The sequence below is a fragment of the Anser anser genome (genome assembly GCF_964211835.1).
Source record: "Anser anser genome assembly, chromosome: 8".
In the NCBI taxonomy this organism is placed as follows: domain Eukaryota; kingdom Metazoa; phylum Chordata; class Aves; order Anseriformes; family Anatidae; genus Anser; species Anser anser.
Genome location: NC_139728.1, coordinates 6,084,581 through 6,222,789, shown reverse-complemented (window position 1 = coordinate 6,222,789; position 138,209 = coordinate 6,084,581). Strand labels below are relative to the sequence as shown.

The following is a 138,209-nucleotide window of genomic DNA, read 5'->3' as shown; positions in this document are numbered from 1 at the left end:
TAGGTAAAACAGGCAACTTAAAAAACAGATGCATACTGTTTTATTATACAGGGCGGAAATACTTGTGAATATTCCTAACATACAAGACATTCTTAAAATTGGGCCAAAGTGATGCCTTCGCGAAAGTGCTTTCAGTAAACTTAAGCAGATCCATTTAAGATTGGTTATACAACTTAGAGAAGCAAAAGCACTATATTTTTGTTTTTCTCCAAAGTTAATAGAGCTAATGTGCCACCATTTTCACATCAGGACATCACATGCTTAGTTTGCCTTTACTAGCCAGAAACAAAGAAAATGGGCAGCTACATAACCTGAATGATATTACTGAATTCAGGTTGTGTGCCTAGAATAGCTTGTTATATGTAACTTTAGTCCCTTGGAAGTTAACAGTCTTGAAAGCCTTTCTTGGTGTTGAGGAACTCCTTTGGATAAAAGGCCAAGCTGTTCATTAACTTATATGAGGCATAGCTTCTCTGAAAAAGTTTCACTTGCTTTACTTCAGTTTTCTGGCGGCTTCTATGCTTCATCAAATTTTTTTACACATGGATGCAATTGTAATTCCTAAACATTCATGGAACTACTGTGGAGAGAAGAAATACAGTAAGTTTGGGGATTGCTTTTCATGTGGAGTATCCATTAATTGTAAAATTCTAATAACACCATTAGAGTTGATTAGCTGGTTGATGAGTTATCTTCTAAAGGATCATTAATGTAAACATCTGGGGAAACAAGCAGTGCATCTCCTGAATGCATCTGCAGGAAGTGGAAAGCAGCATTGAATGTCTGTCCTGCCTGAATCCAGAGACTTTTACTGCCCGTTACCGTTTTCCTGTAGTTGGTCCCAGCTTCTTAAATGGGGTTCTGGCCATATCTGGCATTGTAATTATTTAATATGCCACCTATGTTCCTGGTGCTATGGTAAGAATTCCGATGTCTAAAACTTGAAAGACCTCTTCCTATGAGCTTTAACTCCTAGTGGATTAGATTGAAAACAATTTAATGCAGGTGTAGGCCTTAAAATGTGGATGGAAAAGCTCAAGGGAAATAAGGGATCCACTATGTTTCCATAGGGGAAATTGCTTAACTGGAATGAAATTAAGCATTGTATCACAAGATATCTTTGTGAATATGCATTTAAAGTACTCTTTAACTTGTATATGTATATTCTGGTAATGTGGGTACAGATGTAGTCTGCTATACGGCTTTCTTTATTAAGCAAATGTGTTTTTTTCGGGGGGGGAGATCTAATGTTATGTTCATAAAGACGGCTTTGCTGTAAAGCTGACTCTGGGAATTTAGGACATGTTTGTTTATTAATGGTATACTTTGTACTATGTATATAAAGAAAGGCCATCAAAAAGTGTATTTCTGATTTGTAGCTTGAAGTACAGATCTTTAATAAAGTTTGTTTCTGTGCCAAATATTTGCTCATAAAGATATATGGGTTTGTGGGCAGTTTAGATATTCTGAGACTAAACTAGTGAAAGGAGGCAGGCTTGACTGCTTTGTTTATTAATACACAAAAGCAATGTCTGAAAATTTTACAATAGAAGAGTAGTTCTAGACAGACAGCAAGGCACCACTGTGGGAGCTGATTGCTCATTATATTTATAGATAAGCATAGAAGCAATGTGTGAAAGATTGCTTTAAGGGGTGAAGTTTTCTAGTATATGTTATGAAATGCCAATCACCGCTTCAGAGTAGTTGAGAATATGGATTTAGAAAAAGTATTCTGTCTTTAGTGGCTGCTTAAAGATACCAAGTGAGAATTCCTTTTTTTTTTTTTTAGAAGACTTTTCTTTTTTGGTAACAGCTCTTGTGTGAGTGAGGGCTTTCTTAATTAGCATCTAACTCTGCATGCCTGATGAGCGATGAGGAACTTGTGAGCTCTTGAATAAAAGTTTATAGGAATGTTGCATAATTTAATATATGGGGCTGATCATCACCACCAGTACTTTAACTTAACCTAATTTATTGTTTGGTATAATTTGTATCACTTTGGAGCCTGTTGCTCAATTCAGTGAAGAGCTGGCTTCCCAGTTGACCAGTTCAACCCACCATGTATTTAGGTAATACTTGAAAGCTTGGTGATCAGTATTATATCTGTTTTAACAGTATCATTTTCATGGGGAATTCTCTGACCTATCAAAGAGCAGTAATTTATTTTTAAGGGGAAGCCTTTTGTAGCATTAACTATGATTTTGAGACTTCAGTCTTTAATTTTCATACTTTATTGAACTTAATGCTATGATCAATTCAACTTCAAAATTAAACTTTCTCTGAATCTTATAAAACATTAAATCACTGTAGTTGATGGTTTTAAAAACAAAACAAACAAAACCCACACTTTACTGTATTTTCTCTTTTCAACTTGGCTGAAAATGCACACCATAAGTAATTTTCATAGGGGAACTCTATTCAGGAATGTTGTTCTATAGTGTTAATATATAGGCTTAAAAGTATTGCACAATTACACTATTTACAAAATTATCATTCTGAATTTGATGCAACTCTTTTTCCAATAGGTGTGTTTTAGATGTGTTTGAAGTTTATAACAATATAATCTATGTTATGAGGTTGTGTGGCTGGTATTTATAAAGAGCTCAGGGATTTTCTCCAGAATCTAAACTGTCAGCTTTATCACCTCTTGCTGTTTGTAAGTTGACTGGAAAGCTAGCAAACCCAAATATGTTCAAGTGCTAGTGGTATTGCTGATGGCCTGAAATGGAGGTCTTCCAGCAATGAGTCTACACAACCCTTTCCTGTTTTGTATAGGGGCTTTGACAGATACAGCAAAAGTATCTACTATGCAAGTCAGCAACATCCTTGCTCAGCCACTGGGGGCAAGCTCTCTCAGAGGAGGTAGTGAGCTCCACTGAAACCAGTACAGGCATGCTCACTTATACCTGGGGCCACTGTTCAGTCCCAGCAATGAATAAAAACAGTGTTCTAGGATAAAAATCTTACTCTGTGCAAGTTTGGAGAACTTTACAGCTACTGTAGTGAGCTAATCCACAACAAGCATGCATGGTAAAATCCTGCATTGCAGCCTGGGTTCCAAAAATATCTGATTTTTTTGTCCATTTTTGCATACCTTATTTTTAGAACGTTGACTGCTGTTTAGAGTTGACTGCTTTTGCTTTGTTTTCTATTGAAGCATTGCTGTGGTTTAACCCGGCCGGCAGCAAAGCACCACACAGCTGTTCACGCACCCTCCCCCCTCCCTCTCTGGGATGGGGGAAAGAAATGGGAAAGTGGGGTGTGTGAGTTGAGATAAAGACAGTTTATTAAGGAAAATAACAATGATAATAGTACTACTAATAATAATGTGTAAGAAAACAAGTGATGCACAATGCAATTGCTCACCACTCGCTGACCGATGCCCAGCCTATCCCCGAGCAGCCGGCCCCCCACCCCGGCCAGCCACCCCTATATATTGTTTAGCATGACCCCAGATGGTATGGAATACCCCTTTGGCCAGTTTGGGTCAGCTGTCCTGGGTCCGTCCCCTCCCAGCTCCTGCTGCACCCCCAGCCTGCTCGCTGGCAGGACAGAGCGAGAAGCTGAAAAGTCCTTGGCCTGGTGTAAGCACTGCTCTGCAACAATTAAAACATCAGCATGTTATCAGCACTACTCTCATCCTGATCCAAAACATAGCACCCTACCAGCTGCTAGGAGGAAAATCAACTCTGTCCCAACTGAAACCAGGACAAGCATGAAGTGTTTCGATTTGCCAAAGAAGCCATACTTAGAATCCCATGTTCATTGAATCTTCAATCTAAAAAAAGCAAGCCACTCAGTGAACTGTGAGGCATGGCAACAAAGATGTAAGTTCCTCTCCAGGTTTCTGATACCAGTTTGTGCTCTCCTCTCTTGTTATCTACATGGATTTATCTATTCTATATTCCTATGCACCATCATTTGGGGTTTTTCATATCAAATCCATTCAGATGGAATATTGAATTGGATATTACACATCAGAAGAAAAGAGAAAAGGATTTTCCAGAAGCAGTGATTCAAGTACTACTGCTCTCCTTTCAGTTTCTGTTTTTAGAGTACGGGTGGCAGCTCTGGAATCAGACTGAATAGGGTATTTTTGTCTTTATAATGGAAGAAAGCAGCTCATCCTGCCATGCTTTCAGTACCTGAGTCATTACCTGGGTGGAATGAAGCAAATAGTGTATCTTCTGAGCTAAAATAACAGATTACATTTATATGCAAATTATGCTTGTTTGTATGTAATCACTGCTTTATTACTTCGATTTTTCAAAGGTGACTGAGTTAGTCGTGTTCAGTTTTCACTCCTAACAGAAAATTCCTGCCCAAAAAGTAATTGAACAACCTAATGGCAAGTTTTCTGTCTCGTGCAGACCACCATGGCAGTTGAAATTACCCTGTGAAATATTTTTTCATTTGCCATCCTTCATTATCATACCACTTGATTTTGTTTATCTAAAATGCTTTAAATGTAAAGTACAACCATGGCTGTCTGTAAATAGCCTTGTGAGGCCTGTTTCCGTGATGCTTGCTGTGAATGATGTAGGCTTAGTTCACTCTCATAAGAACCATAGTTTTTCTGACTTGTACAAGCTAGCAAATACAGAAGCTAAATTAATTTTGGCCAAGCTGCCTCAGAGTATGCCTTCAATTTATAATATTTTGAATGAAATTTAAGTGAATCACCTTGTGCTGTGCCACCTCCCCTCACCCTTCAAAATCCACATTTAGCAGGTGTTTATGCAGTTTGTGCAGGCTACTCAGACTTTGAATAAAATCTTGTACAGGGAGAAAAGTCTTGCCTGGAAATTTTTAGAAGGGAAAGGGGAGCAGTGGTGGGAGGGGGCTATTGAGTGCTATCACTGACAGTTTATCACTGTCTTCATTTTGGTTGTCTTTTTCTTTACTGCACATTTATATTGGACTCTGGTCTAGTACTATTTTTATGTGTACATAAAAAATAAGTATATTTTAGTAACGCCTCTGTATAGAGGGAAAGTAGAAACATTTCAGGAAATTTTCTGCATTGACACAATCTCTTTTTTGTGCATGCTTTTGTATTTGTAAATAATGTTTATAAAGTCATCTGCTTCCCTTTCCTCAGTTGTAACCCCTGAATCCAAGGAAGCAACTTTTACTACACAATGGTTAATTTATGTAAGTGAGATCAGTTCTGCCTTTTAATGTAGACGATGATTCTTGGAGGTACTGCATGTCTGTCTCGATTAAAATAGACTATTTGGGTCCTAGAGCTTTCATGGTGGCAGCAATGGCCCTTTCCTGACAACAGTGAAGGCTACTGAAGAGTAAGGAGTTTAAAGCGAATAAGAAAGTAACACAGTTTTCTCTGAGCTCATTGTGCAGCAGATTAAAGTGATGGTTTGTCCACTACAAAGTTTTCTCTTTGTTGGTGCATGGATTCTATCCGCAGTTGATCAGTTTGGTGAATGGCCCCCAGTGACATCTGATAAAAACCTAACATTTTAAAAAGTTCCTTGCCGTATAATTAAATACTGCTTAGCAAAAGGCTTTGCAATCTTCCAGTTATATATGTGCATCAAAGCACAGATGTTAAATAAAGCTGGACTTTTTCAGTTCAATGATTGAATTAAAGCATTTGAAAGGAACAGAGGGAAAATGGTTTCAGGACAAACCAAACCAGATGGGTGAAGGTGGGGGGTTAGCTTTCCCATCAGTGTCTTTTGGGTGAACGCAAATTTCTGGTCTGAAATCAGTGTTTTAACTTAGAAATTACTTTATAATGGTTTGACCTATATTAAAATATAGCTTTTTCTTTTTAGATTAAAAATGTTCAATATTTTTTGCCTGAAAATGATAAAAACAAATGACTGAGCTTCCATTATTTCCCACGTCTGTTTTGGTTCAAGTTGATCATGCAATTTGACTGGAAATCACTAAAGGCTTTTTCTTCTGAGTAAACATTTGATGGTGAATTCATTATTTTATTTGGGGGTGGACAGGGAAGTTTTGTTGCTACACTGAATGCTTTGGCTTGCCTATTATATGTTTGAATTCTGTTATGTTCATCAAGGCTGTGATCTAAGAGAACAGGGATTTCTAAGTTTGAGTTGCACTGAATGTCAGGTCTGCCCATATCAAATTATACAAAAAATGAACCTGTCATAAATCTTTATTTTAATTTCCCTGATGTTTCATTGGTGGGAATTGAGTTTTGTCTCCACATTCTTTTAAAAAATTTATTGAGATACCAAATTACTGTCTCTTCCCTACATTGTGTACAGCAATACTAGATTTGGAAACATTCATTTTTTATCTCAAATAGAATTTTTGATGAGAAAAGAGATGTTAAATCTTTCAGATCAGCAGAAATACCCACTGCAATTCTAATTCTGGAGTCTCTGTTGGTTAGATGATAAAGGCAATATTCACACACGCTAGTTGATGGAGCTATTTTGATCCCAGTCATAGAAGTCATCACTGACTTATGCTAAGTATTATTCACTTTACCTAGAGGTTGATGTGTATGGACATTTGGGAAGGTTAGTGCTGTGGTTACTGTACTGAATTTTGTAAGGCACTCTGCAAATAGGGATGTAAAAGAGCTGCACAGATTGTTTCAAATAGTGGTGAATATTGTGGTTTTGGCTGAACACATTTTTGCCTTTCTAGATGAAAGCAGAACATAAGTTTGCTGGAAGCCAGAAGTTTTTTTTATGAACTCGAACAGTCTGGGGAGAAAAAAAAAAGTTGGCTCAAAGAAAAGAAAAATGAGATGAAAAAAATTAACTTGTGGAAAACAATTTTTGCCTCTTGCAAGAATATCATAAATGCCTTCATTGTTCATCTGTTCCCACGTTCTCACTAAGTTTTCAGGTAGAAGACAACAACACTCTGACTTCTGATGTCATAGGACAGGTAACTGAAATAGTACTTCAAGAGGCTAAAGTTTATCTAGGTACTGCTGCAGCTTGTCTAAAGCCAGTGGGGTTTCACAGGATATGCTTTCTGCATGAGACCAGTCCTCTTCTGAATATAGAAATGTGACTGAGTTGCTATAAGTCTGATCTGTGAACATCAATAATTACTGCAGTCACAGTCCAAAAAGATAGTTATTAAAACAAGAACAATGAGGAAATACCGATTAGCCAAATCAGGAAACAAAAATTTGGGTTATTTGTGTTGATGTGGCAGTGTAGAAAACTGCACTGTGAGACTGAATCAACAGCTGTGCATGGGCATAGCTGTCCGAGCATGTTGGCAGGAATGGGATGTTGATCTTCAAAAAATCCACCCAGAAACAAAACATTTCAATAAATAAAAAGAGCAATGAAATGTGTAAGGATTTTATCCTGGAGCTGGCTACAAAAGGACTAGTATTTATTTGCCAGGATTCTCAATGCATTTCTGAGACAGTTTTCCTTCAAAACAACTGAACCCTTCAGTTTGCAAAAGACCCACAAAGAGGAAAAAAAGTGGTTATACAAGCAAGCTTTAATTATGTTTTTGACCCTTCTAACTCTCATCTCCCATTGCAATATTAGAAACAGAAAAGCTTATTTTGACAGTGAGGCAGCAAAGATTCTTCTTTGTTACATTAGCACATGATATCTCGTTCAGGGAGCAGAGAGGGTAGGGCAGACCTGTTTAGCTGTGAGTAAGGGTATAAGGCCAATGACAGATTTCAGCTGCTGATTAAGTATAAACTTACCTTCATAGTGGTTTAAAAAAGAGTGGAAAAGGTGGATATCTGGTTTTGGAAAATAATCCATGCGCAGGCAGGCCCAGCTGGATGTCAGTATTGTCCTTTTTAGCTAACAAAGGGGTTAATGATTGCTGAAGGGCTGTTATCAAATGTGGAAGTGAACAAGAAGAGGAGTGCAACAGCTGCATGCCATTTATTGCATCTCTGTTCACAGTCCTTTCTCTGATACATTTATTGACTTGTTTTCTCCATTCCTGCAAAATGTTTCACCTCTGCTGCATTATATTTTGCTCTATACTGGGATACCATTGACACTTCTGTGTTCTCTCCTCTGGATTTTTTAATATTTCATTTTACAGAGCCTTCCTACACATTTCCTCACTGGAATTTGTGTACCAAGTGCTCTTCTTTCTGAGCTGTCAATGTTCCTTCAGCCTGATCACATCCCCTCCTTCTGCCATTGCTACCCGATCTAATCCCCAGGCACCCTACTGTGTCACGTCAGTGTCCACAGTGCCCAAGGTACTTGATCATGTCTGTGCTGTCTCCATGCAAGGCTACCTAAGACCCAGCAATGTCTTCCTCCAAATTTGCACCATATTAAATGTCACTTATTCCATTTACTGTTGGCCTGTGCTGAGAAAGTGGGTCATATATTTTTGTCTACATGTTTTTCTTCAGTTCTGGTATATTTTAGCTCAACTAATTTGTCTCCTTTCCTGCCAAGTATCCTGTGCTTACAATGTCAATCATCTGTAAAACACCCAGGGTTCTCTCCCAAATGTTTTCCAGAAAAAATGCATGAAAGCTGTTCTTCTAAGGAAAGATGTAAAAGTTGCAAAGTTGAAGAGGACAGATGATGGCTAGAAAGTAAAATAATCTTACCTATCTTTAGGAACTGGGGATGTAGTAAGAGGAGTCATGGAATTATAGGTCTGCTGGCTGAAGTTAAATTTCTTGAATTAATATTGGAGTAAAGGGTCCAACTTTTTAAGCTCTTGAAATATGAGAAGTAAGAGTCAACATGGATTTCTAAGGAGCAAACTGTCAAATTAATTTTCTTTACGGTGACATAACAGGACTTGTGGAAAGCAGAGAAGCAGTAACTTATCTCCATATTAGTAAGGTTCAGGGTAGTTGCCAATTATTCATTGTCCAAATTAAAAGCTATTGAATGGCAGTATGCAAGGTTCTGTCCTGTGTCTGGTGTTCTTTAACAACTTCAGTAAGAACCTGCTGTTGGACTCCTGGGCTCAAGCATCTTCACTAGCTTTACACATAACAATTATGTTGGGAAAGGGGTAAGAGAGACCTGCAAGTCTGTTGGAGAAATTGAGGAAAGGGTCTGAAAATATTTCTATTGTAGCCAGCACTAATAAAGCATCATCTAAATTACTTCATAAAGTCTAGGATTTGGCACTTCCAGAAATGTGGCTCCGTTGGATGGAGATCCTAAAAAGGTTATTGAAAATGATCAGAACTCTGCTGAAGAATCTGAGTGTTTTGGCATAACCCAAGAAAATTGAGGAGAATGTCTTAAGATATAATTGTCCCCCAGATAGGAAGGGGAAAACTTGTGCTTTATGCCTGAGTGGATGGAAAGATATAATGGGCTTAGTCATAGCATGAGCAGTTTAGTTTAGGCATTGGGATATACTGCCATAGATGCCAGCACTGTAGGCCTTTAGGAAGAACATGGACAAGTGTCTGTCAGGCATGATATGTATAGCTGCTTCTGCCTTAGGGTTGGTAGATGGACTTCATGCAATCTCTGAAATTCCCTTGTGGTTTCAAAATTCTATATGCTGTTAAAAATGTGGGGTGAAATAGAGCTATTTTAGCTGAAAACAGTTCTATAAGTGATATATGTGCAGAATAAAGGGAAAATTGTTACTGGCTTTTTTGCTGATACTGTATTGGACCACACCTCAGGAACAACATTAAACCCTTGTGGGTTAGGAGTATATTCTGACGTGTTGCAGATGATATGTAGCTTAGAGAGATTAGGTGAACCCCCATGATTTTTATGGGCAGCTGAATCCCTGTTGTAGGCATGAACGTATATTGATCTTCTATTGTAGCTGCTGTGTAGATCTGAAAAGAGAATTCAACTGTACAGTCACAACCTGTCTCCCTCCCACTTAAAGAATATATGCTTCTATACTATAACATACCTGGATTAATCCAAACCTGAAGTCTGAACAAGTCTGAAGTTCAGAGTGGAAGCACAAACTGTTACCTCTTCCTCTCTTGTACTTCAGGGGCCAATGCTAAAGCTTTTTGAATTCTTGAATGCATATGTAAAGTTATGTTATCTTGGGCCACTCCCATGCAATTAAGCTTCATGGATTTGGTAATGCTGATTTTTGAATTTTATAACTTTCATTTTTATCTTACTGTCAAGTGAATACAACTCAAAATTATTTTCTTCATCTGGGTCCATGAAGATCTACTAAATTTAATTATCCCAAATTTTTATTATCTTAATGGTACTTCTTGTCCAAACTTATCATTCTTTAGGATTTTGTGTGTTGAGGTGATTTAACGGTTAGAGATAGCATAAGAAGAATTGATACTAGTGCTTGTCCCAATAGGAGTACATTTCACATCTGTTATTTATGATGTGAGGTGCCACTGGGGACAGATCCAGTAACTATGTACATAGTAATACTTTTAATTAGACTAACTGAATAAATATTGCACACAGGCTTGAGGGATCTCATAAAAGTTTTACCCCTGTTGAAGAGGAAATTGGTGCAACTGGAGAACGATAACTCCAATAGGAACTGTACACTGGGAAGATCAATATCTCCTAACTTCTTGTGCATTGATTCTTGTGGCACTTATGGATAAACTTACGATTCCTCTCTGACCTTTCAGAAAAACCTTCCTGTGAACTTAGCTTAGGTATAAAACTTACTTGTCAGTCAAATGACAAATGTCAGATGACCTTCTGCTATCACTGTGCATATACCAAGGCTTTTTTGTTTGCTTTTTAAATCTCATTTCTTTTGTAAGCACTACAGAGACTAGATTATTGGAGCAGAAAATATCTTTACCTGAGACTATTCTGCCTCTCTTCTGGACTGCACTGCCTGCAGTATAGAGCTGAAGCTTGGGGGTATGAAGGCTTTGAAGTTAAAGCATAACAGCCTCTTTGTTTTCTCTGTTTTCCTTGCCATAAAGAGTGCATAACTGGAGTGACAGAGTTCAGTGAATAGATGCTTTACATGACTGCCTATTGCAACACCTGCTGGCAGCTGAGTGTGACACTGCTGCAAACCTCTACTCATGGCGCAGGAACGGACACAGAAACCCCTTGTTTAACCTCATGCTTTATAATAGTCAGAAATATACATGTGGTGGGTTGCATTTTCCTCATTCTTGAAGCCAGTTTTTCCATGTATTTCAGCCAAAGCAATACCTGCAGATGTTAAGACTGATTTTTCCAGCTCAGTGCTTTAGAAGGATGTATGGCAACACTACAATCATTTCTTTTTTTTTAGCTTGTGGGGCTGGTTTCAGTGTCCTTACAGTGGTCTGTAGGCAGTTAGGTGGACAGTATTTTAATAATATACAGCATTTGGTTGTGCCTTGTAGCTTGTGTCTAGCTCAAGGTGGGGTGGGGGGGGGTGGGGAATGCCAACAGCTCAGGCTCCGGAAGGAAAGATAAAATAGAATTTTAACGTTGGACCTCTTTGCGTGGTTGTTACAAATTAAGGACTTGCTCTCGACTGTTGATTTCAGACAAGGTGGTAGAGAAATTAAACTAACAAAAACCTTGAGCATTGAAGGTGGGCAGAAGAAAGAACACCTAAAATGGTGGAATCCCAGTAATCACTTGTATGCCATCCCAGACTAAGGCTTTATTAAGCTCTATTAAGTTCTTCCTGTTATCATTTGCATGTCTTAATCCATCAGCATCACTCCTTAAACAGGTTAAAAAGTCTGTGTTCCTTGAACAGTTTTAAGAATTATTGCTCATATAAAAAGCATATTACCCATCAGATTTTTCTTAATGTTAATTTTCAGATGGTAGGCTTGAAGAGGAGGATAAAAAGCAGACCTACTATGTTTTATGTAGTAGATGCATTTGAGCCATATTCTGAAATGAAATGCATTTTTTAAAATATTTAAATTTTAACCCTTATTTTAACACTTAGTATACTAGATTATCCACAATAATTTTAATATACTTTATATCCATGTCTTCTTTTTGCTTTTGAAAGCTTTATCTGAAGCAGCATTAGTGGCTATTTACATGACATGTAGGCCAAACCCTTAATGAAAATAAAAGCTGAGCACCATTACAGTATTTTGTTCTCTATTATTAATTGTGAGAGCTTTCTCGGTAAGAACTTATTTTAATATCATGAGAAAAATAAATCTATATATATAAATAAAGCTTGTGTATAGGAAAAGTGAAGAAAAGTAGGTCAGTCCCTTAGTCTGTTTTTTTTGCTACGTCTTAAAGATTTTCCTCTGCAGTGATTTGCTTGCACTTATTTTTAATATCATAATCCTTAAATTTATAATCCTCAATGATAGTTAATGATTGTTAACACGTGTAATTTTGCTCATCCAGTGTCAGCAGCACCAATGATACACTTGGTCATGTGTTTGTAAATGGCTGTCTGTTTCAGAATCTGGTTATTTAAAGTGAATCTAATTTAATTATCAAACAGCAAATACACTGTCTGCAGAAGTCACTGACCTAGAATATTGCCTCTAAGCTTTTGAGCGTGGCTGTTAGTGCAGTGATGTAAAATGACATGAAAGCTGAAGACATAATTGCTCATTGTGAATCTTTTTTCAGTAGCTAACATTATTCTGAAGATGAAAAGTGACAGTTATGTATTTTTGGCAATGTTTCCCTGTAGGAAAGGAACATGCAACCTACTTATTTTTGCTACTGTTAGGGCTGACTCAAAATTATATTCATAGAAAGTTTATTTACTGACATTATGGACTGAGTTTTCAGTGATCTCTACTCAAATACTAATTTAGGGCTCTTGTTGTCTAGGTATGTAGTCATGCAAAATGAGTTGTTAGAGGTTTATCCACAAAATATCACAAGAGTTATTCCTAGGAGCAGACACTGTGTTTTGGGAGTATCCAAAATAAAAGAAGTGAAGCATCCAAAATTCAGATGCTGCTTTTGACTATGTGGCCGCACAAAACTCAAAAATGCCATCTGGTGACAGCTTTACCTTCTCACTGCCTGATGGAATCAGTGTAGCGCGTGTGTTCCGGTTGCTTGTAAATTTACACTTGTAGCTGATGGAAATGATACATATGTGAAAACTTGGAAAGCAGCTAGTGAGCAACCTTACTTTAAAAAGAGATGACAAAATGCAGCAGCCAACAATCTTAAAGTGAACGTGGAGCCTGTCTGTGCTTTTAAGCACACATTGCAGCGTTCTGTGCCTGTAAGCATAGAGGCTCTGAGTTCACTTTTACACTGGCTGTTGCAGCTTCTGACAATGATAAAGCTATATGAGCTGCCAGTGGCCTAGCAACCTCCCGGTCTCCTTTACGTGCAATGCAGAGATACCAACTTCATTGCTCAATGTGTTCAGAGGGCCTGTTGGGAGGATAGTGGCACCAGTGCCCATACTTATTTAATTTTAATGACTACAAAAATCCTTAAAATATGGCCTATTGTTTGCAGACACTTTAATGAATTAGCTTTGTTTCAGTTCAGCAAAGGCTAACGTATCGTCATGGCAAATGATTTTATCATAGGTATCCTGGGCTAATGTGATAGCACGTTCATAGAAAATAAGGTAGGAAGATTCTCTTTAAGGAAAATGTAGCTCAAGATGCTTTGTCTAAGTAGAGCACTTGTGCTAGGCATTAATACTTGTCAAAAACAGCAAAGGTATGCATCTAGGTTCTAGCCAAAAATACGTGTGCAGGTATGCGTGCTGCAGACTTGGATTATTCCTGACTAGTTAGCAATAGATGCAGTAGCACCCCCAAACTCTCAGTATGAGATTTAAAACAGAAGTCAGGTTCCCATACAGTTAAGCCTCTCTAAAGAGGAAGGAAACCTACTGATTTTCTTCTTCTAAAGCATGATGTGTCTTAAGCGACTGTCTGCATCCACAAGGACATTGAAGGGAGAATGGGTGGTGGAGGGTCTCAGTAGAGAGAGCAAGAAGGTTTAGTGTTTTCAGCATTAATTTTTTAAATTGACTTTTAACAGTCAGTTTGTGGTATTCGCTTGAACAGACCTGTGGTTTGGTTATCTGACACTCGATGCACATTATCTGATTCCAGAAGACGCTTCCAGTGAGCAGTTAGAAGTCTTTGTACATATACCTGCAGTGTCTGAAATTTTGCCTGAAATCTCTTGTAAAGGCTGATACACATCTGAAGTCAGCGCATAGTTCTAGGCTAGACAAGGGTGTCAGCAAGCATGCTGAAAAGAAGCTCCTTCATATTGTGAGAGAAGGTATTTTAAAGACTCAGGTGGTGGTGTTTTGATTTGGCTTCCCCCGTCTGTGCAGTGAGAGGCTTTTTACCGTTTTACTAGCTCTGGTTTTTACTGTTTTACCATCACTGTGCAAGAAATACTGGAAACTGAAGTAAAGAGCACAATGTGAAAGGAGAGAAGAAACAAGCTGCCATTGCTTCAAGTGTGTACACTGGTGGTGTGGGAGCCATCGTCAGACACAAATATGCTGTGAGCTCCTTCCACCCACATACCTCAAGCTTCACGAAGCGAAGGAGACTGTCATGTGGTGGCAAAGGCCAGATTATCATAATGTGGGTGTGAAGTTTCTGCCCCAAAATGCTCTCCTGCTTTGAAGCTCTGTATCTGTACCTGCAAGGCAGTTATCTGCACAAACAGAGGAGTTAGGTGTCCGAGTGCTGTGTGTCCAGGGCCACCCACAGACTTTTTTTCTGTGGGCAGAAATGCTCTCTGTAGGTGGGAACATGTGTTTTTAAAGTACGTGTGCTTTTGTTTCTCTCTTCCTCCTCCCCCAAGAGTGACATCTACCTCTGACTGCATTTTTTAGTGTAGGATGTACAGGACCCATTCTACTTTTATATTTCTCTTGCATGTTGGTTTGCCAACCCTCAGCTTGTATAAATTGGCATAGTTCCATAGAAATCCATGTGTGCTGACTAAAACCAGCAGAGAATCTAAGTTCTTTAGTTAGCTGACCATGATTCATGCAAATTTCTGGAATGATGTCCCCCAATTGTTTTGGGGGCTGTACACAGATCTTAGGCCATGGCAGCTTCTGTCTTTAAAGTATTGTCTCTTTCTTGTTGTCTTCTACAATTGTATCCTGAATATATATGAAACTTTTTTTTTTGGTATTCCTTTAGCGGTTTGTGGCTTCCCTAGTCTGCAGGGCAGTGGCTGCAGTAACTATGTCAGTATGTTAACCAGGGGCATATTGATACAGGACGGTGAACAGCATGACATTTAAATGTAAATCTATCATCGTGAACTCTGGGCTTGTTATTGCACACTATTTGGAGGCAAACAGTAATTAGCACAGGATGTACTTTATGATAATTAGCAATGTTTTACACCTCAGATGGTGATGTTGACTTTAGAGGGCAACCACCTGGACTAAGCTCTCACTAGCTAAAAATTAATATTTTTGTGGTTGTTTTGTTTGTTTCAAAGTGTCTATGATAAAATATTTTAACTGTTTGATTACTGAAGAGTAGTTGCATACAATCAAATAGCTTAATAGCACGATTATTGGGATAGCTTGCCATTAATGACAAATTATACCATAGTTCAGGTAAATAGCTTATGTATAATGTAGTTTATCCTGAATGCAAGGTGAAATTTCCCCATCTTAATGGCCAAGGGAATGTTATTTTCCGACTCTCTTGCCTCTTTGCCTGACCTATTCTGAACAGTGGTACCCTAGAATTGTGGTATCTGGTCCATTTTGGATTTGTTTTTCATCTAGACCTAGTGTAGTATTTCTAATAGGGAATAACAAAAAAACACGCACAGTTGACTTGCGCCTTCAGGTTTCATGATAACCTTTTTACAAACTTGATAGTTTAGATTTAAAAAAAAACAACACAACCACCATCAAAAACTTTAGGGCTAACTTGCATGCAGCTGTAACTCATGAAACAAAATCAGGAAAGGCCAGAATATGTATTGTCCCTGCATATTCTGGCTGCAAAGTTAGGGGACTTAGTTCTGGTTTACTGACACATATAGACAAAGTTTTTGTTGTAACTTATAGCTTTTGTGGATGCTCCTACATTTGGAGCATTCCCTACATTATTGGGTATCAGTTCAGATCCAAGTCTAGAAGGAGAAGACTATTTGTAGTTCCAGTGACAATATGAAGGCAGTGATATAATCAGTGAATGTAGAAATTGCACAATTCTTTCAGTCTTTTTTTATAATAAAGGTGTATTTAGAAGTTGTGTAATTTTAATACTGGCCTCGATTCCTCCTCAGATCAGTATTTCTTAAATTAAAAAATAAACCTTAGATACATTTATGCCAGGCTCACTTGCATGTTCATTTTGTGATTATTGTTCCTTTCAAAGTGAAGGATCTAACATGGCAATGAAAATACTGAGCTTGTAAATAGGCTTTCAATGCAGACTACAGAAGTACATTTATGGGAAAACGATCTCACTCCTCATTTGTCTTGGAGGGGCAGTTAACCAGAATGCTGCAATATGAAAACAGAAGAGGATACAACAATGCAAAATAGTTATACTACTTTACGTTTAATAGATTTCTTATTGAGTAGTTAACTTTTGTAATTGAATTTTAGATATTCCCTTTACTTAAACTGAGACAGTATCTGCAACATCTCCCAGTTGTGACAAATAGCAAATGTTTCAACAATTCTTATGTATATGTGTCTTGGAAACATAGCTCATTTATAAGCAAGAGGGAATGTCTTTAAGCTCATGGAAAAAAATGTTGGTTTTGTAGTCGTTCTTTCCATTGCCCCTTTTGAAGTCTGTATGAGACTTTTAATTATTTAAAAAAGGTGAGTGGACTAGATGATCCTTGTGGGTCTCTTCCAACTCAGGATATTCTGTGATTTTTTTCAAAGTTTATTCCATGTGTGCTGCCATGGTTTCTACTTTTTCGAAAGCTAGAGTTTGTAGAAATTTTAAGTTCAAAAAATGGCAAGTGTTGCATTTCAGGGGGATGAAATAATCTACTTCAAATAAGGAAAACTTGTGGACAGTAATATCTATGGAATAATGTTAGATAAATTTAAATGTGTTAACTGCATAGTGCCATTACAAATGCTATTTTTGGCTGGAAAAGATCAGTAGTTCCTTGTAAAATAAGGAGACATCAGACTATTTCAGTTGGCCTTGGCTGGGCTGTTTGGAATGCAGTCTGCATATCTGGGACTTGCACTTAAGTAGGATGCACAGGACGACTTGAAACAAAAATGAGCAAAAAAAAAAAAGGAAAAGAAAACTTGAGACAAAATTATACAATGCTAAGTAGAAGCAAGGGCAAGACATAAATATTAATCTGGACAGATGGAGTGGATGACAACTCTAGCAGGAAACAAAAATAAATATCAAATGAAAAGAAAAAGGGGATGGTCAGGAAGAAGGAAAATATGGTGTTCACATTAGGGAAAAGTCAGTTACAATATTACATTTTTTCTTCCCTAAAACAGGACATGAGTGGAATGCAAGATGATCTAGATACTACTTCCAGCCCAGCTATAGACTTCTTATATTTATCTCCTTAGCTTACTGTATGTCATTTGGCTATTCGTAAGGAAGAAATGGTAGTGTGGTGATGTTTGGCTGTGCCGAAGCCTAACATTTCCATCCTGCTATGGTCCTGAGTCACAGCTGATTTCTATTGCAGGGATTCAGTAGTTTTAAAGGTAAGACTACCTGTCTTTGTGTACTCACTGAACAGAAGTTACAGACTTGATGCAAAAATTGTTGGGATAGATGTTTTCACTCATCCTATGCCAGAAGTCAGGAAAAATGCATGGACATTTGGAGGTAACTAAAACCTCAGTGACTGCAAACCTAATAGCAGCCCTTTGGTACTACCTCTTCTGTCTTCGAGCACAGCATTGTGGCACTAGGAAACAGTGACTGATCTCTTATGTACAGAAACTATGTTCCTTTACCTCCTCTTCCACCGCTGCCATGAAGCTAGTGCTCCTATTATGTCAAGGTCCATTGCATTCGCTGTAACCTTTGATATGCTTGACCTGAAAATATTGCTGTGAGTGAATTATTTACAATGACACCAAGGAGCAATTTTCTAGAAGGTCTCTGTGGCCCGTGGGCAGTGCAATGGGTACATATGTCTTATATTTGCAAAAAAATCTGAAAATGACCATGAAACCTCTCCACAGTATTTCACAGCTGCTGTTACTGCCGAGATCACTCTTGCTTTACGGTGTAAGGAAAGCCTACGCAAGCCAGTGTCTGTTGTTGGGTGTGGAGTAATGACATTGCTTTGCCAATAAGCTTTCTGTAAATTACTGTTCTGCGGACATTACCTTTTAGTTAACAAGCTGTATGAAGTATATATCTGTTCGCTAAGAAGACTTTTTAGTCTTGATAAGAAAATGTGACAAATAACTGAAAAAAGTTATACTTTAAAGAGTGGAAAAAAAGACTGTTGCTGTTGAGTCTGTTCTTCAGAAACTGGTAAAAGCTTGCTATCCAGTTGAAAATATTTGTTATATCCTTGTAACGTGTGTGGGCCAAGTATCTGTGCCTGGGTTGATGCTGACTGAGGTTTCTGCAACCTGTTACAGTATGTCATGAATTGTTGCTGTTTAATATTTAGCATAGGCAACGAAATCACTGTAGAAATTTTTTAACAAGCATTTGTTTATTTTGAGGAAGAGTATTGTCAAAGCAATCAAAACCAAACAAAAAACGATTTTATTTCCCCCCTCCCTGCATTGGAATCTGTCCCTACACCAGATGTAATTGTTCAAGCATTATCAATTGCAGTGTGAATGGCTTCTGCATGCATTTTTTTCTCTACTTGAAGGTGATTATGTGCCAGGACACTTTTTTTCCAGTGCTGTCAAATTCCACAATCTTCTATTATTGAATTATCTTTGTGTTTATAAATGCATAACACAATTATAAGTAGCATTGATAAATGTATTGCAGAAACAAGTCTTGGTTTTTATTTCAATAACAAATTTTGATGCATGCTGTTGCAAAACATACTGGCTACAACTTACCTGGAAAGTTTCTCCTTCTAGGTAGAACATATGAGTCCTGCTTTTAGTATGATCCTTACGTGCAGTATGTAAGCCAATAGTAATTTGGGTTCCCATTGCTCTGTAGAAATGAGAAAATCTAAAGATAAAGGCTTATCTATAAACAGTGTTGCTGAGAAGCCATGCATCCATAGCTACCCTTCCTTTTAGTACTCAATTCTGCTGTCTGTGACCTCAATAGAACTCTGCAGGTTCTTCTCTAACAAATATTGTAACACAAAAACAGTATTCCCAACCATCAAATAAATAATATCCACACAGTTCTGGTGTTTAATGTAATTCATTATTGTGGCTCTCTTGGAGGAACTGATTTTTTTTTTTAATGTAAGTATCAGTCTTGCATGTGATCAAGGACTGATCTCTTCCATGATTGAAATATATTTTTATAATTTAACTAGACCGGTTTCCAAGTTCAAGAAGCAAGTACAATTGTATCTGCCTGTGATAGCCCTGATGCTTTTATCCTGTTTAGCAGTTGCTATATGATAAAACAGGCAAGTACAGTGAGCAAGAGAATTGTGTAACTGAGGTGCTGAAGATACTTTGTAAATAATCAAGCTAAAGTATTGTTATGAGACTGCCCCCGTTAGAAGGGGAAATGATGAATGACATGTGATTACCTAACTTTGGAAGCAATCCCTACTGCAGAATATCAAAATTGTGCTGTCTGAAGGCTGAACTTACCTTGGATGACTTCTGAAATGTAGATGGGTCTCGATGTGTGTCTGGATAAATAAGGGTTTTAAGGAAATAAGGACAAAGCAGTGAGCTTTAACTTTGTTTATTTTCTTATTACTGTTAGCAATACTAAGTGTGACATTGGTACCCGAAGTAAACAGTAATTTTACAGTTTAACTGTTTATTGTTCAATTATAATTACTGGATATACATCTATTTCTGTAATCCCTCTGACCACTAGAAAAGGCAAATCTAATACTTGCTAACACCATTTATTTAGGTGCATAAGATTAGTTTTGTGCAAAACTAATTTTTTGATACATCTATATATTTTAATTCCAGCTTTCATTTCTATTTTTGTCTTGACAAGTATAAAAGGCATTTTTGTGAACTGTTCCACAATGCCTAGTTTAGATGAGATTTAAATACCCTTTCCTCCTATGCTGAGTCTTGAGGAGTACATGTACACAAAGTTCCTTATTATTTGCTTCTACATACATATTAAACAAGAATTTTTATGGTTTCAACCATGCCAAATCTTGCAAGGACAATATTCCAGAAAAAAGGCAGCAGTGTTTTTTCAGTCAACAGAGTTAAACACACTTCAAAAACAAGGAAGTGAAAATTGAGTATCCTCAACTATTTCTCGACCAGAAAAAAAAATGTAGCCTATAAGAAGTGTCTACTTCTTACTACTCCTTTCAGAGCTCATGTTCCTCTCAATGGCAACTGTAAAATGTGGGGCCACAGTTGCATTCATTGTTCAGTGAGCTTGTCCACATAGTTAAACCCACCGACAGCAATGAATGTTGATTGTGACCTTTTTTTGTAAAGCTGGGCAGGGTGGGGGAGAAACCTCATGTGCTGGTTAGGTTTCTATCTTCGGTGTGAAGGCCTGAAAGCATGAAGTAAGGAGGAGGATGGTTAGCTGGAGGGTACAATCAACGGTCGATGGTTTTCACTTTAATTCCAAACTCACCGACAGCGTTGAATGTTCACTGAAGCAACCACTACAACAGAACTCCATTGACTTGACAGCGTCCTTAAATGTCTGAAAGGAGGGGGGAAAATCAAAATTGACACAATCATTTTAATCATACAGATGATGCAATTTCAGTCATTGTTCTCTTACCCACACCAGCAGCCTTTTCTGCCCATCCTGTTTCAATCTTCGTGCAAGAAGCTGGCAGTTCTCCAAACATCTTTCTAGGAAAAGAAAAGACAATTTCACTTATTCAAGCTTTAACTATATACATTGGACATTGAGGCAGAAGTGGATTAGTGTTGTCTGTTATATTACAGAACTGAACTTTATAACAAACCAAAACACAAGATCCCATGTATTAACAGATCTGGCCAAGAAAGAGCGTTATGAATCGGTGTTGCCAATTATAATTTGCCCAATAGAGTAAAATCTATTCTGCTGATATTCTCCTCTTGATATTACATCAGGGTTTTATGTTCTAAATTTCTTTCCGTATGTTTTCTAGGTGTCAACATGCTGTACATATCCAGAACATGATCATCATATACAGTAAATTACATAGTAAAGTTCATAATTTCCACAGTAGCACAGTACATTTTCTCTAATATCAGAGCTTTCCAACTAAGTTCTCATCTTACGTGGTGTGCATGTGAGTAGTGTGTATATAAATATATAGGATTTAAAGTAATGAGGGCACAACAAGGTAACACAGGTATTTTACCTTATTTGTATTTATAAGCAGTTCTCCTGAAGAAGGCTGTTCTCTTGCAGCTTTGTTGGTCTGAATTCCTTTTGTTAGGGCCTCTTTTAGATTGTTGCATTGGAAACTGTGACTGATTCATTGGCTTCTATGCATTGTTAAATCTTTTACCAGAGGACAAGGTAGTCCTGTACTCTCTCATTGATTTCTGCATTTAAAAAAAGCACTTTGTTAATGTGTTTTGTTAAATTTGTTTATAGTTGCATAAAGGTAACCAGCACCAAAAGAATGCAGTCATAAGTGTGCTGCCTGCGGATGTTTTGTAAACACATGATGAGACAAGGACTTTGTCCAAGCTGTTTCTTTCAACTAATTGCTCTGCATGTACAGATATGTATTACTTTTTATCATTTAACTCACCTGTATTTCTATCAAATGTATCTAAACTACAGTCATTAGTACAGTCTGCTGGAAAACTACAAAAGAATGGAATTATGATCCTCCATAAAGGAGAAACTTATATATTTTGCTTAGGAATGCCTCTGTGATTATGAATATCTCTGAATTCCAACCAACTGTGGCAGTGAGCCCCTAATTTGCTGATACAGCAGCAAACATCCCATGCTGCTGTGGTACTTTAGCTCTAAAGTTTGATTTTTTTTTCCATTTATTTGTACTGGCTTTATCACAGTTTAACTGCACGGATGTTAGGAAAAGAATTCTTTGCACCAGCACAAGCTATGAGACAATAAATCTCTTCAACTCCATAGTCTTCTATGCATCTGCATCTGTTCAACATTGTTCTAGCAAAATAAATAGACAAAATAAACAGACTCTAAGGTTTAGGGTCACTCAAGTTTGACATCCTCCCTGTTATAAGCTTTCCTTCTGTATGCCATTTCTTTTAGTACTTATTCCTATGCTCTTATTCCCTGCTTCCCTCTGTCACTTCATATTTCAGTATGAGGTCTTGCCTGGCTGATACCTGACAGTAGGATGGGGTGTAGGGGAAGGAGAGTAGCCATGTAGAGCTTATGACTGGGTGGATTGCATCTTAAAAGTAATTACTTTCACAGGTTGTTATTATTCCCTCCCAACCCCGTAATGGGAAAACCTCAGTATTTCCTTGGTTACCTAGCCTATGTAGAAGAGGGCTGAAATTTGTAAGTACAAAAACACACACACAAAAAAATTACTCCTGAGCTCCAGCCATCGTTCCTTATGTGTGCAGGTTATGCAGGGTAAAAATGCTTTCATCTTCTCTCATCTGGTTTTAATTTTTTTTTTTAAATCCCTTACTGGGCTTAGCTAGCTATTACAAATGCCAGCTTTATTTTAAGTTTTATTTCAGATCTGCAGGCTTATGTGAACATTCAGATTGGATGTGTGTTTTTTTATTAAGGTTAGTAGGTCATAAATAAACCAAAGCACTTTCCTTGCTATGAGCAATAGGGTCATGGTGTACATGAAATATCGCTTTAAAAAAAATTGGAACCTAACGTGAATTGACAGAGGTACATGAGGAAGTAGTTCGTTGTGTCGTTGTAAAGGCCATAGGGATTTGGACTGCCAGAGCTGCCTGTTTTAGGAATAGATTAGATATCCTGTCTGATGACCTGTACTTAATTTAAGTGACTGCCTTTGCCAGCCCTTCCAGAGGGCAACTGTGTGAAGTAGAGCATCTCATCTTCAGTCCTTTTGCTCCTCTTGATGGCCTGACCTAAATTGAAGATATGGGTGTTGTGCTGCACAATTACTTCACTAGCTACATGAGCTGCATCTTCAGTTCTAATCAGTTAGCTTTTCTATTTTGACCTTAGTATCTTGAATCAAAAGACGAATTTTCAACATCATTATACTGGTTAATAATGGCAGCTAGGTTTTGTTCTACACTATACTTGTGTTTAACAGCTGCTTTTTGTAAAACACTAAATTCCCCCTCTCTGCTTAGAAATGGTGGATGGAGCTGTGAAGTACTATTCTGCCATGCTTTTTGCCCCACCTCTTCCTTTTTCTTCCTTCTCCTTCCCTTATGTTAGTACTCACTGAAATACAGCTTCAAACAGCTGCATTAATATTGTTAAGTCTTATTGCTTGTCCAGCAGTGCCGTCCTTTAGGAACAAATTCTTAGGTGAACAAACAGATCTCGGGTTTGCTTTTTTTTTTTACAATTTTAGATAAGTTCCCTAGTGTTGCATTCAAACATTCTGTATCAACATAATTATGTGGTAGGTACTCTGCCTAGTTTATAACATCTCTCTTGTTGGCATTATTACTGGAAATTGGAATTAAGACTTTTTGAAGGAAAATACTCATTGGTATCTAAAGACAGCAAAACAATAGTGTTAATACTTCTATTCCAGAGTTATCATCTCATGCATACAGTTGTTGGCTACTTCCACTTCCCAGTTGCCTTCTCCCACAGTCTGTCAACAGGCTTCCAGTTATACACTTGGACAGGAAGAAATGCAATGTGTGGATGTATTTTCAGTTGTTGCAAAAGTGAATTCCAGTGGTAGTTTCTAAAAATGGCACACACATGGGATCAGACACAGTGTAAACCGACACATTGATATCAGTGGCATCTGCCTTTACACCAGCTGGCAAATGAGCTGATGCTCATTTGAAAAAAATGAAGTAGAATGATCAGTCATCAGTTTTCTACATTTTTTTTTGTGATCATCTTTATTAAACTCTTCTCAAATGCTAAATCTTAATGTTGTATCAACATTTTACCTGTGGTAAATTAACAACGATACTAAATCTTGCTATGCATTGACAGTGTGCTTCCACCAAGAAGAATTAAATCCATCTGACTTGTTATTAGAGATTCCAAGTTATTCTTGGATGTCTTTGAGTTATATGCTGAAAGTGAAGACTGTTCAGCCATAAAGAGGAAGGTCTTTACCTGACAAAATGAAAAGCGTTTGCTTCTTCTGTGTTCTTGAAGATTGCAAGAAGAGAATCCAGTAAGCTTCACTGTAATCTAAGACTCTTACTGTGTTCTATAAACGCTAGCTGCAGTTGTTTCTATGCTGCGTTGAATTAGCATCAGCTCTTAGGCGGTAATTCTAAAGCCCATGCTTTTCAAGAAATCCAACTAGACAATCACAATGTTTTTGCATTGTTGTCAATCTACAGAAATGTGGTAACATCTTCATAAACCTCTGCTGAAAAAAGATGTTTTAGAGAGTATTTCACCATTTACTGGAGTATAACCATTTCTGGAGAAAAGTAGCAGCTGTATAATGTCTTGAAGCACAAGTGCATGCCAGCCGGAGACAGGAGAGAAAATTGTGGCTGCTCTGTTTAAATTCTACATTCTGCAGGGCTGCTCTTCCATACATAATGGTATGGAGAAATCTAAAGTTATGCAGAATTATGCTGGTTCTCCCCCATGGAAGAAGGGGGGGAGGAGGCGGGAGGGAATGCGTCTTGGCATACCAGAAGGCATTTTTAGAGGTGAAATAATAATCTCATGGCTGTTCTTAAACCAAATTAAAAGTTGTGTGATATGCATACCTGTCACAATGTCCTCTTGGAGTTCTGCTGGTCCAGAAAGCGGTATATCTCCAAGCCTGCTAGTTCATATATTTGTAGCCTTTGACTAAGTTTTCTAGTAAGTCTGTTATCCAAAAACTGACTGTGCTTTTGAAATAAAACCCATCAAATAACATTACGTGTTTACAGCAGTCTGAAGTGGGATGCTGATTAGCATAGCTACTTTAGGAACAGAGCAAATGTGAGGAGCAGCAGTGATATTAGTCAATTAAATATTTGATTGCATTTCCAGAAATAATTTAGTTTGTTTTGCCCATCAGAATTTTACCTGATTAGTATTTTTGTTAAATTTTGGTATTAACAACATTTCCAAAGCAAAATTTTACGTAAAAGAAAATATATATACCCAAGGCAATATGGGCTTTTTGCTTACTGCATTAAACTTACTATACCTCAATCAAAATAAATTTTTCTTATTTATCAAATCATAGCTACGCTCATATGTTCTAAGCACTTATATCTGAGCAATTAAGTCTGACTCTGCAATTTAAATGAGCGTTACTTCATATTGTTAGCCCTGGTGGGAAAAATATTTACACTTTCAAACATACAGGATTGCCACACTAGACCTATAAGCTTTGCTTTTTATTTAAAGCCAAGAAATTGTTGAACATATTCTCATACTGCCTGTCGTTTCCCAGTCTTTTTGGACAACAATTCTCAATTCTCTACTCTTTATTACTGGAACACGTTACTATTTATGGAAGATATGCACATATTTCATTTAAGTGTCCATAAATCATATGCAAACATCTGTTTTTAAAATCACTATATGGACTATGGTAACTGTTTTTTACATTAATATCCATGAAGCAGTGCTCACCTACTGATATTAGCTTAAACTTAAATATTTTAGCAAATAGTAATGTAACTTTTCAGGCAATGTAAGTCAAACAGTAGAAATTGCAAACAGTCTGGCATAGAGTTCTGTGTGGCCTGTACCCAAAAATGTCTAACAGAAGTTGTAGGATAGATGGCGTAAATATTAAGAGCAACATGATCAACTTGGCTAAAACACAAGAGGTTCTGTTAGTAATTCTCTGTGCTACTTACTGCCTTTGAAGGGGATTTCTTACCCTCCCCCTGCTTGTGAAAGCCCTAAACAGGCACCCTTTTCTTATTTGATGAATCTGGATTGTATGTAGAGGTCTACATTTTTGTCTTAGTACTATGATATATTTCCCATGTGATCCTGCAGGCAAGATTTGAACGCCAATAACTGTTAAGCTGTGCTCTGAAAACATATGGTATGTGTGGAAACCAAGACTGCATACAAGTTAAAATGTAAGATGTGGGAAAGACAATATTGTATGATAGGATGGGTGCTAGATGAAAAGTCAGAAGTTTTTGTATTCCAATTTTCTTTTTCTTCAGTCTCAATGGTATTTTTTTTTTTACACCGAGTCTTTTTCAGTTATAAATAGATTTTTTTTTTTTCAGGATTTGTCCTCTATAGCTTTTATTTCAAGCATGAATTTGGTTGTTGTAGGTAGCATGACTGGATTGACTGGCTGGTTTTCGCTATCTGCTTCTTTGTCTCTGTATTTAATCTGCAGGAAGTGAGACAATAGTTTTAGGCTGGATTTATAAATGTCAGTATGGCAACTGAATTAGCATAGGATGAATGTCTATAAAAATGGAAATAAACATTCAATATTACTAAAAGTTGAGTCCCACTGTAGTCACATATTAAACAATAGATTACAATAGATTACAGTCTTTTAACTGCAGAAAATGGATGATTATATTTAACTTACCTTGGTCCTTGCCTACTAAACCTCCTGATTTTAAAGAAACAACAAAACAACAAAACCTCCGCTTCAGAGCAGATGAATGTAGATACCAATCTTGGGTTTTAAGGACTATTTCAGTACAGTTTGTGTTTTTTTTAGGTTCTTCGTAGTGATTATGAAATACGTATATTCAGAAAAATGTGATTGGGACTCTTAAAACATTTTGTTTTATTTGTGCTTTTATTTTTTTTTAAATTGTTATTGAAAAAGGTGCTGCTTGAGTGCAGTTAGCTTAGGGATTCTGCATGTGCTTGTATTTCATTCAGCCAGAACAGAATGCAGTTGCAACTGGCTTTAATATCCCATCCCCCCTCTTCTCTGAGTCACCATAGGAATGGACTGTGAGAATTACCAAATTCAAATAATTATGGTCCTGCCGCACAAAGTTTCTTTTGATCAAGAGCAAGTCATTTGAACCCTAATGTTTAGTGGGTAATACTTACAGCCTCATAAAAGTGTAGTGATGGCTGATATCTTATAGTGCTTTGAACATGTGAAGTGCTATATAAACAATATAGGGCTATTGCACACAACTGAAGCCATTAGCATTTGAGGAACCCTGCCCCAGGCCTTTAGAGGGGGAATCACGTCCTCCCTGGAAGAGAGGCACCTTTTTGGGTTCTGCACCTCCACTTTCGGTTTAAGCTTCAGGAACTTCCTAGGTAGCTATGAAAACAACAACAAAAACAAAAACCCCAACAACATGTATATATAAAAATATGCTTTTTTCAAATACAGTGTTTATTACACAGTACTGGAAATGAACTAAAGGTGGACAGCATTCAGTTAGAATTATGATCCTGAAAACATAAGGATAGTAAATCACTGCCTGATCACAGTATCTCCTTTGCTGTAAATGTTTTGGTATTCTCGTGTTTTTTTCTTCGTGAAAGTTCTGTATGCAAACCTATTTGTTGCTGACAAACTCAGTACTTTCCACATTTAGTTTAAAATGGATGAGAGATGATGAGAGATTGTGCTTCAAATTCATTCCTAAAAATATCATCATACTTTACAGAAGTTAGACCACAAATTCAAAAGTGCGTTGCACATGTCATGGGTGCCTGTGCATAAATGCTGGTGACATCGATTTGAGATAGGAAAACAGTAGAGGGGCACTTGCCAGACAGCCAGTGTAACATCTGTCTGTTAACTGGATGTACTGCTCAGATTGGAACAGCATTTTCATAGGATTGGTGGACCTGCCCGATTTGCTTCATTTTGACTCTCCATCACACGTTCTGGACGCTGTGATAAACAAAGGCTGCTGCGTAGGACTCTCAAGATATGCCTATCTTGCAGTCACTACAGTGTGCATTCTGGGGCAGTAGAAGGGGTCATGGCTATCTTCAGGGAGAAGAGGAAATTCCTTGAAATCTTTTTATGCAAGTCATTGCTCCAGTTTAAAGAAGCAAAACTGTTTTTGGCCCACAGTTGATAAAAACATACTTTTTGCCTTTCGATGGTGTAACTTACTTTCAACAGTGGAGACCATTCTAAAAAATTGCATTATGTGCTTGCTTGTGTTTTTTTAGCATTGAGCTAAGCTTTTAGGCATGTTAAATGATGTAAACAAGTTTGGGATTTTTGTTACTGTTATCTAGGAACAACCATTCAGAACAAATATGCTATTGACTGAACCCTACAAAGCTCTGAACACAGCATAACCTCAGACTTTGAAGGACAGGGCACGCAGTTTAAATGTTTAGCATAGCAAAATCCATTGCAGTACAATTACTTGTACTAGATCCAATGATTTACTGCACAGGCAAAGCATAATCCCACGTGTTCATGGAGCAAACTCCTAGCTCATTTACTGTTCTTTTTCTTAAGACCAATGAAAACAAACCACTTTTCTGCCCCGGCAAAGGTATTTTTAAGTAACGTATATTTGTCTAAAGAAATCCCCCAATGAAAAGGTACAGGATAACAGGAACTGTTAATAAAACCGTTTTTGTTGTTGTTGTTGAAAAATAGCGCACCCTTAATGTCTTTAATGTGTCGGTATCTGTGTAGCTGTCCCACCGTCCTCCTCCTTGTCCCTTTTGAGTTCAGCTGCCTTTTGAACAGCAATTTGTGCTCCAGTGACCACTTTAAACTTTCCATTGACAAAATTAAACTGGACTCCTAATTTATTTTTCCTAAAGAAAGTGTGAGTTGAAAGTGGTCATTGGCCCAAAACCCATTAAAACTAAAAAGATGATTTTATTAGGAAGAAGAGGGAGTGATGTTTAGCCTCCTTTTCTGTCCTTCAATCCCTTTCTCCTGCTAATTTCTTATATTCTCTTTGCTTTCTCCCATTTCTCAGGAAACTGCAGTTCCTACACCCCTAAAATTTCCCTTTTGCAGCCCCACAGAGTGAGGTTTCCCTTTTTGCAGTCATCTGCTGCAGGAAGGCAGGGCAGGACAGGAGGAAAAAAAAACAACATGGAACAAAAAAGCAAGTGTTTGGGACCTCAACTGAAACTAGTTTATGAATCCAAATTCTGTCCCTTAAAGCTGTGGGAGATGGACTAGGAGATTGGCAATAAAGTAAATGAGCAAATGGGATGAGGGAAAGCACGTATAGCCAAAGGAAGCGAGGATTATTAAAACATTCCCTTTGCTTCACATATGCTTAATTGTGTTTTTAAAATACAGGTAAACATATAATACAGACAGTTGAATGTGATGGAAGAAAGGGAAATGTCTCTTCCTTTTGGCAATTTAAGGGGATCAGATTTGTACTTCAGTAACACTTAAAAGGCCCAAACATAACCAAAATGTTTTTCTGCACAACTGGGTCTTGCTCTTCTGCAGTACCCAGCCTGTAATGGATGGATGGCACGTCCAAAAAGATTCCAGTGCAGTCAGCACCTTTGCTGAAAGTGTGTCTGGTGTAGAGATCAGCTGATACTATCTCAGTAATCACTCAATCAAAAAATCATAATCTAAACAACCCTAGGTGACACTGGCTGTTCTGAGCGTTTTTTAATCAATGGATTTATAAAACCTTTCTTCTTTAGGTACCTAACAAGTTTCGTGCTAATGGTACTTGAAGATTTTGTGTTTCACAGGTTTGTGTTGCCAAAAGGTGTTTTATTTGTATTTTTCTTTAGAAAAAATGGGATGAAATTCCATGCAGTGGGAGGACTATATTACTTAAGTCCTGTGTAAACTCTATACTCTGAACACCTAATGCAGAGACATTATGCTGGCTTTTAACAGATAGGGTGAATTTCATTCTTAGTGAATGACCCAGGTGCTAAAAAGCTATGGCTGAAAGTGCTAGGTTAAAAGCACAAGTCAGCTAGCTACATAAATATTACATGGCTACATCTTTAATGGGTTCCTGTCGTAGACTTGCTTTGTTTAAAGATTTCCATAACCCTGCTGATTTATTGCATCTTTTCTAGAAGTATGCTGTTAGCAGGAAACTCAGTTGAAGCACTTTCAATCATGTTTGAGGATCATTATACTTTCACTTGAATAACTAATTAGTTGCAAGAAATTAACCACTGCTGTTTAGCACAAAAACACTTCCAAGAAGGACTTTCATTTTTGTTGTGGAAAATGACCTCAGGCACTTGAGGAGGGGGCAGAAAGGAGAAATAATGATCCAGCTGTCTTTTAATATAACTTTTGTTTTCAATTCAACCTGATAACAAGCAGGCAGCATAGCTGTCTGAATAGGGCACTGCATTTGCACTTGCAATAAATGTTTTAATCTTTCCTGTCCCGTGAATCTCATGGCTGACCTCATCCCGTTGCTTGAAACTGGTTTAAGGTTCCAAATGCTGTCCTTTAAGGCAGTGGGAGGCAGGATACAAGACTGACAAAGAAATAAATGGGATGGAAGGAAGAAATACGACCAAAGAGAGGATATAACCAGTCTGTTCATGTCTCTGGAACTTATTTTTCTTGTGAAATGTGGATCATGCTTTAACTGGCATATAAGGGTCTATGTATCTTGCATAACAGATCAGTGTTATTGTTATGTGCTGTTCACAGCATCACTGATAGAAGGCATGGTGAAGGGTGGAAGGAGAACAAAGACCAGTTGTAATGCGTGGTGTTTTGCCACAATCCTAGGGCACAAACTGCAAGGAAATTGAGGACATAGTTTCTGAGATCTAGATTCCTCCCAAATGTGTGGAAACAGTTCAGGGAAATAACTGAGTGATAAATCCTGGTAATTTTTTTTTTTCTGTGGAGCTTAAGTTTCTTCCAAACTATTTGAGTTACCTGTATATAAAACCAAGTATTTTTAAACTGTAAAATTGAAAGTGAAATTATGATGCGTATACAAATCAGTTTTCTTCTTTCACTCATCTCCTCCATCTATTGAAGAGGTCTGTGAAGTCCTCAGGTATTTGGGGAAAGCGCAAGTATCAGCAATTTAAGGGCAAAGGGTGGGGAAGTTTATTGGTATTTCTTGTTCTCCCCTTCTCTCTACCTGCACTTGCAAGATTAGAAAGTTGAGTCTTCAATAAGTGTATCTGAGACGTGGTGATACAGAAATGCTGGGAATTAGTGTAAAAAGGGAGTGAGTGGGCTACTGTAGTCATGACAAATTCCTGCTGAATATCAAACAACAAAAAAAAGGGAGGGGGAGCACTACCACTTTCCTATGATAGCTTTATCCCTTTTCGCCTCTCCTGTTCTTTGTCTTCCTTCCAATGCTTTCTCTCAAGCACCTATTTTGGGCAGTGTACCTGAAGGTTAGGTATCAGAATCTCATTCAGCTGTTTATGATTATGTTGGATTACTTGTATAGTGTAGGTGCCTTCTGAAAATATTTGCATAAGCCCAGTACTAGCTGGGTGTGCTTTTTCTTTCTTTCTGGCCGAGTTTGCAATTTATTTTATTGGCATGTGGTAATACAGTAGAGACAGGAAGGTCATGGCTGACTTGTGTGTGTGGGGGTTGCACACGGGCACGTCAGGAACCCTAATTTCACATGGAAGAAAACAGCAGAGATGCCTTCTAGAAAGAGGGCATGAACGATGCCATCACATCTTCAATCAAACTCATGATAGCATTTTTTGAGGAGTTATGGAGCAAACAATTTCAGATTAGGCACACTGCCACTAAAACAGATAGGCACAAACTTGCAGCCAAAAGCTTATATGTGTGCACGTGTGTGTTTGCACACATGCAAGCTGCTCTGCTTCAGGATATTTGCACATGAGAGCTCACTAGGAAAAGGGAAGGGAGAAGTGCTTAGTGAAGTTTATTTTCTAGTTTCTAGATGTTATCTTTAAACTGCATGCAAGGAGTTTAGAAAGTATCAAGGGGCTCTTAAAGATCCATTTCCTTGACACTCAGTGATATTTCTGCTAAAACTTCCAGTCCTTTCTGCTGTGCTTCACTACAAAGTGCAATCTGAATGCAGGAATGGCATAGAAATTTGTTGAATTCAATGTGATGTATCTTTCAAATGAACACTATGGTACAGTAGTCTAAGGTTCCTTAGTTCTCATACCTGTTGCTTGTCCATACTCTGTAGATACTTGTACCTTACAGTAATTCCAATTGAATAACATATAATTGAATATAACATCAGTAGGCATTATTGTGTTAATAGATGCCTCAACTTTCCCTTCTCCTTCATGAACGTGCTCTGATTTACTTCCATTACCTAATTTTGTTTCACTTGCTCTTCCATTTTGGTCTGTAACTGTTCAATGAGCTTAATGTGCTCCAATTAACAGGTTCTGTCTTTAAGAGTTGTTTTAAACTTCAGTTTGGCCTGCAGTTCAGATAGGGCTCTTGAAACTCTTTTCCCCTTGGATACTCTTGCCACACACCAAATACTGACTTTCTGATGTTCAGACATCAGCTGTCCCTGTGCTGTGAAAATATATGGTCTTTCATACTCTTGTATAATCAAAAGAGGTGGAGACTGAGTAGTCTAAAAAGAACCACATATCTAGGAAAAAGAATGTAAGACTCTTCTTTAAAGGAAAACCTTTGAAATACAGTTAAAACAAACAGCCATGTCTACCTAGCATTCAAACTTAAGTTATTGGAAGAAACCAAAAACTACAAAAGCTGATCATGGGTGAATCAACAGCAGGATAGTCTTAAGCATTTTTACTGCGAAAAGAAAATGAGTCTGGACTGGGTAAGCTGTGCCAAGATATTGAGGGAGATGCAGAGAATTACCACTTGAAGTGGACTAGAGGGAAAAGCATACATCTATGTTCCGTTCTTTCCACTAGGAATCTCAGTTGTATTGGTTTTCTATAAACTTAACTAGCTTTCTGTAGTTTTGCATGAACATAGTTGAAAAGACAAGGTATCTGAGGAAGTGGGCTGGATTAGTCACATGCTGGAGAAACCTTACCTTGATTGGGCCTGTGCTGTGTAACCCAAATGGGGATGGATCAGTTCTACAAGCGTGTGCCAGGCACTCAGTTACTTCAGACAAATGGAAAGAGAGTTTCATTACGTGAATTGCAAAAAGGCTCTGAACTGCAGAAAGTGTGCTTGCTTACTTGATGTGGTCCAGTATAATTTCTTGCCCTTTCCCAGCTCTCTCCCCTCTCTAAGGACATAAACCAACCTTGTTGGTCTTCCCTTCATATTTCTCAAAGTGAAAGTCTGTAAACTTGTTTTTATGTGTGTACGTAAATAAGTTTCTGCAAAATTTTAGTGTGCAAGAATAACCAAAGCATGTACATCCCGACAATTGGTTCCTTTCTGATATTCAGCAACAAAATGTGGCTGCTTTTCTCAAATGATCAGCAGATTTCAACACCCTGTTGGTACTGGTTGGCTGGGACTTCTGTAGTTCAAGTCCTAAGTGTAGTGAAAGAGTAGAAATTCACCATCTTTATGATGAGACAGACTTGCTAGAGTTTTACAGTTCTGAGTGGAAGTGGGGATAGTTATACTGGTCAAAAAATAAATAAATTTACTTTCCAGATTATTCCATGTCTCACAAAAATTAAGAACTAGCAGTCTTTCTTGCATTAAGGTTTCTTTGTGCCTAAAGTGTTAGTTATATATTTTAGATGTTTGTCGGAGATGTGTAGTCAGAAGTTGAATTATGAACTTTGTCTGCATTCCCTTGTCTTTGGCACTTTGCCCAGGTTTTTTCCCCCCACCATTTAAAGGAAAAAAAAAAAAGGTAATTTTGGGGCTTAGGATCTACTCATTCTTTTTTTTTGTGCGCTTATTTTGAGCCTTTGTATAACATAAGTATCAACAATTCAATCAACATCTTTGAAAAGACACTGCCAGATTCCCAGATTCCTCCTGCAGAGAAGCTAAACGATGCCAGGAATCAGTCACTCTGTGCTAAATATTGCTGCTGGCTCCTCTCCCTGTCTCTCAGACTCTGTAGAAGTATAATCCACTGCTCTTCAGTGAAAGGATGGCAGGATTTGAAGAAAAAAAAAAAAGCTATCTGAAGTTGCTGTTACGTAACAAACACCTTGCCATCCTGCATGGTTAAGGAGTTGAACTTGTCTCAAATGGTATCGAGGTCTTTTTTCGCTTTCTTTTGGTATCCTATATTGCATGCCATGCCTTTATGCTTAGCTACTGTTGTATTTGACATTCTGTGCTTCATTTGCCAGGATTTATGTTTAGTGAATTTGGAAATTCTATTTTAAACAAGAAGTGTTTTGCTGCCAGCCAAATCTAAATATCCTCACCAAACCGCTTTGCACGTGTGCACAACACCAACCACACGATACCTGCAAAGCGCTTCAACTGCACCCCGTTTCCTCCGCAGAGATGATATCTGTACAATTAGCATACTGAACACTAAAATGGTGTAATACTAAAACTAAAAGCAGTAAAAGCAAAGATAATGTGCCAACAAATCTTCTCCACAATCATGAATGTCTCTTCATGGCATTTCCAATTTTTATAGAATTCAGGGACCCTCCCAAAAGTATTGAGACATTTGATGGCATACAAAATAATAGAATGTTTTCTAATCACACTTATTATAAGCAGATAATTGTTAGTAGTCACTTAAAACAACCATTCCAGTAAAAAAAAAAAAATTACGAAAGTAGCATAATGTAACCCTGATCAAGCTGTGTTATTTTGCTTAAATGTGTTCTACAGCTAGCCTAGGTGCTTAACTAGTACCCAGTATATAAATTAAAACCCTATCCAGTGCTTGTTTCACCACGGATGTGCCCAAAGCTCTGGGTCATCACAGTATCTGTCAGATGAATTCCCTGGTGCCTAGGCCAGGCTCGCCTTGGCCTCACTTCAGCACAGCTTGTGCAGCTGGCTGCAGGCACGTGCAGCTTCCTGCCCCTGTGCTTTCGGCTCCTGCAAGTAGTTGATCATTTGAGCAAATGCTAAAGACAAGGGAGATGGTTGTCTCAGTTACCATGCTGTAGCTGAGCATGTTCTCTGTTGCTGACTGAATACTTAATTGCTCTTTGCAAAGTATAAAAGTTTATGCAGGAGGCATTTGAGAGGAACCCTTGCATCAGTCAGCATACCCTGTAGTGGGTATGGGGTAGACTCGTTTTCAAAATCTCATTGGTAAAGTTGGAATTTGAATCCTGGTCCTCCATGAGTTGGGCATGCCCTCCATTCCTTGAGAGGGAGGCAGCAAAAAGTGCCTACTCTTTTTCCAGTTAAGAGGAGAGTGAATTCCTGGTACTATCGCCATAATGGCAGGAGGCAGCAACATTAAATCCAAAGATTCAAGGCTCCAGGTTTAGACCTGTGACTCTCCTGCTCCTGTGCCTAACTCTTCTTGTGCTCAACTAAGTGACTAATACATTCTTTGGATGTTCTGCTTTCCTCTTAGGCCAAATTTAGTATTTATCCTTATGCTGAAGTGACAGCTCCTGGGTGACACGTGACCTGGCACAGCCAAGAAAACCGTACACAGGATGTGTTTGCTCCAGCTGAATGGTTCTCCAGGAAGATGTCTAGCAGGTAAATCAGAGCCACAGTCTGTCTCCATTATCAAACAAATTTGCTTTAGCTACTAATTCTACATATCTGATATATGAATCGTACATATTTTATGCGTGTGACCTTGTTGGCTGAAAATGTTAGCATCTGAATTTGAGGGTCTGAGAAGGGTTTTTAGTATCTAGATAAGCTTTTAGCCAAACTACACTGAAAGCTAACCTCAGAAGATAAAAGAAAAGATATATGGAACTATAGAGTTCATTTATGTACATTACTCTGCTAGCAAGTAGTTGGATGGCCTAGATGAAAAGAGAAAGCACATTATCTTACAGATTCTTCTCTGGAGTTAAACTGATGGGAAATAGCTCTGGGATAATTTTTTTGTTAGTGGGAGCAACATATAGCCTTCAAAAAACCATTCTCCTGTGTGTTTATCCCCCCCCCCGAAGAAAAGTCTTTAACCTTTGGTTTTACTAATGCTATAAACCACCTTCTATGTATGGGGCTCTTAAGCCTTGCAGATCTGCAGAGTTGAACCTTAAAAAGTGTTTTGCAGTTTTCTACTATTCTGAGTGCCATGTAATTGGCATAAGTCTACCTTAAAAAGGGGTTTTCCTTTTGAGAAAAGGATGCTTTTGAATAGGCTGCTGAAGGAGTTAACTGTGTTTTGACCTTCCTTATCCATGTTCACCTCCTTGAGTATGTTGTCAGATTTATTTATTACTGAAACTTCATGCTGATATTTCTTGGACTTATTGGCTCGTTCGGAAGATCCAAGTAATTGAAAACAATCTAGCTACTCCTCTCTAGATGTCTTTGGGGATACTTGGAAAATATAGTTATAAGAAAGTGCTATAGTACGAAGCTTGCTGACTTTCTTTTGATTTCTCGTTTATTAATTTGATACAATGAAGGTGAACAAATGTTCCTTATGTAAAATGAGAGTACAGAAATATGGAAAACATGTCTATTCTTGTGAGAGGTGTGGTGTGCAATGGCTTATGATGACGTGCAGTTGAAGAGCTGTTACGAGCAAGATGGATGGATGGATGCTGCCTAGTACAGGTTGGGTAAAACAACTGTTTCTGACTATGCTTTTCTTCCCACCCCTGCAGCATTGTCCTTTTTTTCCTCACATGAGGGAGGAAGACATTGGGGGAATACTGTTTGGCAACAAAAGCATGCCTCCAGCTGTACTCTAATGATAAAGCTCAGAAATATGTGCAAAAATGCACTGCAAGAAGGGAGAAGGGGGAAATTGCCTCAGGAGCTATCCTCCTGTTATGAACTGTGTCAAAGTAGATTGCATTAAAAGGTGTTACGTGTCTGTGGCTCGTGACAAGCTGGTGATTATAAACTGAAAATAATTCAGTCCACTGTTTATATAAGTTCTTGGCAAAATCATGGATACTTACTTGCAATATAATTCTATTTAGGTTGCTTGGCTTTTTCATCAGACAGTGTTTGCATCCATTTCTGAATTTCTTAGATGGCTGGAAAAAGAAAATCAAAGTTTGACCTAGATCTGGCAATAGAGGCATTTTTTCAGGACCAGAATGCAGACAGATGTTTCTATGGGTTTGGGAAGACTCCTTTTCTTATTTTTGTTGGAAGTAGTGTTTATGTATTTCTTTGATAAAAGATGTAAGGAATTAATCGTGGAACTTGATAATGTTTTGACTGCCAGGGACATGATTAAAAATGTGTATCAAAATTTGCAGCTTAAAAATGTCTCTGGACAAGCTCAGCAAAGCAGTTCTCAGATTATGCTAATTTATGTTCACTCTGGAGAGTATCTATGGCAAATTATTTTATTATAAAATTCATAAATTAATATGGAAACTCTCTCTACTGTGGCAGCTTAATTTTTCTTCTAATTTGTTTAATTTTCATAACACTAAATCTACAACAGTATTTTAAAATCACAGGTGTTTTAGCTCTGCTGTAAGTTTCTCTACAGACCTATGCATTTGAGTCATTACAAGAAGTGTAAAGCCCAGAACTGACACCTTGTTTGTATTTAATTGTTCCATTCAGTCCCATCACATCTATGAATATAGCTGCTTGCTACTTGACTATGAAAGGAAACAATTAAAATAAGTATGGCTGGATTTTTGGATATACAGATTAGGTATTACAGACAATTCTGCTACCCTGGCGTGTGAGTTTGAAAATGGGAAAAGGTGAGGCATTTAGTTAGAGAGAAAACAAGCAAATCTGTTTGAAGTACTTAAATGAACATAAGGAGATATTTTATCAGGATTATCAGGAAATTCAAAATTTGGTCACTCTGAAAATGACTAAAAGTAAGCTGGTCTGAATAAAGCAAGGTATCTTTGAAACACTATCAATAGACTTCTTGTGATGGTAAAGTGTGAAAAATGATTTTTACTGTGTCATATATTTTGTCTATTTGCTGGACTTCCCAGAGCAGGAACTTTCTATGTAGCTGTGAAGCATAACAGGGTCTATTTTTGCATTGCTTTCATAAAGGTTTTTCCTTCAATGCTCAATAACTAATATCTGCTTGAAAAATATACTGACTTAGGCATTTAATTTTGTCTTTCTCTATGAATGCAGAAGAATACATGTACTGGAAAAGTATAATATCTATTTTGTTTTGATACATCCTAAATTGAACAAAAATTATTTTTTCTGAATTCAAAAAGGAAGCTATGAAAATACCAATGTAAAAAGATATTAAATGGAATGTATTTAAGTGTTTATTTTCTGTCAGTTGTTGAAATACAGTCTAACTTTAAACTTCTTGCTGGCTTGTAAGATGGGGTACAGAGGGTACAGATCATTCTCATTTGTTGTTTTTTGTGTGCGTTTAAATGCGTTCCTCTCCCTATTTTTCTGTCACAGTAATCAGAGAATTTCTGTTAATGATGTCAGTATCAGTAAATTCAAAAATGGACCAGATTTCAGAGGGGGGATACAGGGGAAGCAATTCTAGTGTTCCACCCATAAGCTCTTCTTTTTTACACCTAAAATGCAAATTACTCAGATAGCAGTCAAGCATGAATTAAATCTGTTATGCAATATCATGTCTTTTGAAGCAGGTGTCTGATGAGAATGCCTAGTATTTTTATCATTCCTTGAGGGCAAACAATCTCTATTGAACCAACTAAGGGAGTCAAACTCTATGCAAAGGATCTCCAGTTCTTAAATAATCAAACCTAGTACCTTTTAATAGATACTTTGAGGGTTTGTCGTACTCACTCATAGACAATGAATTGTTCCACAGATAGCTTTGGGCTATAAACGGTATGTCTTTTGGAGTAGGTTTTCAAAAGGACCTAATTTTACTTCACTTCCCACTTAACTACATTGAGAGTGAATTTTTGTATTGGTTTTAGAATTGAACTTAGGAAAGGCTATTTACTTCTGTGCGAGGAGAATTTTCAAATCGTCAGAACCAAACTGCAGGTACTTAGTGCAGTGAGACGGGATTTATTCTAACTTTGGAATTAACTCAGACACTTCTGGTGAATTATGATATTTGAAGGAAACTAAGGGTTAGGAATGTGGCTGGGTTAAAATGATGCAAAAACTAAACAAATCTTCACAGCATCACCCGTGTCTAGATCAGTGATCATTACTCAATCACTTAACACTCTAGACTAAATTGAGTTCATTTACCAACAGCTACCACTGAGTACTATCTGGTCTACCACAGCCTTTTTTTTGTTGTTGTTGTAAAAAGGCAACTAGAAGTAATGAAGAAAACTTGAATGCTACAGCTAAACTATAGATTTTCTTCAACTTTAGTGGCTTATGACATAAGCTTATGTATAGAGTTGTTTATACAGATTTGTCAAGTTTTGCCTCAGTGTTACAGTCATGTCAGCAAAGGCTGGTATCTCCATTCTTGGCAATATTTAAGAACTTGTTAAACAGGGTAGTATCAGATTTTGCTCTGGTTTAAGCAGGGCATTGGGCTAGGTGAGGACCTGGGGTCCCTTCCAACCTCAGTTACTTCAGGAGCCTCTCTAAGGTCAGTCACGCTGAGTATGCATCAATGAGGCTTGAAGGAACTGCGTTGGAACCACTTCTGGTGGTAAAAAGTATTTCAGACAGCTCAAGACTTTAAAAAGTAGACCTACTTCTACATGTTTTTGTCAGCTGTTGGAGAAGAACTTTTGTTTAAAAAATAAAATAAAAACAGTGTCTGCATAACTTTCTCCAATGCCTGCAATGTATTTCCGTTGTTATTTAACTGTGAGAAGGGCTGGGGGGAGTTTTGTTTTGCTTTTATACTCTGTCCAATGTCAAATCATTGCAGCTTTGGATGAAGTTTAAAATGGAGTGCAGGGAAAGAGTAAAAGACGTTACATTTCAGGGGAAAAATAAAAATAAAACAAGCTAGGTCAGTCATAAAATACTGTTTTCTTTGCAATAGAAAGGCTACAGTTTTCCTTTAGGAAAAGTAGGGCAAACAATTTCAACGCTTCAGAAAAAAATGTGTGCTGACTTGGCCCTTCCCCCCAGTGGAAACAATTGTAAAGGCTCAGCTGAACTGCTGAATAGATTCAGTTGCTCTAGATAATCTTGGCGAGTTTGTTACATGCTCACAAAAGTGTATGGATTCCTGATATTTAGCTCCTCAGGGTTGAGGCTATGCATTTAATAAGCAATAATCATCATTAATTTTTATAAGGCATTAGAAATAAGCCAATGCTGAAAAAAAGTTTGACTGCAGTTTAATAATATAAATTGTTTATTTCTTAGTGTGAATACTTTAAAGCATTGCTTTGAGCTTTGAGTGCTGGGGCTGGTGAACAACATACTTCAAATTGCAGAAAATAGGAAACATTATGAAATCTTGAAAATTCTCGCTTAAATAAATAATCCCTTTCATCTTAAGTGGAGCTGTCTGTCTGAGGGCTGCCAGCAGGGGACCAGCTTATAGGAGCAGACCCCCAAAAAAAGCAGTTTAGTGACACTGAAACAGCTTTCTTCTTAGCTTTTGAGATGAAAAAGCTTTAAACACAGGCCAAAAATCTGGATTCAGTACCTAGCTCCATTAGTGACTTCATATGAGTGGTTTTAACTTCTTGGGGTTGTTTAGAAAAAGGAATGTCTCAGATTTTGTCGCAAAATCATTTTGAAATTGAATATATTCTTGTCTGAGATGCTGTCAGAGGGCTGTTGCAAATCAGTATTTGTTGTGAATAAAGATACATATGTACAGGTCAGTACGTGCCTTTGGAAAATAGTGTTTCAGTACATCTGGAATGTATTATTGAAACTGGACACTAAAAGTACTTGATCAGGTATTTCTTTTTAGTGTAATATTTAGTTTAGAAGTTAGCATAATGTGCTTTAATTAATCTGCCTCCCTAACAATATCCTCTATTTTCAGTTTAAATTCTCTATAAATGTTTTTATCTAGTCCTTGTACCTCTAAAAATTTCATGGTTGTAAACAAGAGTCTTGGCTATGTAATGAATGATGAAGTATTGCAGTTGTCTGAGCACAAAATTTCAGTGGAGTCTAAAGATAGAATCGTCTCTTGTATCTATTCTTTGGCAGAGAAAGAGAGTGATTGACGAGAAGTACAGTATATGAAAGAACAGTTAAAACACAGACACACTGACATTGTAATACAGTGTCTCATCGGATGATGTGGTGTTTTGACTACATGGCTGCAGCGGGTCTATAATTTAAATGCCATTAATGGCAGAAGAAGCAATAGCATGGAGACAGGAATACTGTAAAATCTCTGGGTCTGTACTTACAATGCAGATAAAATAACCCTTTGAACTTGTGGTGCAAAACGTTGTCCAAAGTTACCATTCTTCCATGAGGAAAGCAGTTTTTGTTTTTGTGGGGTTTTATTTCTTCCCCTTCTCCTAGCACAGCCAGCCATTTCTGTTTAGATCGCTTGGCTTGTATTGCTACAAAGATCCCAGGCAAAGGGAGGCTGCTTGTATTTTGCCTAACCCATGTCCAGTTCACACATTCAGTACAGAATTCGCTATTGTGAATAGTCATGACTATGTTTTCTTTGTGCTCGTTGGCTTTTGAATGTGCTTCTTTATACTTTCACTAAAGTGGCACACAGAACTAATTTCACCAGAAGCTATTGGTGTTTAGCTGTAACAGAGTTACACAGAGTCCTGTGACTGCATCCCAGTTATAATATCCCATTTGTTTCCACTCTGCTGTTGTAGTGTTGCCTGCCTTTTAGTCTTGTTGTCTTTCACTTTGCTCTCCTTTTTTCCTTTTTTCTTTCAATTTTAAATTATAACTGACTTTGTTTTGCTTATTGGACTTAACTGTGGGTAAAGCACATGTTTCTGTACCCTCACGGAAGCCAGACATTTAATGCACCTTAGAGTAATGTATGCTGTAATTGTTTGCCAAATTGGACTGAGTCTTTCCAGAAACAATTCCAGATCTTTGAGGACCTTGCAAAATGTGTACAATATGTTAATTGTGAAGCATTTTTAAAGTATGTATTTCAAAAGAGAAGAAATGCTGTGTAAGTGAAACTTGTTTAAAGTACTCCCCCACTTCTAGCAGGAGACGTTATTGCTTTACGCTCTTGTTAGAATGCAAACAAAAGAATGAAGCCTTTGTAAATCGCATGTAGGCATTTTTTTTCCTTTAGACTTGTTCATTGTATACAAGTCTGGTACTAAACAAGGTACATGCTAGCTGTTTCCAATTTAGACTAAGTGCATGGATTCTTTTAAAATATTCACACTGGGCTAACAAATTTCAAATCCAGTTTATGTTCTCTGAATAAATCAAAACTAAATAATATTTGGTATTTGCTAAAGAGATGGGGAAGTGGTTTCAGAAAAGCTTTCCTTTTTTGTTTTAAAAACAAGCCTCAAATTCCAAGGGTGATAAACATGTGTGCTTATGTATGACTTTCTCTTCTCACTTAAAAGCAAATCACACCTAAAATTCAGTGTATGTTTACTAGAAAAATAATGAAATTGATCTATTTTATATTACTGAAGAAAAATAAGGCTATGGCATTAATTTAGCCTGAACTTTAGCAGAATTTACTTACTGAAAATTTTCTTTGCCTAGTGTCTGTAATTCATGGTTACCTCTTTGAAGTAGAGTCTTTCAAATCTGCGCTCATCCAAATGGCTTTCTCCTGATTCTGTGCATTTATGTAACCGCTCAGGTTCTTTCAAAATCTAGTACTAGAATATGCTGAACGAAATCCTATGACTGCTTTGATTTTGGAAGGAATCTTGATTAGAACAGTCAATAAAATGCACGAAGGTACATTGGCCAAGTGAAAGCAGCTGTCTGTGTTTCTCCCCTTCTGAATATTAGTAAAAAGGTTTTTGCTTAAACCACTCTGCATGGCTACTACAATCAGTACTTTTTAGTTTTGGCAGGGGGTGGAGGGAGCTCTTCAAAGAAATGTTTAGTGGCTTTAAATAAAGTTGCTTTGTCAGTAAGTCCAGGAATTTTAACTGGAAATTACACCTGTAAGTAATAAATCTGGGAAGGTTAAGTTTTCTATAAACTTCTAACAGCAAATGTAATGGGTATAACCTTGGAGTATGTTGGGGGGACTGCACATTTTCTATCTTCTCTCTTGTAGAAATCATGGTTTTCTTTGTTCAGAATTGTCATGAGAAAAGAAGAAAAAATAATTCTTGGGCTACAGGTATTAAGGAAAAACCTGGCTTTCCTTTATTTCCTCTTCCTCTATTTGTTGCTAGTTTCTTCTTTCACTGCCATGCCAATACTTATGCCTCATTTTTGGCTAGAGTTTCACTTTTTGCTTCATAGCTCAAAAGAAATCAAATGCAAACAGAAATGAGATCTACTGTTAGCTCTTACTGTAGGTTTCCTTCTCCTTGCTATCACAATGGAATCATTACTTACAAAATCTTTTTTGATTAGCGTGATCGCACTTTCTCACTATGGCTAGTCATAGTAATTAAAACAGCCTAGGATGTACCCACTGCTGAAAAATTGTGCAACTCAAGTAATAAGAGGGCTCACTTTGTGTGCTAAACTTCCCAAATTCTGTGTTTTGCAAACAGACTTGTGTGTCTGTGCACATAGTTCACAGTTTATCATGTGCAACTTATGCAGATGTGCAATCTACAAGTGTGAATTTTGGGTAAACTTTTGCTTATTTAATTTTTTTTCCATGTGAGATAAAATGAACAGAAGTACCTCTACAGTAGACATCAAATTTACATATGTCAAATGCTGAAAAATAGTGTTGAAGGTGACTGACTACTTTGAAAATGCATAGATTTTTGCTCTTTTTTTTTTTGAATAATAATGGTTTCTTAGCACCCATGTTGCCAACAGCTTTGTTGGTAGGCTAGTGTTTCCTTCCCCAAATTATTGAAACCCATAGAAAATTAAGATTTACCTACAGTTTAATTACCTATGCTGAAATCTCCTTCAAGCTAGTGGAAGTGTTTATAAGAAGAGTAAGTCTGGAAGAGCTTAGGAGTATCTTAACAGCTGCTCCCAAACCGAAATGCTAATACCTGTGAAGGGTCACAGACTTTTCTTTCAAAGTCTGGTGTTTTCAGATCATGGATGTAGTCTTCAGATATTTAAGTTACAACTTGTTCTAATAGAAAACTTAGGGAAAATGATGAAGAAAAAATTACAGCATCTTTGTATCATCTTCCCCCCTATTCTTGGCCTTCATGTTCTTCATACTGCTCAGAGGGATTATGTATAAATATTAGAAAACTATTGTAACAGCATAATCAGTGGAAAAAATTATCAGTTTCTGAGAAGTGGAGAGAAAAATTCTAACTAACTAAAAGGCTCATTGATTAACTAGTAATTACGTTTGAGAGCATTTGGTGATGCTAGGAAGGTGTGCATGCATTCCACGCAGAACAGACTGATAATATTTAAGTACTATCCGGTACATATAGTCCTGCAGGAATCAGCAAAGATAAATGAATAATAATGAAATATTTAGTGAGTCACAATCCCCTCATTTAACTGAAAAAAAACAAAGTGTGGGTAAAGTGTGCATGTGTGCTGCAGAAAGCTAGAGAGGGTGTGATAGGTACTTATCTTATACTATTCTTATAGTAAGAACTTAATCTTGCCTGGCTTCATTTACCTAATATAGACCGAGGTTGTAAGTGGTCACTTTCCTGTCATATAACAGGGTTTGGTTGAAGGTAAATGAGTAATTTTTCTTATGTCTATTGCCAAAAAGCCTTTGCAAGGAATAATGTGAAAGCAAAAGACAACTTGAAAGAAGTAATGGCTAGCATTTTTCCAAACCGTTTTTTACTTTCCTAAAAGTAAGATCAAAACATCTGTTAGTGAAAAAACTCTACTGGTGTGTTTGGTTTAAAAACAAACAAAAAAACACACACAAAATATCTTTAGGTTTAGCACTATTTGAGAAATAATTTCTTAACTTCTGAAATGAAACCATTCTCCATGCTCAACTGTGTTTTAAATACAGAATGAACATGCACAATGTCTCCATGTCATGCAAGCATATCATATACTCAGATAACTTTTCTAAAAATAATGCTTTGAACACAAGTAATCCTTCAAGAAACCAAAATGGCTGTTCCTTTTCTAAAAGTCCTGCGTATATTCTGTAACAATTAAAACCCTGAGGAGAGCACAGTTCACTTCCAGATATAGCAGTGCACTCCCAGCTGCCATCATGAAAGCAGGATCCCAGATGTTCCTGTTTTGCTGTATGGAGTGGTGCTGTAACTGTTGGACAGCAAGGATATAATTTGACATTCTGATAAGTTATATCTGTTGAAATACTTTCAGTATGGCTGTAGCGATGTGGATTAAGCATGTGAAATAAACCATTACATTGGGAAGCAGTCTTTTACATGTATTCATATTACTCAAGTGGGTGCAAGCAGTAGTTAGGTTTGAGGATATAATAACGGCGTCTTGAATCCCATGTAAGGGAAGAATTGTCTAGTACCTAATGAGACAAAGTAGAAAAGACAATGATCAAAACCTTCTATTCATCATGCTACTTGCTTTAGTTGTGATTACATTGTGTATATAAAGGAGAATTAAAACCCACTTACGGAAGTGTATCTAGATGTTCAGCTCCAGTGTTTCTCCCACTCTGTTCTTACAGGACTCTGAAAGCTTAAAGTTTGAAAGAATGCGAGAACAACGCTAATAGTGATTTTTTTCCTAGTTTTTAGCATGATTTCAGAACCTGGGCCGGGAGCTGGTCCTGGGTTCCTTTCACACCTAATTATTCCATTAAATATTATGGATACTCTTCTTGTGGATTTTGTTTTAAACTATTCCTTCAAATCATTTACGTGACTTGAAATGCCTTGGTAGGCAGCTCATCAATGGCAGGAAGTTTCATAGGTGCTGTCACTTGTGTAGATGTTTCTAATGGTAGCTTCCTATGTTATCTGTGGGTACAGAACAACGTGGGAAAGTGGAGGTGGTGGTGGGGAACAATTAACCTTATTTTTCTCTCAATAAATAAGAAAATTTTGAGAGGTGTTAAAGGGGAGGGAAAACTTATTTTCTTTTGGAAACTGTGTGAATAATTTATCTTTGCACAGGCTCTCCCTGTTTTTTTTTTTTTTCCTTGGATGTTCTGTGCTATGGCCTGTGATGATACATAGCTCTCAATTTACTGGGAAATTTGCACCTCTTAATCCCAAGGATATTAATCATGAGCACCATGAGTTTAAGAAGGATCAGAAAACCCAAACCAAATAAATCACAACATCAGACCATTGTCTATTAAAGACCTTTGTCTATTAAATCATGAAACGATAGCATTAGTGGTGCTCTGAAGAAAGCTGAAAATTATTTTGAGGTGAGGAAGCTTTATTTTACTTTTAATTTTTTGAAAAACTCAACACTTTCTATTTACTATCTAGTGAACCGTGTACTGTTGAGTGAGATTCCTCTGTCTTAGTCAATTGTGAATCATACTTATAAAAAGCGTGAGTTATGGCTTTTGTACCCGTGTCAAGAAAAAGGGGGAATCTCCTGTGGAAGTGTTCCTAGAAACAGCCAAAAAGGCTCGCTGAAGGTTTGTATCCGTAGCCCACCTATCAGGATAACAGCAATGTAGTCAAAGCTGTATGAAACACAGCATGGACTCATCATCTGAGAACTGAATCTATAGTTTTAATTGCAGTTCATGCTCTGTTGGGACCTGAAGGGATTAGTTTAGTTTAAAGGCTGGATTCACATGCTGAGGTCACCAGCCCTAGATCTTTACTTTGTCTTTAAAGGTGCATGATAAGAATTGCACTCTTCTGCATTGACTTTTACGTACATATAGCAAGCAAAGTTTCAGAATGGCTGGGCTAATGATGTTTCTATCTGCCTCTCCCTCAAACAGAAATGTCTAATGTAAACAAAAAACTATTTTTTAAACTCGCTAGCTTAAAGACAGGAGGATGAAACATCTATGTATTTATGCTTCCTAAACTCAGCCTTTTAAATACAGGGTACTATCAATTCCTTTCTACTTCATGTCAGCTGCACATAATCTTCCATTGTAGAGGAATCATCATGCTTTACAAGAAATGTGGTTTAGGGGCTCAGTCACCTGGGAATCAAGGAGCCTCTTTTCTGTTCCTAAATTGTATGGCCATTTCTCTTTTGTCTTCATAATCTTCTTAGCCTGTAAACTGCATTTTTAAACAAAATCTAGTAAAACAGGGCCTTGATTTCAGGTGTAGTGTATTATTGCAACAGAAATTTGTAATTGGTATTGTGATTAATCACTGCCAACAGCATACATCTCAGCCTTCAGGATGAGAGAAATGGAGATGGAGATTCTCAGATTTCTAGAACCATACTTCGTTGGAGAGGTTAGCGTGGGCTTAAGAACATGGAGAAAAGGATCTTTTATGCCTTTTGGGTACATCGAGTTGGATATTCACTTTGCTTTGTGATCTAGTTTTATTAGTAAATGTTCAAGCAAGCCTGGAAGCATTTCCTAAATAAGTCTGCAACTGTATAGCTTTTAAACTCAATTAGCCGCCTTCTAGTTTCTGCATACTGCATCAATTATAAGAGAGTTTAGTTGGCTGTGTGAGAAAGGGAAGGTGGGGGTCCTCGTAAGGGTCCCCCTACCCAGCCCACTTTATGCCGGTAATGTGGTGGGACCGCTGCGTTCTGCGTGGCCCTTTGGCAGCAGCAGGTACTGCGGCTCCAGAACCTCAGCATGTAAATCGCATTTAAAGAGGGAATGCTGGAAAAAGTCATTCACCGGCAAAGAACAAAGTGAGTTAGCTTTCACTACCTGATGTGAGACTCTTTCAGAGTAGAAAAAACACTGAACTTTGCAGTGCTTTGTGTAGGATTGATGTGATGGGTTCACTCAGTGTAGTTCGTGCACACAGTGATCTTCTGAGGCTTGTGGTCTTTTGTAAAATGCAGACCTGTGATGGGATTATTTTTTCAAGTATTACTAATACAAAAGTGTCCTAAGAAAACTGTTATGCACAGACATGTGAGCAGACTGGAGTGTATTTCACAAAGCAGAATAGATAGTTACAATTAAAAGTAAAACAACAAAAATGAAGACAAAATACCTAATACCTGCCTCCAGGAAAAACCCTTTTGTTAGGGTTCAGGCAGAAGAAAATACTCGGCATGTTTTGAAAAGTACTTCTATAACATGCTTTTGTTGGATTGCAATCTTCTCTCTCTCCTGTTTGATCTAAAAGTCCAACTGTGTTAATTTAACAAATTAATGTAATGCATTAAGCTTGTAATATGATTAAAGGTATTACTAGAACTTTGTAGAGCGTGTTTTTTCTCATTATTTTAGTTTTTCCCTCTCATTTGCAGATGTAAACAAAACTGCAACTACATCTGGTTGAAAATTTAATCTTTTTTTCCCCTGTGGGGAAAACCAAAGATGTCTTAAAGAAACATTTTTCAGTGCACGTTTTTCTGGGAAGCCCTTTTGCGTGAGGAAAAGAAAAAAGACCCCTTGCTGCTCCAGAATGGTTGATAACCTGATGTTTTTGGTGTGCCTCTGGAATGTTAAAGCTCTGTTATTTTTGGAGAAAGGCCTGGAAAGCTGGGTTTCCAATACTGTGTGAAACTCCTAACTATCAGAGTACTATCTATCTGCAAAAAAATCATGTTGCCTAGGTTTTCTCCTCCTCTTTCCTTTGCCATGATCTACTTCCCCCAAAGCAAATAAAACAATTTAGACATACCTTTCCTTATGCTAACACAGAACAAAAACTTACCAAAACCTCTTTTCATCTTTTTCTGAAATAGAGGTCTTCCTTTCTAATCAGCACTAACAGTAATGCATAGATCCGTTGTTTATCTTGACTAGTGAATAAGACTATAATAAAGATGTAGAGTTCTTAGTAATGAAGCGTCAGGACTGTACGTGTATGGAGAGAGAGACACTAGCTGTGACTGAAAAGCTGTTTGGAGCAATGGGAAATTCTTGCATTTAGTCGACTGAGCCTTGCATGGAGGTGTCTTGCTCTCTGTGCGGTCATGTACGTACTTGATATTTTGCTCTATTTGTGCATAGCGTAAATTAGAATTAATGCAGTCAATGTGAGGGCTGCTTAAAATACAAAACCAAACAACAAACATGCAAATGTGAGGACCAAATCCTGTTAATGAAACCAAAGGAGACCTTCATGGAAGAAAAAGAAATCCATCTGATTCATCTGAATCCCTCTCTTCAGTTCATACAAAAACTTTTAAAACCTTAATTTTATTGTTGGCTTTTATAGCATTTCTTCTGATGTATAAATTCTAACTGCAGTCAGTAAAGTCTTTCAAAAGATTTTGCATGCATGCTAAGATACTATTATTTTTAATGTACTTTAACACAGGTATGTCATATTTCTTGAAAGCTTATATCACTGGGGAAAATAAGGCGATGGTTAGATCATGCTTACATAGGATGCATGTCATTTTTAGTACTTAATGTCTTTCTGCGTAGTATTTATTACTAAGATCTGTCTTTGAGCGCACTTCTAAATCATTACACTACAAAAAGAAACAGATACTGCTGTCCATCTCCAGATGGGTTTCCACCTTATTTAAAGATCGGTGCTCTTCTCCTTTATTCTTTCAAAAAGATCATTTTTTAATTACATTCTGCCTACTTTCCAGACATGCTGCTCTTCATTTTCAATTTGAAGGAACAAGAGAAGGTAGCACTGGAGTCTATTTGGTCTTACTTGAAACATTTCAGTCTTTATTTAAAAACTCACAGTACTGAAGCTTTCTCTTAAAAGGCTGCTGTGACATTCAGATGTTTGTTGGCTGGACTTAAAAGTGTGCTTAGGATACTGTTTAGAAAAATTTAGTGCCCCGTAAGTGCAATACACAATAAAAGGAAGTAATGTTCATGACCTATTGTGTGTGGATTGCTGCAAACTGCTTTTCCCTTAAAGCTTTCAGCTTGCTGACCTGGAGAAAAGGTTGTTTTCACATTCTATTCCAGTTACCTATGTGAAATTCTTCGTTTTAGGTCTTTCTTGGTTTAGGTCTTGGTTTTTCTTTGACCCACTTTTACAGTTTTTAGTACTGCCTGTTTAACACGTGCAGTGAACAGCTGCACTACTGAGTTTCTGCAGATGTTCTGAGCCAGTATGAGTTTTAACTGCTTCTGTGGTGTTTGGTCATGAGAGCCTTGATACAGGAAAAAGAAATCATACTTAGTCATGGATGTCTTCAAATGTCCTGACCTAGACCTAAGAAAAAAAAACAGCATGGTATTTTCTGGCACTCTGTTGTGAGCTGTCTGAGATGGTTTTCTTTTGTGGCTCCTAAACAGATCAGATAAAATTTGGAGCCATCCAGTAATTGCACTTTCCAAGTTCCTTTTCATATCTACAGCAATCCTGTTAATGTTACCTCTTTTAAAAGCTCTGTTAGTAAATATCACCAGATTAAAGGCTACATACTCTAGATTTCTGCTCTGTAAAAGTCCATTAAATAAATAAACACAGTATTGCTGGCTGACTAACTTCTGAGGTTAATTTCCCACTGGAGGTTTTAGTGGGCTGTTAATGACTATAGGTACAACTTTTTTGACTTCCTGATTTTGGGGGCAGTTTTGTTCATCAGATCACCTCTGCTTTCCTGATTCCTTTGTGTATGAACTTGCCTTAAATGAGAGCCATCTCTATTTTCACTGAGTTCAAAATACCTGTTTGCCTGAGAATACTTTTAAGTGTGTTCCACTGTTGAAAATAGTGGTTGTGACACTGCTGTCTTGTATCTATACTTTGATACAGGAATTTTGCATATTTAAAATTCATAACTGAGTTTATTTTCAAGACAATCACCAAAATACAAACCTTAGAGCTGTTTCTCTGTTTATTTGACTCATAAATTGCACAGTAGGGCTGCATCATAATTTGGGGAGGGGGCTACACTGTAGTGGTAGTCTTTCACAAGGGTGCAGCAGGCACTTGTTTGCAGCATGTGATACCTTTTCAGCTGGATTTGACATTTTCTTCGCTCTGGAGATGTAAAGTGTTTTGTGCGGTGTCCTAGACCTCTACCTCCCCTCTCCCATCTTTACCATCAAATCACTATATCATAGGTATATATGTAAAAGCTTTTTTTTTTTTTTTGGTATTTGTTGAATAACACTGCCAAGTTTGTCAAGCAGAAATGTAATCAACACTCTACACTACATTCTTTAGTGACTGATAGTGACTGAGATTGAAAAGGAAATAAACAACACTATCATCAGTACAACTGGTCAAGAGGTGCAATAAAGTGTTGTCCAGCAGGCAAAATAGTAACAGTAAAACCAGGACTCCTCGGTCCTATTCTCTGTTCTGGTGCACAGCGTTATCCTTTTTTATCCTTTTGCCCCTTCTTTATGCCCCACCACAAAATCTTGTTTGCAGGCCCCTCCCTTCAATGTGGGAGAATTAAAAATGTAAAGATTTAATCTCCACTCCTTAAAAGTAAATTTTTAGCCCTCTTCTGTGATAAGATAGAATGGAAAGCATAAACTAATGGTAAATGTCAACTAACCACTAGGCTTGAAAAAATTGCAGCTGGCTTCTGTTTATGAAGCACAGAAACTGCGTGGGAGGAGATGCGAAGAACCTCCTCCAATACCCACTCTCACAGTAGGAGGAAAAAAACCAACAAAAACAAAACTGTACTGAATATGGGGTTTAACCTTCAGAATTATTTTGCTGTTCTCTTATATTCTTACACTTGTATGAAAACGCTAAAAGGCAATCGCTTTATTTCGTGTAAAGGCATCAGAAAAAGGCCCTGTGACACCTTAAAGGTTAACTTTGATTCATTTCTGATAAGAAGTGAGGCACCGAATTTGCTTGTATCAATTTTGAGTGTGAGTTAAGATATGAAGCTCCTAAATATTTTAAAATGTATTTAACGAACAATTTTTACGGAGAGCTTCAGCATGTCTCAAATATGATGCAATGTTTCTATGTAGCAACACTATTAATGTTGTCTTAGAGTAGTGTTGAAACGGCAGTGCTTAAATGTATCACACAAATCTGAAATGAAGCACTTGTTTTGAGTCTGAACAGACATTTGGGAAGTAGATCACGTGATATTCATTCATGATGTATAATCTGAGATCAAAAATAGTCCACAGGTTTATGCTAATATAAATGGAGAGAAATTCTAGTTTCACAACACCATTTGACATTAAAGCTAAGCTAATGCTTCTTCTAACAGGAAGTTCATAGTCCAAACCTGGTATGAGGAAAGGCTAATTTTTTTTGTTAAGTAATATTTGCAGAAATACATTGAACATCCATCACTTTTAGACATGGAAAACAGTATACAGCTTCAATTTGTTCATGGCACAACTAGTTCTAACTGTTTTTGAAAAGAAGGAAGGTAAATAGACTAGAAAAGGGATCAAGAAAGAAGGTGGCATTTTTTCTGATTTTTAATCTGAGACATTGCTATATCTAGATGCTGATTTTACTGGGCAGATGAAACTGTCCTGTAAAAATGATAACTATTGTTCAGTATGGGAAGATTGTTTTTACATGTTTGACTAACAACTTGCATATGCAAAAAAAATAAATGTGTAGAACTGCATCTCTGTTATTTCACCTGCTCTTCTTTTAGAAGTGTCCTTTCTTGTTTGCTGACAACTCCCACTATGGAATACTTGTCCAAAGACCCAGGAATTATTACTAACTCCCCAAGACGGGGGTGGGAAATAAGAACTGGTGAGCAAAAGCTGGAGGGATACCAGCTGGAGGATATTTGTGACAGATGAGAATAACAGGAAGGGAGGGAGAAAAAGAAATGGTCAGCATTTTTGGCTTTTTAAAAGTGGGGTGCAGATGACTTGCTGTTATGTTTTTGCAACGTCTTGTTTCCAGACTGTTGGCTTAGTCAGCCACATCTTTAATTTGCCCAGTCTATAACAGCTGCTTCTGCTCCTACCACAGAAATAGAAATTATAGTTTCCAAGCCTTCATTTCATCCCTCTTACCTATAATACTCGAGTTCCAGTCTGTCTGACCACTTTACTAGGCATTTTTTTTTAATTAGCAGATCTTTTGGGGGGCCCTTAAGTTTGTTTTGCATATACAGAAACACTAAACAGCCTTGGAAACTCTTGATGAGATGAAAAGCATCCTGCTGGGAATATAAAATAGCACGTAATACCTAGAATAATGATTTCTGTAACTGAGGTTTTCATGTGCCTTATTAGAAAACATCATTTATGTGGAGTCTTGTTGAATCTTTTCTTTTTCTTTTCATAAGAACATTTTAAACCCCATCTCTTTAATTTAGACTCTACATGTTTTGTTGATTACCTTTTGTTAAAGGTTTACAGGTATGTTTGAAGTAAACAAAATGCCCAAGATTAAACATAGTGTTCAAATACATTTGAGCATTCTTAGCTCAAATGTTCTTACTGGATTTGCCCAGGTGAAACAGGTGGAGTTTCATAACAACATCTTCCTTGTACCTGAGACCACTGTGCTGCCTCGTCACTTGGCTGAGGTGACACATCGTTATTAAGTGCTAATAAATATCCTCAGTTTGGAGAGGTACACATGTAGAGGGTAACGGCTCTCACTGCTGCAAGTATCTTAATATAATGAAGAAACAGCTTGTTTTAATCACTTCCTAATTGTACAGCATGACCAACTAATCTCTGGGAAGTACCTTGGAGACCCAGTAATATGCTTCATAGACTTCTGGGGAACTGACAGAGAAGACGGTCGAATTGCCCTCAGCTCACTTCGTTTGCTCTTCTGCAGTTCTGTGATGATTTCTCTAGAAGGCAAAGAAATAAAAGTTTTAGTATTATAGCTCAGAATATATTCACTAGATCAGCTGATAATTGGTCTTGATGTTAGCTAAGGAAAAATAACTAGCGTTACAGAGGTCTGACAATATCTTTATACTACTTCTTTTTTTATCCTAATTCTTCCTTTGGATTTTCAGTATGTTGTGCTTCAAGCTAGCTCTGAGTGAAAATAGATTATTCAGAATATTAAACAAAAATTAATACTGTGAAATAAGCCTCATATTCAATAATTTAAATATCACAAATAAGTAGGTCTGTGGTATTTTGCTTCATGGTGTTCTGGTTTGTTTTTGTGAGATTATTCAGAAAGACAAAAAATGACAGAAAATGAGCTGATTCTTCAGTGCTGCAGATAAATATTGCTAAGATCCTTCTCTGAAAACTTGAGCCCGTGTGCTCAAACGTATGGTCTTTTGCTCTTGTGGAGCTTACATTTCATTTTCTGTCTTAAATCCTACTTAAATTATCAGAAATACAGGTCTAAGTATTAGTCTAATCTTTTTTTTTGGTACTATGTACCAATCCTGATGAAATTTAAAAAAACAAAACAAAACAAAAAAAAACCAAAAAACAACACCTTGCAGTTTTTCAACAGTTCTGAAAACTGTTATGTCTTTGGCCTGCAGTATTCAGAGGCACCAGAGGAGCCATGGAATAACTCTCCCTTGTCCTTAAAGTGTGGGATGATGGGATCCCATCAGGCGATGGGATTCCCAAAGCCTTCTAATTCTTGGCATTCAAGATTGAAAACGCCAAGACTCAAGTAACAAGTTCCTTGTTAAAGCCACTTGCTTATTAAATTGAACTCAGCTGAACAAGTCTGGTATCAAGTAAATATGGTATAGATTTGAAAATACTTTTTTTTAGGTTTAATATACTTTTCAGTGGTCTAATGATTGCTTTTTGAAGAGCTTGTGGTCTGCAAAATACTATAATTATACAGCATATGCTTTAAAAGACTGGTTTGTAGTATTGACCTTCATGGAGTTTCATGGGAGACATTTTGAGAATGCCAGATCCATCTTGAGTGCAGCTACGCTAACTCCATTACAATTAATGGAGAAACATGCAAGGCTGAAATCTCCAAACAGCTTTCAAAAATCTCACACTTTTTATGTGTCTACTTTACAGTACATGGAAAAAAATACCACCCATCAGGGAACTAAAACACAGTGCTTTAATTACATAATGCCCATTAATGTTAAATTTTATGCTGAAGGTCTATATTATACAAAAGCCAACTAAAATACAAGTCTTCTTTTCAAACCCTCTACCATGTATTGCCTGGACATCTGGTCATTAAAATGAACTTGGCTGCAAAGATAGGCGTTAGACAAAGACGCAACATTTCATGTTGACTTCCAACAGCCTTTATAGTTTGAAATAATTTTATTATTTTGATTTTCTCAAATAATCTTTAAAAGCATTCAAAGAGAAGTAATGCTAGTTGAGTGAGAGAAGAGACTCATATCATGTGAAATCAAGTGATAGTATTTTCAACCGCTGCAGTCTTTCTATAATCTGATACGATTTTAGATTTTCTCTCAAAAGATTTTTTTGTAATGTCAGACTGAAGAATGCCTTTACCAGCTGTATTAGAGGAGAATGTTTGTAAATCTCCATTCATAAATCTTGTTTCTTATTTCATTCTTTGCTCTGAATCTTTCACCTGGTCAATAACTGCAGCCCCTAATTGTTAGTTTGATTGTTTGTTTGTTTGTTTTTTAATAAATATAGCTCTCCTTTTAGCATTCTTTCCAGAGTTTGCCCTCAGACATAAGTCTTCTCTTGTATTAATTCTGGAAATCAGGCAATCGAACCACTCTTGATCTATACGTTAAACTGCTGTAGTTCTACTTTCTCTGGGTGGAGTACAGGAGGGGGTTGGGATACTTTTTATGACAATTTGGAAGTAAATACATCTTTAAAAAAATTGCATCAGTAAGAGGATGTGATTAGTAGATACAGGTAGATACAGGTGAGTCAACATCAGGATCCCATCATGCTTGATACTGTTCAAACACAAAGCAGGGCAACTGCCCCTACCCAAGCACTTAGAGTTGCAGGAGCTGGTGTTTCGAGGCACAAAGAAAGGATCTGGCAGCACTGGTTTGGTCTGCCAGCTCCCTGACTGATGCTGGGCTGGCTTTTGTTGGCATTGCTGGAGGTCTAAGAGTGGATTTAGTAGGACGTTAGGGGCTAGCACAGCTGTTTCTAAGCCTTTTCTCTCAAGATGAAGAAGATACCTGTCTGAGGAAACAACAGTTGCAGTGGATACTGCTAGCCATGAGAGGGGATGTCTTGTAGGGGAAAATGGGTAACGTGGATGGAAAGTGGAAAGGTGCTGGTGGTTTTATCTGGTGGAGAATGGAGACCAAATAGAAGGAGGGTAGAAATGCTGCTCTTGCTGTGGCACTGCGAATGGCTGTGTGTGGGGAGGATGGCATTTTATCTGAGCAGGGAGGATTTTGTGGCAGCAGAAACGTGAGATGGAGGGCTGAGTGATCTGAGTGATGGTTGGATGGTAAATTATACAGAGAACAAAAAGCATGTGGATGCTATCTGGCTAGGCAGACGTCAAAAATGCTTGGACTTACGAAGTAGGAGGATAGTGGGATCAGCTAAAGGGATGTGAAGAATTTTAATGAAAAATAGATATAAAGTTATAACAAAACATGTAATGTTCAAAGTTCTTTCTTGCATTCCCTGTCCTTCCCCTCAGGTGAAATAAGGGGAATATGGCTGGTTTTTTTTACTATAATCTTTGTGTTTTCTTATTGTTCCTGATTTATCACAAATCATGTATGATGATTAGAGTTGATACCTCAAGTGGTTTTATGAGTTAGCCAAAGGATTACCAGCCCTTTCTTTCTTAAGCCTATCATCAGAGCAGTCTTCAGGAGCAGACAGAAGGGAAGAGCAAGGGCCATGGAACAGCACCATGGGTTGAGCGAGAAGAGCACCACAACCTTGCGGCCTGGGTCTTGGGCAGGCAGAGGAAATAGCACAGCATGCGGCTGGGCTACAGGAAGGGGATGTGAGGCTGAGCAGAGGGTGGAAATCTGGGCTGGCCGCCCGCAGGGCTCTCCTGCGGGTGCCCCGGATGCAGGAGCGGGGCCTGCTCTCGTCCCAAGATCAGTGCAGCTGCAGAGCACATCTGGGAGAGGGCTCTTGGCACTTGTATTCTGGCCTCAATTGCAAACCTGTCAATTCCGGGCATCAATCACACTTCTAGTCTTTTCGCTATGTAATATTTTCTATGTACTTTTTTTTTTTAAGACTGCATTAGTGTTTCTGATGAAAGAGCGGAAGACCTTGATGAAATTCAGGTGGCTCTGCTGCTATTTATGTGGGAGCAGCCTCACAGAAGGGCTGTTTTAAGCAGTGACTTGATAAGAATGCTCCATGTTGATGAGCAGTAATGATCAGATCTGTGAGCATTCACATAACCTTACCAGTGATGGAGCCTCCATTTTACACATCTACTTTCCAAATTCCCAGTCTGGTGGGAGCTCACATTATCTTTAATAGCAACTGGTTTTTGCCACTGCATCTTAATGGGTTGGAATCATGCTTAAAATGATTGATAGTTTTTAAGCTTACATGCCGTTGTTGTAAACATTCCTTTTCATTTTTAAATAAATGAGAAACTCAAATAGTCCCCAATTTTCTCACACTCAGTTGTGCTCTTTCCCAACTTCCTGATTGGTTTCAAGGAGAAGTCATGTTCTTCCTTTTTCATTTGCTCAGCTTGTCTGTGTTCCCCTCGCCGCTGATCTCCCTGCTCGCAGGCAGACCCATTCCAGCTCAGTGATGAGTGCCAGTCACGACAGCAGAACAAGCCAAAAGTAGTAAACTTACGATGAAAAGCTTGCAAACTTGGAAGTGCTTAGGTGCCAGGGTTGTAAACTCATTGCAACTTTATTAATGACACCCTGGGGGAAGAATCTTTTAATAGTAAACATATCCAAATGGTTTTGAGCTAAAAAAGATGGTTTTACTTTGTTTTGGTTGCTTGAGTACTACACCATTATCAAGAGATGATTTAGAGCAACAGCAGTGAAGTCTTAGCTTGGATCTTGTTGAACTTAAGGCTCTCCTCCACTGAAAATGTTTTTCCAGCCTTATGGAAGCTCCCACTCCCACCTCTGCCCCCCCCCCCCCCCCCCCGGCATTTTTTGGTTTAAAAAGAGCTATGTGTTAAACAGCATTCGTTGAGTTTAGTGAATAATGAAACACACACTCTTGCTCTGCTTTTGAAATGATATGTGTGTCAGTGTGCTGTGAGTATTATTCTTCTCTCTGGTAGCTTCTACGTGAAAACTCTTTTCCCCGAGAAAATGGAATCTTTGTGTCTTTGTCTCCTTGCTAGCTTTCAGGCATGTTTTGGCAGGAGCTCCGACTGTCGAGGCACTGGAGAGGAGGGGCCTTGTAGTCATTTGTCAGCTTTTCTTGCATCTGTAATTTTTTGTCAACTCAGCAGTACTGGAGGGGCTAAAAAAGGGGGGAGAGCTCATAGTTGTTGAAAGTCAAACTCTTGAAATAATTGCCAGACTGTAACAGTTCAGGGAAGGTGTATGTGTGGGGAGAAACTACCAGTGTTTCAGCTAAAAAAAAAAAAAGCTACAGTGTTCAGGTTTTAGAAAATCTCCATTTCATGCAATTGCATGTCATATATCTCTACAGGCAATTTTACTGTGTTTGTAGACTTGTTTACTGTGTTGATAAACTGGCTTTTTTAATGGTGAAGAAAATATTTCACTGGTGTTCAAGACCTGGTTCTTTCCAACTAACAGATTAATTTAAACATTTTGTCTTTAACTTTGGTCCTAATCCTCTGCTGCTATCTTCCTTCACAGGCCATGCACTTTCATCTCCTTGTGTAATGTAATTAAACATAAATTAGTTAATTTTTTTATTAGAAGATGGATCCCTTCATATTAAAGAAAGCATTTTTCCTCCTTAGCTTTTTATGGAATATTAATGTTGATCTCTCCTCCTCGTTTCAGTAGGCTATTTAAGCTCAGGGCTCATACTGTGAGCTGTTAATTAATCAGTGTGACAGATGAAGAAAGTATCCAACTATGAAAGAAAACCTTACTTCAGTGACTAACAATAAGGATGTGAGCCCGAGTGATTTAAAGGATTTTTTTTGTGTGGATGTGTGATAAGGAGTCTTAAGCTGTTAGAGGTAACGATGTTTTTTTCGCTCAGTTTGTGTCTCTGCACAAACATTAAAGGGCTCATCAATATTTTGTCTTGAAAAGTCTAGACAGCAGTTAAAAGAGCCTCTCCTGCAGTTTGAAGAGATCCCGTTTCCCATAATTAATAACAGGAAGCAAGTAAATAAGGCTTTACTGACAAATGGAACAGTAACACGGACCCAGAAACATTAGCTCCTAGCTGAGAAATGTGGCTGAGGTCTGTTGGTATTAGTGCACAGGAAAAGATTACTGTGGAAGCACATTAGGGCTTTGCTCAAGCTTAATTCAGTTATGTGATAGCAGACTAAAAGTGCAAAAGTAATGATAATGCATTTTAATTATTGAGAGTGATTCCTGACCTTTGTTTACATCAGTGTTACAGCCCAAGAACGCTCTTCTCTCTGTCATTATTTGAAACTCTTTGAACTCTGAAGGAGATTTTTCATGTTTATTTAAAAGCTACCAGAAGGCATTTCAGACACTTCCGGGAACAAACTGTATATATGTATTTCAGGAAGATAAGAAATGAAAGGAAACGTTTTTAATTTTTTTTTCCTTTTTGAAGATTGCCTTTTCTACTCAAAGATACCTTTTCAGAAAGTAGTTGGCACCCCCCCCCTTCCAGTTCCTCTTGTTAAAATTGGTTAAACAACAAAAGGGGAATTACATCCTCATCTCTTGTGTAAAAGAGATTTACCAGTGTAAAACCAGAGCAGCGCTAGTTATCTCACTGAGCTGTTAAGGTCATTTCAGCAGCTCCACATTGCAATGACAAAAATTCAGTCTTGCCCTGCCTGCCATGCTTATGACTGATTTTGGTTTTTGGGTTACTTGGGGGGGGGGGGGGGGAGGTTGTTTTCCTAGGGGAGAGGCATTGACTGAATACAATATCCAGAGGCACTGGAAAGCACATCTAACACCATGTTCGTGCTGGACTTTAAGTCTGAGCTTGTTGAATTAAAGGTTCATCATTCAGTATGTCTACAATGCGATACAATTGTATAATACAGTCTGTATGGCATCTTGGCTGACCTTGAAAAGAGAAGAAAAGTGAATTTGTTTCACTGATTTTTAGGCATGCTAGACAGTGAATCCCTACTTTAGCTATTTACTTTACAGTAACCTACTAGAATTATTCTTCCCCTTGTAGAAAACCCAACATTCTAAAAATGGCAAAATAGACCAAAATAAGCCTGTTTGTAGAGCTAATGTTTTTTCCTTTTCTGTACATTTTAGAAGATTAACAGCCGTTGCTGTATGGGAGCGTGGTGATGCATACTAAATAGTCAGTCCATAAGGCATTTTGGAAGGAATTCAGTAAATTCAAAGGAGATATCCCAACGTTGTATCCCATAATTTTTTCGTTTCCATTGATAGTAGTTAAAATGTATGAAAGCAACAGACTATATCCAAAAAGAAGTTGCATTATTTACGTTGTTGCTTCCATTGCTTAAATCTTGTTAGGTTAAAACATTTACTGCAGATATGGTGCTTAGTGACTGTTTAAATGAGGTACTTGAGCACATGTGCATAACTTCAAGCATAGGCTTTTTCCATTTGACTTGGTGGAATTATATAACTCCACAGTTTGTAACTGGACTTCAGTTACATTTAGAATGCATTTCCCTGTCCTGTTAAGTACTGAGTTCTGTCACCTTGAATCACACATGCCAGTATCCAGCTAGGCTTGTGGCTTGTCAAAGAGAACTTTAGGAATGTGGTGCTACTTGACACAACTGCCCAAGCTCTTAGCGCAAATAATATCTCAAATGACTATTGTAATAGGAAAAAAAATCAGAAGACAACTGTTGAAGTTGCATTTTCAGGGTATAACCATATACTACCATATACTTCAGGTACAATTTGAAAATACTGTGTTAAGATTTTTTTTTTCCTAGCTTAGAACTGCAATAACTAGTTCAGTTCCTGAGGAAAGTTCATGGTGGACAAGAGGCTTTTTCTTTCTCACCAAAAAAACAAACAACAACAACAAACCATGCTCTGTTGCACAGAAAAGCTTTGAAGAAAATTGTATGAATTTATTTCATTTACTTTGGACCTTCAAAAATCAGATGTTTACATGCTGACCTAGGTTTAGAAACTTTTCTAATTACCGAGACAATACACAAACATTTTTAATAAATAATTTGCATATCTTCAATTGCACATTCCAAAGGGCATTTTAAAATTGAGCCCAATCTTTGTATTCGGCTTTTGATGTGACATTTGCATGCTTAAAGAGAACTTTAATGTTTAGGGTGCTTCTTTTAGAATGAAAGGTGGTCAACCAGTAGACTGAATTCTTTGAATTGTATGATAGTACAGTTCAGTAACACATCAGTGGTTCTTAGTTCACCAGTACCTGCAGATTGGTCAAATGTGTATTTCACAGAAATTAACAAGTGTAGTAAAGTGTAGGATAGTGTAAAATAAGATTCCTGGTATAGACCCAATTTCACCTAAAAGATATGGAAAGTACAGTACTAACAGGAACAGATATTGGTATCAGAATTTTGTTATCTTAAACCTATAGATATGTAGCTTCCAAGTGAAACTCTCTTGAGAACTAGCAGTTTCCAGGCTATTCTCTCAATTTCCTGTTTATTTTATATAGTACTGGAAATTCTTTTTGATGCTATGGGGCACTTTTTCTAAAAGGATGAGGGCTGTTTTTAATAAGATATTGTCCAAAGCCCACTCTGTCAAAGTAGCAAGGTTCAAAGTAACTGTAGGTACCCTGATTATATCACAGCTTTTAACACAATTTCTTTTGTCCTTGAGGATTTTTAAGTAATTTGAGCATATTCTTCTATGTGTGTGACCAGTGTTATAAAATATACTCAGGAGTAAAGAGAAGTTCTTCTGATTCAGTGGTATGCTCTTAATAAAAAAAATAATAATAAAATAAAAAAGTAAAACCCCACAAACTAGAATAGAAATAAAGGAAAATACATTTGCAGTCAAATTTGAATATTAAAGTTTCTAAGTACGTTCCAGACTATTTAAATACTTCAAGGATTTATATTTATAACACTTCCTATTAGAATAGGATTTTTTTTTTTAATTCACAGAATTTGGGAAGCTCCACTTGTTTTAATCAGTAACAATTCTGGCACATAATTTAAAAATATTTCCATTCACCCTTCTTTTAAATGAAATAATTGTTGTATAGGTGAGAATCCTGTGGAAGTACTGTGAAATATGTGAAAGTAGATTGACTTACAGAATTGACTTGAAATTTTACATTTATCATGACTACTATTGGCCAGCTCTTGGAAAGTTCACACAGCTGTGTTCTAGAGTTCTACAGGCCTCTGAAGTCTTTCCCTCTGTCTGGAAGGTGTTGAGGAGGAGGACAATACCCCAGGAATCCTTACCGTGTTCTCTACCATGACAGAAGTAGAAGTAGTGTGGACTGGGGGGGGGGCAGGAACAACAACAACAAAAAACAAAACAAAACAAAAACAACACTGTACTTCTCATCCAGACATGCTCCAGATGCTGATTTTGGAAGGACAGACTTTTGCTTTACATAGAGAAAGTTGAAAACAAATGTAAAATTTCTTGTGATCCCCATTTCAACCATCAGAGACTTAAACTGATCTGTACCACTGTCAATCAGAGGAAGATATACTTAAGTATATGAAGTATCAAGGAGCTTTTTTTTTTTCTCTTCCTTTCGGTTACTTCTTGATGTATTAGTTTAAGCAGTTTAAGCTCAGACACATCAAGTCAATGTGTATGAAGTTCTTTCTCCTTTAAGCACAACTCTTTCTGGACAAGGCAAGAGATGAGCATATACGATGATGAAACTAGACTCCTGTTTGTTTGCTAAAATCTTCTCTAAAAAGTTTTTATAACTACCTTGAGCTGTTCCCTTCCAGAAACAGTATTTCTCACTGGTAAACTAAATATGATTTGACTAGCTAAATAAGTGGATTTGTTTTTATTTTTATTTTTGGATAAGAAAACACTTTCCAATCTCATAAACAGCAGGTTCTATTCTCTTCTGTAAGTAGCCAGCACTTTTTTATTTTTTGGCAAGTTCACATCCTTCACTAGCTTGTATACTTGATGCAGGTGTAGTAGAAGCCTTCATTTATGCTACAGGAAGGGAGTTTTATTAAATAAGAAAACCACAGACTTTACACTTTTCTTTTTGCCAAGCTCTGCACAATACATTTTCCTTGAGTAGAATTAGCATAGGAAGTGGGACTGATACGGCCAAACCTGTTTCATGAGTACATAAATCATACTATTCAACAAAAAGCTTTTTAGTAAATCATTTTCTTCACAGTATGTCAAATAATATTTTGGTGCATGCAATGAGTCTTGCTTCTCAGTAGTATGGTGTATAGTACCTTCGCTTTACTAATTAAATTAGCATATATAGACATCAACATGTTAATACTACTTGCTTTCAAGTTAGGACTTGAAATACTTTTCAGTGATTCTTGTCCATCTTGTTTTGCTTCCAGAATGTAGATCTGCTTTTCACCTGCAATAAGGTCATAGCTGAGGGGAGGCTTCGGGAGGGGGAAGGAATCTACAGGGGTGGCATATATTGCTTTACACTGAGTCTTAGCTGAAAGAATTTGGCCTCTGGCCCTGTTCCTCCTTCACAAGCTGCTCTGATAACGGTGGCACAACAGCATACGCCCTGGCAAATGTTCCTGGTGCTGCAGATAATACAGCCTGATGTAGTGATGTGTTGGTTCATTGAAGAGGTTTTAAGAGTTCATTTGAATTTTATTAACTAGAAAAAAAAATCCAGCAAAAACATCCTCATGAAACTTACTGACCTCTAGCATTGCAAAAGAGCATGATGACTCTTCACATTTGCAAACTTCTGGACAAAATTTCTCTGGAATCGCAAGTAGCTCTCAGTGAACTGAAACCTGCTCTATGTTCCTGTCATTAGTTTTTGATTTGTTTGACTCTTTAAAGCATTTTTCTTAAATATATATGATTATCTTTTAATGATTCTCTCTTTAAAATTAATACACTGTGCATTAAAATGCATGGAGATCCTTCAATAAAAATCCATGCCATAAAAGGAAATCCATATGTATTAACAACCTAAATTACCAGAATGATTTGAAGTATGTAGGGAGTAGCGGGTATATTCAAGTTTGGTTTTGTTCTTCCACCTCTAGAGATATCTAATGTTTATGAGACTCACGACAAACCATATTTGAGCCTGGAACAAATTTTAGTCCATCTTTACCTTTTATTCTCAAGCACAGTGCCATATCCTTGACTTGCACACTATAGAGGAAAATATATTTGTTAAATATTCATGTAGTTCTCTTTTAAACATGGAATCCTTTAATTTTTTGGTTTTTGCTTTGTAAAGAAAGAGCTTTATCTTTTGTTGGACAACATTCTTTTTTGGATATTATAATGACCAGGCTCTTTTTTAATCTTCTGAGGCAACTTGCTAATAGCAAAGATCAATGAAAGCAAGTCCAGTACATGATTCACAGTGAGCAATTTCTTTTAAGGGAACTGTCTTAAATATTAGCTCAAAATATCCATATGGGCTTTGTACTTATTAGAAATACTTCCTTCATTTCACACCTCAAACAGATCAATCTCTACAGATCCTCTGAAGCACTCCCCAGCACTTTTATTTCAAGGGTATACCTAACTTTCTAGGAGAAGATTTAAGGCTACAAGCTTTTTCTTTTTCTTTTTTTTTTTCCTAAGTGAAGTCCCCTGAGATGCCTGACTTCCAAACAGCATTGTTCCGTGACTTGGAAAATGGCAGCCTACCATAGTTTCGGTAATTGTTGAAGATGCTTTTCAATAAAAGTAGCAACTCTTGAGCCTTGATACCTATCATGCCATGATGAAGGCTTCGAAGACACAGGAAAAGATTATTCAGCAGGGTTCGTCAAGTACTTATTTGCTTAGCTCTGGTCATAATCAAAGGCTGAGAAAATCTTTATCTGGTCTGGTTTGCTCTAGGTGCCACTTATTTTATGAAGGCAAAATCTTCTGGCAGCAAAAGAGTTATTTTAGGCAGCGAGCTGACTCTCTTGTTCCTTTGCCTCTTCCTCCAAAATTCTGCTCATCAGCAAGCCCCTCCCCTGAATAAATTTCCATACCTTTTTAATTGTTGCTATTCTTTTAAATATATATAGGTGGGTGTGGATTGTGATGTTATAGTTCTGTTACTAAAATTTAGTTAACTACATTATCTGAAAGACTAGTTAGGGCATTGTTCTGTTTTTATTAACTGGTTTTACCAGATCTTTAATTTGAAAAGTTGGCATAAGTGGTTGCACTTGTCCAAAATGGACTAAAATCTTTTTACTAGAAATTATGCAGTAGATACTGTGCTACATAAGATGCCTTGCTAAATTTTCCTACAGATTGTCAATATAGTTCTATCTTGGGTTATTTATCATGCATACGTTGGATTTTTTTTTTTTTTGAAAAGCAACTTTGAGGTCCTTCTGGCTCATAGAAAACTTAATGGGGGCCACGTGGTTATGCCTGTGTGAAGGTGAGGTTAAGTAGCATGACTCTGTTGAATATGTGTGACCACTGAATGCTAGATTGCTGATTTATACGAAGGCCTTCGTAAACAGAAATGAATCACTATACCATTCATTGTTATTTTTTTAACTGGGAAACTGATAAATATTTTTATGACCACAGGAAAGCAGAAAACTCACTTTTTCCAGCCCACAAAATTTCTATTTTAGAGTTGAAAATTTCTTCTGTTCCACATGATATTTCAGTGAAAATTTAGGAAGAATGAAGAGATCTGTCTAAAACAGTTGATTTACTACTGGATGGTAAAGAGCTATTTTGGAGTCAGTATATGTGTTTTTGAACACAGATTTCCTTTTAATCCTTAGCAATGTTTTCTGAAGGAGTTTGTTAAAAATGGTGCAACACCACTTGAAGTTTAACTTCATGAATCACTATTTTCCAGCTTGACAGAAAAGTTGATATTCAGAAGCAATACTACTTGTGAATTAGAAGTCAAACATGAAGTGAAATCTTGCATTTCTGGTGAGAAGTGGCACTTGATCCTTGAGGCAAACAACTTCACTTAAACCTACATGACACATCACATCACATTACTAACAAGTGCACTGGCAAGGCTATAAGATGAAATGCCGCTTTCTGTTAAGTTAAAAGTAGGACACATTTTTCTATTTCTGAAAGTTCTAACACTTCATATAGTTGATTTTTGCAAATGAAAAATGGCAATGCTCCTGTACAGAAGTGGTCTGTGAATTACAGCAAAGCAGCTTATGTTGAGCAGTGTGGCACAAGAAGATGCCAAGCCTTTCATGTGGAGAGCATGCAACACGGTCATGCAGAGATTATAGAGCCTACACAATTTAGTTATGCTCAGTCTCTCATTTTTAACTAGAGAGGAGGATGAATATGACGATGGTTGTATTTTTATTTTGTCCAGTTCAACAACGGTGCTGACCTTGTAGATGGTCAAGATGCTTTCAGTACCTGTACAGAAAGTATAGATAGAGAACACAGGTGTTCCTAGTTTTGTAAATTTTGTATGTTTTCTTCAGTATGCTGAACAGATGATTACCACCAGGTTTTGAGGTTGATATATGGCTGTATGTATGTGATATACCATACAGAATTGTTTAGATTTCTATGTTATTGTATTGCAATGTCTGAAATATTATCAATTTCCTTTGTTTTACTCTGGAATGAATAACGGGAAGTAATCTTAACGTGTCTTCCCACAGCATGCCAGTCAGGGAATGAGCAAAAGGGAATTTCTCATTTTATACCACTCTGAATCTGGAACAGGAGTGTGGGTCACCCACTGACTTCACCAGTAACTTGCTCTTTCCTCCCTTAAGGGAAAAGGAAGCTTTATAAAAGTGTTTCAGTCCATACTAATAGGTTTTCTTTGGTAGATATTTTAATGAAACTGTGGTGTCTATATTGGAATTGTTCTATGTAGAACTAAAAGCAGCTCATAGGCTCTTCCACAGAGGTAATGGAAAGAATGAAGAGAAGTGTTCTTTGTTCTATGGCTTGATAAATTGCCTTTTTTTTTGTTGTTGTTGTTTTGTTTTAATGGCTTTGACACAATTTTATTTTCATGTGTTTGAATTGGGGGAAGAAGAAAAACAAAGTAAAACTTAAATACAACTAATAAAACGTAGTGAAGAATGTAACTCTAGCTCACAAAGGCTTTAGCTTATAATAATAAAGACTGGAGTTGTAATTAGCTTTTTTGGAGTGTTTTTCACTCCAGCTGCACCAGACAATACTCTGACTCGTAGTTATACATACAGACATATCTACTTATTTTCCTTTGCATTGCAGAGTGTGTACTTCCCTAATTGGCAGCTTGCCATTTATATGTGGAAAACAAGATTGTATTAGCAAGAGGGAGAGACTGAGATTTCAAATGTCTGCTGTGCACAAATGTCTTAGTTACATTAATGGAGAAAAGATTTAAATTTGAATTTAGTTATTTGGATCATAATGCACTTAGAGCCTCCATACGGCTAGCCATGATTTACAAATAATCAAAGTCCAAGTCAGAATTCAGACTGCCCTTGCAAACCTTCATATTAGGACAACCTTTTAGCTTCAGTTACTGGCAACTCTGTGTAGATATCCAGCAAGAGTGGACACATTCACTAAAGCTACTTAATTTTACCTTAATGCTGGAACTTAAATCAAACTGCTGAGATATCCATCCTTCCTAGTGCAGAATACAATAGTGGAAACATTCTATTTTTTATGAAGTTTAGCATAGGTAGGAGCAAGATGATTGAATACAATGTACTGGAAAACACATATTCTTTACTCCATTCTACAACCAAAAGTTACCGTTACCATCCCACACAACACAAATCAGAGAAGCGCTGATTCAGTAACAACGGTTCTATCAGGTGCTGCTACTGCCCTCTTAAAATGGACATACTGCTGTTGATTACTTGATTGTGTGGTTTAGCTAGGCCAGTGTGGCCTAACTACTTGCCATAAAACAGCTACAACATTGAATGAATTCTTCCTCCTTTGGAAAGTCTTGCTACATCTTTGTATTTTTCTGGCTGCATCTTAAGCAAAACCAATCACGAGTAGAACCAACTGTAACTCTAGATCTTGTGTGAGAAGTCAAAGATTTCCACCGTAAAAAGAGAAGTCATGTTGCGCAAAATGCTTATATGGAACCAATAAGGCCTAACCAACTCTCTAAGTCCGAGAAGACAGGATTTTTTTAGTTCTTTTTAAGCAAGGCTCTTGCATGCTTTTCCTGTCCCATAATGCTAAAGAAATGTAAGATCTTAGATGTGTTTTCACACTGGTTTGGTTTAGTACTTCAGTTCTGTTTTCCCTTTTTCTGTTTAGTGCCTGATGAGTGCTTGTGGTAATTTAGGTGCTACAAATGATTGAAGGAGGTTCCTAACATTTACTGTGTTAATAATTGCAGACAGAAAAATATTGTGTATTTTGGAGACTCTGTGCCTGCCAACATAAGGAACTGAAGGAGTAGGTCTTGATAACTCAAAAGCTATGCCTTTCTAGACAGAGTACTTGAATTCGACACGCTCTCAGGACTTTCTCACACAGGCTGTCTGCTGCAGCTTGCGTGAATCTACTGAATGAGTGCTCAACCATTATTACTTGTAAAGAGGTGAAAGCAGTATTACAAAATGAACCAAACAGTTCTCTTTTAGTTCTGTAAAACCAAGCTGGTCATCAAGGAACACAGTCACTAATTAATTATTTAATTATTAAATAGGAAGAATGAGACAGCATATTAAATACAGCAAAGTTCGATCATCTGTATTCTAATCTTGCATTCTCTAGTTCTGTTCATAAATTAGGAAGTTCAATGATTTCCCTGTGGTAATCAGCCTGGGGTGACACTTGAATCCTTATAACATGCTTATTTAATAGTCTATATGATCTCCATATGTTTAAGGAAAATCTCCAACTGATATAGCTAACCTTCAATGCAACTACGCTGTGAGCTTCGCTAGTTCCTCCTACAAGTCATTCATGTACCTAATGCAAATTGGAGCATTTATGTTTTCCTCTTTTGCCCCTTCAAGCTCCAAATAATATAGTTCTGATTATCTGGATAGGTTTTCTCAACCGAAACAACATGAGATAAACAAATTTCCAAGGTTACAAGAGTGATCTTTCAAGCATCATCAATAGCCTCTTAAATACTTTTGATTTAGATGTTGGTGTGAAAATCCTGATGTCACATGATCCATGTTGCTTTTCTCACCAACTTTTATCTAGCTTACTTCACCCTGTGCGCTGGCTGGTAATTGTGGTGACACTGAAAAGATTCATTTCAACTGAGCTCATAAAATGTTGAATGGTGTAATTTAATCTCCTTTATCGTTCTCCATTGAATTCTTTGTCTTTCCTTACCAGCCAAATCTATAATGCCCTGTTACACAACTTTGATTCTGGCTTCACAGTTTTGAGGATGAGCTAGTTCCTGTTTCTAGTCCATTTCCAGGGATTTCTGATGAGAAATCACATCTTCAAGGGTCTTATCACCAAAAATAAAATGAGAGTTGAGATTCAGCAATGTGACTTTAAAATGACATGTTCACACACATGGTGTAAATTTTCAAACATGTTTGCTGTGCTTCATTCCATTAAAAAGATGTTTTTTCTCCCAAATCTCTTTATTTACTTCCCCATCTTCTCACCCTAACAGGTAAAATTCATTCTTTTTTCCAAGTGCTCAAATGAAATAATCTACTTTTATTATCTTCTTAAAGGACAGTTAGCAAATATTTAAATACTTGCTTACATCTGAAGTTTCTATGAAGATCTTTCAGTTTGGAATTAGTTCTATTGACTTTTCATAACAAGGCACTTATTGAATATTTACTCCTACTAGGGATGAATTAATAAATATAGAAAATACTTGTTGAGATCACTGTTACAGGACCTTGGGTCAGTTGTTTTTATGAAGAAATACATGTATTAAAATTTTTGGAATAAGAGATGTTAATTGAAATTTGAATTTTTATTCAAGAGGAGAGGAATGAGATGTTCTTTTCAACATCACTGAGACAGAGTAATACTGGTCTGATGAAAACACTCACCATTTATTTGGAAGAGATGCTTTGTAGGTTTTGTTAATTTCCAGTAAAAGGTAGTTACTAGGCATGGAAGGCAAAAGTGCCCATCTTCCATTTGCCTTATAGCAAATTTCAACATTTGCTTTTAAGCAACGTGGAAGTCATCTGAAATAATGAAATAATTTCCCATGAAATTATGTGGAAATCTGTCATAATGTCTCTTTTCGATGCCATGTTTAGGAATTGTGTTCTTGATTTATCAAGATATGATGGTTAAGAATGGGAATGGTACTATATAAGAAAGGTGTCTTATGCTTATTGCTTTTAGAGTAAGATAAAATTCGACATTCCTGAGACTATGGGAAATAAGTTTGCTGTACATTAAATGTTTTGACCTTTTTTACTAAAAGGTTGAGTTCTACAGTGCCACCATCTTTTAAAGATTAAATCCACATGGCAGCATATGGAATACAATATCCATTGTTCATACTTCTTGAATGACTTGGAATCATGTGTTAACATGATGAAACCAGATGGGACGTTCAAACACTAAACTCCATTCAGTGCTACCCAGATGTCTTTCCTGGAGGATGGGGGAGGGATTCTCCAAATAGAAATTTCATAAATTATATTAACCTTCAAATTTTGAGCATTTGATTCAAGTGAACAGTTAAATTTCTTATCTGCATTTAGGTAAGCTTGATCTGATCTCATTTCAGCTCCTGGCTTCAGATGTTGTTATCATCTTACCCAAAACGTGTACTGCCCTCCTCCCCGCCCTCCCCCCAGTGAATAAGTAAAGGTAAAATTAATCTGGCAAGTACACTGAGAGAGAAGGGGTTTGATGTTGTTGTTCAACTAGCATTGAATAAATAAATTAAAAAAAAAAAAAAGAAAGGAAAGAGGGAGTAGAGAGCAATAGGTAAGTCAAAAGCAAGCTACAAAATGTAGAACTACATTTAAAAAAAAAAATAAAGCTTCCCAAATGATCAACAGTCACTTAGAAAGGTTGAATCTCTAATCAAGATTAACAAATGCTTCTACAATGAGCCATCTATATGTGTAGCTATGCTTGCAGAAAATGCATGGCTATCTTCTTGTCTCTTAAAAAGCAACCCCCAAACAAGAACTCTTCAGTTATGCTACCTTTGACCCTTACACAAATTCCACTACAGTGGTTTTGCAGCAGTGCAGAGACTGTAAATATGTTTAGACAGCTGGTACAGTCTAAGGCCTTCTTAAGGAAATGGAAAACAATACAGAAGGTCTTCATTCAGAAATATTCTCACATAATGAGGAATGCCCAGTTTCTTCCAATGTAGAATACGTTTAAGTGAATCTCATTGCTTGTTGTGAAATAAAGTATGAGTTTTCAAATAGAACAATTGAAAAGTAGGTCTTCTCTCCCACATTTCTCTTTCATGCTATGATAACCTCACTCATTTTACATTTGTGCAGTAGGAGAAATGCCAGCCAAGTTAAGTTTCTAAATATAAAATACCGTATGATAAATCTTTGGCAAGAAGGGATGCACAGTTCCAGTTCTCTTTATGCTCACCACCTCCTTTTGTAGAAAGCTAAGGAGAAAAGAAGCAGGAAGCTCATTAAGATCTAGTAGCCAAAGGCCACAACCTCTTCTCCCATAAAAATCTCAAATTTTCTTGACTTTCTGCTCTCCCCTCAATGCCCAAAGCACACAGTGAATCCCAAGGGCATCCAGCAGGAAATCCCAAAGAAGAGAAGAAAATGAGAGGACATAGGCACCACGCACTGCTTTACCTAGCAGAGGACAAAGCAGAGAGCTAGGTCTTAACACAATAAAAAGTTTTTGAGTTCAGTGAAGTCCATTTAGTGAATTCAGTGGTCTTTTGGTTCTCATAATCTGTTTATATGAGGTGTCAGTCTCCTTCCACCAGGAATCTTCACATGTGCTGAAAACACATGATGAAGTCCTAACCCACTGAAGCCTTCCTTAGGGGATTATCCTAATTCAGTTTCACCACAGCTGAGCTAGTTGCTACAAAACAGGCTGAACGGGAACAGGTACATTGCCATCTTCTTAGGAGAACCAATTCAAACAGTCACATAACTAAGAAATATGCTCATGAACTTGATGCAACATTTCTTTTGACCAATTTCTTTGTACAAGACAAAGTCTGAACTTTAATAAAGTTAAATTTGTCTTTTGGCAAAAACTTCATAATTCTTAATTTCTCTTTGAAAAAGACGTGAATTTCATTGCCTTTTTAAGTTACTAAGGTTTCACTTCATTAATATGACCAATAGATTTTTCCTGGAAAAGATCTCAAATGCATTACCCAAATTTTGCCACCAAGCCTGAAAAATTCAGCTAGAATGCTGGTACTGGTAGAATCATCATGATGAATGACTCTCTAAATTAAGTTAAGTTTAATTTTTCCCTGAACATACATACAAAACAATCAGAGGACACTGGTTAAAGGGTTTTCACACATGCACACACTTTTTTTTTGGAATGTGATTTATAGAATTGAAATGTGGATTTTATCACAAAACAAACTAATTTTTTTTTTTTAAGGACATGAGTCACCAACAAGGAGAGGAAAGAGGAAACTTGGATCTAGAAACAAAATGTCAAATGAATCTCACAGATTGAAAGTAATGATGGTCCCACATTTTGACTCACTGAAATTTCATGAGACTAAATTCTCTCTTTACTGTGCTATTTTCTGTTTTGAGGAAAGTTGTCTCTAAATTTGCAAGTAGGGAAACTATGAAAGAGATTGTTCAGATTGCAAGCTGGTGATTTATGTGCTTTTTCCACTAATAGCAAAAATGCAGATTTGAAATCCTAATCTTTGTCTGAATTTAACAACAATGTATATCTTTGCAAATGCCCCACATGGGCACTATTTTACTTGCATGGGTACTTTTAAGTAAAAAAACCAAACCAAACAAACAAAAAAAACTAATCCATCTAAAGTAACTTTTCCTATTTATGGTAACTAGATGCAGTTTTTACATCCTAAGTGCACCCTTTGCAGGGGAATACCACAATTTTCATGCAGTACAGAGTAGTTGGAGGAAGCAGATTGGATGGGGGTGGAAGAGATGGGTGAGGAGCAGCTCATCAGCAAGTGATTTTCACCAGGAGAATTTTATTTTATTTTAGAATTTTGTGAGCTGATGCTCTGGAGAACACCTGAGCTCTGACCCTGGTGGTGGACTTGCGTTATATTTTCTTCTCTTTCGTGTCTATGATACATTAGGAATTTGTTTACTGGAAGATTTTTTTTTCCCCTAAGTGTCGCATAAGACTGATGTATTATAAAAAAATTGCAGGAGGAGACACCTGTTTTTTCAATATATCTAATTTCAACAAACATGGAAAATAACTTTGAAAACAAGCACAATTCAGTAATGGTTGGTTTAATTTCCTTTCTTCGGGTAAAACTTGTAAGGAAGGAGTTATGAATGGTCATAAGTTGGAGGATGAAGGAAATGTGTACTCACAGAAAAAGAAGGTTAAATGAAAAATTTCTATTAGGTGGACTTTTTAAATTGTGAGGGGACTGATAATTCATAATGGCAAATGAATCAAGGCACATGAATAGTCCTATTTCTATCATGCCTTTTTTTCTGCAGATTTAGTATGGTGTGTGACAATTGTAACAAATCAGTTTAGAATTTACAGAGAATAAGCTTTATGTGAGTCTTCTCTGAAAGACACTATTTTGACATTCCAAAATAGCAGAAGGCATAATCAATTTATATTTTTGGTTATCTATTTTTTTCTGTACTTAAAGTAGGAACTTGGCTAATTTTGCATTTTTATTAGATTTTATATTTGTAAGCCATTGCAAGATCAGTCATTTGCAGACATATAAGAACTTTATATCCAATCACAGTCTTGAAAAAGATTCGTTGTAGCCACCTAAACCAAGACAGTTGAAACAACTTTTTCCAGACAAAGAATTGTGATGTTCTCTAAGTGGTGGTAGCCAAATGGCTGTTCCCACTGATACAGAGCAACCTCAGAACTGGTGATCTTGATGAGATAGGAGAAAACTGTGTGAAAAATTACTTCATTTTGTTTATTTCAAGACCAGCTCTTCAGTGCTGTGTGTTTCCCTCACAGAAACAATGTCTGTTTTCAGTCTACAGAAGTAGTTGAATTCTCAGCTGTGCGAAAAATACAATTATGACAAGTACACTTGACCTTCAGTGAAATTAAGGAGAGTACCACCTGCACTAAATATGTGTCTTGTAAACAATGTCAGGAGAAAAGGGATACAGTCTGGCTAGAAATCAACTCCAGTTGTATAGTTTACAAAGAATAACAACATTTCAGGTTGCTTTAAAGTTTTGACTTCTAATTGTAACCTACTCTTAAATAAGGAGTGTTGATGAGTTGTTAGCAGCTGCACTGTGAACAGGAGCACTCTACATGCTGAGATAAAGCTACCCAGCTCTAGAAATAGTCTGTCATACAAAAAAAAATTTTTTTTTTCTTGATTCTCTTGTAGTCCAAATGTTAGTAATGAAATCAAGGAATATAACTTTTGGGACATTTCACAGAATTTTTGATCCTTTGAATTACTCATACTCATAGAATAAACTAGTATAGTAAGATCATGAAGTAAGTGTTATTTTTGTTTTGTGGTTAAAAACCAAACAACAGCAACAAAAAGTCCCAAACCAAACCCCTTAAAACTATCTAGCAAATGAAGATGGCCTAAATTAACTTTACAGAGATGTCATAGGAAAATCAGGCTGCTCGTCACGTCTGGAATCCAGGTATAATGTTCTAGTCCAAACCCAAACACATTTTTCATGGAAGTTCTCTCAGTGTAAACCCTCATCAGACCTCTTCTTGTGCAGTTGTCACCTTGAGGTAATTCTGTACCTAGAAGACGTGTTATCTTGGTTTATTTTGGCTAGATACTTCTGAAAAAGTAAGTTTCCCCATAAAGGCTACCTTCAACCTTTTCAAATCAACCCTTTCCCTCTGTTCTTTTCCTCCACCTTAATGAATGTTATGCAGCATAGCTCAGAGAAGAATGAATGTGGGAAAGTTAGTTAGCTATTTAAAGCTTTAAATGTCTAAATCATAATACCATTTTTTTCTTAGGCATAGTTAGCTGGTATAGATCGCAAAACACATGAAACATGTACTGGAGTTCTGCATTTCCAGTAAGATTTATGCTGTAGTTACCTGGAGTACATCTTAGTAAATGGTATCGTAAGGTGAAGAAAGGGATCTTAAATGCCAGGTACGCATCTCAAGAAGCTATCAGCATAATATGAATGTGCAAAATGGGTTCCCTGACGCAGTGGCAGAAAACTACCATTGTACTAGGTTTTTTTTTGAAACAACACAAAATCTGTAATGGTCTCGAAGATGATGATATTCAGTTTATACTTTCTCTACTGCAAAGTCCAATTGCAAGTCCTGAGAAATCTTAGCAACCATCTACTAAATATAATGCATAGGTGAATAACACATGTATGTGCCATCTTTTGTTATGTGAATCACTGACAGCTGCAGATATATAGCATCTCATATTTAATATACATGTTACTATACTGCTTGTTTATGTAAATCAAAGTGTAAATTATACAGACTTTATATAGTTCACCTCTTTTTTATCATTAGACTAAAAGTACTGTTTTTTTCTTTAAAATTTATCTGTTCAGACATTATTTATATTTATAAATAAATATATTTTTGGTGTGATTTCTCCACAAGAAATCAATTTTTTCAGACAAAAATCAGCTGCAGTACCTTGGCTATTTTGAAGCAATGGGTTCTGGTTTTGTCTCCCATTTCCATAGCAAAGAGAATTAATTTAAGAGAGATCAATAGAGTTGCCAGCATACGTTGCTTACTCCTGCTATAATTCACGGCGCTGGGGAGTATGCAACACTGCTTTAAACTTAATCTTGTATCTTTTTATATAGAATTGTGCAAATTCTGTATCGTTCAAAGAAGCTTTTGTTTTTATTAACTTAGTGCATTAATAACTATTAGCAGAAAATGCATAAAATAATTTTGTGTACTTAGGATTTTTAAAAAATTGCTGTGCCTTGATACTGCATGTGTAATGGATGCTGTTGCGTAAAAGTCTTTGCACTTTGCAGCATGTGAAACCTGCACAAACTTTCCAATAATGTTAAAGCACTTGCAAAAATGTTGCACCTGGAGCAGGGAGGAGTGAAGAGGGCAAAGGTCAGCATTAGGCATTAAGACACTGACTAAACAGACTTTACACTCGGTGAAAAGTCCAGACAACCCCTGCAGTGTCATCTTACAACTCTGGTTTTCTTCTTTTCAGGACATAGTAATCCATAAATACACTCAAGTCACCAGCAGCTTAGCTCCCCCATCCCTCCTCCCCCTTCCCCTTTTTAGCTCTCTTTCATTTTTAATTCTTACATAAAGTTCTGAATTTTTAACCCTTTTTATGTCTTTTAATCAACCTTGAGAACCACTTTTCTCCTTCACTATAATTCACTAGACTTCTCATCTTCTTAAACCTTCTCTTTTGCAAATTATCTTCTTAAAAAGTGGTTTCAGGTTAACTAAAAATAATGTTTGAAAACAGAAGCACAAACACATGTCATGGATAAGGCATTCTGGAAAATGAAGTTTGTTTTTTTTTTTTTTTTTTTTTTGTAAAGGCAGTTATATGCATCCTTTTCCTGAAGCTTCTTAACTAGAGATTTTAAAAAAAATATGTAATATAATACTTATTTTTGCAATTTCTTCTGAGCTTGCTTGTTTGGATAGACAAAATCAGTTTCAATTGGGATGTTGCAAGAAAATGATCATGTTGCTTGCTATTGTTGCTTTTTTTTTTAATACTACAGCAACAACAACAAAAAATCCCTCACCAATTATTTCTAAAAACTGCAAAAATGTAGAGGTAAAACACAAAGACGTGCTTGTACTTTTATCATACAATTGAGTCTTTCAGTTTTGCCTCTATTACACTACTAGCTGAAATCACGAGACCAAACTGATTTTAATCATTTTGTCCAATCCCATTATCCGCATCCCAAGGCTTAAGGAACTGGATAGACTGCTAATATAGTCTGGAGCCTGGACAGTACAAATAGGCTGGTGAAACGCAGCTCATCAATTGCACGTAACCACGCATGTTTTGCTGACTTCACCTCCTTGCTCTGAGCACCGTGCCAGGCCGTGCTTCCACATGGGATATTTCCCCCTCGCCCGGTTCTCACCACCCTACCTTCTCTGCAAACCAGCCAAGAGACAGCCAGCAGACCTGCCACGCTGCCATTTTGTTGATGCGTTCTCGCAGATCTTGAACAGCACTGACAAAAGACAGCTGAAAGTCTGAGTATTTCTTTCATACTGTGATGAATATTAATAGAAACATTCAGCTGAAAAATGTTTTTTTTGTTTGCATGGAGATCCATACTTGCTAATGGAGGAAAAAGTTTTCAGTTCCATGTGTGCGACACCATAATTTCAGTTAATCACAAAATGGCGGCCTGAGAAAATCTTCTGTGAAATCTCATGATCTTCAGGCCCGCTGATTTCTGTTCCTGCGCAGTGACTTTAGAATTGCTGCCCTGGGCTTTCCAATGCCATCTGTTTAGTGGTGGCATCAGATTGTCAATAGAAATAGAAATGTGAAACTGAGTACACAATTTAACTTCCACCAGCTAAGGGGGCAGAACACAGCCAAGGGTATTTACTTCTCACTGTAAAGGCGAAGGGTTCTATAGACATTTAAGACCTATTTCAACACAATGCTTAAAGCATAGGCTGAACTTTGAGCAAGAAAGTGGTTCACTAGTTGTCCTTAAGGCTTTAAAAGTAAAAATATGCTCAACACCATTACATGATCAGGGCTTTCGTACACAAGTACAGGAGGTAAATACCTGATACTCGCATTTGGTACTCTAAGTCATGCAGTGCAGCAATTTGGCCTGCAGTTAGTGTCACTGTATCCTGGGACTGCCTGTTAAACAAGCCAGCATTTTAGCTAGCATTACAGGAGTCAGCATTTTAGAGTGAGGTCTTGAATGGCAGTGCGATATGCTGAATATAGAGCATCATTACGGATGGAGTAGTATCTTCTATTTATCCTATATTCTGATGTTTTGTTGTTTGCTATCAAAAAGTTAAAATAGAACATTCAAGTAAATGAAAATTAAGCTAGAACTGATTATCTGAACCTCTTGAGAAACAGTCTTGCTTATCTATAGCTATAGAAATACCACAGCAAAAATCACCTGATCTAACACGCATGCACAAAAAAAAATAAAATAAATAAAAAAAAATAGAGAGAGAGAAAAAGATTATTGTTCTGTCTGGAATTTACATTCTTTCCAAGCATCTGAGGTGTCTCCAGCACACTTTGCTGTGGTATCTCAATACTAGCCTCACAATAATAACCATGTATTCAAAACTCAAATTCTACTACTATGACGTAGATGAGAAGCTAGGCAGTTAAATGATTTGCCCAAGGCTATAAAGCATCTTGCTGGAGAGCTGAAACCAGACCTTTTACCACGTCTGCCTGGCCAGTCCCAAAGTCTGTGCTTTGTTTTATCTTTTCAGGCATGTTTCTTCATGCACATTACTTGGACTGCATGCTTGACATACACCCAAGGCCATATTGCCCACTGTATTTTCTCTCTCTCTTTTTTTTTTTTCCACTTTACATTTAGAAAGTGATTTGGGTTTTAATGATAAACTGATTTAACTGAAGAACAGAAGGTTATCTTACCTAAACCATTCTCATAATTATTTTTCAAAAAGTATTTTCTAGAGCTGTTTGGTAGATTCTTGGTTCAGGCTTACAGTGATAATCTAAAACCATCAACCGCTCAAGCATAATGTTAAACTAAACCGGAAAAAGTTGAGCAAATTTGTATAAAATGGTATAGTAATAGCAAATCTATTGCCAAATTTTATCCTGTGGGGAGAAAAACAAAACAAACAAACAAAAACACCTTGCTCTGCATTGTTTTCAGTTGGTCTTTTTTTTCCTTTCCTTCTAAAGGATTCTTTCTATTTGCTTACATTACCTGTGCGTTAGGTAAATGTATAGGTGGGATGTCGTGTAACTTCTGCATGTTTGGCTTGCTAAATCTCAATAATCATTGTTATATTAGTCCACAGGTGATATCTCACCAAATCAAAAAAAGAAAAAAAAATGTATCTAAGACTGTTAGGATGCAATCTATGTGCATATGTCTGTAGATAATATTTGTGTGTAATATGTACAGTATTTACAGTCTGTACTTTGCGTGTAGCTCTCAGACACAAGTGAGACCATGATCTACAACCCACTTATTGTGGGTGGTGTGTGTGTGTAAAATCTGCGTAGGCATTTTAATAGCAATTGAAGATTTCAGATGTTTTTAGTGGGTACTTAGGATAGTTAAAATTATATTTTTCTATTTTTTTAATGTTTTTTTCCTTAGGTACCATCTCCTTTCCCCTTTTCTGATCTCACTAGAAAAGGGAAAACAGTTCATCATGCCTTAGTTCACCTACACCTTTCCTTTTTTTATTCACTCTTTGCTTGAGGGTTTTTATTTCTCTTGAATATTTGGCAATGAAATGATGCTGAGTACCTGTTTGTCTGGTGTGTGATAGACATTCCTTGTTGCACACGTTTGTAAAAGAAGAACTTGCAATGATTTTTGCTGGAACATGACTAGATTTGCTGCTGTACAAATAATATAAATGAAATATTCTTAATTATTTTAGCTCATACTAGAAAAGATTCAGGACAAAGGGGAGATTGATGCAGTGTGCCTTACAATGGCCCTACTGATTTCTCTACTGGCCCTTCCTCTGCACATGGTCAATTAGAATTGAAAATCCTGTGCTGATTTCATTCGCTGGAATTTTTAAGCAGGTCAGGAAGAAAGATGTTATTGAAAGGAAAAGTCTCATCTAAATAAGAAAAGAACACGTGGCCATCTGGTCTAACTGTACCATGCCGAAAGTCATTTTGGCTCAGCTGTAGTTTGGTCTTTGCAACAGTTTGCCAAAATATCAAACAGAAATCTGTTTACAGTAAACCACTCTGTGCTTTTTATCTATAAAAATGCAATGTGCAGTCCTCTTCCTATCTGTAATGCATGAGCTCGTTTGACCCCGTTACCTTATTGAGACTGACTGCATTTCTGGTAGGCTCTCAAGTTACTTCTGCTGTGTAAAGGTATAAGTGAAACAGCCAATCTTTTGAAAGTTTTGGAAGTAATCCTGAGCACTTTATTCTTATGACTAAAACTTGCACTTCAGCTAGAACAAGGAAAGGCTCAAACAAGTAGATGCTATAGGGGGGAGCACGGGGGGGAGAGGGATAGGGAGGACTTGACTTAGGAATTCGAACTTGAAGTTCCTATGAGTAGCCCCATGGAGTTTGCACAACCAATTGGAGGGCATAGGATAAGATACGAGCTGTAATAGGCATCAAACTTTTAAGGAACAAAGTCATAAATATGCATGAGCTTCCACGATTGCTTTGTTTCGACATCAGCAACTATTTAAAAGTTTAAAGAAGTCAGCAAAAAACACAGGTCAGAATTTTCACATTTAAGTAAATAAATTCTTCATGTAAAAAGCTAAATCACATAGCTCTAAATTTCTGGTACCTGGACAACAGCAGCTGGAGGCTAATGTCATATTTGCAAAAACGCTGGACATTTGTTTCTCCTACCTACTTTAGTCGGAGCTCTTGAACACCCGGCATGCACAAAAAACAGGAGAACTTACTGGGAGAAGGAAAGTGTGTTGAACTAAACATGGATCCAAGGGCCCTGTATTCATAAGCTTGGGTTAAATGCTTAACTTTTATGTGGTTAATACTTTTGCATTGACCAACATTATATAAATTGCCAGTTGAGATCTCCCTTCTAATACAAGGTAGCATATAAATCTCTTCTGAAGTCTTGAAGAATTGATTTGCATAGGATTTCAGTCTTTAGGAAACGGATAAAAAATATGATTGCTTATGTCATTACCATTTAAGAAAATAAAAGTCAGTATTTCAAAATGTAGCTGCAGTCGTTATTTTGAAATACATTTATAAAATTTTAAGTGACAAAATTTCTTTTTCAAGCATAATACACCAGAGAAAGTAGAAAGAAAATTAGCATATTGTTACTACTGAAGTCATGTATATAGACATGTATAATTTATACGTAGGTACTTACACAACCATTGTGTTGAATTAGCTGATATTTCATACAAGGTATGTAAAATGTTCATTCAAAGAAGTGTTCGATCCCTTGTTTTTAAAAAAACACAGTAATTCAAATGTGACTGTAGTTATCAATTCATTCTCTTTATTCCTCTGAAATCTCCCTTCGAGAACCTTTACCTTGCCTGTGGATAGTGTTATCACTAGATGCAACCTTTTGTTTTATGTCTCTGCTGCTGAGGAAGTTTTTTTAAAGGCTAAATATATGGGCTATCAAAGCTGGGTTCCCTTTTAATTTGCGCCTATTAGCGATAATAAAGAAAATAGCTTTAAAAAAAAAAAGTCCTATCTTTCCATTAAGATGCATGTTAGTCTGACTAAAATACAGTTTAAGCCTTTTCAGGGAGTAAATTAAAAGCAGTACACTTTGTATGCCTATATAGAGACGTATTTTCAATTAAGTCTTGTTCACACAAAGTCCATACCGAAGAGCAAAAAATAACCACCATTCGTACCATACCCTACTTTGCACCCGAAGATGATGCAATTCCAAAGAACGTTTAGAAACCAGGTCCACATAGAATATATTGAAAAATTAAACAGCAAAAACTGCTTTGAATCTGCTTTTTCCCTGGGTGTCTCTAACCCCACCCATCGCCACACCAAACAGAGAGCAACTCTTCTGGGGAGAGGGGCGCTCCCAAGGCCAGCTCGGCGGCGCGGTGGCACTGGGCCCGGCGGCCTTGCTCTGGGCTGTGGCGGGGGCCAGGCCGCGGCTGTGGGGCCAGCTGGCCCAAAGCGGCCCCCGGCCACGCTCCCCTCCTTCCGTTTGCAGACGGACAGCCTACCCACAAAGCATTTGGCTGCTGCTGGGTTTTAAACTGCCACGAAATTGTCTAGGAGATCTCGCTAATCTCTCTAAAACCAAGTGTTTAAGTATTTCAGTATGACCGCCTTCCAGACGTAGGGCTCTATGCTATTTGCGTTTATCCAGTGCCTTGTATACATACAGAAAACCTTTACGTAATATACAAGAGCTGCTCGGCAATTGTGGAAGTGATGCATGAACTTAGCATAAAATACTGCACTGACGGGAAAGCTGGAGTAGAAACCACTGTAAAATCTGAAATAGTGGATGCCCATAGTTAGGCTGTGTGGAAAGTGTGCGCACATAAGCACGTGCTTTGCACAATAGCGCGTGTACATATTTACAAAGTTTCTTCTTTCCAATTATTTGCGAGTCGCAATGAAGTCGAAGCTGAGTGGGGCCAACGAAAGGAGAAAAGGATTGTGTTTGTCTTTAATCTTCCTGCAGCCGGGTTCAGACTTCTGTCTGATGTGCACATAGCAGAGCAGCGGGCTTGCCGTGCATTGCGTGCAGGCTCCTTGATTGTGGAGGGGAAAAAAACCTGGCTGGAATCCAGCGAGGCGAGCGCAGCTCTGTTGATCATTATGTCTAGCCTTCAGGTGTCTCAGCGCGCGGTGGGCGGTGGTTGGGGGAGGGGGAGATAACAGGAGGGCAGACAAAGAATAAAATGGGGTATTTTTTTAAAAAAAATCATAGGTAAAAAAAAATTTGCCTCAGATCCTCTTTTTTAAAAAAAACGTGTCTTTTAACGTTCCTTTCCCGCAGTGGGAGCAAGCAAACATCTGTCCAGGAAGATTTATTTAAGCCATAATTAGTAGCGTCTGGAGTCTTTCAACAATTTCTCCTTATTGCACTTAATTTTTTTTTAAAAGAAGTCTGCTCATCTTTCACTTAGAAACTGTTTTCACTTCATGCTTTATTAGAGATCCAGCCCAGCCAGGACCGAGTCAGATTTCTATTGTCTTCGCTTCTTCCCCTCTGAATGTAGTTTTCAGAATCTAACTTTTGCTGGGGGGAAAGGGGGGCAGCCAGGGGGAAAGACCTTATTAAAGGTCTTACAAACATTTGCAAAGAAATGAACAAAAATACAAATCGGTGCCTCTTGTTAGACAGTTATCCATTTGGCTTCAATTTCTTTCCCAGAGAAGGAAAAAAGCTCTGCTTTGTCTGTTGCTTCTGTTTGAGAACTCTCATAAATCTTGCCCAGAAATCAACTTGGGCTTAAGGAGATCTGGCCAGCAAAGCCCTGGGAAGCATTTGCAATGCCTCTTGCTTAGAAATATTCTCTTCTTTCTGCCCCCTTCGTCCCCAGTGCCCCCTCCACCCCGACCTTCTGACGTTGTGCCGTGGCGAGCCCCACACCCTTCCCCACCCCACCGGGCAGGCGAGCGAATGCAAATCGCAGTCAAGAGGCAGTTAAAGTTGCTTATCAAAAAGCCTCTCCTCGGGCTGAGCGAGTCCAGATCTTGCGCCGGTGGTGTTTTCTCAGTACAGCCATAACCCTCTCCTCGCGCTCCCCCGGCCGCTCGCTCTCCCCCTCCCCCCGTGGAAGGGGTGGGATGGGAACCTTGCTCGACTTCATTGTTCCAAATGTTAGAGCTATTTGCCCCAAAGTGTCTTCGCTGTCTTTCATAGCTAATTATAATAACTGTCAGATGAATGCAAAGTCTGGGCTGCCCTTGCTGGCAGAGTTAAAGTTTGCCTTTATTTTTTCCCCTTGGGGACAGATCAGGCCTGATTAGACACACGGTACAAATAAAAGTGAACAACGTACATGTGTAGGGCTTTTTGTCTTTGTTTTTCTTCATGAACAAAGCAGCATGCTGGCTATATCAGGAAGCAGTGTGGCATGCAGCGTGCATGCAGGCACTGCCCTGGAGGAGAACTCTTTTTTTTTTTTTTTTTTTGAAGCATGCAAGAAATATTTCTGAATTTGAATAACACTTTTGATACTTGTTCATCTCATACAAAAAAGTAACCCTCAATTTGGTGCACATAGCATTTTGATGATTTTAAGCGATTTGCTTTTCAGACTGAAAATAAAAATAAATAGACCTGTACTCACAGTTTTGTTGTGCTGCGCAGGTTGCTGTCTCCTTCCGCAGAGACCAGGAGGGTAGGAGGATGTCAAGGGTGCAGAATTCCAATTTAATTCAGCAGAAATGTACAAATGCACTTCTTGAAGTCGCCTGGAAGTCAGCCACTTGTGCTCAGACATCCCATTGCTGCTCTGCACGCTATACTATCTGCAGTTCTGAATTGAACTAAATACTGCCCATGTGAAAGACAGGGGAAACACAGTCATGTGGGACACACAAATCCACTCTATTGGCTCTGAAGGCACAACTTCAGCATTCTTGCATTTCCACCATTGGTTAACAGTTCAAGCTGAAAGAGTCTAGGTCCTCCTAGTGAGTCCGTTTTCCCTTTATGTGTGGAAGAATGACTGTAGGATTTTACAGTGACAGGATTAGTTAAGAAAGGGACTGAAGTCATCCCTTTGACTGAAGCTGGTGGGTGGGGATTGGAAGCTGTGCTTTTCTCAAGTCGACGTTTTTCCTTTTTCTGCCTGCGTTCGGTGTGTCAGGAAATGCTTGCAGTTAACTTGGGAAGCACAGAGGAACTGAAGTGACTTTCTTCGGGTTCAGGCACAGGGACTTAACTTTAGAGTGAGACAGACTGTGCGATGATTTTATGGGAATAACTCTATTTAATTTGGCTGGCCACAGAGTGGTTATTTTCTCTTTTCTAGATTTTTAAGCCTAGAAGGGGCTATATTAGGATCATCTAACTTGAGCTTTTGCATCACACAAGCCAGACAAATAAATCCAGCAGTTCCAAAACCTAGATTAATAATTTGAGTGGCAATAGAAAATAATTTTTTACGAAGTAATTAAATCTCTTGGGAATATTATGATGTAGTCGTCATATTTTGTAAGAAGCAAGAAATTTGATAAACATCTGTAATTGATGATATTTGGTCATTTTTAGAATAACTAAAGTATTAATATTAAATAGGAGGGAAGAAGATTGACTATTCCCTATTTTGGTGTTCTGTCATTGCCTGATTTAGTTATGCCGGCGTGAGCAGTAATTTGAAACAGTACTCAGTCATGTGTGACATACTTCTCCAATTAACCCTTATTAAAAAGACCTTTCTGAAATCCTACATGCATGTTCTCCTAGAGCCGCAGAAAGCAGAGGTATGACAGATTTGTCAGGAGTTGTGCCCATCCTCTCTGGGCAGGTTTGTTTCCAGGGTTTTGACTGCTGTCGTTCTAAATACCCTGAATGTGTGGCTCCTGTCGCTGGACTGTTGAATTTAGGGCCCTAATTTAGCTGCTGAAGGGCTTAACTAGTCTTGGAAATTTACCAGAATAATTCTTCTGCAATAGTTAATTCGTTATAAGCCTCGGGTGTACGCAAGGCCAAGCACTGACAAGCCACGTTGCGAGTGCTTGTGCTACATACAAGCTATTATTCAGCAGCTTATGCCTAGCTCTGGGTGTCAGGGCATCTTTTTGTTTCTACCAGTCAGGCTTGTTCAGACCACCTTAACACAGTGCTTCTTCCTCTTTGGAGTTCACCCTCTTAAGCTATTTATAGACTTTTATCATCACCTCATTGACCACCCTTGTCATCACTTAGCTGGACGCCGTCTTCCAGGTGTAGCTGCAAAGGAACTGCACAGGGTATGGGAATGTTCCTCCGCAGCTTATGACCTGGTATCGCTGCAGCAAATCGATATGTGCTTGCTCAATAAGTGAGCAGGAAATATTTATATTTAAAAAAAAAAAATCTACTTACACACCTGACAAGCAGGATTTCAGAGAAGATGAATACGCTACATGTTCTACTCTCACATAAGAAGAAGGTCTTTTGCAAGGCCTTCTTTGCTTGTGAGTGCTGAGAAGATGCAGAATATTTATTTTCCTTTAGCAGGCTCACTTTAAAAAATGGTTCGTAATAATGTATAAAAGATGGGGTTTAATTTTTGTTGTTGTCTTTGGCTCTTTAATCTTCATGAAGAAAGGTAATTGTCTGGTTTGGATAAAATAAGGCTATAGCAGTAGCATCAAAACTTTCTCTCCTCCCTCCAAAAATGTTTTCGACTCCACTGGGCTTTCCACATCTGGAGTCCAGAACAGTGAGGAGAGAGAACTGAAAACCCTGGGAGACATTTTCTTTTTTTTGCAGTGCTGGTGGTCTTCGTAATTTTGGTTACTTTTTTTTGTTGTTGTTGTCGTTTAATTCAATTAAAGTGGGAAGAAATACTAATAAAAGAAACCCTACTCCAGAGAGCAGTAAAAACTCTTTAGTTTTAAGACTAGGACATAGTCTTGTGTTAAACACATCTTTTTCATGAGTGTCAGTTTCTGATTTTAAATGTTGAAAAGTTATTTAAAGAGAGCAAATAAACATCTGAATTCGTTTAGTATTGTTTAGCTCTTTCCTCTGACAAATCATGGGTGTATTTTGGAGAAACGTAGGTAATCTGGAGCAATGATTGTTTACCTGCATTTCTCAAGCCATGATTCAAAGGCTTAGGTGATACAAGCAGATGTTTTTGTGATTTGTAGTATAGTATTTTGGAGAACAAATTAATAGTTAGCATTTTTTTTCCATATCATCTCAATTGAAAAGAAATCAAAATGAAGACCAAGTCTACATCAGTTTCACTCTCCTCAATTAAGAAGCTGCTGCTTCCTCTGTTATTGGTTACTAGAAAAGGCTTCATAACTATAGGAGCCAATGGATGAGAGCATCATAAAATTATCACAGCATGGGAAGTAACATTACTTCACAAATTCTGTTGTGGTGATGCTTACCTGAGACAAGATGTTGCTGTATGAACAGGGCTGTCAGTCAGGGGATCATACTGTTACTGCTATGTGGTCCTCTGCGATTCCATCCATTGACAGAAAGGATTTGATACTTAATTAAACCAGTGTTAAAATCTAGTTGAATCAGTAAGATACAAGCATAGGCTTAACTCCTACCTAATAGAGGTCCTGTTCCTCAGAGTTTTCACTGTCTCCTGACGGGGAACTTTAGGAAATAAAAGAGAAGACTGAAGTAAGTTTGAAATGGTTGTCAGTAAAAGTGCTTTTTTTAATTCACTGGAATTATTAGAGAGCGTATAGTGTGAGATGAAAAAATAGGATGTCCTTGCTCCTCTCATATGGGGTACATTTCAAAAGAACTTCACCAAAACAGCTAGTGATTTTTGTTGTGTAAATCCAAGCACAATGACTTCTGGAGGGGGGAAGCCCCTTGGCTTCTTTATTATGACGTGTGCCATATTTAGAAAGGCAAAACATCAGATAAATTTCTCTCAAAAATACTTTGAATAAAGGCACTTATGCAGTTTGCTGGTTGATGTGGATACTTCTGAAAATGTTAACTGTTCCCTTAGAAAATCAAATGCAATTCTATTTTATGTATGATGTAGATTTCACTTACAAGCCTTTTTATGTTTTTTTTTTTTTTTTCTCGTGTGGAAAATAACTGAACTTTATTGTATAGACTGTGTATTTGCTTGCAACTTTGCCAGAGAATACTTACTGTTCTATACACCTTTGCTTTTTATAGTTCAGCAGTAGGTGGTATCTGCTAAAGTTTAAATCTTGTATTAGTCACTGCTGGTAAAATCCCTTACTGTGATGGTAATGCATAAGGAAAAAAAGAAAAAAAAAAAAACTCAAACAGGAGATATCAGAGAAGCTGGAATAAGGCAGAGAAGAAGCAAAGTTCCAGGAAGTCCAGGGGGCAGGCAGTGGAGAGAAGGCACCCACAGGCCATTTCATAAGGAGGAATTACCAGGGCCTGGAAATATGCACGTTGCTTGCAGTGTGTGCTTATATTCCAGAAATGATTTTAAACCCTAGCTAAGAGCAACCTTAAGCTAACATGTGGAGATTTTCAAGTGCAGCTGATAAAGGAGGGCTCTGAAGGAATGTTTGTTCTCATCTCCTGCACCAAAAGGGGCGAAACTTGCGTAAATGCTGTCTGAGCAAGTCATCTGTGCTGTATATAAACCAGCTGGTCATGCTGCAGTATCTACCATTTCCATAAAGTAAAAGCAACAACAGAGCTGTTAGTGTCATAACTCATTTTGATTTTTTTTCCTGTTTTTGTTTGTTTGTTTCACCTCCAAAATGATTCCTTCATCATTCCTCTCTCTCCCCTAGCTATTTATGTAGATAAAGTGAATAAAACCAAATGAGATGCTGGGAAGATTTTCAGCAGGTGGAGTGGGAGTTTGTATCCTACTACTAGTGAAAGTCAGAGGAACTTACTCCTGTTTCCTTTGTAGGCTTCCTTCTATTTGGGGTCAAGTCTTGGTGAATAAATTAGATAATCTGGCTGCAGTTTAACCACTACAAAAACTTCCACAGATTCAGTATGTTCTTGACCTATACATACTGAAATTAATGTATACTTCAAGCTATTAGATGTTTCATATTTACAAACCCGATTTTGGTTACAGGACTCTTGGTGAGGAATTCAGATATCATCTCATTCAGATGAGGTGATAACATTAGGAAAAATCCAGGATTTTTTGCTACTCTATTCTAAATATTTTTGCAAGATTTATACAATGACAATCAAAATAATCTGATAACTGTATTTGTAGAGGGAAATTTCTAGATGAAACAACCATCTATAAACAATGGGTTGGTAACTGCAATATTGTTCAGATGAAATGAAGTGATAAAAATGTTTGAAAACTTGGCTATATTTAAACTGACACAGGATTATGATGTCCAAAAAGATTTGATCGACAAAGCTAGAACCAACAATGCTTTTAAGCTGATATACCTCAAGTTTAAAATATATAAAATACATGGTGACAATTAAGGTACCATTAAAATGATGGACATTTGAACATTTTTTAGATCATATCTCCGGATTCCAGAAAGTCTGGTGATTTCCATAAAATGATGCATTATTTTTTTCCAGGGAGCTTTCCTGAATTTTTGGTGAATCCTCCAGTTTTAGTCCGTTTTCTCCAGACAGTTCTTTCCATAAGTCCTTTCAGTACAATCAAATTCTCTTCTCCCTAATACCTGAGCATGAAGCTCAGCTGGCCCAGTTTTCACAGAAGAATGAAGGACTTTGAAGGGGCAGTCTGACTTGTTGCTCATTATTTTATACTTGTTGCTCTCTTTTCTCAGACTATTCTGATGGGTTTATGTAGCTCTTTCTGGTTTCAAGTAAGTTCTTTGATCCCCACATACCCTATAATTGTATATAAATGTATAAACTTTATAAATTATGTATCCAACTGCCACTTTATTATAGAGGTCTGCACTTGGCACTTCATATTCTCAGTTCCTTCTGCTGTAAGATGTTCTACAGGCTTCAAAATCTGATATGTATCAACATTTTGTGCCAATATTTAGTGAAGAATGATGCTACTTACCAGTTCACATTTAAAACATTGAAGTCTTTTGATGTAAAAGTTATATGTGGTCTAATTTTGTAATTTTTTATTTAATAGATCCTTCCCCTAGGATAAATCATCTCTCTTTTCACAGAGGAAATAGATGAATGATTAAGTATTTCACACTATATGTAACAAAATTAAATAGAGCATTAACTCTATTGTCCCAGCACCTGCAGCACTGTCTGCAACAGAAGTGCAGTATTGTTGGTGAAATTAAAGCATTGCAGGGAAACAAGTCATATGCAATTGCAATTTTTTTCAGTAAAAAGATATTACAGTTATAATATATAGTAAAACTTGTTCCAAAGTAATGGATTATTTGGGGGCCAACATAAAAAGCTTGGAACTGATTTTTTTTTTTTATTAATAATTTTATCTGAAAAGATTTCCCATTTTGGGATTTGTTCTTCTTGTCTGATATTTCTGTCTCTTGGGGATTAAGACAGTAGGTAGTTTGCCCCACTTGTGTTCCAGTTTTGGGTGGTCCTAAACCAAGATAGTATCAAAAGGATTTTTTTTAACCATCTGCCCTCCACATTTTACTCCTTAATGATTTTTTTTCCCCTTAAGGGAGGTTAATACTGCATAAAGGCAGTACTAATACTGTAGTTTTCCTTGCAAGAAGCCAGACCTGTGACTTTAAGGATGTGCATTTTTCCTCTGGTAGCTTATGAAAATTTAAATTAAAAGGGTTTAATAATTTAAGCAGCATAGTTTAGTGACTGAGTGTTGAAGAACAGAGGAGTTTGAAATTGCTAGCAAAACACTAGACATTTCAGAGAATATAGCTCAATACTTCACTGCCTTAAGGCACTGATCCTTGCTACGTGCATGCAGGGTAGAGATGCTTTCAAAAATAGATTATTGTGTAGTTGAATAGAACTGCTACTTAGTAATGGCATTCTATCTTTAATTATATATTGGATTACATATTCTGTATTGATTAATGAATTTCTTATATGCTAAAGACCAAAGAATTCCTTCAGCAAGAGTATTTTGATCTTGGGTAAAGGACAATGTGGAGACAGAGGGGAGGAAAGTGGCGGGGGGGGCGGGGTTGGGAATCAATGCAAACCACACTTGTTCCAATAATTGTAGTCACCAAAGGATGTTCACATATTTGTCTAATCCTTGTAGGGAAATAAAGTCCTATCCTGAGCCCTCCTCAATGCCCTCATACTTTAAGTAATGTCTTTCTATCATTTTTGTTTAGAGAGCCATCATGATGGTATCTAAATATCCTTACACTACCCCTCTTGCTCGGTTTCTCCTTTTCCTTCCCACTGTTTAATTATGGACCTTGTTTGTGGCATATCACAATCTAAACTAGAGGTTTCTTGCTTGAGGGACCTTGGCTGAGATCCTGACCTTGGTAAAATCAAGGAGGAGAGTGGGTTACAGAGTCTTAAGTGGCATCAGGATTTCACCCCTGCCTTTTTTTCAGGACACCTCTGGACAATTGGAACAAGTAAGAACGAAGTGCTTGAGTAATAAGCCAATTATTTCTTTTAATTAGGACATGTATAGAGAGCTCTTAAACTGAAGAAAGGGTGGAATCTACTGAATAAATTATTCACAGTAAATAGTCCACCCAGCTCTAGTTCTGACAGAGATAAAGCTGCAGTGGCATCAAAGTATCTGCTCTTGCAGGGTGTTGCTCTAACACAGATGTCAGACAACAAATCAACATGAGGTGAACAGATGAGTCCTATTCACTGCCTTGCTCAGCTGGAGAGATCGCCAAGGGTGGTCAAATAGGCTCCAAAGATGCTTTTAGAGCATCCTTTAGCTGTAAAAGATAAATAAAACTGGCCAGGAGGTAACTTCTGTAATTCCTTTAAATCTGCTTTGCAGATATTACAAAGGGGAGACTACAAATAGCTCCAGAGCTATTTACCCGTGTGGCAGGGAGGATCAGTGAGACTTTGTGGCCGCCTCCCCTAAGACTGAGAAGAGACCTAAACATTTGAAACCATTTTCTACTGGTGAAATGGGTGTTACTAAACAGGAGTTTAAAGTAGCTGTGGTTCATTTTACCAGTACTGAATTTGCCTCCATATTCTTTGCTGGTCTACAGTGAGACATCTTTGAGACTTGGTAACAGTGGTGAAAATTACTAAGGATGTCACAAACAGACAGCGATTTAAGCCCTATTATGGGGATGATGTCCTGACTGTTTGTGTTTTTTGAAAATGCAGTAAAAATCATAGTTTCCTTTGGGCTCCTGTTACCATGTGCAATTCCTGTACCACCTGCTGAGTAACTCCAGCTTCTTAGCCTATTTTCCATAAAATTGAGTGCTTAATCAGGGAAAACCAAAACCACCAGATTAAAGACCCTTTAAATACTTCCTGAGGACAGGCATCTAGGAAGGGGCCTCATTCATAATATTCCTCCTTCACGCAGGACTTTGGTAGAACTGTTTAAACGTATGCTGTGAAAAGAGCCGTGCCTACGTGCAGAACCTGACGTGGCAGCTGGGGAGATGGGGTCGGCCAGGGCTGCCACACTAAGGAAATTTCTGAATTCAGAACAGGTGCCCCTCTAGCCACCAAGCTGTCATTCATGTGTTTTAAATGGCATAATGTTGATAAAGGGTAATTTGGGCTGAAATAATCTTTTAGAGCACCAAATTTTACTGTGGGTAATAAAACAGGCTTTAAAAAAAAAACAACACACAAAATAAAAATAAAAATTATTTCATCTCTTCCTTAAAACAAATACAAAATGAGCACTAGTACTTTTTGCTGCTTTCTGTCCCTCCTGTCAGACTGTGCTACCTTTGCCGTCTTTGTTCTCTAAGTAATGTTTCAAGATGTAATTTAAAATCATTGTAACTCTGTATCAATATTTTTTTCAATACTTTTTTATTTTTATTTTTTTGGAAATTGTGTAAAATGATGTTAAAATGCAATTTACAGTCCTGTGCCATAGTGAAAATACTTATTTTGTAGTGACACATTTTCAGGGTAATAATGATACTTACTGTATATGAGATATAGGTTAAAATTCTGTAGCTTTTCAATTCCAGCATTCTGAAATTTCTAAGAGTGTCTTTCACTAAAACAGATTTATACTGAAAATTAGTTTTATCATACCGTTAAAAACTGTACATCATAGACAAACAATTCATGTAGAAATATGTGCTTGTTCCTTTGAGAGAGGTGAATAGATAAACTGTCCAAGGTACAGGGAAATAGAGCATGGATAATGTGGGTCTGAGATATTCTGTTGCTTAAGTGATGCATTAAATCAATATTCTGCAAAGCTTTTTCTTGTTAAGTTATTTACTTGGCTGCTGTCACAATTCACCATTTAGGTCATCGTCTTTTTTTAAAAAAATGTATTTTCGTGTGGCCTAATTTAACTTTATCTAAATACTTTAGTTCCTTAAGTAATGAAACTTCTTCAAATGCTAAAACAGTAGCACTGTTTTAATGCCAATATTTACACTGAAATTCCTTGCTTGGTTAATAGGCTAGAGAAAGAATAGACTTTCAAGTGAATGACTAATTTATCTGCATAAAAATCTATTACTATAAATGAATAGCAGAAGGAATAAAATGATGTTAATAATCTAATAAAAATGGGAAATACTTTAATAGGGTTCTGAAAAGAGAATACTGAGAAGAAAAAGACAAGCACTCTCTCCAACTATTTTGATTTTAATGTATAACTGCATAAATGGAATCAGAAGTTGCTTCTTCTGAACAGTCAAAATAACCATTCAAATATAATTATGGAGAAAATCAGTGCCTTGTTTTAACAGGAGCTGAAGGCGTGCGCTCAGTAACCTTCATCCTCCCCCCGTTCGAATGGCTGAGTAAGAGCCGCAGAGCTTCAGTACCCTGGAGGTATTTCGTTTGTCCAAAAACATAGGCATGTCCTGGATCATGAATCACCTCTGTTGTGCTAAGGTTTTACTGAGTTTAAGATAACAAAATCATTTTAAAACAAGCAATTTATACAATTAATTTTTCCTTTAATCAAGATTTAAAAGGGTAAGATCCCTCACTTCCTGTTGTAAACTGTCTTAATGGTCTATCATCTATACCGTGCTGTCTGTGAGATACCGTTTACATAACATGTAATTAGTCAGTGTCTAAATATGCGTGCAGCACTTCACTTGTAGGTGGGTTTGTATTTTTCAAAGAATTTTTGAAGGAATTATAATCACAAGTGACAGCCAAAGGGCTGCGTGTCTGGTTTTTGTGTTTTGGGGTCTTTTTTGTTTTGATTTTTGTTTGACTGTTTTTCTTTCTAAGCAGTTTTTAAATTTTCAGCTAGACTGAAAACCTGAGTTTTCAAAGAGAATTTCCTCATCCTCATAAGGGCATTTTAGAAATATGGGTATTCAAATAGTGATGAAAACAGTGACGTGTGGGGCTTGGGTTAAGGAGACTGCAAAGATTAGGATTAATTATTTATGAAGGCAGAAGAATTAAAATGGGCCATGAGGAAAAAAAAAATCATGAAGTACTGAAGCCTGTAGAGGAGAGAGATTGGGATTGGTGTCATGACTGTCTCTCACACAAGGGATGAGAGAGGTCTTCAACCTAATCTGAAGATAGAAAAATCAATAATTTTTTTTCAGGAAAGGATGTGCTTTTACACACAATGTGTAATTAAACTGTGGAACTCACTGGCAAGATGAGTAAGGCTAGACCTGTTTCTTAATTACTATATGTATAAGGACTGCTTTGATGCCCTTCCGTTATTTTCTTCATTTGACTGTCTCTCTCCCCATTCTCCATAATCAAAGGTGTTGTTGTTGCTTTGTTTTTGTGAAACCTTTTCTCATGCACCATTTCCAGTTTGTGGGAACTGAATGCAAAACATTTACTATCTTGCTATCTACTTTTCTTCAAATCTCAGAAGCTTTTTAAGAAAATACACAGATTGGGCAGTGTGATTATATTTCACCAGTACTCTGTCATGTGTTCATTTAGAAAAAAAGCAGGATTCACTGGGATGCTATGGAAAAAGAAGGTATATCTTGTTAATTTTGCTTAGATAAGAATATTTTCATTGCCTATCATTCTTCTGCAGAAATAAACTTTTTTTTTTTTAACCTCAGTATCAGGTGAAAAGAAAAAATCAGTACTTGAAATCTGCTTAACAGAATTTCAACTTTGTAAATCATTGCACTTCGCAAAAGTAAAGATGAAAAATTAAAATTATCTGAAGTAAATGAAGTTAGTTTTCTGATTAATATGGTAATGAAGAAATATTTATATGCTTTACTGATTAATTAAAGTGTACAGGAAGCATACCTTTCTCCAAAAAAACATCCCAATAAAAAGGAAAAATTCTGTTTTTTACATCTTTTATATATGTTCAGCTACCTATTAATGATTTTGTGAAAGTGTTGTGTTGTATTTGTATTGAATAATGCTGCATGCAATGAAACGTAGTATGATTATCAAAAGTACCATAAAGTCCATTCCCCAACTAGACAAAACACCTAAACTGCATGAAGCAATACGCTTTGCAAACAAAGCAATTGTAGACCAGATAGTATAGATGTCTTTTTTATTTTTTATTAATTACAAGCGAACTCTATCCCATGTCAAACCAAGGGGAAGTTGCTTTTAGTATGTTCTCAGTGATCTGAAAGCATAAAAGGATGCTAGCATGTCGATGGAACAAACTACATCAAGAAAAAAATGGAATAGCTGCATTGATGAGAACGTGAAGTTCCAATGAGCTAAAAATTCACTAAATCCAAAAATGTAATGTGCTGACCCCTGTTGACCTCAACAAGTTGTTAATTAGCAGAGGATTAACACCCTTTTCATGTGGTGGCAATCACTAGAAAATAATGTGCATGCATCAAAGAACTTGAGGGTCTAACAAAAGATTAAACACAAAGATTCTATGGATTATAAAAGTGGAACCTGAAAGGGGCACTGCACTGTCCTGTTGTCAGTGTTGAACGAATGACCAATACACTGGAAAATAAACTATTTTAGGAGGAAGCTGAACTGAAATTGAAATATTTTTAAAAGCTTATTTTTTTTGCATTCACTTCTGAACTCAGTGTCCTAAACGTTAACAACTGACAGCAAGAGGTATTAGAGGAAAATCTGGGCACATTTTAAAATATTGCAAGTTTATTTAAGAAACATTTTTCTTAAACTGCTTTTCAAAAGTGCTTTAGAAAACTTCATCCCTGTTTTTAATGACTATGGGCACAAAGTAATTGAGGACTCTATATAAACCATGACCTGAGAGGAATACTGTTGTAAGACAGTAAGACCCACCAGAATCCCCTTCTTCTTTCCATTGCGAACTCGGTTTGGGCTTGCAAAGATTGACGAAGGTTGAATCGAGTCTTGTGTCAGCAGACCGGTGAGGTGAGGTGAGGTGGCAACCTGCAGCGTTTTAGGTGTCGGCATGCCTAGGAGGAGGCCGTGCTGCTGCATGTGCCCAGTGCCACTGGGCAGGTGGCCCTGGGCCCCACGCTGCCATTGGCCCGGCAAGCATGGCCTCCACGGGCCCCAGCACTCCGCAGCTCCCGGCTGCACAGGGACGGGCACACGGTGCTCCAGGGACCTGCCCGTGGGCGAGAGCTGACTGAGGAGGAGCCCAAGGAGCATCAGCTGGGCTGTTGACTGGGTCCCAGCAGCTGAAAGCTTAAATCGCAAAGCATGTCTGTTTTGGCTGATGAGGATCGAAACCACACCAGCAGACACAAGCAGAAATAAGGCATTTTTGAGACTTTTTCAATGACTGCAGCTTTTTAAATGTGTTTCTAATAGCTTTGAATAGAATGCAATTTCAATCAAAGATGTATTGCTTTCTCTAAAAGGGTTGGTTGCTTCTTAATTCTAAAAATGTGGCTAATATTTTGAATGTACCTGCTGGAAAGCAGAATTGATTTCCTTTCAAGATGCACACATAGCCTCATAATTTACTAATGGTGTAGGTCAGGACTTTTATTCTGATTTGGACCCCAGAAGCCACTGGGGCGTTGGAGGGCTGCCTGCATGCTGTGCCATTGTGCGGATAACCCGCAGCTTGCAGGAGAGCCATGTCCCACCTGGGTTGCTCTGTACTATACCTCAGCTAAGCAAGGAATGTGAAGAAACCTAAACCATGTAAATGTAGCGAAGCAGCATCTGCCTTTCCCTGCTTTTGTAATTGCCAGCATCAGAAACTTCTTCAGGGAGCTGGCCACCGGGGCACAGCCCTGCCCTCTCCCAAGCTCGTGATTTGCTGCACAAAGCAGTGGGTTGATGAGCATTTCTTCTTCTTGTAGAGCCCGTCTTTCATTTCAGTATCCCCACAAATATCCAAGCCATTAAACAAGTGAAACTTTTCATCACCAATGTGACAATGTGTTCTGCAGGTTAGTTATAAAAATGTGTGTCCATTCCCAACCAAAGGAGGTAACTTTTGTAACTGCTGTTTTATCAGAAGTACAGTATTTTTGCTTTTCTAGGAAGATAAAGGCCCCTTAGAACATTTTAGTTGTTTATTTTTACTTCAGTCATGCCTAGTTTCATCTTACCAAAGTCCTTTTTCTTTTGTTCTTCCTGCATTACAAATTTGGTATATTTAAATCTTTATGATGGACAGATTATGGAGTTATTTGTATCGTGAAAGGGGAATATTGGTGGCTCCACCCATGATTTTCAGTGCTCTGTTCATAACTGAACTCATCAAAAGGAGCCCATGTTCTGACTCTTATCTTTAAGGTCAGTTTTGCAGGGCTGACAACTAAGAAAAAATATTTCTCAGATAAGCTGAGTGAATCGGACCTGGAAGTTTCTGAAAGATAATAAACAGGAAGCTGTGCAATTTTCAGACTTGTTTCTCAACAGAGACACAATTGAAGCAAAAAGACATTCTGTCTGTTGTGAATATGATCTCCTAGTACTTATGGTGGGTTCTGTATTTTCAAAGATCTTTTACATGATTAATTATGCTCAGATGCAGACTAGCATGTGTTCTAATAGTATGATTGGTTTGCCTCTCACCTGTTCAACTACTGAATGAGAATTTGAAGCCTCAAGTTGATGCATAGGGCTGCAAAAAAGCCTGCCATTTACTGTTGCCTGGTCACCCCCATGACTTCTGAAACATAACCAGATTCAGTTTCAGACTTTATATGTTAATAGTTAAAAAGAAATGAAAAGAACCAATCTTCTTAAAAGAGAAAATTAACATAATGGGCTCTAATCATATGTAATTGTATATGAAAAAAGCTATTGGTAATTAATATATAAATAGGCATTAATTTAACTCATTTATTCACATAGTTAGGATGTTAATTCAGAAATGTTTCGTATGGTGACTGTTTAATTCTCTATTATGTTTACTTCAGCATTCTGATGAAATACTGCCTGTCAGTTATCTCCCTTCCTAATTAGATAAATGTTTTGACCAAAATTCTTGGAGGGCCAGATTTAAATTGTGTTTCCATAAAAGCTCACATATGCAACTTTGACATTTGCTTTCTGCAAATGTTCATGCCAGCAGAGTTGATTATTTGAACACTGTTGGAAAGCAAGTAAATTAAAATGAGTATTCATGAAAGGTGTTGCTATTTCAGATCTAGGAAATGCACCTAGAGAGACAGCTGCACAGCTGTAACTGTTTCTAGCAAAACCTGTATTAGTGCATACCAGATTAAGCCTTCCTCTTTATCTAAGACTATGGTCTCATAAATACTTTAAACTATTCTAAATCATGTCTCTCCAAAAGGCAGAATTGTCCTTTCCAGGAGAAATATTTGGCTGGCAATGAGGGAGGTGGAGCGTTTCCTTCTGTTAGCATGGCTTTAAACTGGTGTAAACCAACTGTGAACTCTGCCATAATGTATGATGAAGAGAGAAGGTAAGAACACAAGAAGATAGATTCTTTTTCATATAATTTCCTACTGCTTAAAACTCTTAAATCAAGATGAATGTTTCATCAGAGTTCTCATACTTTTCTCAAGACTTGATAAAATTAGATTATTTCCACTCTTTAAAGGTCACAAACAGCATCTTTTGTTGACAATAGCTAAAACTCAGAAGTGATCTCTCAGAACACTCAAAACCCATGTCTGAATGTAGAAAAGATTTGTTTTTATGGAACTAACTCCCTATTTCAGTGTTTATTGTTCGTTTTCATCCCTTCCTGTTAACAAACTCACATTAAGTTTGCTGCAGTTACTAAAATCCACAGGCTCTGAGGCATGCACAACTTGTAATTATTTAGAATGATAGACGGTGGCCACAAACATCCCTATAGGTTCTGCTGGCTTTTCTTTTTCCTTGAGCATTAGATTAGATGTGGCAATACAACATGTGAAGATGAGGTGTGGAATGTTACCCATATCCAATAAGAATACAGACTAAAAGCATTAATATGGGTATGGTAATTTTATTTATTATTATTATTTTTTTTTTTGTGATATCCCAAGCCTATCTTATAAAACTTTGGAGTCCCTATGAAATGCAGATTTAGTTCAATTACAAGACTAAGTGAATCAATTCAAGGTTTTTCTTGGGGGCACTGGCTTTCATAATTCTGCACTCTTTTTCTCTGCAAAGTAGTGTGGAGGTAGTGAAGGAGCTGATTTCCTTGCTTTCCAGAAGTTGAGTTTGTCATGGAAAACTCCATGGACCTGCAGGAGCTTGAACAGAAATAAAGTATGGTGGAGATTTTGTTATAATTGTCCTGTTCTTCTACTGCTCCCACTAATTCCAAATTTAGCCCCTGCTTATCACATGGTGGGAGCTATTTTCATTATTGTTTTTATTAATGCTGTTCATGTTCAAAGTTAGGTTAGCACTGCACATCCCATTTATCATGAACTCAGTATGGAAAAGCCATATGGTGATCAAGGCTGGGAATTATGCCCCAAGTTTCACACTAAATGCACTTATATGGTCTTATGGCTACTTACGCTTGATGCCCATCTGTTAGGATGGCAGGGGGCCCACTGCTAAGTTGGCCAGACAGTTGCCCTTGAGGATAGTTGCCAGACAATGTTTGAGTGTCAGTAGGCAACATAGCAATGGAAAAGCCATCATTTTTGCTAAAACTCACTCCTTATACCAACAATGCCTTCTTACGTGCACTTGTAATTTCTATTTCACATAGAAAATTTATGAAATAGAAATGTGACAATGATGATTTATGTCCCTTGCATTAGTGCAGGTTATATTGCAGTGAAGAGATGCAAAAATCATCTTGGAAAACTGTTTCAAGTCAGACTGCAGTAGGTTAAAATTATGGATCTTCGGTAAACATATCAAATGGAGAACTAGAAAACACTCTGATGTAATACATCTGTGGCAAACCCAAAGATTCAAATTGTAAATGTGCTTCAGGAACTTAGCTCAGGAAATGAGCTTTAGAAAGTGAAAATTGTATGGTTCACGTCGGTATCCACCATTCAGAAGGTGGATGAATGATAGCTTTGTCTTTGCTAATTTCAAGCAACCAAAATACTTTGCTTCATTAAAAAGCTAAGGAATTAAAGTATTGCTTTGGGGAAAAAAAAAAAATCCTTAGTTTGCAATCTAAAACAAATTTGGGCACTGAAGACAGTGTATGAAAATAAGGGTAAGAGGGTAAAATGATAAAAAGTTGATAAGGACTGAAAGTGATGAGTATACATTATATAGCAAATAGATTTTGTAAGACATGAAAGTACAGATTAAGCTAAGAAAGGAGGAACTAGGAATGGGCAGTGCAGAAGGAGGTATAAGAAGCAGGGAGAAGCAAAAAATCAGTAGTTTTTTTTTATTTTCATTGGAAAAATCCATTGTGGTCAAAGTCTTAGATATAGACCAGGAATTGACTACACTGAAGTTAAAAGCATACTGTCATGACTCCAGGAAAGAGAGGGAAAACATAAGCAGGAAAAAACATTGTCTAAAAAAAAAAGAAAAAAAAAAAAAGCTTTCATGTGAAGGGGAGCCGGGAAAAGGCAAGAAATTAAAAGCAGGTGGTGGCAACTGGAGTTCAGTTCTTCCATTGAGTTGTGTGGATTAGGGTGTAGTAGTTCTGAAAACTTGATTGTTTAACACTATGGCTGAGAAGAAAAGAATTTCTACTGATCTCAAAGTGCTTTCTGGGTCTGGACAGCTCTCCTGCATCTAAAAGGTCTACTCTGTCAGAATATCATCTTTGGCTATACAGATGATGGTTCATTTATTGCTTTAAAAACACTGCTTTTTGTATCTCTGCAAGATGCCTTAAACTTCATATTCTCATTTCAAAATTCATGTTAATCAGAAATACTTGTTACTGAAAAATACTGATTGGCATTGAAACTTCTCATAGGTTTATAACAGTTTTGACAGAGGTTGCATTGGAAGTGATCTTTGAATCCAGATGGGATAAATCCAGAGCACAGTTTGGTGTTCAGAAAAACTGCTTATGACCGAGAAAGTTGCATGCTAGGTCTTGTTGTATCTGGTTCATTCCAGAATGTTCTGGCACATAGGCCAGGCAAATGCCTTGCTGGTCTGGCTTTCCTGGAGGAAATGGGCTTCTTTTCCATTGTCTTGGTTTCATCTTGAAAAGGAATCACTGAAATGAAAATATTTAAGAGCATGAAAACCTCCAGGGTCACATGGTAAAGGAGCTGTTTTCTGTGAAGCTTTAATGAGGAATGGGAAATTACTGGCCCTGGGATGTGGTGTCCCACCCTGGAAGGGCCCAGGAGAGGTGAAACTGGTTGTAGTTCAATAGTCAAAACTCCTATCAGGTAACCAGGAGGAAAGTCTAATTTCTGCTGTGGAGATGTTGGTAGCCATCTTGAGTGTGTCCAGTCTGAAAGGGGACTGAACTAGTTGGCTAAAAAAATGCTTGAATTAGAATTGTTGTTAGTGCATCTGATTGTTTTTCTGCCCTATTTCTTTCATTTCATAGATAGGCACTTTCTAAAATAATAATGAAAATCTCTCTCACTACTGTGTGGCTCAGGAGATTAGGTCAAGTATGCTAAATGATAAGGGAACCACTCATGCAAAATGGTAATTTTGCTTGGAATTATATTTTTGTAAGGACCTTTCTTTCTGTAAATAAGCTTGGTTGTTTGGTGGGGGCTTTGTGACATTCTGTAGCAATCATAACAGGATTAATAAATTAAAAATGAGCTTCTATATTCTTTAGTATGTCTTTTGGCTGTGTAACATTCATAAAGAGAAATAATACAAATTCATACTGACTTTGCAGGAGGCTTTTCAGATGTGAACAAAACCCATGAATTTAATTTTAGCTTGGCCCAACATCTAAGATTAAACATGCAAGAACCCAGAATATTCAGTTCATTCTGGACCAGAACTCTAGCAAAACACTTTCGTCTTTTAAGTTTTTCTGAATTAATTGAAATACAGTACCTATTAGTAACCAGTTGTAATTTAAGGAAAATACTTTCAGTTTTAACAGATGGGCCTTTCAAAACCAACTACATGAATCTAGTTTATTTTGAGTGTTTTGTTCCTGGAGGGACAGCATTTTATTTAATCATCATAGCTCTTATTTGCATATTGTGTTTCATTTGTTTCATGACCACATTAATTAGAAGAAAAGACTATCTTGCTGTACATGACATTTCAGTTTCTGAATGAACTAGGACATGAGCTGCAGGCAAGTTGCATTAATTTGGTCTGTATAGAAATTAATAACGAGTGTGCTTCAAACTTTCCCCTCAAAAATAATAATTTGAATATTAATGCATTAGAAAAGGCCATTCCTGACCCACGGCCAAGAGGTTTTTTTTGTTGGCTTATCCATAGAAAAATATTTTAACTATATTTTACATGAGTGATTTTTGAAGCATAACCATAGCACACCATTCTTACAAAGACTTGATACGAAATTTGTTTCATCAATTTGTTTCAATCAATTAGGACATTGATGGTGACCTTAGAGGCTAATCTCGATCTTGGAATGGAAACGCTAAATAGAAAAGTTCTAGACAAAATAAACATGTACGTCCTAATGAAAATCCAAAATGTTGGACTGTGAATCATGTAGTGACCAGAAGAAGGGAAACTAAGGAACAATGATGTATTTCATGAGTTTTAAGGCCAGAAGAGCCTATATTAAATTTAATCCAATTTATTGCTACTGAAAATGCTTCCAAAACTCTCTTTGGAAAAGATGTCTAATCCTGAAGTGTGGATTTCATGAGGGAGAGGATCTACTTCATCTGTTGTTGGTTGTTTTGGTGATTAATTCATTCTTTGTTTAGGAATGAGTGTCTTCTCTGAGCTACCCAGCTTGAAACCCTGTCTCTAGCTCAAAAGAATGGTGAAAATGTATGGGAGTGCATGCATAAATAAACTCCAGGGTAGCGTGATAAGGTCATATAAAGTCCCTAGTCACTCCAGGAAAGTACAAAATCTTAGGGAGGTGTGCTAACACTGCAGTGCCATTCCTGAAGAGGAATTTCAAATGTGTCATAGTTTTGAGATGAAAAAAACTCATCTTAGAACTAGAAAATTCATTACATATACATAATTTCTAGGACTTGGACTTTTATATCTTAGAATTTTTATTAGGCTTTCTTGATAAGCAAAGTGTGCTCTGAGAGTGTAGCTTCAACAAGAAGCCTCAAGTAGTATGTAAACCATATTGACATAAAATATTTTTCTTTGAAGATATTACAGTTTCATGGGTTCCATTGGAGAAGAAAATCCTTTTCCACTCTTCATTGCCTGGAGTGCTTTATACTTGCAGACTGCATACTTTTTAAGATCAAGGGGAAATATAGTTGTCCCTTTACCATTGCTTTTCTGATTGTTTGGCTGGAACTAGGACTAATTATCCTGCCCTAAACTTCATGGGGATGCTCATTCCTGGGAAATTTACATGAAAAATATCATCTTGAAAGTCACTGAAATTAGTGCATGCAAATAAATAAAACATTTGTTTTTAGAATCTAATTTTTTTCATCATAATTCTATTTTTTTGCATGGAGAAACTTTGTGGCATCTGTCTTTATGTTTTTATTTTAATCATTATCTTCTTTCCCCTATTCGCTTTTACAGGTGTTTAGCTATATTCCTACAATGGCAATGTCATTCTTAGAAACACTTTAGAAAACAGTGACTTCATTTTGATTTTGACTTTCCATTTACAATTTCTTTTTTTTCTTGTATTTTATTCAATCTTATTTTCCTAGCAGTTCAACAATTCTGGTCCTATTTCCAACTGAACCTGAATGTTTTGACTTCCAGATCTCCCAGCAAGGGAGTTATACAGTCTCCTAGACTTTCAGGGACAAAGAACTGAGGTACAAGGAAAAGGAAAAATATACTTTTTTACACTCTTCATTGTACCTTCTTCTTATCCTTAATCTGAAGACAAAATACACAAAAACTGATAATAAAAGCAAAAACTGTATCGCCTTTCATGTTCATTTCAACAGTAATTTCTCAAAATAAACAAGACAAGGAATCAGCCCCAAGGCATTAGAGACTAGGTTTATTTGGCAGTAATGGTCCATCATTTGTGCTTGATTTTACCTACACAGTCAGTAAGAAGGGCATCAAGTTATGGTAACTCAAATGAGGACAAAGCATGATCCATGGCTTGAAATATTTCCTCAGCAGCCTGCAGAGAAGCCTCAGCCATTTACAGTCATCTGCTTTAGCACTGAAGTCACTGATGTTGTATGTTTCTGCAACAGTTACATGTATTCCATTCATTTTACCTATACACATTTTTTTCTTTCTTTTTTAGTTCTAAGCTTCCCAATACGTTTCTTGAAGATGATTAAGCAGCTTACAGATCACATCTAATAAAACACTTGTATCAGGTTTTGCACCTATTCCATCTAGGTTCCTTTTAATCTGAGAAAAAGAAATATATTCCAGTAGCCATTATGTTGTTAATGCAAGCAAATGATGTTTAAGAGGGCTGGGGTTCCCCAGCAAATCTCCTTCTATTCTGCAGCCCTTTTTTTGCTTGCGTTTTGTTAATTTTTGAGTGCTGCTTATGAAGCCAGGAAAGCAGTAAAGTCTTTGAAAAGCATGAAATAAATTCTGTTCAGTGAGTGGGTAATTGTTCAAGGTCATCTGTTCGTTGTCTTTGTCTTGATTGTTTGAATTAGTAGCTAATAATGGGGCTGAACCGTGAATGAATTATTATCCATAGGGCATATTTTGGGGAGTGTCAGGAAATATTACAGGGTAATTAAGGTTATCCAATAGCAAGGCTGTGTTACCAGCAGATGTCTAGTAATTACTATGTTTAAAAAGTGTGGGGATTAAACTAAGATTATAGCTTTTATATTGTCTGCCTCTTTACAAGTCATATTTGGAATTTATTCAGTTTATTCTGCTGCCCTTTTCCTTTTGTTCTGATTCTGTCACTTAAATTCCAACTTAAACACAGGCCTTTCCTGGCGAATTAAAATAAACATCAGCAGATGGTATGCAGTGCATGTGTATACAAAATAGGAGTGTGATTATTGAATACTATAAAGATAACTACAGTGATAAATACTTACTGCTACTATTTGCTAACAAGTTCTGATTCTGCTGTAGGGCTTTTTAGGTCCTAAAATAGTCCTGAGATGAGATCTTGGTAATATTTTTCAACAGCATGATAGCATTTAATATGACAGGAGGGCTCATTTGTTGGTTTTAATTTAATGCATTGTGTTGGCCATTTTCAGGCCAAACCAAAAGTCCCAAGTTCAAAGTTCTGCTGTTATTATGGACCCTAAGCTGGCTTAGTGCTACCAGAGGCCAGGGAAGGGGAAGCATTTGTTTAGTCCCTGATCCAGCAAATTTGATTTTAGCAGATGGGCAGAAGGGAGATAATGTAATGGACAAGTATCTGCGGCATCTGGAATGTCTGGATTTAGCACAGTTGACTGACACTGGGGTGGGGAGAACTGCACAGAAGCTGTCTGTGCAAAAAGTGAGCCTCAGAGGTAATAGGAAACCTCCCGGTAGAAAAGGATGATGACTAGGGAGAAAATGCCTGGACATTGAGGGCTTAAAGCAGTAAAAGAGGAAAGGTGTGAAGCCTGAAAATGGAAAAGAGATGCAGAACACATGACAGGAAAGGGAAATCTGGACAGCAGTGAATGACGGCTTTTGAGCAAGTATTCACATGCTTTCTGGTGCCTCTTGCAAGAGGAGCATGCTTGCAGCTGTTTTTTCCATTAGCAATCATTTTAAAACACAAAATAGAGAGAGTTCACTTTGCAAATTGTGGGTAACTTTCTGAAGTCAAACTTTGTTCTAGAGAATTTTGATCCTGCCTTTCCACTTCTTTACACCCTTTTTCATCTGGCTAGCATTAAGCATCCTAATTTATTTATTTTGCAGACTGGTGGCAGTGAAGGAGGTGCTTATGCAGAAGCATTACAACCTTAAAAGTCTGGCGTCTGTTAGTGATTCTTACTGGCATGTGGCTGGCTAGCTAGCAGCAGGTGAATTAGCCTAGGGGAAATGCTACTTGTTGTGGTCCAAGCTCCTGCTCACTCTAGCTGGCTTCTGCAGCCATCGTACTGCACATTCTGTAGTTTTAGAACTTTATAGCTAAACTAGAAGGCATTCATTAACGTTGCATTGCCAGCTTCTTTGGCTTTAAAATAAGTGTGGTAAACGTTATGTGTTTATGATTAAAGTGTGTGCAAGTTTTAAAATACTAATTACATACTTGCATGCATGAGCAAAGAATAACCTGCAGTAACCTGACATGTCAACACGGGCAACTGGCTTAATGTGGACATACAGTACTGAGATGAAACTCTTAAGAGGTGTAATGCACAAGAATTGACTTAATTGCATGTGAGATTTTATTAAATTCAAAGGAATTTTTAATGATTTAAAATTACAGACCACCTCGAGTTTTATATTTGACTAAAACCTTCTCATGAAATTCTCACTTGAAGGAATTCAAAATCAAACCTAAAAAATGCTCTGAATCAAACCTAGAACTTCTGAGTTTAAAACTCGACTAATAAAGAATGATTTTGTCAGAACTAATTTTCAAAATAAATGTATGACTTTCAGTGAATTAACCCATATTGGAGCTAACCTTTGCTTTCTGGTGTAGAACAGAAGCTGACAACATGTAACTGGAGAGACAGGGAAGGGCAGAAACTGCAAGTGGAACATTTGGGTTTTGTGCAGTTAATGATAAAGATGAAACACGAGGCATCTGTGAATGGGTCTGTGTTTGCAGTTATTCTGAGTTGAAGTCCATATTCATGCATATATGTTGTAACAGGATTTTGATCTGTTTAGGTTTCCTGAGTTTAAAAATCACAGGCTCTTCATCAGATCAATTAAGAACTTCAATAACTATCAGTCCCTTCAATGTAAATACTGTAATGCTTCGTTTGTATTCCAAGTCATTGATTTCCATACATTAACATGATAACTGGTAAAAGCTGATGTAAAATGCTCCTAGCTTTATAAAAGACATCTATCTTCCTTGGTTCTGCAGTTATTACCATACAAATGCTTGAGCCAGACCCTGTTTAAACTTAATGAGAGTATTTTTACTGACCTCGCTATACTTTGGATCAAAACGGAAAACCACTAAACTTCTCTTCTGGCAAGTTATGAGTTTTATTTTTAAAAAATGTAGGGTTGACATTTTGTTTGATGGAATTAGTTAGGGAAAGAGCAGTGGAGAAAGAGAACATTCAAACACCGAATCTCACCTTTTGAACTGTAAATTAACAGCCATTGAATTAGCAAAAACCACTGTAGTTTTTATAGCATCATTTTGTTTTCATAGTTGGAATAGGTCCTTAATGGAAAAGCTATATTTTACCCTAAAGCTTTTCTTTCACTTCACTTTGTAATGAAACACTGATGATCATGTTTTCCTATGCTGACTGAGTTTACTATTGCAGCAATGATTTTTCCAAGGAAATCTCAACACTACCAAACATAACTAAAGGCAGTGAGTACTCAGGGCACTGCATCGCTCCCTTGTGTGTGCTGATAATGGCCATGGTCGCCTCAATGAAAGGCAGCCTCTGCAAGTTCAGGAGCCTCTCTTATACATGACAGTGGATAAAACCAGAACATTGTGTTTGCAGGATAGATAATGGAGCAGCCAACATGGGTGAGACCTAGACAGATCCAGTAAAGGTGGAAAACACAACCTCAGTCATGGTCTGAATTTAGGACTTTTGCAGATTTCCTTAACTTTATTCAACATGTGACAAAGCCACGCTTTTGCTTGCTTTCGGAAAATTGTCTGTGTGCTTCTCTAAAACAGGGAACCTCCCACACTCAGGGTGATGTTAATAACCTTCAAAAAATTTAAGAAACACAAAAGTCCTCTTTTTTTTTTTTCTGATGAGAGATCTTGTTAACACCTCAGCAACTGACCAAAAGTCTAAAACGGGTTTAGTAGTGAAATGCAGGTGAACTAGTGAGGTACATTAGGGACTGTGGAAAACATTCCTGTTTTTATATGTACGTATACATTTGTATTGATTTGAAACATCTTACTTTTCATGTTGGTGCTGTTATACTGAAGCTGTTCACAGCAGAGAGGTTTTGAGCTTTTACTGCGCTTTTATCCACCAAAAAAGGAAATAAAGAGCACAGGAGGAGACATGCAGAGTCTATACTTTGCTTCATGATTTAGGGAAGGAGAAACGGCCATTTGTTTAGGCCCACCACAATGTTTGATCCCCCATTGTAGTGAATGGTCAATGTAAAACGGATGTAAAAAAAAAAAGTTCAGAAAGTAAGGGTTCTAGTAGAAAAAAATAATTTGTGAATATTAATTTTTGTAGCATTGATCAGAATTAATAAATGGGAGAACTTTGAACAATTTCTTTTAGTTTTAACCATTGGGAAAAATATTTAAGAGCTGTAATTTTGGGTGGACGATTGCTGTTTACTTTGATTTAAACCACAAATGTTTGAAGAATTCTCTTGACAGACATAACATTCTCTGTGTTCAGAAATCAGTGAAGCAGAATCTGCTTGGGCTCAACTTTGGAAATAAATAGGGTTGCTCACGTATTAGAGGCTAAACATGTGCTGGTGTATTTGTGTGATCAGAGATAGAGATAGGAATATTGCAGTGAAGTCTGTAGCTCGCCATGGCAAGCTGTTTGAATACGAAGTCTTTTCTGGGTGACCGTGTCCCCTGGGTCGATGTGTGTGCACCGGCCCACGTGGAGCGGGAGGCCGCATCCTGGCACACCCAGCCCCCTCCCCTGCGCTTGTGGTTGCCCACCCAGCTGGCATTCCCAGTGACCTGCAAACTGCTGGTAAGAGGGATCAAGAGGTATCCAGACCACTGTCAAGGAAAATATTGAAGAACAGCTGGTTTAATGTTTGGAAACAGTGACCTATTTGACTTCTGGCTGAAAAAGGGCATTTTTAGTTTAAAACTGGCCATAATAAATGATAATTAAAAAGTTTGCTAATTTGCAAATACAATATTTTATTACAGTTTGCCCAAATTTTTTGTTCAAATTTTTGGGTGTTGGTCACTCAGATGAGAGTGTGAAATCAAGAATTTCTTTCTTGATTTCACTGCATGGAATTTGAGGCTGTAATTTCTCCTCTGAGATCATGTTTGTGAAAGCCATACAGTATATGTGGCAATCCCTCATCTGACTCTAAAACCATGTGAACTCCAGGGCAAAACATCATGGTGTGAAAGCATGTAACTTTAACTGCTTTTACTTTCAACACCTTTCAGATTAGTAAATCTTAAATCTGAGTTATATTAAGCATTCTTGCGAACATTTGTTTCTTATCAGTCAAGAATGCATGCTCTAACATAAAATCTTAAAAGTAGGGGAAATAGTTGACTGCAATTTTTTCAAATTCCTTTTCCACTTTTGCATATATCTTTAAAAGTCCCTAACCTAAAGATTGCTTTCTTTCGTAACTTCAAATGTAAGTCGTTCTAGCTGGGGGAAGAAATAATTTGCTGTTTATTTTTGATCTCATAATATCCTCATCTGGCTCTGGCTTTAGCAAGAGGGATGGCTGGTGTTTATTTTTAACATGTTAAATCAAAAAGGAAATACAAATGGTCATTTCTTGAAACATGATTTGCTGGACTCTTAGAAGAAAAGGGTAATTTAGTGGGGTATCCTGTGACAGGAAATGACAAGCTACCTTCACCAGGGCAGAGGCTGGGCTGCGGTGCTTGGAGCAGTATACAGCTGTTGACTTAGGAGAGAGACGCTTGCGCAGAAAAAGCAATACTTTGTTTAAGTCACCGGACAGTCTGAGGATTTGGGGAGGAGGTAGGGAGGGGCTGAGGGCTTATGCTAAAAAAACCCAAGTCATCAGACTTTAAAATAGTATGTGTGGCCTTGAACAGTGAGCATAAAGAGTAATGTGGCTATAAAAAGCAAAGTAAACTACCAGTTGACTGCCTCTTTTATGCCATGTATATCTTTGAAGGTTAAATTTGTTATTTTAGAAAAACATATGGTAAGTCTGAAAAGAAAACCCAGGTTGTTTTTGCTTTAGTTTTGTATTACGTGAACAGAAAATCCTCTTGCACCGAAGGAACAAAAATCCTCACCTTTAATGTAGTTATATTAATGATCACGTGTGCCAACTTTTAATGTATCTTTAATTATCATTTAGTATTTAATATTTAAATGCAGTTTGTAATATTAGAGTTACATTTAAGTTTAGCTATAAAAAGGAACTTCACTGGTTCATAAAAGTGCAGAGATTTAGATTTCCATACTGCAGATCTGAATAGTTAAAACTTTCACCCAGTGTTGAAAGCACATTTGTTGATCTGCTTTTGCTCATCTCAAATCTGTTAAGTCATCTGGAAGCATCAGGGTGTCAGCTCTTTCAAACCTTCTTCTCCCACTGGCCCACCTGGAAACTGGTTGTCTTTGGCAGGACATCTCTTTGGGTTCTTTGGATGTTTCAGCTCATTGTTCGGACCTCTAAAGAACTCTCACAACCTGGAGTAGTAATTGATGTTCTTTGAGCCATGCATTTTGTTTACTTTTGGCTTCCTTTAGAAAGCGGACCAAATAATTAGAGACATAATTCTTATGTGCATGTGAAATTATTTTATGGTTAAAATGGTCAATGATTATTGCAGGTCCAGGCAATTTCACACTCTTATGAGGTTTTCCCCTTTTTATGGTTCTGTACCCTTCTCAAACATAGTGAAAATGACAATGCCAGAGGCTCCAGGGTTTTATCTCCCCCCCCCCCCCCCAATTTTTTTCCCCACTACTATTCCTCCTCTCTTCATCTAAAGATTATCCTCACTTCTCAAAGTGTTTTCTAATGACCAGAAAATTATTTGCCAAACTTGTACTGGTTGTCTAAGGAACATTACAGTTGTTTGGGAGCAGTATCTTGACAGTCTGAATTTAACCATCAGTTCTCTGCAAGCAATCAGTGTGTGCTGTTCAAATTAGGATGGTCAGCTAATGTACGTGACGATGTTTCTGTTCTTCAAGTGGATAAGTACTCCTGTTGCAAATATTTGTGTCTGAACCTGAATACTTTCCTTGAATACTTCCACGTGTGCCTTTGAACTTGCCTTCTATAACCATTTGTGCTCACAGGGCTTGTAGACGTTTTTGCAGAATGATTGCCAAGGGGACAGTCTAGGAAGATTAATTGAAAAAAGAGGAAAAAAAAAGCACCCAAGCATATGATATTGAGAACATATAACTTAATTCTTTCCTCTTGAGTATTCATTCCTAAAGTGAATATTTGAAAAGGGTGGTTAAAATTAATTTCTAGAATTGAGATAACACTGTCGGGTGTACTATTTGTTTTTCTTTTCACCTATATAATTTGCTGGCTACACTTAACCTCTCCTTTCCTCTCTTTTTAAAGAAAATTGCTTCTGTATCTTAAGCAGATTTTATTCCTTTTTTACAAATGAATTTTAATAAGAACTGAAAGCTTTTAATGATTTAATGAATGCACACTATCAAAAGGCAACTGAGTCATAGGCATGATCTAAAACATTCAGGTGATCTTGCACTTCCAGCTTCTTTGTGGTGTTTAGTGCTAATCAGTTATTTCACAAATTGGAAATTTTACTTTTTTTTTTTCTGCTAAAATATTTTTAATCACAGTATGGTCATAGTACATTCTTAGTAAGTTATTCTGCAGTTTTCTATTTCAAAGTAAACTTGACTTTATTTAAAAAATTTCATTGAAGTGAATGTGAAATAGCTTGTAAAACATGTTTACCTGAAGAATGTATTTGAAAAAGGAGGAGGATGATATAAAAATGCAGGAATGAGAGATATTGCTTCTTTTGGAGACTGCAGCATTGGGAAATTCCACGCTGCTAAGATTGCTTCATGAGACAGCATTTGGTTGGTACAGTGTGATACAGTGTGATAACCTCAACAGTTCAGGTCTGAAGGAGATGTATACATCTGCTGTTTGAAGAAGTGTTTGCATTATAGCATCCCATCAATTTTGCTGAACATCTCATCTAGGAAGCTGATAATAAGTCCAATTCTGGTGTCTCTGTGGCTTCAGATAGAGTGAGCTGTATTTCAAAGGTTGCAGATCAGAGGGCTCTTCTCACGGGTGCTGGGATGCGGGAAGCATGCGCTGCGCTGTTGGCGTTATGGGGTGGGAGGAGCGGCAGAGCTGCGAGTCCAAGGCGATCGTGTCCCCAGCCCTGGGCAGGGAAGCAGGGCAGTCCTAGAGCTGGGCAGACAGAGGAGGAGGAGCAGCCCCACGGGACAGAATAACACCTTATTCCATTCCATGTGGGGCAGGGCTACGAAACTGCCAAGAAATGCTGAATCACCATGGTTTGCGTATTACATACGTGGATATAATGACGTAGAATGACTGTGTGTTGCTGAGTGCATCAGGCCGACACGTGAGCATAATCCCACATTTAATAGAAGCTGCGGATGATCTGGGCCATCTGTCTCTGTACATTTTCACAAAAAATGAAATTAAATACCTTCTCGTATAAGTTATCTCTAATAGTCTTTTTTCTGCCTTTTCACAGAATCACAGAATCATGTAGGTTGGAAGAGACCTCCAAGATCATCTAGTCCAACCTCTGTCCTAACACTAACAAGTCCTACACTAAACCATATCACTAAGGGCTACATCTAAACGTCTTTTAAAGACCTCCAGGGATGGTGACTCAACCACCTCCCTGGGCAGCCCATTCCAATGCCTAACAACCCTTCCAGTAAAGAAGTTCTTCCTAACATCCAACCTAAACCTCCCCTGGCGCAACTTTAGCCCATTCCCCCTCGTCCTGTCACCAGGCACGTAGGAGAACAGACCAACCCCCACCTCGCTACAGCCTCCTTTAAGGTACCTGTAGAGAGCGATGAGGTCTCCCCTGAGCCTCCTCTTCTTCAGGCTGAACAACCCCAGCTCCCTCAGCTGCTCCTCGTAAGACTTGTTCTCCAGACCCCTCACCAGCTTCGTCGCCCTTCTCTGGACTCTCTCGAGCACCTCCATGTCCTTCTTGTAGCGAGGGGCCCAAAACTGAACACAGTACTCGAGGTGCGGCCTCACCAGAGCCAAGTACAGGGGGACAATCACCTCCCTAGACCTGCTGGCCACACTGCTTCTTATACAAGCCAGGATGCTGTTGGCCTTCTTGGCCACCTGAGCACACTGCTGGCTCATATTCAGCTGCCTATCAACCAGTACTCCCAGGTCCTTCTCAGCCAGGCAGCTTTCCAACCACTCATCTCCCAGCCTGTAGCGCTGCTTGGGGTTGTTACGCCCCAGATGCAGGACCCGGCACTTGGCCTTGTTGAACTTCATCCAGTTGACCTCAGCCCATTGGTCCAGCCTATCCAGATCCTCCTGCAGAGCCTTCCTACCCTCGAGCAGATCGACACACGCACCTCCCAGTATGAAAGGAGATAAGTTTTTAGATATCCATGAGCTAATAAGCCTTTAATTATTGAAGCTAACATCTCAATAGCCACTGTTAGAAGCAGACCTGATATACCACAACACTTTGGCTTTCTCCAGTACAGTCATTTTACCTGCTTACAAACAGGGCAAAAATGAGATGGCTAGCATGTTGGGGAACTTGTTTTACCCAGCGTAGTGCTGGAAGGGATCTTGCAGGATGTAACTTTTAGCCAGATGCTGTTCTGTGTGTAAAGGGCTGGGAAAAGTGTAATTTTGCCATAGCTGGAAAACAGGACAAGAAGTCTGTATCCCAGGGGGGTGGGGGTTCCCACAGCAGAACAGAAAAGTGAAGATGAGAGGAAGACACGATGACTTCACCGAGTTGTCAGTGGAGGTGATTTCCACTGCAGGACTGGGCACACAAGCTAATGAAGCGACAGAGAGAAATATCCAAAACCACACCACCAAAACCCAGAAAAGCCTCCAGATTTCAGTAAAGGATGTGGAAAGATTTCTGCCCTCCCAGAGGTCATTCCCCAACAAGGATGCTGAAGTGGGGTGATGTGTATTGCATTTTTTTTTTCCCTTTGGGCCAGTGTCTCTTTTGTTTCAGAAAGCTGTGTGAGGCCTGTCAGTCTCTTTGCCTGTATGATTCCACGTACTTCAAGTGTCACTAAACCAGACAGCCTATGATGCTGGAGTACGAGAAGTGCTTTGTTCCCACCAAGCGGTGAAGTCCCACGTTGTGGGCAGGGTGACAGACTTTGCTCTGAGAGTTCTCCAGAGAGAGGGAGAAAACAGGCTGCTGCCCAGCTGTGCCACGGGAAGGTCAGGAGGATGTGGGGTGGCCATCAGGAGGACGTGGGGTGACAGGAAGGCAACCAAGCGTGGCAGGTCGTTTAGTGTCCGCAGGGAAGTTCTCTATTAGGGCTGGATGAAAAGAGAAAACAGCCTGTTTGGTGCGTGTTAGACAAGGTGGGATCTGTGATTTACCAAATGCAATGTAAAAAATGGTGAATCATAGACAATGTGTGCATTTTGACGTTTTAGCACCAAGAAATACTATTTTTACTTTGCAAGACACAGACTTTGTTCTATTGTAACACTGGAAGGTCCCTTCTGGCTTTACGATCTGCCTTACAGACTCGATAAGCTCTCCCTCAAGACCCTGTAAGACGATATTAGCCAACAGTGATAACATCAAAGGTGCTTTATTGAGTATGATCAAGGAACCTCTAATGTCAATACAAGGGGCGTTCATTTTGCAGCTGGTTGGCAGCCGGCCAGTTGCCATGCAGTTATGGAGCTCCTTAATGTTGAAGTGGCTTTAAAAGGGTGGTGAAAAAGATTGATGGAAGGCCTGCAGCTCTCGGCTGTGCAGGAAAGGGATTGCTTGTATAATAAAAAGGTAGTATTTTTGGTTTATGTTTTAAGGTGGGCAGGGTGGAAGGAAAGAAAAAAGGAAGGAAAAAAAAAAAAAGCAACTATGTATTTTGTCAGCTATATATGCCAACCTAAAGACCAGTGAGAATTAGTGAAATTTTACCAGTGGCCTCTTGTCTCACCAAAGATAACTAAACTGAGATACAAAATTTGATGTATAATATAAAGCAGAATAGCAGAAGCTCTTGTGACCCTCCATAGCAGGGATTTTGTGTCTGGATTCGAGTCCTTCTTGTGGTCGCAGGCAGTAACGTGAGACGTTTCAGTGCTGACTTTATTCGTACAGTGTGGGCTGAAAGTAGCAGCTGCCAGCATGAATGACCAAAGGTTGAATTCCTCAACTGTATGCTATGCATTCAAAGGAAGCTTAATGGTGTGTTTTTGTGTAATTTGTCATATATATATCCTTAGTGGAGGCTGGGCTTGTGACACATTTTAGCACCTGTACCTTGGGCAGCTGCACGCTTTGTTTATGGATGTTCCTTCTGGTACTATTTGGACAAATCACCTTAAAAGTGCAGTGGTGTTGTCAGGCATCTTCTAGTGGTGTTGAAGGTACGGAGCTATCTGCAGACTGTCTTAGTGAAAAGGCTGCAAGACAAGCAGTAAAGTTTTCTCTCTGCCGTGAGATTTTGGAGCAGTGCCACAGCAGACAGGTTACCAGCTATCTACAGAAAGACCAGATACAAATGGGGGCATAAGGTACCTACAGCATACACAGATTATTCTACTCTGTTTTCTGTGTGAATGGATGCTATTCAAGTTATTGTGTTGTCCCCTTGGATTATGTATGTTAATTTTTTACTTTCAAAAAATGCATGCATCTCAGTCTCTGCTAATGCTCTCTCACCTATACAAAAGAAAGCATGTGAACAGTAAAATCCAGCCTTCCCTCCAGTCCACTTTTCTCAGTCCAAACCCAGAAAAAAACAGTTAAGACTTTAAGCTACCCCTAAGTGAATGAAATAAGACTCCATTGGTTTGGCATATTATCAGCTGATGCCATTGTTACCCGTGAAAGCAGGGATAAATTGTGCATAACAGTGCAAGGGAGCAGTGAATGAGGCCTGAAAGGAGTGTCAGTGAAAGCTCCTTGTTTTACTGCAGTTGCTGGCACAGAAATGAGAAAAGGTTGATTTACATTCCTGTAATCTTAATGGTTTTGTATGAATATTAGTTACAATATCTATCTATGCTCTATCTTGCTACTGCAGAATGAGTTTACACGAAGTCTGGAAATGCAGAATGCAGGCCAGGTTCTCTGTGCTGACAAAGTGCCTGTGGCACATCGTTGGCGAGCTGGAGAGAGGAAAGGGTGCATTCGTTTCAGTGCACGTTCATGGAGGGAGGGAGGGAGGGAGAGAAAGCATTGTAGTTAGCAAGCTGGGTTTTAGTGTTCACGCCAACAAATATATGCATGAGAAATGTCCAAACAACCTCTTAGCTGTGTATAAAAATACATGATCAAATATTTATGGTCTGATAAAGGCATATATTTACTTAAAAAGTTGAAAGTGCATGCTGAAGCCTGATACTCGTTTCATTACAACTGTATGGTTTCCACAATGAAACTACATGCTATTTCTAATTTCAGTGGTTTACAAGTTCGTAGTTTTAAAAATGAAACTTAAATGTATAAACTGGCTGTTACTTTGCAAGTCTAGTTGAAGGTACAGTTTAATTAAAGCGTGGTAATTTTCAGAGTGTTGCAAGAAAAAACAGTCTACTTTTTTAAAGTGGAAGATGTCCTGATTAACTGAAAAGGCAGGTTATAAAATAAAACTTCTAATTAAAATGAAACATTTAAATGAGTTCCCAGAGTCTATATTTAAACTTCAGATTTAATTTGAATTTAGGTCATAGCCATTGCTTTATTTAATGTAAAAGTGTGAAAATAGCAAATATTAAAGAAATAAGTGTTGTGTGTTTTTTGCTTTGTTATTGTTGTTTTGTTTTTTGGTGAGTAGTAAATGCAGAAATTCAGACAGATTTTTGCAGTAGAAAGATTTTATGTTGATTCTATTAGCCATCTGATTCTACTTTCTTGCATAAAGACAATCAATGAGATGTTTTATGAATTAGGAGAGTGAAAACATAGGATGAAGTTGTCTGTTTTAACACAAATTACAGTAGCTGAACAAGTAGACTAGGTCCTTGACATCCAACTAAAAATGATAACTATGCATTTGAAGTAGAATTAAAGCTATTTTCACTAAATCCTATTAAAAAAACACTGCTGATAGTCATTTTGAGATTTTTGCATTATACATTTTTAGTGAAAAATATTAGCTCGGCATTTCAGAATTTTATTTTTAAACACTCTTCTAAATAAATAGGGGAAATAAAAATGCTTTCAGCTACTCATGTTACTGTCTTTGTTGTGTCTTTTTTGCAGCAGATTCTGGACGTTGTTCTTTCTTTTTTCCTACAGCAAGTTCTTTAATCCTTTCCTATTAACTCTTCTAAATCAATATCCAACACACCTTCCTGAACTGCTTTAGCAGCCAAGCCCAAATGGTTCTCAGTCTTAGACCATAAAAAGCTTTCTGAGAATTGAATTAATTGTGAAGCTCTACTTGGATTTGAACAGTTCACCTAGCTTTCAGTCTTGTTCTGTTTGTTTATAAATTTCATTCTTTAGCTTTCCTGTACTCCAGTAATAAGAAAACCCTCACAAGAGTGGGAATTAATGAGTTTGAACGCATGTTGTAGCCAGACAAACTGAATTTGCAGCATCTCATTTGAATGCTAAGATATACGTTCCTTTAAAAGTTTTGCTGCTTTTGGCATACAAAAATTGCACAGCAACAGTAATATTTGTACCATAACAACAGTTATCAATCTTATTATTAATGCATTTGTAATTTTTTTTTTTGTTGGAGGGAGAGGAGATGCTGACAGCTGTGCTTAAGTGATGGCACAAACATTTCATAACCAAGTGATGACGATAAACCTGAGCTGCCATACTGATCAGAGCATCATTTTTCCCTCTTGAGCCTGTAAGAGCCACAGAGACTGAACCTGGCAGTGCTCCTGTCTGACATGCGCCTTGTAGCTGAGTTTCTGGGCTGTGCACATGTGTTAGTTCTGGAGCAACAGGCTGTTTGGTTCTCTGTAAATCCTGATCATTTATTTTTCTGCCTTGCTCATGAAAGCCTCTGAACTGACTTTTTTGGATAATAGGAATTTCTGTTTAATCTAAATTTAGTTCACTTCTCTGTATGATTAGTTTCAGTAAAACACTTTGTTTGTGAGCAGCCTTCTACTTTCACCTAGAAAAAAGTTGTATTAAAATAGGTATTTTAACATTTCTTTTTCCTTTGATTGCAGACAGTATTCCTGCTAGTCAGTAAACATCCTTTAGTGCTTTTCCATAGAGTCCTTACAGCCCACCTACTTAACATTCCCTTAGTGCTGGCAACAATCTGTGTTTTACCAGATCAGAGGATGCCAGCAATGGCTTTATATTATATTATTTTTTCAAATTAACTATTGACTGATTGTACAAATAAAGACATTTCTGTGACATTTTGTCACTGCTCTCAGGTTGTATGTTTTGATTTAAATAAAAAAAAAATTACTGCTCTTTTGGAGTGGTGGGCAGTTGTTAGCATTCTGTACAGAAACTGGTTTGTGTTCTTTTTAGAGTCAGGTCTAAAAACAGGTGACAGTTTTGAATTATATAATCATCTTTTACTTCAAATGAAATTCAGGCATGCTCCGTGAAATAGTGTTCCATATGAGCAGTTACCAGACTGTGTCATATACAGGCTCTTCTGCTGCAGCTGTCCTTGCGCTTTTCTTTATAACAAATAAATACACTAGTTGTATGAGAGGGTGAGTGTAAAATGTTTGTAATGATTTAGATTATATCAGTATTAAAGTACACTACTTGCTGGGCTGTTAAAATACTAAGTTACTGCCTAAGGAAGTACCAAATAGTTAAATATTTTACTGCATTTTTTGAATAAATGTGTAGGCAAAGGTTTTATCCTAGTAAGGTTAAACTGTACCTTTGTTAATGCAGCATAAGTTGAATTGGGTGGATCTTCAGAGTCCTCTAGAAAATGGAGCAAACATTAAAGTTCCCAGAAGAGTCAGCATGCATCTATCTAAAGATAGCAGCTCTCGGAAAATACAGCACTCTCATGTCTATTACTGCTTTTAGGAAAGTTTTGCATTTTAAAGTTTCTTGTCATTGAAAAGAAAATGGTATAATTCAGAACAATGTGCTTTGTTATATTAACTTTTAAACTTATAACCGTTATATTGCTTGGAGAAAGGTCACTTACTTTTTCCTGTTGGGAAGTTTTCGGCAATGACCATTATAGACATAGCATGGGAAAGAACATATACTGATCATTTTGGTCACATTCAGGAGTGTTTAGGGTGATTTTGTTCAGACCAGAATTGTACACCTAATTTTAAGGTCTTTGAGATATTATCTCATTCAACAGCTTGGTGTGCAGATATTTGTAAACCTTCTCCCAAACGAATCTTCTTTTTTCGGAAAGGTGGAAGTGGTGAGAAACCGTTAAAACAGTGGTTAAGAAGGTAGGTGTCTGTGGGTATTGATGAGAAATTGTCGTTAGAGGAAAGCTGCATCACCACACAGGAAGAAGCATAAAACTCTTGAAAGCATTTTCTCCAGCTGTTGCGGAAGAACAATTTACACAGTAGAACTTGAAAGCCACATATCTTATACCTCATTTCTAGCTGAGAGAGTCCTTCCAGAAAAAGGACTGATTAGCTGCACTCATTTAACAGCTCTCACAAATGCTCCGTGTTTTCACAAAAAAGATGGGTTTAACCGTGAGGAAACAATAAATAGTGAATATGTAATCAAATTTATACAGGATGGCTTTCAAGCTTTACAATGAAAATCACGAAATGTGAAAGAAAAATAAACAGTGGATCTATGATTTTTGAAACAGAATGTAGCTCCATAATTTACTACCAACCTGTTTGCCAATAAATAACAGCTGGAGAAACTTCTACAAAAATGACATTTAAAGGCATTTATGACTGTAAGTAGCTCCCCTTCATCCAGTCACATGATTTCTTTACTCTCACAGCTATTACATTTTGGGTTAAGGGCTGGGCAAGATTTCCCTCTGACTTCAACAGAGTCATTCAGTTATCTGCAGGGGCTATGAGCTGACAGCTCCAAGTTCCTCTTTCTTTCCCCTGCTCCCTCGGGTCTGTCTCAACAACTAGAGAGACAATTTTTCCCATATAACTGTCCAGTACTCTGCCATTAAGTAACTTTAACACTTATTTCACGTGACATATTGTTGGTAGCTATTCCACTTCTAAAAGATTGCCCACTAGCACCCTTGGAGTAAATATTTGCAACTTTTCTTTGAAGTATGTATTTGGAGACAAAGCAGACCAGCATGCACTTTAAACCAATATTTTTCTTTCAAATAAGATTTAAGGGAAGCAATATGATAGTTTATAAGAGCAGTACATGAATCACTGAACTGATGGTGCATTTTATAGTCCTACTTCTGTTCCTGACCTGTTACATCATCATAGACCGATATTTCATTTCTGGTTTTGTGCTTTCCAAGGCAATGGTGGTCACTGTTGCTTTTTTTTTCCCTGTAGTTTTTTGAGCAGCATTTAGTAAATTGTGCCTTGTGTAGTGAATGTTTGTGTATGTACAATGTCACAGGCTTGCAGTGCTATCTTTGGTCATCATGTTTAAAATTTAAAGCATTTTTTCCCCCAGTCACAGCTTAGAGTGATGTCATTCTACAAAGAACAGGCTGTCTCCCCCTCACCCTCACATAGAAGCCATGTCTGTAGTTCTTGGGGAGAACCAGATGATGGTATCTCTCAAGCACATGGGAGAGCTGCTGGTGACAGCAAAATGGAGCTGCTGTTGTGGTGGCATGTTTGTGGAGACATTCTGAAGCAAAAGCACTCTCCAAGAACTGGTTAACTATCTTCTAAGATTTATGGCAGTCTCAATTATTAAACAGAACTGGATCTTTTTCGTGTTTCTTCTACTGACAGGTTTCTCTATGCATTGTGTATTTCCATAACTTAATATTTTTTACTCATTGGTTTATAATAATTTTGAGATAACTGTAGCATCCTGTATTGGTGCATACTTCTAACTTAGCAAGTATAGTCTTTACCTAGGAGTACGCTACATAATTTCCATATGCTAGGAGTAATCTGCATAATTTCAAATACTACAGGATGACAAAAAAGGTAGAGAGAGACATACTAGAGATAGTGCACACATATCAAAAGGTGCAAAGTCACAGGCTGTGCTACAGTCAGGAGAAGTGGGACCTAACTGAGAAAGGAAAATGTAAAGATGTCAGACAAGATCATTTTGACCATCTATGTTATTACTCTTTCAAATTCAGCATCTCAAGACAATAATCAACAGGAGCCTTACTGGGAATTTTGTTTGCAAATAATCTATAATTTAACTATAGTTTACTTTGCTTATTCCGAAACTGTGGTCATAGTAAGTGATGCACATATAGTTTGTAGACAATATTGCTGTTCCAGGGATATCATTCTTGGGAGAAGGGAAAAAGACAATGGTGTACTGGTTCGGAAAAAAACTCCTGAAGGGTGGTAGTGTTGCAAAAAAAATAAAAATAAAAAAAAATTGTCATTACTAGACAGAATTGAGCACTTGTATGTCAACTGAAGAGAAAGGAGGACACAGTAAAGTCTGTGGTTCTTCTCCCTGATAGCTAGCCTCTGTAAGAATAATGATAGGAAAAGCAATTTTTCTACCATGTGGGCAACTCCAGAGTTCCTAAAAATGCATAGATGATGCATTCAGTATGCATTAGCTTGACTCTAATCTCCTGACCCAGAAATTCTCTCTCTCATGTTGACAGTCTACATTTTATGTGAAGTAAAAAAATAAAAAAATAAAAAGTGATGGGTAGTATACCTACCATAGTACAGATGTTGCTAATGTCTCTGATGCTAAGAACTGGATCCAGCTGTGCTGCCTTTACTGGAAATCCTAGCTAAAGTTTTTCATGTGTTGATATTTCCATGTGCTGATTCTCTTGGGCAACACCTCAAAAGTACTTGTATTTCATCTCTAAAAATTGTAGTCTCATTGAAAATAATTTGATTTGATTTTTTTTAGTTTTTATTTTTAAGTTTCACCAATTACTACATCAGAGGAATGCATTAAAAAAATATAATAAAATAAATAAAACTTCTTTAGGTAGAAATCCAGAAGGTATATGGTCTGAAACTTGAGAAACAAGACATAACTCTCTTCCGTGCCATAGATCCCTATGTCATCTTGAACCAGTTGTCTAATATGTCTGTTCCTCACATCTCTACTAATCAAAGGCGAATCATGTTATTTCTCTACTTGGAAATAACACCTTACAGAGGCTACTGTATTTATGTTGGTATGTAAAATATACATGGTTGCGTTGTTCAACAGGAGCTCTTTCTGCGTATTTGTACCAGTATTATAACTTTGGAGAAGAGAGCCCTGTCAAGGACTGCACCTAAGTGGGTGCATCAGGTATTACTTCTGTTCCCCAAGTGCCATCGGAGAAATACTTTGGTGGCAATTAATTGATGTGCAGTACATTTCAACTCCTGTAATTCAATCACTGAAAGAAAACAAGTGCCAAGACTTTTGCCACTTACTTTCACAGTGGGCATGGGGCTAACGAAGCTGCCCTTCTGTGTCTATATACTTCATACATGAGTACGATGATACACTGGAAATGTATATTCACATAAGAGCAGATGGTATCTGTCAATAGTTCAGGCAGCCTGTGAAAGCCAAAAAACTTCTGAAACTCTTCCAAGAAAAATGACTTGTTCCCCAAGAAAAACTTATTCAGGATGCAGTTACCAGACAGAATTCAACATTCTCTGTTAAGAGAAGCTGTTTGAGCAAAGGCGGTTATTACATGCTATAATGTTTTGAAAACGAAATTGATGGATTCTTCTCACGTCTGGAGCAGACACTAATGGAAACTCTTCTGAATGTGCTGAGACCATGTGAACAAGCCACTAGAGAGCTAAGTGCTGAAACAGCACAGTTAAGCCAAGTCATACCACCAGTTCTTATTTTGTGATTATTGATGCATGACTTATCTCCTCCCCACCACCCCCAAAGGCATCCAACAAGGAATCTTATTTGTTGCCAAAACATTTAGGGGAGAGGAAGAAAAAAAAAAAAAAAGATGGCAAAGACTATTTAAACCATTTTTCAAGTTTAGAAAAAAGTGTCAATTTTTTTATAGAAGTTTGCTTCTAAATTCATTTCTTTGAAAAGCATAGTGGAAACTTTTTGTCAGAATGGTAACAAGTCTGTTAAGTGACCAAAGAAATCTCAAGGCTTGTGGAACATTTGTATTCCTTGGGCTACCACTATTTGTATAAGCTTTTTGAAACATTGCTCAGGGGAGATATACAAAAAAAAAATTACATGTTAAAACAAGCAAAAGAGAGAGTCATGGACTGTTGCTGTCCTTTGCCTTTACTGACTTATTGAGCCCAACTTAAAGCAAAAATCTGATACTCTTGTCTGCTGAGATTTCAAATAAACCATCTGGCTAGCTAATGTGATAAGTGTCTTGAATTTGAATTCCATCCCACTAATTTGTCATTTAAAACAACAATGACAACACTTCAGTAGCTGAAGTTTTTTTCCCTATTTTATTTTATTTTATTTTATTTTATTTTATTTATTTTTTTAATTCTACACAGGTCATGTTTAAACCTCGAAGCCTGAGTAGCTAGGCTCTCAAGCAGATTATTCAGCCTGAACTCCTAGTATTCGTTTGTTAAAGTCACTTCAGATAGCATTTAGGAACTGGTTAATTAATCACTAAACCAGAAAGGTAATGTAAAAATGCCTGCTTTGGAAAGGAATATATTTCTGCGTATATATATATATATTATTCCTTCATTTCACTGAGTAGACAGGATAGACTTTTCTTCTTGTATTGTTGCAAATTGTTCATAAACGGCTTGTGCAGTGCATTGTGGTATGGGATTGTTCCCTGATTACACTTTGATTGGGAATGGGGGAAGTATAAGAGGTATTCAGTATTGGAAAGTACTTCCCCCTCTCCGAAATTCTGAGTGTTTCCACTACAAAGGGTGACGTTTTGAAGGACTGAATTTATTTTAGTGAATAACGGTAGCCATGTAATTACTGGGGAGTAATAATGTTGTAGAGCACTGACCAAAAGCTGGGCCTGCTCTGTGCAGGTAAGTCTGCCACAATGGGCTGTGGCCCATTTCACCAGTGCCGTTTCCTCTTACCCAGACCACTCAGCCCATGGTACAGACTGTTCCCTATGGTACAGCAGAGAGTCTGGAGAGCTGGTGGGCAACTGAAAAGTGTTGGAGTCCACCAGGAATTATAGTAAGCTCAGAGGGGCAATCTTTGGTATAGTGACCTGAAAAATAATTTCTTTGTTATCTACTGACTTTTCAGTTATACAATTAGTTTGATTTGCTGTAAAACCACATGTCTCAGTAAACTGTAAACTATTTTGTGTGTAAGAGTTGTGGACGATCTGCTTCTGACTGACAGCTTTTAGGGAATTGAACAAAGCAGATATCTAATATAAAAATAAGAATTGCATGGGTGCTGGCTTGAAATTATCTACTACTAGTTGCCAGAGTTGCAAGAAGGTGTGTGCAATTACTGGACATAGCTAAGGAGGAGGAAAATCTGTAGGAAGGTAATCAGCATCTGTATTTACTCTGAAGGTATAACAACTGGCTGGAAGTGAGCCTTGCTTTGAGCAGGGAGTTGGACCAGATGATACTCAGAGGTTCTTTCCAAACCAAGGCATGCTGTCAGGCTTATTTTAATTAAACATTCCTCTATACAGAAGTCTTGGTTACTGAAAACAAAACTCCTAATGGAAAGCTCTTGACTTTGGTGAAAATTATGCTGGAAATAAGAGAGTGAGAGAAGAGGGGAGCCCAGAATACTCAGGCATTTGTGTTAATTCCCGATGAGGTGACACAGGTTAAGGTCCAAGCTCTGATTTGGAAAACATGTGAACCACTTCTCTTAATCTTTCTGTACTTTTAATGGATTGTGAAAGTCTGTTTTATTTTGATATGTAAGAAAAATAAAAACGGAGCAACACAAATGCTATAAACCTGGTAATTACTGGTTTCTTGCCAGGCATACTCAACTGGACTTATGTAGGGAAAAAAACAATTTGTGTAATTCTATTGTTTCCTTTTCTTTCTTGACTAGAACAGGTAATTGCTTAATGATATTTATTGCAAGTTATGTCATTTTAATTATGAATGTCTAGTAATTACTTCAACTTAAGTTGTAAAAAAATACGTCTGTATGAATTGCTTTACAACTATTTTAGGAAATTTTCTTATAATTCACTCACAGCTGGGCTGAGGTTCTCAAGAGCATATAACAAATATTGCAGTGACCTAGTCAGTTTACAATCTGAAAGAAAAATATAGAAAACTATCAGAAGATATTAAATAATAAGGATAAATATTTTTTTCCTGTGGGTGGAAATCCATATGGTAAGAAAAGGTATGAAAATCTCATATGTTTCACTTTTCAACTGTAGTACAGTAGAAGAGTAGATAGGGTAAAGTACGTTTGTAACACAAATTATCAAGGGAAATTCAAATATTTAATCTTCTGCATCGTAATTGAAGGCCCAAACCAAGGGTATCTATAGAATCAAATACTTCTGTAGCCCAATAAATATTTAAGGTCAAGAGAAGTAAGTAGCTCAGAGCTGGACTCTCAGCAAGTGAGAACAATGATCTCACTCGGCACTGGACAAAAGGAGGGAGCAGCAGGCTGCAGAGAAATAGCTGCGTTTCTTACTGGTGCTGTTAGTGTAACTCTCCGATTTAATGTCGGTGAGACAGTGTCTCTCAGAAGATGGAACAGAATTAGCACGCATTATCTAGGAAAAACACCATGTTACAATTTACGTTCTTGTTCTAAACTGGATAATTATCATATGGTGCTAATACCCATTTTGCTCTTTTGTGGAGCAGGTCTGGGATTTAACATCTTGAGAACAGCTTAATCTAAAACGTATGTGTTTTCTTTTATTTCATGTGTGTTCTGCATTTCCCTTTTTCCAAGCATTAGGATCAGCATGATAATATGCTGTGATGAGAGAAATACAGAGTTCATTGTTGTGATATAGCTACAGAAACAATATGGGGCCTACAGTAAAATATGTATGTTCTTTTCTGTGGGTTTTATTTTCTGGTCCAAGATAGTGCTTCTGTTAAGTTTACAAAGTGGAAGTTTCCCTATCAGGGAACTTGAGTTTTCCCCCCAGAAAAGCTTTAGTAACTTAACTGAATATTTACTAGAATTTGCAGCAAAGGATGAAGCAGTCTGACATGATAAACCTTCAACATGTGTCTGTCTTCTACCATGGGAATGCTGTGAAGGAAGGCTCCATCACAAAGCTTGCGATCACTTAGATATTTGTGGCTGTTTGTGTCTGGATCTATTTAAATCTAGCATTTTAAGACAAAGGACTGAAAGCCTCTTTCAAATAAAAGTATAATTCATAGCATTAATTTATCAAAGTGGAATCAAAATATATAATATATTTAACTCAAAAAGCATTTCATGTAAAGATGCCGTTTCCTTTTATTGCTTGAATATAAGATATCCTCTAATATTTTCTTTTGTTAGGTAGAGCTACACTCCAGCATAGTACAAAATAAATTAAAGTCCCTGTCATAACAGTGCAGTATATGCACTTCTAGCAGAATTGTTTGTCCAACGCAATTTGCTTTCTAGTCAGAAAACCCCTAACTGCCATGATGAAACTGTATGTTCTGGCAAAAGAAGTTCCCTTGATCAGTGCTACATCGCCACAAGGGAATTTCTTTCGTCTTTTTTGGTCATAAGGTTGTCTTACTGTGTAAAACTTGTTCAATATGTTAAAATTAAGTCTCAGCTGAAAACTGATTATGTAGCACAGTGCCTCATCCTAATGTGTTGTTTCCTTTTCTTTTTGCCCTGTTTTGAAATTAGTGAATATGGAAAGTACATTTGAATTATATATAACCTGAAAATGAAAATCCCCCAAAAAAGACTTACTGTCTTTTCTAACAGGCATCAGATGTCTTTTATATGTTTTAACTGTTGTATTTGCATGAAAACTTCTCTTTACCCCAGTGAGAATTTTTAATGGAATTTGTTGGATGTATTGAGTGAACATGCTCACTGAAGCTGGGAAATAATTACAGAAGTTATCTAAAACAAACCTTCTATTTGACCTACAGTCTACACAAGACTGCAAACACAAAATTCTCTTTCATGATAAGTCACGTAACAAATCTGGGAAGGGCATTAAATTTTACTGTGTAATTAATACTGTATGTATAGTTTCCGTGATAGTATTCCAAGTGGAACAGTAAGGAGTTGGAAAAAAAATGAATAAATCCTGGTACCATACTACCTAAATTGAATGAAATGTAAAGTTAATTTCCTGGATAGAGCAGAAGAATGAAGGGTATGGGAAGACATTAGGTGGTCACTGTTTGAGAGGGAGCACCTTGTCCTTTGCTGACCAAAGGTCAGCACCATTGAGCACCTTGCTCAATGCTGACCGAACATGCAGGGAAGCAGAGGGGCAGCCTCACCTTTGGCAGAAAGTGAAATATTTAATGGAAGAATTGTGCAACACTGCCACTTCTTCTCTTATCCTTTATTTTTCAGGATTACAAAGTATCAAGGCAGGTTTTTGATTCTAGATTGTATAGATCAAGCTAGTCAGGTAGATCAAATTTTCATCTTCCCTGCGTGGAAAATGAAGGGAGGACCTGATTTGCATGAAGAGGTCCAAGTACAAGAGTTCTTGCTCTGCCTTTTGCATAGATTCATCTAAAACCAATCCCCCCTTCACCAAGGTAAAGATAAGATAGATGACTCTCACATGTTGCTCAGGATTCCTTACCCACTAGATACTAAAAGTTTAAAATATCATGAGGCTTCAAAGTTTATAAGGAAGGGAAAAATCCTTTTTTCCTTGGTTCTGAAAAATTGTGTTTTTATTTTTCTTTAATTGAAATGAAGTTTGATATCAAGGACATTATTTTTCTGAAACTTTTCTGCATCTAAAATGGAAATCTGCAGCAGACATGACCGCTGCTGAAAGAATGGTACATGAAGTACATGTTGTTTATCGGTATTATATGTATATTAATTTGTTCTAAGAATACACTGCTAAGTGATGTTTGCCAGATAAAATGTTTTATGCTTTAAGTATAGATTGTTAGTTCTTAGCCAGAGAAATGGGTTCTTTATGACACAGTTTCAAAGTCTACAGCTCAGTAACCTTTCAGAAGCATTCTTATATAAAAAAAATTCACAGACCACTAGCAAAGCAGTGCTTTAATCTTTTATAATGGTGCTACAAAAGTCAAATTTGCTTGGCCACTGTATCACATGGTATATAATATAGTTTTATTATTCGCTGAATAGATGTTTGAGTTTTGTTTTTAAACTGGCATTTGCAATAGAGAAATGCATATTGTAAAGCTGGAGCAACAGTTATGGATATATGTGCAAAGGATGCAGGTAGCAAGGAAATGTCAGAGCAATATCGTTTCTTGTGGCTGATTATTGAAATGTACAGGATTAATTTTTATGCCATTATAGTGTCATGTGGCTTGAAAACCTTTGACAGAAGATGACTAACATTACATAATTATATATACAAATATGTTTATCAACCTCTTTGTTCTCTGAAAAGAAAGAAACAGGAAACTGCACATCTGGCTTACCAATGATACGTGTCTTTTTATCACAAATAGGAAAGTTTGCAATCTAGTTTGTATTTTTTCCATCTCCTGTAATAAGGTTATATGTCCAAACTCCCCATCCTTACAGAAGGCAGTGTAAATCTATCCCATACAAATATTTCATTTATATAGTTATGAAAAAAGCAACAAAAATTAATCTTAGTTATTCTGAATAAAGACTATATTTTAGCAAAAGAAAACAGTCCAAGACAGAAACATAAACAGGGAGACTAGAGTAGTGCTTTATTATCCTTATGGTTTATCTTGCTGGGAAGCTAAGGAAAACTCTTTGTGATCTATTCACAAGTACTTAAAACCTTCCCAATTTTTAAACATTCCTAACTTTCAAACCTTTTCAACTATCTAAAACTTATAGGGAAATGCCTTGGCAGAGAATTAATAACTTATATGACAGGATTCTGTCTTCAGTTTCTGTTTTCCTGTAAGATATATGGGTAACATTATGAAATCTAGCTCTTCCTTTTAAAAATGTTGTTTTACTTTGGTTAGTAAGTCTTTCTAAACCATCTGTTTAATAGAATGAATTGATTTTTTTTTTTTTTAGTTTGATTTTGCTTGTGACTTGTCTCTAAAGAAAGATAACCTCAAAACCTGTGCAGGAGGAAAAAAAAAAAAAAGTGGATCTATAGAAGGCACTGCCAAGCCCAAAAAAACAAACTAATAATAATAAAAGCAGAACAAGGAAACAACAAAAAACTTAGAGCATTTTCTATCTTTTAACTGGGGCGGGTTCGTGATTTACCAGTTAGAAACCTGTGCATGAGAGGGACCGACTGGGCTGGCAGGCTGACAATTGTGTGACAAGCAGCTAATCCCGGCGGGCCCAGGGGACATCTGCTGTTCCTCCTCCCTGAGTCTGCATGGCACTTCTAATATCCTGTAACAAGCTTAAGCCCATGATAAAAGACCTATGGTCACAATTACAACGTGCCACAGAGAGAAGGCAGGAGACCTCAGAAGCTTTATTGGTATCCCAGGACACCACAGTAGCAGGGAGCTTGCTACGTGAAATTCCAAGGGGAGCCCCAGCTGCAAGGCAGGGGCTGCACTAGCAGGGGGGAGCCGCAGCCCAGGCTCCTCGGCCGGGCAGAACTGTGGGGAAATGCCTTCCTGGCTGCAATCTGGCAGTCTGCAAGTGCTTGAGCCAAGCATAACACAAGCGTCAGAGATTTTTTATATCAGCCAAAGCATCCTGTTTCTATTTCTAGCTATAACTACGTTACCTCAGAAAAATGCCCCTGACGTTAGCTAATATGTCACCTTGGGGAAAGTGTGGGGGAGAGAAGGTGATGGAAAGAATAGCTGCTGGAAGCTGCTATGATCAGTGGATCACTGAAGCAAGAGGGAATACAAGTCTAATACAAACGTCCTTTTGAACCATCTTGTCACCACCCTCACAGGGTATACTAAAAACTGCAGGGCTGGGGTCTCATACTATCAGCTTAAATATGTAGCTCCAGCATGCAACCCTATCCCCCTATCCTTCCATTCAGTCCCTCGCCAGATTATCAAACTGTCCTGAAACGGGCTTGCTTCTTGGCGATGCCTTTTTTTTTTTTGTTGGTAAGGCTAAACCTCTGATGTTCAAATCTATATGAACTCATGTCTAATCTCTATATCCATTTGACCTTCTGTCAAGATCTGGTACTCCCAGCGTTGATATTTGTATACAAGCAAAAACATTTTTACATTATGTATAGAGTCATCTTGTCACATCTCAGTTTGCTTCCATCGGGATAAACAAGTCAGTTGCTTCCCATAAGGAAGGTCTTCTATATCACTAGTAATTTTATCAGTTTTTCTCCACGTGTATTATATTTCAGATGCTTCTTTTTAATGTAGGAATCAAACAGCTTATATTTTCTAAATGATGTTTCCCTTAAGTCGTGTGTAAAGAAAAACATATTTCCTAATCATACTGAAAAAATACTTCCCAATCTGTGCGGAAAATACCTCCCCTTTGCACTCTTGGTTCTCATTTCTTTAGAATTTTGCTCGGTTTCGGATTTTGCTATTTAGCAGGTGTAAGGTATAAGTAAATGCCCAAACTGGAACCAACTTCAGGACAGGCCTCCAAGGCAGTTGTTATCCTCAGAGGAATTCCCAGTGCTTTCCAAGTGTGTAAGTGAAATTTATTTTTGTGGTGGGAGGAGGCTGGCCTGTATTCATACAATCCTAGAATGGTTTGGGTTGGAAGGGGCCTTAAAGATCATCCAGCTCCGCACCCCGTGCCATGGGCAAGCACACCTTCCACTGCACCAGATTGCTCAGAATGAACAGTGTTTTTGTGTGTTAAAACATAGGGATGTGGATGTGTTGGGGAAGGAAAGCAAAGCTGATGGTTGCTGAGACATGGCATGTTCTAGAGAAATGTTCCATGTCTGCAGAGTTGCACCTCGTGTGCTCTGTCCTTCTTCCCACCCTGCAGTTAGGTTGGACACGTGAGGTGCTCTGGATTTTGGCCACTGTGGCCATGAGGTGTGGGACTAGAAAGAAATGTAGAAAAGGGTCTTCTCCCATATTTTAGTGATGATCAAAGCCCATCCACGTCTAGCATCAGCAGCTGGCTTCTTTTATGGTGAAATGAAACCAAAACCAGAATGCAACATCACTTGTACTCTTTGGACAGTATCCTCATTAGACATTTCCCAAAATATTCTTTTTGTAAAAAGCTAAAAATTAATGTCTTCTGCAAAAATTATATATTTAAGTACTTGCCTTTGCAAATATTTATGAGAGCAGCCTATTTCCAAACAATGCTTGATCTAAATCAGTTATTGAGGTGGTTACTAATGCTTGTTTGAAAAATCTTCCCTTCCCTTCCCACCCCACACAGGTCAGAGCAAAACAAAAGCACATTATGTTTTCATCCTTTCTCCTCAAAACTCTGATAATTCAAACGTGTCCTTAAAAAGTTTGATGCATCTTTGGTCATTAAATCAAAACCTGTTTATTAAGCAATGTATGTCTGTAGTTGCCTAGTTCTCATTAATTCAGATATTTAGCTTGAATGATCTGTGAATTCCCATGAATGATTTAAAGAACTTGATGTAAGCTGAAATAAGTTAAATGCCTAATTTTAAGCATATAGATAATTGAGTGACCCACTTCCTTTCTGCTTAAGATATTCAAAGAGGCTTAATTTCAGTTTCTGATGGATGTATTGCTGTTTTATGCAGCTGTCTTAATCCCAGTCTTATATAAACCATAGCATTGGTGCATTTTTAAGCAGAAAACTGAGACAAGAGTTTCCATGTGTATTCTCAGATAGTGAACATGCTTTGGTAGCCTGAAAACAATGAACCAGAAAAACTTACTAGTGATGTTCCTTGGGTCTGAAGGTGATACAGCATCCTGCAAAAGTGTGAAGGGGAAATGTCCCTGCCACACTGTCTGATGGGGTGATGGAGTTGTCAGTTAACGGAGTTCTTTTTTTACTCAAGGCAGTCCAGGTCTGTATTTCAGTGTGACAGTTCCTAGGCTTTAATCCTCTCAGCTCCCATAAGTATAACTATGTATGTCCATGCTTTTACATTCAGAGAGATTTAAAACAAACAAACAAACAAAGTCTTAATTAGCCTTACGATGGCAGTAGTGAAAACAGTAATACCATTCTGTGATCCTTGATACCAGCTCACAAACTACCTAAGCCCAACACCCCAAAAGTTCAGCTCTAAATCCAGTGTGAGTTCTCTCCATCCTGGATTTCAGCTCAGCCATTCCAGAAACAAAGGCCAAATGCTATGGTTTGAAAGGGGTTGAACTCAAACATCACCTGACTCTAGTTGTACACTGTGACTGCTTTCCAGCTCTAAAAATAGCAATTCTTGAGCTTTGACAGAAATAGATTTGGAGCACAGTTACAGGTAGTATAGATTTAGTGTGGTTGAGTGAATTTTTATAGGATTTCTACGTTGCCTAGTTTGAAGCTATGCTATCCACAAAGTGGATGTACCGAGACAAGGTCTTCTATGAGCAGCAGAGTCAGTTTTTTTGGATCATTTAATCCAGTTTTTATCCCAAATCACTATACTCCTTATGCCCTTATCTCCTGTTTCCCTCCACTTCTTGTTTCTTACGTTGTTATCCCTAGCCTCTTTGCTATGCTTCCAGGTTTCCCCATGTGACTGGAACTTGCCAGGCTGAAAATAATTTTGCAGAATTATTATTACATTTGGTAACTATGGGCATAATGTAATTGATAGTAAAGATTTATATCTTAAACTTTTTTTCAAGTACATAAATGCCAAACAAACCTGAAATACACTTACAATTTTTGTCAGGTTTTTATTACTTTTTCCCTGCAATCTTTGGGAATTAATTCAGTGCATCTAGAAATTAAATTATTGTTGTTCTGAACAAATGAATTAGAGTTTTGAAAACTGAGAATATTGGAAAACTACATAGCACATAGTTCACTACAGCACCTAAGAGTAATGACTGCTTAAAGGAAATGTCTGTCTGCTTGCTGGGAATAGTGTTAAAGTACACATCTCTCTCTCTATTGGAACAAAGAGGAAGTTTTCATATAAAAGCACTGACACTTTTTCAGCCTCAGTAAACTTTTACAAAGTTTTTTCCTCCTTTAATATAGCCACAAAGCAATAGAAGTTTATACCGTATACTGTACCTCAGGTTTGAGTGATGTCCTGGAAACCTTCAAGCTTTCTTCAGAAAGTTGACCTGGGCTTCTTATGCATGAACACTTTTCCAATCTACCTTACAGTAGGTTTTTTGATCTCTGAGTGTTTTGTTCACAATGACTAAATTCAGGTAGATTTTTTTTTCTCCCCTGTCGAAGCTTATTCACTTCACATATGAACGGAGACAACGTTTTCCTGGATTTTTTTTTCCTAAGGTGGTAAGTGCTAACAATGACAGTTAAGACTATAAGAGCTGGAAAAACAACAAGATCAGTTGAATAACATAAGGAATAAATTTGGCCTTGAAATTTAAGGGGGGGGGGGGGGGGAAGTATCTTTATATGGAAAGATTCTTCACTACCACTACATTAAGAAAAAAAGGAAAAGCATTATTCTTGTGTTCTCTCTTTTCCCCTTAAGGCTTTGTGATTATAATTTTTTTCTCTGATACTTAAATTTAGTTCCGAACAAAGCACAGTAGCTCAGTAGCCATGCATTAAGATCTACATTGAATTTCACATGACAAGATTTACATTTGCCAAAGGCTTGGGGGCTATAGTTTTAACAGTCATCTCGCTCACATTTAGGTTGAACGTAGCTTGATGCATGTCTAGGAAATTTCTGTTTTGCTCACACAGGGGATGATTCAAGTCTACAGCTGTCGCAAACAGTATGCAGGGCCTAATTCATGAATAAGCTGTCAGTTACTACATTCCCACAATAAGAGCAAATTATAATCACAAAAGGAAATTGGCATGAAACATAAGATGAGAATTTAAAGAATGATCTTTTTTTGAAATCACATTGGTATTAAATTTGGATAAAGATTCACTTTAAACATTCAGATACATACTCCAGCTTCAACTTGTATTATTGCAACTGGATCTCTGTAAAGCACACCTCATCTATGAATATCATATTCAACATATGAAGAGTATTACCCTTAAAAATGTAATCTAAAATGCTGTGAAAATATCTATAATGAGAAAAGCATGTTCTCGCCTAATCATGCTGTTCTCCCAGCATTTATGTCATCAATCTACCATGTAAGGCGAGCACTGAGAAATGCCATGTAAGGAAATTACCCCTTCATAGCTAAAATGTGAGTTCCCCAAGAACATACAAAGAAACCCAACAGACCTTTATGAAAGTGATGTTATCTCCTAAGGCTGGGGTAAAAATGCCAAACACCAAATGAATTTTGTTGCAGATTTGATTATTTCACCCTTCTGTGTGTGGGACTTTTTGCACATTTGGTCATAATACAGTATTATGCATTTATTTACAGAAGTTACATGACCATGTGACATTCCTACTCTATTTCCAAGCATGAAAATAAGCACAAAGTGCTTGTTGGTATGGAAGTGCTGATGCGCTGAATTATTTCAAAAGCTATTATTTGATCCAGTTCTATGTGTTATTACCCAGACGGTAGAGATCATATCTATTATTCCGATAAATATGAACCATAGTTATATATATACACATAATAAAAAGCTAATTAAGCTAATGCTTGCTGAAAAGTAAAGAATTGGTAATGATTTAATATCAGAAAATATTGTATTGGATTAGACACCCATTATTCATACTGAAGTGAATGAACTATAGAAAATACCAAAAAGAGCATATTTATTTAGTATTAGTGTTTCTGATTGCGTCTTTTGGAGCCCTCTTACTGGAAAGCTGTCCCCCTCAAAAGACAAGAAAACTGTTCATAGGGGAGATACCCGAGTTATAGAAAAAACCCATCTCAGAGGGTTAGAGCAGTCAAACACCATCACAGGAAATGTGAATATATTTGTGCAAATAAGCAAAAGGTCACAGGTATGAGAAAGTCTTGAGATGCATACAATAATAAGTTTTCTAATAGTTTTAAAGAAGCATCTGGGTTTACAAGTTTGGTTGTAGTATTGCTAATGCACTCCCTGACCTATTTTCCATCTTAAAAATGTTTTCAATAATTGTAAAATAATTTAATGTTACAGTTTCTGAGTACAAACAAAAAACAAACCTATTCTTTAGACATAAAAACAACAATAAAAGCTTTTATTTAGCTATACTTTCCAAGCATCTGAAGTACACCCTCCCGCACATGTATTTTGCTAGTTCCCCTTACACTAAACCTTTAAAGTGAACAGCAGGGGTGATACACTTGCCATGATGTCCAAAATAAATGTTAAACAGCTCTCAGTGTAGTTTTCAGCTGGTACTTTTTACGTTCTGATGTTACCTCCTGTGGCTTGCAGAACCTCAGAGGAAAGTTGTGTCATTTTCTTTGCCGTTTATGCAAATATTATGAATATTCCGTCGAATGTTATAAACATTAGAACTAGAACTACAGTATATCTCAGTTGATTATGCTTTTACAGTACGGACAAGACAAGGAAATCTTTTAATATTAAATTGAGGTTGTCTTTTCCTAAAGGTGCTCTTTCATTATAGCTATGGATGAAGTGTGATCATTGCCACTTACACTTACCTGGGATGCTACTGTTGGCTGACCACATACGTGTCATTATACTTTATTTCTAAATCTTAATTTCAACATCAGCATGAATACAGTTCCTCCATTTCCCTTCTTTTTGTGTCCCATATATAAATATCACCAACCTTATCTTACACTTCAAGGAACTAACACTTTCCCTGGCAGCCTCTTCCAGCCAGGGCTCCAGAGGTAGAAAGATAGCTCCTTGTTATGTGGACACAGCTTTCTCTTTCATGTCAAAGTTTATTTGACATCCCAGTGAAACTACAAGAGTGTAGTTTTCATGTGTTACATTCAGTAACAACAATGCTTAGACTGTTGCTCGCTCAACTCTCAAGGGCTGCATGTGCCCTAGTTTATACCAACTGTTGGGTAAGAACAGTTAAATACTAATCTGATAATTATTAGTGCAACATAAGAATTACAGTGCAAGATCATCTGGCTGGTAGAACAGATGCAATTCTTAATGATCTATTTTATGTACAGGAAAGCTCCATCTGTAGCCATTCCTGAATATGATGTGCTGTACAGGAATTATTGTGCGGCATAGTTATTTAAAATCATAAATTACTGCACTGAAATTAAACTAAATTCAAATAAGCTTGCATATTTCAGAAAATATTTTCATACCTTATGTGAAATACATATCATGTGTTGCCCAGCATACTATTTGTTAAAGACCACTAGCATGTAAGCTTTATGCCCTGAAATGTCCATCAAATAAGACCTTTAGTAAATGCAGTATCATTGCTACAAACGAGTCTCAGGAATTGTTTGAGACAATTAAAGCTGCACCACACAATAGCTCATTCGTGTATGTAACTTCACTTCCAGTTCAGTTGTCTCAGTGTGCAGATCACTCAAGTGCTCTTATCTAGTTTTCTCCAAGCTTGTTCAGACAAGTTGGAATAGTGGTGGTTTGTTCTGAGGCAGTCAGTCTTTCTAACAATGTGAAGAATTAGGCTTTTGTCAGTGCACATCGAGTGCAACAAAGGCTCTGTTCTGCACAGCCTGATTTGGTGGCTGTTTTTCAGCAGAACTGATGACTACATTTCCAAATTGTGAAAACTTAACACTGTTAGCATGGCTGGAGCTTCATTTTTTCTCATGTGCTCTGTGCCAAAAAAGCTCAGAGTTTAAGTTGTTGCTATTTTAGAAGGGCTTGTTTTATTGCTATGGTTGTTGGTTTCTAAACGCTACAGGCCTTTCTTTCTGGGTATACACAGTCACAATTGGTTTTATTTGGCATTTAGGGAAATGTCATACCGTTTCCTGAAACTTTGTGAAATATTTAACAAATGCTTCTGGTCATAGTTCATTCTTAATTTTCAAAACCACTGTAATTTATATTTTAGAATTCAAAGCAATAATTACAGGGAAACCATAGTTGATTATCGTAATAGTTACTGAGATTTAATTTGGTTTATTTTATGTGTCTTTAGTATAATGCTTATTTACATTTTTAAATTACATGAATACTTGCTATCTAAGTCATCAGTGTGCCCTGGCAGCCAGGAGGGCCAACCGTACCCCAGGGTGCACCAGGCACGGCACTGTCGGACACTTGAGGGAAGGGATTGTCCCGCTCTGCTCTGTGCTGGCACGGCCTCACCTCAGACACTGTGTGCAGTTTCGGGCACCACAGTATAAAAGGACATAAAACTATTTGAGAGCCTCCAAAGGAGGGCAACAAAGATGGTGAAGGGCCTAGAAGGGAAGGTGTATGAGGAGCGGCTGAGGTGACGTGGTCTGTTCAGCCCAGAGCAGAGCAGGCCGAGGGGAGGCCTCATGGCGGCCTGCAGCTCCCTCACGAGGGGAGCGGAGGGGCAGGCGCTGAGCTCTGCTCTCTGGGGACAGCGACAGGACCCACAGAAACGGTATGGACCTGGGATGGGGAGGGTCAGGTGGGGTGTTAGGAAAAGTGTCTTCACTGACAGGGTGGTCAGGCACTGGGACAGGCTGCCCAGGGCAGCGGTCATGGCATAGATCCTGAGTTCAAGAAGAGTTTGGACAATGCTCTCAGACACATGGTCTGATGGTGGTCCTGTGTGGAGCCATGCGTTGGACTCCATGATCCTCGTGGGTCCCTTCCAACTTGGGATATTCTATGATCTAAATTAAAAATAATTATATTTTTAATTCTTTACACAGGTATTTCACTAATATATGTGCTTTCATCTGAAATTAACCCTACCCCATTTTGTCATGTAAAGTTTGAGTGACTTACAGATGTAGGTTTTTCCTCTTTATTCAGATAAATATGGATAAGAGGACCTTGTGAGCTTAGTGACGTCGGTGTGAGTCCAGATGCAGTACAAGGTTGATCAGTCAGCTTCTCAAATTCTCAAAGGTATCTTTCTCACAGTTGCATCTCATTTTTTCAATGTAAAGATGTTGCTGTAACCTAGAGCTGAAGTGGCTGGGTGGACACTTGGGAGCACAAACCACAGCAACTGGCATAGGGGTTTTAGAGGCT

At 37.5% G+C, this 138,209-nt stretch overlaps 1 long non-coding RNA gene across 7 annotated transcripts; it reads right to left on the bottom strand.

Annotated features, from left to right (window-relative positions):
* Window positions 1-18,854: 18,854 nt before the first annotated feature.
* Window positions 18,855-84,354, bottom strand: LOC310903462. Of its 7 annotated transcripts, none has more exons than XR_014587556.1 (5): window positions 84,153-84,354; window positions 21,309-53,747; window positions 20,735-20,808; window positions 20,582-20,653; window positions 19,689-20,497 (listed from the first exon to the last, which is right to left on the bottom strand). It is a non-coding gene; the product is annotated as an uncharacterized lncRNA (long non-coding RNA). The 7 variants fall into 7 exon arrangements; XR_014587558.1 differs by having other exon boundaries at window positions 20,735-20,804; XR_014587554.1 differs by adding an exon at window positions 18,855-18,985 and having other exon boundaries at window positions 19,609-20,808.
* Window positions 84,355-138,209: the final 53,855 nt, after the last annotated feature.